We start from the raw sequence: 144,179 nt of genomic DNA, 5'->3' as shown, positions 1-144,179 counted from the left end.
TTTTTGCCAGTAAGGTTAAAACAATACCAAAAGACAGAGTTTTATGGGGTCATGGGAGTTGTTATTTCTAGGTTAGAATACCTTCAGTGTTCATTGTTCAGGAGATTTTTACCATTATTATTATCCAAACAAACACACCCAATAATAAAAAACACTGACTAAAGCAGTTTCACATTGTTGGAAAGATTTGGGGTAAAGTAAGTACACATCTAAACATCTAAAAAATATATCAAATATGTCTAATCATAATAATGTGGGAAAGTTACATATTATACCTTTTTATTGGTATGACTGACACAATGTAGAGTAGACAGGCAGATAAATCCTTTTTAAACAATACTCCATGTCAATGCATGAAAACCATTTGGACTTGGAGTTGGCAAACCCTGTGAATTTGTCCTGCCTACTACTCTTGTGACTGACAAGTACACAAGTAGCTTTTAGCTTTGGCTTTCACATAGGCTCCGCTTAGTTGGATGAAGGCACCTTACGTCAATAGGGCGAGACGCAACAGTAGAGGGCATGTTTTAATGTCCAGCTGACAGCCAGTGCTTATAGAAAACTCTTCGAGGTGACAGAAAAATGGAATTATCTTCAGATTATTTTATTTCCTCAATATGTAAAATACTAAACATTATGCTACCTCAGGCCCACATTTCCTTTTGTAAAGCCTACTGGTTTGTCAGCTGCTTTTCTCTAGAGACAATGTAATGTTCATGGTTAATTCAATTTAGACTCAAGGGCACTGAAATATAAAAGGCACTTGAGGCCACTTATGCCATTGTTACAGTGCCAACTACTGCAGATCTTGACAAATGTACTGCCTGGACAAAGACATGGATTTCAATTACCTAAGGGAATATGTCGCAATAAATACTTCAGCACGCTAATTTTGTCAAAATTAGCGTGCTGAAGTATTTTCGGTGACTTTAGGAAGGTCAAAAGGACATAGTTAAGTCAAGGAGACAGACAATTCTCAGCATGGCTATTTGTCCCCAATCCTGTTTTGACATGATGAAGCAATTTCTTTACTTCAACTTTGAATCCGTCGCTAAGGCCCCGTTGTGAATGCACACCACACATGACAGCTATCATAGCCCTATCATTGACGCATCATTGGATGTCTCAGCCTGGCAGTTCTCATTCACATAAATGGCATCACACTGCGTCTGATGACTAAAATGATGACTGCTCGGTAGAGAGAAAATGGTAAAAGAAATACATAAATGCTGATCGTGAGTATGAAATATGCATCACATGCACAGTGGATTGGAATAAATCACATCAAAGTCCTACTGTGTATTCATTTCAATGGGGGAAAAAAGCATTCCTATGGTGGTCATCACCACAGCATGATGTAAAGGAAACCACTCCAGGGGTTCAGGATGAGGGTTGTTTGAAAAGAAAAAAAACCCTTTAGCTAAATTAAAGTATCCCTCCCAAGTGGTACAGATGCAGCATGAAATTTAATTACAATTCTCGCAGCCGTGCTTGAATTATTTTCATTTGCACACTTTTGAAATCAAAATAAATAAATGTAAGAAAAAGGAATAAAAGGACCGCTTGCTGAGGTTCTCGGCAGGAAACAGGTCTCCACTCACTCTGCTCGCTGACATTCTTTATGCCAGGAAAACTTAATTAATTATTTTGCCCCTTGTATCTCCTACCCTTTGAAGACAAGAAAAAAACTTGAATTGACACTCTGTCTCACCTTCCCTCAAAGAGGACACACCATGTCCGTCTCAGGAGAGTCTCACATTAAGCAAGACAGAACAAAAGGAGGGAAAAAGATTCACATTCTGCAGGTGCCATGGATGTATCTGAGCATCACCAGAAATTTCCTTCAAGAGGTGTAATTGGAGCAACGAAAACTGTTGAAAGTTTTCTTACAGAATTTAAGATTACCACTGAGTCTTAACCTCGAGGCACCCTGCATATGAGTGTGAGTCAAATTGTGTCAAAATGCCCTCGTAGTAAATTAGATGAATTATGCTGCACAAAGTAATTACTGATTTTACTGCTATTGCCAACAGGAATGAAAACAGGACATCAGTGATGGGTGATGATCCTTATATTATGAGTGTGGAGACCAGCTGAACCTCAGTGGGCTAACTCGATGTCAAGAGACACTGCTCTAGTCTTAGCGGCTATGCCAATCTAATATATGCAAATAATTAATCAGCCCTCTCTCTCTTGATCTCATTCTAACAAGTTGCTTTTGACACAGTGGCAGTTCCCAAACGACTCCATTAACGCTCTTACCTCAACTTCATTTTCAGTGATGTTGACATTTTTTGCATGAGGAGTCTCTACCCGGAGTGACTTTCTGGCAGGGGACTTTTCTTCCTGCTGGGCCAGCAACACACACACACACACACACACACACACACAAGGACCACTGCGTGCACAAATACACACACTCATAATTTCTTCTTTCACACACGTGCACACAGTGAGGCCGAAAATGATCCCACGTCCTGCAGCATTAGCATCTCCACCGACGTCAATCACTGTAAGTGAGCATGAGCACCCTTGGAATGCTCATTTACAGCTTCTCTGCTACATTGAAATGTCCAGCCTCATTTTAGCAATATCAATAACAATCTCCTCGCCGCTGTCATTAGCGTTAATATATATCAACAAGAACATCTAATTTTAGATAATGCTTCATTGTTTGATGCCAGTACTGCAGTTGCATAATCTCCAGCTGAATGAGGAGCAGTGATTTTGTACTATTACAGTTTTCTAATCAATATCAAACTCTAAAGTAGTTGATTTCCATGCAATCAAATGAGGTAATTTAGATGGTTGCAGGTGTATCTAGGCAACTCTCTTCTAAAAAAAAAATAAATAAAAAAAAAAAAAATGTTAATGTTGTTCTAATTTGTTTTCCCAAATTGTTTTGAATGAAACATAATTGCTGTCTGAATGATGTTCACTGGTAATGTTTTTTTCCAGTCTAGGAAGCATTGTTGTACTGGGCAGAGGCCATGGAGAGGTGGTTGGGTTGTACAAAGCGCCAAACTTTTGACCCCAAAAACTTCCATGTTCCATGTTCCATGTCCTGTGGTTAGGTTGAAGCTGAAATACTACATGACTAAACCGTTTTACGATTGGAGAAAGATAAAACCTGGAGCCTGAACATAACCATTAAAATGTTATATGCGCTTTAGCTGCAGCAAGTTTATACAGCATGGAAGAAAATGAAGGAGTAAACATTTTGCAGATGGGTTTGATGAATTATGAATATTTTGTGACTTTGCAGATCAGATCAATCATTCCCTCATTATGTTGATTGATAAAGTGACTTCGCAGAGAATTGGTGATGTTATTTAAACTGATGAATAATGATCTGTTTTCACATATTAAGGATAAGGAATAACAAGAAATGACACACAGATAAAAGGCAGGCACGATGAAGGACGTGGCGCCTGTATCTATAAAATGTTAATCTCACACAAACTTGACAAATACCCATCACGCTGGTTGAGGAAAAGGAATTACAGAGTGTCCTGAGATATGGCCTGGCATCAACACTTTACATATTCTACTTTCAAATGCAAGCAGAGAATAGGAAGTGTTGAAGATGATAAATGTAAAGTATGTTCCTCTTCTGAAGGAGGTAATTTTCATCTTGGACTTGTAGTACTATCTGACATCGATGTTTAATCTATATTGCAAATTCATCTCCCTACCTATCCATTTTTATGTTATTTGCTCATAATCATTTTTTCTCTTATCAACAGCACCAACTACTTCAACAGCTCAGAGGGTTGTTTTTCTTAAAACCCAGGTTGATTTGTCATGGCCTGACTCTGCCTTACCTTCAATCTTAGTGTTTCTGCTGTTTACCCCTTCCCTGTGTTTCGTGTTGGTTCTCTGTGTGTGTGTGTGTGTGTGTGTGTGTGTGTGTGTGTGTGTGTGTGTGGGCGTGGCACTCCATCTCCCTCCTGCTGCCATCAATCAGCACACCTGCAACCCATCCACTCATCAAGCTCTTGCAGTTACCCCTGCTCTATACTCCAGTCTTTGCCAAATCATTCAGTTTGCCAATGTGTTGCTAACATTACAGCTGAGTTTAAGATTCGCAAGTCAGCGTATCTCTCTTGTGTTTCCCAGAATCATTTTTGCCTGTAATCAGGTTCATCCTCCCTGTGGGTCTCTATTTGCTTGCCTGTCCTACCCCACTGTTATTCAGGGTCAACTCCTCACACCTCCATCTCCACAAATGCTTAATAAAACTACCTTTGAACTGTTGCAAAATCTCAGTCTCAGAATCTTGCTTTTTGGTCCAAAATGACTAAATCTCATACCATCAGCAAAAAGTGTAAATGTCAGTGAGACTGTCAGCTAAACAGTTGCTATGAGTAAGAAAACGACTGGTCCAAATTGATGTCTTGTATAAAGTATTATATGTGACCTTGCACATGTAAGCAGTTCTGCATGTGAATTTTTGTACTCACACTGACTGCCATAGTAATGGGGAAAAACTTGATAAAAAGAAAAAGAGACATTTTAATAGAAAAAGAGAATTAAACACATGGCTTGCATACAGATCAAGTCATATTCCAAATGTTCCTAAATGACATTGCTTCCCATCACTGCATGGAAATCCACAGAGGGTACACCAAATAGAGACGGTCATCTGGGAACAAGATGATAATTGATCACAATGATTATGAATCGTATGGCTCGCAAAATCAGTCAAAATGTGACAGCGGACCAGCTGTGTGGCTGTTTCCTGATATAAAAAGAACAGTTTATTTCCACTAGAGAGACAGAAAGAGAGAGGGAGACAGAGAGAGGAGGAGTAGAGGATGGAATAGGGGATAGCAGATCCACTATTTTGCCCTTCCTCCCCACAGCTGCATCAGCTGGACTTTACAAGCTGCAGCTGGTATAGTTGATCAAAGCACATTGTTATTATAAAGCATGTTTAAGGAAGCAAAAGCAAACAAAGGCATGACCAGGCAGTCAATCTGTCATTACACAGTATGTTCATGCAAAGTAATGGAAGATGGAAATGCGTGATAGAAAAAAATAGGTGATGTCCATCAAGTGTGCATGAATCAAATCTGTAAATTACAGGTTGCTGTTAAAGGCCTGAAGGAAAAGCATGCATTCATTCATTCTCTCTTATTGCTGTTCAGGGTCGCAGGTGGACTAGAGGCAGAGAAACACCCTGGAGAGGTTGCCAGCTTATCACAGAGCTTACACTTTTTGTCTTTGGGAGGAAACCCATACACAAACAAGTGGGGTGCATGCACACTCCTTATAGAAAGACCCAGTTGGATTCAAACCATGCTGTGAGGTGGCAGTGCTTTATAGCATGCTGCTGCGCTGCACCACGTTAAAACATTAATGGGAAATTAAGAAGTCATAGAGAAATACAAAATGTCAAACACAATAATTATTGCTCTGCACGGTGGTGACAGGAAGACATGCTGCGCTGCAATCTGTAAGACAGCTGACTCTGAAACCTGCATGAAACAGGGATCGATTCCTGGCAGCACCTGCTTCTTGAATGTGATCTCCCTATGCTTTTGGCACACTATCCTAGGGTTGGTAAAGAGAAAATATGGGGAGTTCCCAATCTTAAGCAAAAGAGATAAGGTTAAATTATTGTTTTTTCTAATGGTGGATCATCAGTAAAAGACATTATGGTGTCGCTCTGGTGTCAAAATAGTCATGGATATTTCCTCCTTGGACTCAGACTGACTCAACATCTTTTCATTTCCAAAAGCAGAGATCAAATGTTAAGAAAAAAATGTCTTGGAATTCTTTGGATGTGCAGTCATTTCCCTTCATTGACTTGGAATTCTTTGGATTCAAATCAATTTTCCCTCAAACCACTCTGTTGTCAGCCCGTGATGATGCTATGATTTGCATCGATCATATAGATGCCACTCAAGCAGATAACAGAGAGGCTGTAATCCTGAGAATGCACTGCTGTTCACAGTACTTTCACAAATTACAGGCGAGTAATTGTGCTCATCTGGAGAGAAATCTAGGTTAGAATTGCTGTTGACATGCTATGTATCATAGTGTAAGACAAACTAAACATCTGCTTGGCAGAGGGATTTAAAGCTATCTGTCATGCCATATTGCCATATTTACATCATGTGACGTGTTTGTGTGTGCAGAGTGGAGATACTTATACACTTAGATATAATTGATGAATATTACAACATAGAACAGCACAAACATGAAATTCACATTATATTAATTTTTCTATTCCTTCTATATAGCCATTTCCATTATCTTTCACAGTCTGGGAAAGGCTGTTTAAACATGTCTACTTTCAATCAGTATGTGTATTTGTATATATTTCTTTTCTCATGGGGTAGGGATACAGTGGGAAAACATTTCACTGCAATTATCCTGGTCATGTATATGTGACTGAAGCTCTGCGTCAAAACTGGTGTAACACATTTATTCACAGGGGTTACCTCTTCAAATGATATTTAAAACAATACATATCATCATGCTTTTCACTCAGCTTGTAGTCACTGTGACTGTTATGAGTTGTGATAGCCAGCATGGACCTGCTCTTTTACTGACTCATGGTCAAAAGTACCTTGACTAGGGATCATCTCTCATGGTCTCAGTCATACCATTACTATAGTTGTTTGTTGATGTTAGTAGGAGAGAGGTAAGGCACTAGGTAAGGCACTTAGGAGTGCACAAAAAAGTCCCACTGTTGAATTTCCTTCACATAGAAATCATTCCACAGGCTGTTATACACAACCATAGTCTCCTTTTTTGAGTTTGTTGCAACCTATTCAGTCATAGTCGATAAAAAGCTATGATTAAGTGTAAATAGTTTCAAAATTCTTACAATTCGCCTCTCTGAGTAAAAATGACAAGCCATCTATTTTCTTTTTATTAATATCTGCTCCTTTTCTTTATATTACTGTATGTGTACATATCACATATTTGTTTTTTATTAAGATGTTTACTTGGCCTTTATCAAATTGTAATAATTAAGTAATCAACTAATTGAAGAAAAACAGTCAACAGTGAAAACAGTAGTTCGTTTTAGCCCTATTTTGATAGTTGTTTTCTTATGAGTTATTCTATTTAACATTTTCATAATGCTAATAGGGGAAGAGAGCAATTTGTAGTTGTTTTTCTATCCAACCTCTAAATCTATAATTATGTAATCCATCATAATTCTTGAGTGCAACCTATTTAAATCAAATATTTGATTTTTGGAATGGAACAAACATCATTACATCCACATTGAAACTAATAGGACACTAATATGAAAGGCAGGAGTTATCTACTCTTGCCCAGTGAGTACTGAGATTGGCTAAAGCTTCACTTATGACCCTACAAAAGCTAAACGGATACAGATAATGGATGGATGGATATATTCAGACAAATTCATTTCCAAGACAAACCAAAGCCAAAGACCTCTAAATCTGTATGTGTTCTTAGTTAGAAACCTAAATAAGAGTGATTTCTGACCTCAGCATTATTTCCCCAGTTTACAAAGGCACTAAGGTTTACTCCCAGTGATGAAAAAACACCAGTTGCCACTCTGTATTGGTGTGTCTGGGAGATGTTTTCATTGTCCTGTTGTGGTAGTGTCTTCCTCTTCTTACCATTTTATGTTTCCTCATGAATCCCTTATGTGCTCTCAGGAGCACAATCAAGAGAGCCTTCTGGGCATTTCGCAATGATGTATAGTCCCGGGGAAGTGCAGAGGCGAGGTATCTGTGATACATGATGTGGTGTTGTGATACGACTAAACAAGTCCAAGGTCGTCCATTGTTGATTAAGAGACGCCGCTGGCTGAAGCTCAGGATTCTATTCAAGGTTTTCTTTAAATAGTTGTCGACTAATGGCAAATCAATAAGTGAGCGGAGGGATGATTAAACATTCCGTCTTTGACTAATGATATTAAGGCCGGAGCTCCTCATAGCAATAACGCTTCTTACCCTCAGAAATACACCTGCCAGATTTTTACCTCCAACAAACGGGCACAAAAATTTTTAAGTAGAGCATGTATCTGCAATCGCGGCATGTGAGAGGAACAGGGCTAAAGGTGCAGCAGATCAGGCTGCATATAAACGGCTCCATCTATTTTCAATTAAAAGATGCCATCGATTCGGGCCTATTGGTATGCATGGGCAAACAGCAGATGAGTGAGGAGCGTTCCTAGTTGTTTTCGCCACTGAGAGGAAAGTGAAGGGCGTTCAAGCAAATCGGGCCGCTTTGTACACACACGTCTTAACACAAATTAACCAAATTATAAATAAATTTGTCATACTCAGGGTGGGGATTCCGGATAAAGGAAGATTAAGGGTAGCAATGCGGTAAACAAAGATAATCCCAATGCTCAATAATGCAACTCACCTCCCTCTCAGAGGATGGAATATATTTGTTGCCACTTATGTACAAATGATCTCTAGAGGCAATCACTCCCAGTGTGTGGGTAAATCAGCAGGCTTTGAATCAATGTTTCATTATGTGATGCCATGTAATCTAGAGTATTAAATATTCAAGTTGTACTGTACTGTTAGTTGCAAAACATTACAGGAAATAATCTGATGAATCGTTTTAATTCTGACCTCCATCTGGCAATTGGCCAAAACAGACTATGCTCTAATTTACCCAAGATAATCGTCATTTCCTAAAAGCAATTAGATTGGTAATGTTATTAAACAAGCGCTTTACATAACCATCAGTGCTTATATCACTCGAAGGTCTCTGTCTGGCTCTCTCTTTCTCCCGCCACTGTGTCTGTTTGGTAATTCTAGCCATCACGCCCAATCATAATGTACATTTATTAGTGTCAAGTAATGGTAACAAGCATTTAATGGATATGTGCTGCTCAATCATGAATTATTCATTTTGCTAAGACAGTGCTAATGCTTCACTCATCACATTACACAGGATGGAGTAAGTATGGCTGACAACACACTGTAATTATTAATGTTCTCAATGATTTTATATGCCAGATTAAGCAGATATACACACAAGTTTCCAGTGTTATCCACATGTTTATCCTCAATTTGCAAATTGCTATTCATCACACTGAAGATGTCACCATTAAAGAATTATAACAAGCCCCAATTTTATAACTAAAGTAATGAATATTAATTTCTAATTTAGACTCTAATTCATACTTCAGTGGATTAAGTCACACTCTAAATTTGCTTGATGGCATTTTAATGTAGAAATTTCTGCTGCTGGGGTTATTGGGATTCTTTGTTAGTAACTCTGACCTAGGGCTACTTCACTAGATGCTGGGATTTTTAATTTCAGATCGTTAGGCCAAGATCAAAACCTCCTCTACTGAGTAAAACTTCAAGCCACTCCTCATCTCCTCCTCCATCTTGTATTTTCAGCTCCCCCGCTGATGAAGAATGGTACAAGTAAACAAACAGCTTTTGCAAGTTTCAGCAACATAGATCAAATAGCTGCATTCAAAGACCAGGGAGATCAATTCTATCTGTTTTGGGGTCAGTTCTGCAGGTTTCCAATGACTTCAATACAATTCACAGTTCATCAGGTTAATTAATCTCCTGTAAATTCTTCCAAAAAAATGGGATAATTGAGCTCTGAAATTTGAAATATCATTTATAAAGTTGTTTTAGAATTGACTTTTGATTGATTCATCTCTGTACTTCAAACCTTTTTATTTAGAAGCCAGACAGAAAAAGGCAATACATACTCTTAGGCATTGGTGTAGTGTTTAAATGACTATGGTACAATGTAATGATTCAAAAGACAAGTTAAGCCACAGCCTGGACCCAAAACAATGACATGACCCATAGTGTGTTTTACCCACCTTTGCATACACTATATTGTACATAGCTGTCATTGTCTGAATAATCATCTAATGAAGTAGACTTTGGATTCTGGACAATAATTTAGCTAATGCATAGTGATTATGTGCTATAAACGTGAGAGCAGCCCTTCCATGCAAAGGATAATTGCATTTGATAATAATATAGTATCCGATTATATAATGATCTCTTTTGAATGCTTTCACAAGAAATTATACTCACATATTAAAAAAAAAAAAAAAAAAAAAGTTTAATTTACAGCCTCAGTATAGTCACACAATGATCCTTGTCTGATGGCAGTCTTTTCATGTATGTATTTAGTTGCTAAAAATGTAAATGTTACCCTGTATAGAAACAGTAAATCAACAACAGCACCCCATAGTATTTATATCTTATGTCAAATCCACTGATGGATTTTACAAATTAGCATGCATTACACATGCCATGGCTTAGGGCAATTAAGCAAACAATTTGTCATTTGTTTTCAAGGAGAGAATCCATCAGATAGGCAGCATTGCTGACAGTATGGAAGTTCCTGCTTGTATTCCATAAAGGGGTTAACCTTTTATTCTGGGACCAGCCCATGCTTTTACTCACTTTATTTCTTGTCCAAATTAACTCCTCAACAACATGACCATTTGAAAGGGCTGTTTCATTTGGCTGGATGTGGTTTCTACAGCCGTTGGGGAACTTTGACTGGCCGCAACATTTAGCGTGCCGGAGTTTGCCTGTATGGACATTAGTCGGTGCAATAACCAGATCAGAAGAACAGAGCCTGAAAGAGAACCACATCTGTTTCAGCAAAAAATCTACTTTTCACATGGTTGACTAGCAAATGTGGGAGAAAGGTGCAGAGGAGCAATTACTGAGGTTCCTGGCTATGGAACTCCATGGCCAGACAAGGCTCCACTTACAAACAAAATGGGACTCGGAGGTGGGGACTTGGAATAGGATTAATGGCCAGTGTTGGAGGCCACTGGATCCCTATGACAAAGTAATGAAAGAAAGACGTATGGCTGGAGTTCAGCCTGGCCGAGCTTGGGGGCCTCCATGCCTGACAAACAAATTATGTGCCAGATGAACTGACGGGAGCAGAATACAGAAAAGACTGTGTCAGTGGAAGAGGCACATACAGTACAAACGACATCACATAAAAGAAAGATCAGTAACTCTGAAAAGGGCAACATTCAGATTTCCTCCAGCGAGTAGCTTGTTAGCCACATGAAGCCTGCATTAGCCTGCTTTTTTTCTAGCACAGGACTATTCTTGTTATTTATTCATATGTGACTCTTACCTACTGTATTGATATGGGTTTCAAATGTGATGCTGAAAAGCTATTTCAGTACAATCATCCAATTATATAACTTCATTATAAAAATGTTTAAAGTGAGACTTGAGTAACCCAGTGGTATAAAAAAACCTATAGCACAATCATTCATACACACACACACATACACACACACACACACAGCCAGAATTACAATCCATGGAGTCAATTGAGCTGAACATTTAAGTAATACTGTACTTAATATTATATTCATATTAGCATATATTATAGCAACCATATTTAATGCACTTTTGCAGTTTAAAACTCATGGATTATATATCTGTTGAATGTTTCTGCCATTACATTATAACTCAATGTAGTGTTGTCCCGTTTTGCAAGGCAGACAAATCAACAACCAAACATGTGATACTTTATTGGAAGGGTCGGTCTGACACATCAGCTGGTTAGTGTTCGTTCTAAAGAATAATGAAACATTGAATACACATTACAAAACAATGAGCTAAGTGCTACTGTATAGTCTTGTCTGAGCTCTTATTGCCACAAGCTCAGGAGTGGCAGGGTTGCTGTTCTCTTTCATTGCCCCCCACACCTTAGCTTTAGCAACCAGGATAGACTGGAGAGGCAACTACCTGTGGCCAATCAACAGGTCACAACCCACTGCCTGTGTATATGTGGTCTGACATACTGAGACAGCACCCAAGGCAAGACAATGGGGTTTCTAAGCTCCGTGCACCCTGACAGAGCATTATCAGATGTGGCAGCACTGCTGTGTTCTTACAGAATGAATGAAACAGTGTCTGGGCCTGGGCCGGGGGTTAGAATTTTCCAAGTCAGATATGATTTGGGATATTCAGAACAAAGGACAGAGCAGCAGCAACTGGCAACGAAGTGTTATGATGACCCCTGGTGTCATCTTTGTTTGGCCTTGTGATTTACCTGTCTGCTCTGTCTCTGCATGTGTTCATTAGGGTGACTGGCAACACCTGAGGGCCCACAGGGTTGCAGGGTCATTAAAGTATGGGCTGTTTGCTGCTGCTTCTCCCCTACAGGTACCTTTTTAATTTGGTTATTTTGTTCACATCCACCAAATTGCTTGGTTGTTTTGATTTGATGAATATATTTTTGGTGCCTCCTCTTTGCTGTCCTGCTTGACCCCGATCATAACCAGTTTTGGGCAAGTTACTGAAAGTTAAGATTCCATTTTGTTTTCCCTGCAACCCCAAATTCAAATCAGGAAATCAAAGTTGGAATTGCAATGGGATTTCAGTGACAGGTATTTTCAATATATAACTTTATAACTCCGGACACGAGGCTTATGTTTGATCATGTATCGGCTACCATGACTTGTACTTAACAATGCGGTTCTGACACACAACAAGATCAGATGTGTTTGTGTTGCATTATTTTAATTGGAAAAAGTAATTGTCACATTACTGGTTACCACAAATGGTACAACAAACTTCTGAAGGCATGCAAAAACTATACTACTAGTCTGTACACGGTTTGGCACAAGATATCTTAAAGACAGGCACAGTGATACTTATGTTTTTAAGGTTTGTCTGTCACAGTCCTGACCTGGACAACATGCTCCAGTTTCACTGTGTACAGTCCCATTTCATTGGAGGCAGTCACTTGTGGCCTTTCAAAAGGAAGCGGATGCCGTCCCCCGGGAAATTGTAGAGCCACTGTACAAGACAATGCTATTTCTGGATTATCAAACATCTCTATTCAGGCAATTTTGTGGTTGCCAAGAACAATGGAGATTCAGCAGGAGACTAACCCTGGATCTGTAGACACTGAATCTATGTTTTGCACATAAATGTATCAGTGTTATGAGGTACTATAACAGGTCCAGCTGGGCAATAGACCTTTTTCACAGCAGACATTTTGACCTTTTGAAAGCAGGAGAAGCACAGGTGTAAATAATAACATTAACAATGGCTCCATTCCATTAGTGGTCCCTGTAAGCCTTGTCAGTGGGAGCAACTGCACGATAGCACAATGCTGGAATTGGCTCTCTCTAATTAAATATATAGCCAATCATTAACACCATTAATTCCACCTGTTTTTTTGTTTTGTTTTGGGGTTTTTTGCATTGACAAGCCAAAATGTCATGAAGAGGGTTTATTGAAGGCCATGCCATGTGAAGGTGCGGACACCCATGTCTTTTTTTGGCCATTCTTGGTGGATATCAGGAAAAGTTTGTCTACTTTATTTCTCAGTGGAAAAACTCAGGAGTAGCAGGAAGCTAAGCAAACAGATCACTGCTCTTGCACCTTTTCAAATTGTATGGACACAGTGCTTGAAGTCTGCAATTCTACCACTTCACAGTGCTCAAATTACTAAAATTCTACTTGTTTAGGTACTGCAGGTCTTTTTTTAAGCAGTAAGGACCTACAGGCATTTTCAAGCATATACATTGTTTGGTTTGCAACCCATTGGTTCAAGTTCGTTCTTCACACACTTATTCACTCACATTCCAAGTAAATCAAAAGGCATCACAAAAAACTGGAACATTCACTCCACTCATGTCTTGCCTTAGTGTCTTGGGTGGGAGCAAGATTGTAAACACAGAAATAAGGTCCTTAAGAGGCTTTATCTGCCCAAATATCAAGAATATACCATACTTTGTAGTGGTGGTACAAGTCTGTTTGAAAATCCAACACAGCTGGACTTTGTTTGAAAAAAGAAAAAATAAGAAATCCTATTATTTGGGATTACAAACAATGCTGTACTCACCCCAACTATATTTTGCCATTTTGAGTTAGACTCACCACTTGTTAAACCATGCTACAGGTCATGTAACAACAAAGCTATCCACATTCCCAATGGTAAAAGAATCCATATGCTTTACCGCACCCTGCTGACATCATTACATTGTTCTATTTTTAGCCATTGACGTACACGCTGGAAATAACATCCCATTTGTTCGAACCTCGTGCTACATACAAGAGTCTATAATCCATTCAAATGTTCTCCTGTGTAAACCTTTAGGTAGGTTTGATGGCAAAAGCGTTAAACTGTTGAACAAAATCCATCTTGAAAATTATAATGGATGAGATTTTAATGATAACCTTTAGATACTGTACTGTAGGAAAAGTACAGTTGAAAGGAAAAAAAACAGTAAAAATGAGTCATTGTATGTCCATGTATCTACCCTGCAGCACAATAAATGCATAAGTCAGACAACTACAGTACGTAACTGAAGAAAAGACAAACTGTGACATTGGGGCAGTGTAACGTCATCTGCATTGTAAAGATACTGAGCTCTCTGCAAAACTGGAACACAGTCCTGAAGAAAGTCAACCTTGACTTTAGCTCTCTCTTATTCATCCATTGCAGTATAGCAAAACAACCACCGCCAGTGGTTTTCAATTTTAATGGTTTGGGATGGGAATTTACAGTGTTATTATTTGTTTTATGTTACATTATTCTTGGTTGAGCGAGAAATGTATCCGATTTGGAACATTTGAGGAGTGTAGTAGAATCCAAAGTAACAATATCTCAGACATATGATACCTCTGTTTTACTGCACCCCATGTTTAGCTTTGCTTAAACTCAGTCTCTTCCTACAGTCCTCCTAACACCATATACCGCCTCTGCCTCATTACCTTGTCATGGATTTCAACGTGTTTTTTTTGCAGATTAAACAAACAAGATATAATGTGTTAATTAGTGAGCTTTAGAGGTGCAGGTCGTCAGATTTAATTACCTTTGGACAGAGCTGGGCTTGCCGTTTCCCCCTGTTTCCAGTCTTTATGCAAAGCTAAGCTAACCAGCTGCTGGCTGTAGCTTCATATTGAATATAAGGAGTTCCCTGTTTAATTAATTACTACTTAATTTAGCCTAAACTTGACATAAATACAAGACTGTCAGGCAAAGAAATAAATGTACTTCTGACCAAAATTAGAATTTGTCACACTCCACACTGGATGTACAAACATACACAATGAAATCTAGATGAATGATACGTTTTCATTGTGATTGTGTGACATTGAAAGCAGTAGAGCTGGAGAAAAACAACCTCCGCTAAAGGAAACAATCTATACAAGTCCTAAGGGTTTAAAGAGAATTGAATTTTTACCTGCTTTGGGTTCAAATAGCTTTGGATAAGACATTATCAGAGTGGGCCATGGTTATGGGTCAGGATTTTCTTATCGCTTTATTGGAGGATTTTGGAATCATACACGTTACCCTGTAGTTTGGCACCTTCACATCCCTGCAATGAATAAAGTATAAGTCTCAGTATGAAATCAATTGTTTGTTCTCTGTTGCATCTCAGGCAGAGAGAAATTGTTTTGCCTTGGTAACTGTCACCGGTTTCACAGTTCTTTTATTACTTCTCTGTGACAATGCCTTTGCTGACAGAGAAATGCCTGAAACTGTAATGAGTGTAGATCCATTTTTAATCATTAGTTTGACAGTGATGATAACACATTCTTTATAGCAGTTTCCTTTGTAGGAGACCCAGTGTATGCTTTTGGTTGTTGTTTTTGTTGTTGTTTACAAAAATATGAGAATATATCTGTTCTGTTCTTTTTTTTCTGATTTTCTATATGACCGTAAAAGTTGCTTGGAGGTATATTTCTAAGTTAATGACAATGCTAGGTCATTCTATACATGTCAGCTCCATACAAAGCTGAAAAGAACAACCTCACTTGTTTGTCCACAGTTGTTGATTGCACCACACTGTGGCTACTGAGCAAAGTCTATTTGTCGATGAAGATCATGTGGTGGTTGAAAGCTCTGGTACAATCAAATAAGTGAGACTTGATATGAGATTGTTTTTAGCGGCTGCTTCGAGAGTCAAAAAAAGACTTGTTAAAGCGAGTAAATGAACTTTGATTTTAGGTAGTTTTGTCAACTTTTATTCCAAGGTCAAAAATGAACAGTGGAGTTCATTGTCCAACAGTAATAAGTTATCTTATGGTATTAGGACCTTTAATCTTAACAGGGAAACATGTAATGAAATTCAATGAATGAAATGTTATTTTGCATCATCCTGCAGATGGTTTTCATTAAAAAAATATGTGGAGAGATACAACATAGCACCTTAACTGATGTAACAAGGGATGTCCCAAAGCTCCACAGGAGGTCATGCACATACTGTAAACACGCAGCAAATGTTCATCTGAATGTGATTTAACCACATCCTCCAATAGAGGCAGCCACAGATGAAAAATAAAGCCTCTCTTTGACAAACTGCAGCAACGTCTCACTGCCTGATTTCTAACAATATTGAGAAAAACAATTGTGTGAGTGGCAGCCCCACTAGACAGCAGCCTTCACAAGGAAAATAAATTGAAATTTGAAAATAATACGTCTATTTCGCATCGCTGGTGGGAGCAGATTCATTTGTTGCTTTGACAATCTGTTATTTGGAAACAAAAATATGACTTCATTTCACCGCTTGGTAATCACTGTAATCACAAATGTCTGTGTGTGCGTGTGTGCCTGCGTGTGATATAGTATGGGAGAAAGAGAAGGAATTGGGAGGGAGGGAGGAAGAGAGAGAGAACTATGGGATAAGGTCTCTCTACCACCCCATAGTGTGCCCCATAACCATGTTGTAGGAAAGAGAACAGATTGATAATGACTTGTAAGGGAACCCCGAGATGCCTTTCACACCATGCCAACAGATTCTCCTCAGCTGGAGCAGGTAGCGTTTAGCCTGTGGGAAACTTAAAGAGGCAACTATTAATGCAACAAGCTGCTATTCATAGGCAGCAAAGGAACAGGAAACAAATAGACCAAACTGAAATGGTTTTAAACATCAAAACAACTCAAGTCGTGCTTGGCCTAACATGTCGGGACTTCTGCCTGCTTTTCACTGGCACTCCCCAACTGCTGGAACCCTGACCAGTTTCAACTCATGTTTAATCGGTTTAGAGCCGCTCATGCATGTAATACACATTTATCATGAATGAACAATGCCGACCCACCCACTGAACACGGCGGCTCGTTGCCTCACACTCCAAAACATCCATTTCTGTTAACCACAAAAAAAAAGATTTGAGATGGAGATTTTTAAATTGTATTTATTGAGATTTCTTGTGACGGGCTCATCTTTTTCTCCTGAACCTTAATTGTAGAAATGTATCACTGCTGCTCAATATTTACACAGAGCTAAAGTGTGTTCAGTGTTTCTGCTGCAAAAGGATATTTATAGCCCTCTGAGTCCCTCTTATATTACGCTCTTGTGCTGTATGTGAGGTCTTGGCCTTGTTGATGAGCATTACAATTACAGTGGATTTAGTACCTCTGCTTTGGTATAATGGTATGTATGACTGTACTGTAGTTTGTCTGATTCTACCTGAAGGCAGCATTCCTTGAGATGAATTGCCGTTCTTGTCAAAAATAGCCACATAATCTAACAAATATGAAAAAAAACAGATCAGAAATTGAATATAATTATCATCTGTGTTGGAAATCCAGCTTCATCTTTGGCAAGAATGTACAGTATTTCGGGGGAACCTTCAACCTTATTAAGAACAAGCAGTGTAGGTTTGATTGGTAACAGCTTAGACGTAGCTGATGAGCTGATAGAAAATGGAAAGTTCATCTAATTAACAGTGAGAAGTCCAAACACCATCTTTCCATCTTGAAACTTGAAGGATGAATGCAATTTAACATGTGGTGTAAATACATTACATATGGAGGAGAGAGGGGAATCAATGGGAAGGACACATAGTTGTTGAATGCAGGCTAACGCACACATTCCCTCCCTGTTCATGAATCCCCATATACATGAATATAATATATGGCAATGAACAAGCACACAGTAAGCAGCCTGTATAAAAAGTACATGTCTGCAGGATCAATAGGAAATGCTGATTTGTTTAACTTTCCGACTCTAAAGCACGACCATGGCAACTTGTCAAGGGCAAACTTATGTACTGTACTGATGATTTCTGCAACATCATGCTATGCTTGTTTATGGTGGAATAAGTGAAGCGAACTCTGAGGCTGGAGGGTGAAACTCAGGGTTGTCAATCATTCATGAGCACACCGCTCTCCCCTTACCACAATGTTAACTACTGCGGAAATGTAACTGAGCTCTAGTATGAATTATGAATCTTTACTTGGACCTTGAATTTTTACCACAGTTGCTGTTTTTGTTGTTGTTGTTGTTGTTGTTGCCGCCAAAGTGTCTGTCCTAAGGTCCATGCCCTGTGTGTGAAACTAGTTATGTTTCTGTGTGCATCAATGGAAGGTTTCAATCCAGGGTTAACACCAGAGAGTATTTTTGATCTTGGGCAGACTTTAATTCTAGATTATTCTATTCAACCATGCATCCTTTTGCCCCACAAGTTTCATATAAGATGAAAATACAAGTCTGTCGACCCCCCAAGAAGGTAATATGTTTGATCCATAGATCAAAGAACTCACCAATAGACTTAGATTTCATCTTTCTAGTGACATCTCCTGGATTTTGTCAGTATTCCTTTTATACTACCAGGGTCATTAAATCTTCTCCAATTGGCTGCTGTGCTCCAGTCTGGAGCTGTAATAGCCTCCTGGTGTCAAGCTGTGAGTGGCTCACCTTTGAACAGCTCTGCATGGGGTGGCTGAAGCTCTTTCATGTCAGTAATCATAAGATGCATAATCATGAAATGGTCTGGGATCAGGCCTGTAGAGATGTGATATGAGATGGTTGAATGCAGCTGTGGACAAACAGTTGATTGAGGTACAAGAACTATTTTGAATCTAAAAACCATGTGAATAACACCCCACTATCATATATCTTATCTCCAGTAATGGAAATTTAACTATGATTCAAATGTAAAATGCCTCACAGTTTTATAGAGTGTACTAAAATGCAAAATGTTAAGATTTATTTCATATTAGCATTTTTTCACAATGACACAGTGGATGTAACTAATCAACACAATCCCAAACCCAGTAAACCATAAAATCCCATTAAAAATCTCTAGAGTTAATAATATTCTTAAATGTTTTCATAATTTGTATTCATTCATACAATCAAATTATTCTTATTTTAAATTATTATATTAATTCTAAACATGGAGAAAAGCCGGGACAAGTACACATTTTTATTTCCAGTGTTCAAAAGTCACCCTGATCATATTCTGGTTTGGAAAATTGCACTAACACTAAGTAACTTTTACAGTCGCAGTATTAAGTACATGTTACTAGTCAGTATCAAGTGTAGCACACAGAGCACAAGGCAGTAGCAACATGCACTAACTCTAAACACTACACAAGTGGTTTTCAAACTTTTTTTTGCCCAAGGCACACCAAAGGCCAAGCCAAAATCTCAAGGCACACCTGTATACACATCCATGCAAAATAGCTTTGATAACACAACACATAAATGTTTTCCTCCATTTGAAAGTTTGAATCATATTTGTACCTGCAAGTATTGAGAGAGCTAGGTGACTCTGAAAAAAGGTGAAATTTTGTGGGGGGTTTTGTGAAAAAATTCCCCATTCATTTCCGATGGGGAATTATGCCTGTTTTTTTGCGGAATAACGTTGGGAAAAATTGGAATTCCAACACCAAAAGTCATAGCACCTTTCCCGATCAAGCCACACGTTTTGATGTATATATTGTATCAAAGCTGTGGGACGAGTTATGCGCCAAAATAATAATAAGTATGGAGACGATTAAGAGATGCCTCGGAGCTGCACACCCGTGGCACTAATTACAAAAATCATAATTATTGCTATTTTCTGTTTGATAATTCATACAATTCATATTTTCTTATTTTCCTATTTATGATCATTTAGCCTTGAATGAAAGTGTGTGACTGTGGCTCAGGAGGTAGAGTGGTCGTCCACCAATCAGAAGATTGGCGGTTCGATTGGCTCCTCCAGTCTATATGGCAAGACACCCCAAATTGCTCCCGTTGCTGTGCCAACGGTGTATAATTTGTATGATTGGCTAGTTTCCCTCTGATGAACAGGTTGGCATCAGTGTATGAATGTGTGTGAATGTGTGAATGAGATAGTGTAAAAGCGCTTTGAGTGGTCATAATGACTAGAAAAGCACTATAAGTACAGTCTATTACCATACGTACCATTTAACCAGGATGTCTCTTGAAATACAGTACATAGAGAATTGGCCAAAATGCCAGCATAAGATATATATCACATATGTAAGATCAACCACATCTGAGGCTTGTATGTTCTTGAGATGATTGGTGACCATATTTCCCCTAAATTATGGGTACTTGTGCATACATGTGCTCCTGGGCTTGCCTACTACATTTAAGTGCACTCCAGTCTACATTCCTAAATCACCAACCTTGCCAACAGTAAAAGCCATTGCCTTGCATATTATAGGTAAGCACTCAGACACATTTCCTTGAATTGTTCCTTCTGTTTGCTGAAATCCTCTACAACAGTGCAACCTGCCATTAATTCCTATTTTTCCTCCTCTGAAATAGAGCCTAGAGAGATACATAACACAGTCCAGTGTAGTGCAGTAACCACACTGTAAATATAAAGCAAGATGCTTCCTGTCATGCTCACACTGTGGCTGGTTCATGTGTTTATTTCTAATAGACTAGTAATACACTTTTTGCTGGACTGACAAAGCAGGTGTTAAATAAACTCCAGCTTATTCAGAAAGCTGCAGTGAGAGTATGAACTAAAACCAAAAGGTGTAAACACATCACTCTTTATTTTATCTCCTCTTCAGTGGCTCCCTGTAAAACAAAGAATTGATTTTAAAATACTTCTTATTGTTTTCAAATCTATAAATAGCTTGTCTCCCTCCTTAGTCACTGACATGCTCACTGAGTCACACCGGATAGATCCTTTAAATCATCAAGCAAAAGTCTCCTCACTATACCTAGAATAAACTCTAAATCTTATGGTGCCTTCACTTAACCCTCCCGTTGTCCTCAGGTCAAGGGAGGAAGGAAGGAAGGGAGGAAAGAAGGGAGGGAGGGAGGGAGGGAGAAAGGGAGGAAGGAGGGATGGAGGAAAAGAGGGAGGCAGGAGGGATGGAGGAAAAGAGGGAGGAAGGAGGGATGGAGGAAAAGAGGAAGGAAGTAAGGAGAGAAGGGAAGAAGGATGGATGGAGGAAAAGAGGAAGGAAGTAAGGAGAGAAGGGAGGAAGGATGGATGGAGGAAAAGAGGAAGGAAGTAAGGAGAGAAGGGAGGAAGGACAGGAAGGAAGACAAGGAGGGATAGAGGAAAAGAGGAAGGGAGTAAGGAGAGAAGGGAGGAAGGAAAGGAAGGAAGACAAGAAGGGAGGAAGGAAAGGAGGAAGGAAGGGAGGGAGGAAGGAGGGATGGAGGAAAATAGGAAGGAAGGAAGGAAGTGAGGAAAGAAGTACACATGAACTAAAGTTTGTTACAACAGTGTCTATTAGCTATATTAATTAGCTTTTAAAGTGTGTGGTTATGTATTATAAAACCTTTTTATCTTACATATGTTTATTGTATCTCCTTATTTGTAATACCTTCTTATCTTACATGTTCTTATGTTTTTGTCATGTATGATTTAGCTTTTTTATCCTGGAGCACATTTAGTTTAAGCTTGTTGTATAAAATGTGCTTCATAAATAAAGTGGACTTGACTTATAGAGATGCACGGGTCGACCCACAGATTGACCCAAGGGGCAGTGCGGGTCAGAAAGTGACAAAGCAGCATTGCGAGGTCGTTATAAATAACTTACATAAACATTGCATGCAGTAGACTAAGCTGTGCATTACTGTACCTCCCCATCGTAGACCTTCCCTTCCCCCCTCTATGTCACTCTCTCTCTCTCTCTCTCTTTCTTTGGACATAATAAAGCCAGATGAAGTACAGCCAGACTCACCTAACCCTAACTTCCTAGAACAATTAGAGAGTTAAAGGTTACAATTACAGTCGTCATTAGACCATGACCTCACTTTCTTACTCTGTCCCCCAACAAACCTCAATGATGCTGCTGCTGCTGCTGCTGCTGCTGGCGGTTTGTAGAAACTGTACAAGTCAGCAAAACTATATAGACAGAGAATGAGATTAAACTCACAATGAGCTAACATCTATATTTTAATATCCACTACTGCTTCTCCAACGTGGTTATCCCTGATTGACCTTAATAAAACATTTCCACATGTTCTTGACTTTTCTTTTGACCTATAATTAATCTACTTTCAAAGGCAGCTGCATTTTTTTTTTTCCTCCACTCACCACACAAATCTTTATTTTTTTTCACGAACGATAAAGTCTCATTTATTACCACAGGTACTTAATCTTTGGGACTCATTGGAAACATCTGGTTGATAAATGACTTGCATGAAATTAAACAGCAAATGAACACAGAGGGTATCATGGATGATTGCTTATCGCTGTGGGGGTATCCAGGGTAATGAAAACATAAATTACGCAATATTTAGGCAATAGGAACACAGATGCTATTAATGTGAGATTGGTGAATTTGGTGTTGTGGTCTTATATCAGGGGAATATGGTTCAACACAGGTAGGAACTCAGGAGAATTTAGGAATATAATGTGAACAAGACATGATGAATGATGTAAACTCTTTTTTTTAAAGTGCAAAAAATCTATATCCTGCATGTGAAATGTTGCACATCCTCTTTAAGGCTGCATGGATTCTGTACATGAACTGATAAATCCCCCTTTTAGGAGTCTGGCTTTTCAATACTGTATGCTCCCCAACATGACAGCGACTGTCATAAACATATTAGAAGGTGATTGGGGAATAAGCCTTTGCTCGGGATTCATTACACACATGCACACACCAGTGATATCATGGAACACTTCATATATAATGTGATTTTTCTAGCCACTGGGCCCTCTCCCTTGTTTACCCCTGGAGCATAAAGAAAGAAGGAAAGAAAAAAAATACAGAGCTGGGGAGAAGTTTGCTAGAGACCTTTGCCATGGTTTTGTATCTTCTGGCATTTGCAATTAGCACCAAGCCTGCCGACTGACACTGAGAAACAGATGCTGTCCATCCGTTTGTCACAGACTCCTATTTCTTTCTTTGTTGAGCAGAGATTGTGCCCTCTCGAACTGTGCGTATGCGTGAGTGTGTTTGTTAGTGTGTATGTGTGTACCCTTCTAAGCAATGGAGCTGCCCTGTAATGAGGGTATGACTACTTGTCTTCAAACGCTCACTGTTAATTATACTCCCGTTCATTGTGTACGTGCACGCGTTTATGTGCATGGAAAAAGGGAGGGAGAGGAAAAAAGAGGGAGGGATAATGGGAGAGAGGCGACAAGGGATCAAATTGGCAACCTGAAGCTATTCAGCTGCATGTGACACATACATGATTGGGTCACAGTTTACAGGGTAGATGGATATTTTGCAGGCCATCCTTGAAATAAACTGAAGCATAAATGCCAGTGTTCATGCCTACAAATGCACTAAATTATATGTATACGTGCAATTTATTTTAATGAAAAGCTACATTTTGACAACACAATGGAGTTGCAATAAAGAGAAATAACCTACAGAATATGATGTCACTGTTAAACTAAGAGGCGGGAAGGTAGTAAGAATATTATCCTTAATTGGCTCTTTTCCTCTAGTAAATGATGCAGTTGTTGTCTAACAGCTAAACAATATGAAAAGATGTGCATTCAAAAACTTTCAATTTTAAATCAGCTGTTTTTTGATCAACACTTTGATATCAAGCCTGAGTCATTGATCACATCTTAGGGCTATTGTGTAATACCAAAAATACATTGGTACACAATCACTTTAAAATCTGAAGACAGTAGAAGCATCATGCTGACATCAGTGTGACTAATAGCTGCATCCCTGATCTCCATCACAGATAAACCTGCAAAAATCACATGTTTAAAAGGTTATTATGGCTTTAAGAGGATTACTGCATCAAAAAAGTAAATCGGTAATTGTTGTCTGTGCATCTATAATTAGTGCAACATAACTTAACCCACACTGACCTACTGACACTATCATTATGTGTCCTCCAAAGCATTTTGTTTCTAAGCTGTTTTGGGTTTTTTTAATCTCAGAACATTTTGATCCCAAATATAGACAATAAAGTAACATATTAGAAGTGACAAAGTCCATGAATATTAAAGATCGCCTCCAGACATGTTGTAAGACATATAAAAAAAAACACTCTGCTTTGGATAATAATTTGTGTCTGATATGGATTTTCCACAAAGAAAAGTTCAATTATCCAGTTAGAATTTTTTACATCTACTCCTTCCCCATGTTGAACAATCTGGAATCTATTAATATGCAAATGTTGTTCATTTCAAAAGTTTAGCAGCTGGATACAAGACTCTTTCCAACTCATTAAAACATCCATTCTCAGTGTCTGTGCACTGGAGGCTTCAAGTTTTTATATCACACATGTGGAAGTTGCATACTGGACCACAACTGGATTCCAAACTGGTTGTGACATCACAAATCCTGTTCATAGGTGCATTACTTAAACTGGGATTTCAGGTTAGCACAGAGAAACATTCCACCTTTAATACATGAATGTGAAACAGGCTTCTAGTGTCAAAATCTGCACATACATCATTCTGCAAAGTTAATTCATAATAGGCAAAACACACTGTTGAGTGCATGGGGACTTCTCCTGTTAATGTGATAGTTATATCCTTGAAACACTGATATCCTCCTATATGCATTTACAGGTATACATACTGCTGCATGTTAGAAACCTGTGCACATGCAGGCAACAAAACTCATTATTTCAGTGCATAAAAAGAAAGAAATATAGATATTACCACTCACAAATTGATGGCATCTCTAATTATCTGGTACTTATCATGAAAATAACGACATATTGCATGCTTAGAGAAGACATAGCCAAATAATGTCAAAAGCCTTGGGTCCTCAGGGTTGAGAGAAATTACAACAATGCAATTAATTTCAAAAATCTTGATTAATAAGATGAATAATTTAGGGAACTGTAACTTGGGAACTGGTTAAGCACAATGGCATTTGTGGATACTTTACATGTTTGTAGCTCAGAATGGGGGATTCATTTAGTGATGTTGTTATTATGAGCTAAAAGATGACCTAGTTGGATTATATTTACCCCAAAAATATGTTATTCATTGTGATTGTAATTGCTTTTTCTTGCGTTAGACTTCTGCGGGGCCTCCTGTGTACTAGTGGCTGATTTGTTAGGGGCCTCCAGTAATACATAATAAGAAACACTCGGGCGCTAAGGTGCTTAACACTATGATTATGTTTTACTCTCACCACAGGGCTTGATCGGGGTACACTGGTTTAACAGGTGTTAAATCTAACTGCACTACTCTAGCACATCATTGGGTGTTTACCGCTACCAGTTTCAGTAATAGGCCTTCACTTTTCATAATTTTATCAGGAAAGAGACAGCACGATGTATTTCTTTTTATATGATTTTGCACAGCTAACAGTTATGACCATTTATGAAACTACTTTTGCTCATAAGTCACATAAGTCTAATATTGGGTTCAGTATCAGGCCTGAGGAGACCTTCTGCAGCCTCTGCACGGTAGTGAAAGATTAACAAAGTGTAAATCAAAGGACTTTTACACATGAGGCATGATGGGTGAGATCAATCACTGCTGGACATTGCGGACAAGCCCATTACAGCAAGTGCCACACGGTGTAAATCTTTCACAGTCAAGAGGTGATGGTGAGCTTTGGGTCAGAATTCACAAGTGAATTATTGCTAAATGATCATTTTCCACCAGCACAGAGCAAGAAATGTTATTAAATGAAATTCAACTATTGTAACTATTGTAAAACAGATGGGAAAGATATTCCACTTCTCTTGTTTAAACAGTCTGTTACGTTTCTTAGCCCGAAACTGAACCATAAAGTCTGAACTGACCTAAATCTGTCACTGATGGAGGGAGGTGTTGTTAGGATCTTGTAACATCTGGGGTATTTTCAGCAGATAATTGCACCATTTTCAAGTTATTTTAGAGGAAAATCAATGTAAGATGTGAGACACTGTGCTCTACCAAAAGCTGCCGATCAGGTGCATACACTGGCTTTTACAGCGTGAAGTAAAAATAAATAAACTGAGTGCAATCTCCATTATTATTTTTATTTTCGGCAGCAAGACTAAAAAAAAACATTAGAGGTTGATGAAGCAGTCACATTGCTTTGTTCGGTTTGGAGAACTCACCAAATCCTGCTCTCACCGCTTCTACTTCTATTGTGTGAGAAGGACTTCTTTTGAACTGTGACAAACTGTGTTAACTCTGCGTCTTATCAGTCTATCTGATACTCTCCTCTGCTTCACCTCTCCAGCAGCTCTTTTAGTGTCTCATCTGTCTGTGTCTCTGCTCTCTACTCCTGTTCTACTCCTCTATCTCATGTCCCGCTCATAAAAAAGGATTGCAAGCATCAACATATGCCCACTCCAATCTCATCAAATCTCTCTTTCTTTAATGTGATGATTATAAATTATATATCCATTTATTTTATACATAGATTTAGCCAACATTATTTGACCCCAGTTGATGAAGATGATACAAAAGCATGCCATTAATGCACTATTCTATCACAGTGCACACTAGCTAGACCAGTAGTTCTCAAACTGTGTGCCTTGGGAGCTGACCAGGTCTTATTTATGATGATATACATGGCTATGAAGGTGCACCTTAGAAATACTACTTTTCATTGTTTTCAAAATTGTGATAGAAACATTTGAGAACCTCTCAGCTAGACTGGTCATCTAACTAAAGAGCCTTCTTCCTCGCCAACCTGAGCTTGTAGATGAGGCGGTGGCACTCTCACGTCCTGACTCATCTGCTGCTACAAGAGGAGAGAACTCTTCCCTCCACCTCTTCTACAGTAGCCTCGCCTGCGCCTCGCTGCCTTCATCCTTTTTCATTTTGGAAAAGCTCCTCATATCCATAGCTTTTAACTCTTGCCTTTGTGAGTTATAGCTATAGCTATCTCCCACCAGATGCCAAAGATGACAAGCTCTGTGCGCTAAGTAGTGTAGCCAGAAATATGAATATATATGTGTGTGTGTGTGTGTGTGTGTGTGTGTGTGTGTGGGATACAAAGGTGTGCAAGAGTCAGTGATCTGTAAGGTCAACCATAAAAGTTTTTGTACTTGTTTTAATATTTCATAATACTGCTTGGCAACATGTAATAGTTTCAGTAAATAAGGTGGTGGAGGTGAGCTGCAACATTATTTCTTCATTTAATGCTGCAGTGATTTCCCCAATAACATTATAGCACAACTGCTACATGAAGGCAATGTCAAAGCTGCAATGGTCTAACTTAGTCACTGAACATCTGTAGCACTGAGCATGCAATTACATCACATCAGATTTTCTAATAGCACAGATAACCACACAATTACATACTACTTACATAAATTACCTAAGCATCATGTTTTCAACAATATAGCAAAGTGTGAGATGAATGAAGTGCATTAGCAGGTCCCATTTCAAAAATTACCTCTACCATCTAAAAGCACATTAGTATGACTTACATGTGTCCACACATCTTCACAGTTTAAAAGAAACATCCACTGAGCTGGGATGCGTCATCTCAAGTTCTTCTTCCAGAGTTTAGCAGAAGTGAATGAAAATCAGAGAGGTCGGGGCCAAATGTAGTTGCAGCATTTTAGTGAAATAAACTTACAGAACCAACTGCTTACTGTCAGTTTGGCACATTTTTAAATCCAAAGACATGTATATTTATCACACAAGTAATAGAAATGTCCCCAGATAGCTTGGATTCCATATTTACCTGAGCTTAGACAGTAAACAAATTCTGTTTCTGCTTTCTGCAGAGCTGAAGGTTCATCCCACAGTGAGACATGAACAACACCTCAATGCTTGTTAGAAATATGTCTCTGAAGGATCAGAGGTCTGTACTATGAAGCAGGATTCAGGGTTAGTGAGGTAACTTCAGGTAGAACTCTGGATTTTCAGGGTCACGACCGTGGTTCACTTGTTTCCGAGGTACATCGCCAGGGCAGGTTAACTTCACTGTCAACACCCCGACCACTGACCAATCAGATTATTGGAAAAATCCTTCAGGATCCCGACATGAACAGTAAATATAAGCAATTTATATTTTTTAAAGCTGGTAGAAACACGTGCACAGTTGATTTTATCCCCAAAGTTACACCTGACAGTGAGGATGATCTTACATCACTGAAGTTCAGAATAACACGAGGCACCTGTGTGATGATAATTTGAAATAAAAATGAAAGTTTGTCTTTCACTGTTAATTGATTATTAGTCAGATCTCGTTAGTCCTTGAAAATGTTCCCACTCTTTGCCTCGATAGTATCAACAGTCTGGCATGACTTTTTTTTTTTTTAATGTGACGTTCAGAATAATTTCTTCATCATCCAACTAAATAGCAAACCTAACTCTCTATATTTAAGTCATATATAATAACACATACATGTATTTTAAGCCTTAGCCTACTTCTAATATCATTTTCATTTCCCTATGTACTTAATTCATGTTTCCAGTGATGTCACTCATAATTAACAACTCTTTAACATGCTCGGAGCTGGAATTCCCAGTGTTGACTGAGCTGATTGATCATAACATAGATGTTTTACACACTCTCATTTATATGCTTGGCATGCAAAAACATGTTGTACGATACTGTAGTTAGTTACTAAAATGTATACAACACACCTTAAAAACAAATTGTGAATGAAGACATTTTCAGGACCAACCAACAGAGTTTCTGCACAGGCTCCAAACAATCACAAATCACATACAAGCAACAGCAGTAGATGATTTAACAACCAGGAAACGACTCATTCAAGGCCTCAGCGGGCTCCACAGACAGCAGCAAGCAACAACACATCAGCTTCAGCATCCAGACAAGCCATCAACAACAACAGAGCAAAGAGTTAAATAACATCACACACACAGAGAGAGCCATGGTGAAACATTTAACCAGCAGGAAAGATACCAAAGCGAGCAAAGAGACAAAGATATATAGACAGGACACAAAGAGAAGGTGTATTCAAGTCACGCTTTTGAAGAACATGGTTTCATCTTTCACAGAGATGAAGTATCATTAACCAGTGCTGGGGTTTCTTTTGTTTTTCAGAAGGGGGGAAACCACATTTTTAAAATCCATATTAGCTACCACCAAAAAAAAAAATTACAAAAAACAAACCCAAAAAGCATCATTCATTCATTTAATTCATATTTTTATGTTCCAGCTTGGGATTTAGGTGGCACAGACACACCCAGCAACACCTTTAGCTACGCAGGTGCCACTCTTTCTCTATCTATGTAGATCTGCACACAGGGGAACCAAAGCATACTTGTGTTTCGATCAACAATATCATATTATTTTCCTGGGCTTTAATACATGATCAGAAGGTGTTTTTTTACTATTCATATTTTTGTATTTATGTATTTATTTATGTAGACCTGAGGCTATTTATAAAACATTCAGCTACTGTCGCTTCAGACGTCACTGGCAACTGAGTGCATTTCCTCTTCGTCTTTGCCTGTTATTCAGACAGACCTTTTGTTTTTTTAGGACTTTATAGGCTACTTCCCACCAGTGTCTATTTGACAGAGCCATCACTTTAGGTCCATTACTCTCTGTCTGCTTCTTCTACCAATAATGCCACTGCAACCATTGACTGAGATCTTAATGGAAAATGATATGCTTGTTGGCAGCTCAGTGTAGCAATACTGCAGTGACCCGTATCATGTCATAATGAAATGGAAGGAAGAAGAGATGGGGTGAAAGAGAAGAAGCTCCTGCTCTTTCAGTAATTCCTTTTTATGCTGTGGGCTGAGGAGAAAAGGAACTTGCTTTTTTTCATACCGCAAAGAAATTTATATTATTATTTTACTTATGAATGGCTGAATTTGCAAATAAGCTTGAATTATGTTAATAGTCCAGGGCTTCTGAATGCAATAATACGAGCAACAAATCTGATCCTACTAGAGGATGGGGTGTGTAAAAAGAATACTGACAGTACTGTAAATATAAACAAATTGAACTCCCACTCCTCACTCAGAAAGCTGGAAACAATAGAGCCACATTTCTGTTTTTCAGGCAACCACAGAGAACATCCTGTCTTTGTTACCACTGTGAAAGTTTCCATTGGGATCTCCAGCAATGTAGGCATACTTTTTCATCCACTCAACACACTTGGCTGTCCAAATTCTAGCTTAGGGACAAAGTTATCCACTCATATTGACTGGACGCCTCCAGAGCACCGTAAAATGGTGCACATGGTTTCTATTTCAGTATAGTGTATTTTTATGTTGCCTTTCCACCTCATAGTATGATTTAACTCAACTCTACTTGACCTTTTTCAGTTTTCCATCAGGCAAAAGTTGTGGTGCCTAGTTTTTTTTTGTTTTTGTTTTTTTGGTATCAGCTCTGACAAGGTTCCACTCAGGCGGGGAGTTCCGGTCCTCTGAAATGAGGCCAACGCGGAAGTAACTTAGAGCTGCATTCTATCAAAAGGCCACGAGGGGGCGACCGTCCGAATGGAGATTTCACCAACTTCTCACTTGATTTCAAAAAATGTGTTTATGGTCTCAATTGCTAGTTTAAAGCCTTCTTCAATGCAGTATGATGTTCATTTGTGAAATTTTGGCCTCCCTGATTTTATATTTGACGATAAAGCAGGGTATGCATTAGGGCGTGGCTATGTTGTGATTCACAGGTTGATTGCCCAATGTCCTCGAGATCCAGCCCTCGCAACCAATCGCAACCTCCCCGCTTTGCAGTTGACTCCGCCCATACTTCCGCCCATGACTCCGCCTCATGCCCATATAAGTAGAATCCGTGTTCTTTTCTTCCCGGCATGCACCTGAAATTTTCAAGATGGCGGCCTAGATTCGAAACTATTGGCTTCCGAGCAGCAGTACACAAACCAATGGGTGACGTCACGGATGTTACGTCCATTTGTCTTACACAGTCTATGGTTCCACTCGAGCTGAGACAATACCAAAAGGTGATGTGAAAACAATGCAGACCCACCGATTGGACCGATGAATCATGACTAGAATCATCACTTTCTCCATAGTAATTCATCTGTTGAGTGTTTGATGTTCATGTAACGTAACTGCTATGAAACAACTCTCTCTCTCTGACACTCTCAGCTCACTTGCACTCAGTTTTTCTGTCATCTCTTTTAAAGCAAGTCAAAAAGCCAACAACAAAGCCTAACTTTACTTTTAACATTATCAAAGAAGAGAAATGCCCTCCCCAGGACTTAAACTGGTCCTAAATCGATACTTCCTTCTTCTATGAATGAAGTGGCACACCATGCTCTGTGTGTTTGATCCATTAGCAACAGCCATACCTGCAAACCCTACCCTCATTGAAGGAGTACTATCTGCAGTGGAAAACAAAAACTAAGTACCTGGTACCAAAACCGAGTAGAATAGAGTTGAACCATGTAGTGGAAACACATCTCTAGAAAAACCAAAGCAGCAGGTGTTTTCCACCTATGCTTATTCACAAGTACAGTGCTAGAAAAACACTGAATGGTGTGTACTGTAAGGGAGAAGTAGAAGGAGTGTGCTAAAGCTCTGCAGCTCTGTCTCAAATGATGACTGTAGCAAGTTGACAAGGCATGCCAAATAGTGGTGAGAGGGTGGAAGGTTCAGTAGTGCAGTACAGAGAATGCCAAAATCTGTTGTGACTGAACATTTGTGCATGAGTGCGTATGAAGAAACATTAAGTGTGTTTAGAAAACTTTTGAATTTCTATTATACATTAGTATGAGACTTTATGCTGATTCGTCAAATTAATCCTTTTGACAAACCCCAAGTGACATAGGTTGCTGTTGTTGGTTGCTTGGTGTAAACTAACTCAGTCTGGCAATATATTACTTCACAAGCAGTCAAGCCACCAGGATACCAATTCCCTCCTCTTTTAGCTCTTGTGTGACCCATAAAAAAGAAACAAAACAGCAGTATTCTGGATTTGGTTTGGTATTGGTTCATTTCAAACCAAATTCAACCACCAACTAACTTTTGGGATAAGTTTGATTGCTTTGATGTCACTTGAATCTTGAGAAAACCCTGCCAAGCCCTGCAGTACAGCTCAGTCTGATGATAAACATGGGTTTCCTTCAAATTTCTAAAAGCTATTTCAAATCCAGTAGATAGCAAAACACCTCCTATTTTTCTTTCTTCCTCTTTTTTTGTTTCTCTTGTTGGCACAGCTGATAAAAGTAACCCACACAAGTGTGCTCTCGTTCTCAATCGAGGACCAGAAGAGGAGGATTCGTGCATAATATCTTTGACTAAAGACATCCGATTACAGCTGATTCAGCTCTTCCTCTTCAAGGTCCACAGAGGTTTACATTCTCACAAGTTAATCACATTAGGTCCAAATAATCATGTTTGTGTTAGGCTTCACAAACATGCGGAACAAAATACCAGAAGCATATTCGGTAGGCTTGATTCTACTTTCTTGCAGTCATTCCTCTAGATCTTGGTGAACAGGCTTTGCTCGACAAATGATATTCATTGCTAAATCTCCTTAGTAGTTAATGTAATGTCCATCCTAAAATAAGATTATATTACAGTATGTTTTTCTCAGGCTCTTGTATAGTCAAAAAAAAAAAAAAAACAGGAAAAAAACCAACTCCCCCCAGGACATGGAGAAGTTTGAAAAAAAAAAAGGTTCTCCAAGTAGTTTCCTTTCTACAGGTAACTTTCTTTAACACTGAAGGTGCTGCACATGCCATGCTTCCACACAGTATGCTCCTCTAAGAGTGTAGGATTGTAGTTGAAAGTGCATTTTACAACTGCATGAGGTTTTATGAATAACTGAAACCTCCGCACACACTTGCTTAATTATGAACACCCCACTCAAAACAAGTAGAAACCCTTAATAGTTCAATCTTATGTTATTAGTCACTTAAAGTCTCGTTAATAAATATTAAACGCTGCTATGAAATGCAAATTGTTTCCATGTAATGCTGTAATGGAGGTGTTTAGCTTAAATGAGGTATGCATCCTTGTTTGTACAGAGAGATGCAGGATTGATTAGGCGTTTCTTGATTAAATAGTTCAGCCCGCAGCCATTAAAGAATACCTACTGTCAAAAGCTATAATGCAAAAGAAGTTCCACATAACGATCATGGTAATTGCTTCTTTTCTTACTGATGCACAGATAAAATATAGGTATGATGCACATGTCTGCATTTGCTGTCATTTGTAGTGAGAGGCCTAAAATGAAATGCAAAGACGTAGAGACATTTCCAGTGTGGTGGGAATAGGGGGGGGGGGGGGGGGTGAGGAGGGAGCTGAGGGGGCTCATGTGTGCTTTAACTGTGAAGAAAAATAAAGAAGAGTATATGCTGCACATAACTGTCGCAACATAAAAATGTAGCACAGTTTTAGACGTTTCAATGCAACATCTATTGATTGATTATAGCTAAAGAAAGAAGAGAGACACGCAGAGATAAAAGGAGACAGGAAGAAATTCTTTATGTCTGTTCCTCAGCTCAAAGCAAGATTAAGTGTAAACAGCGTCAACCGTTTCTTTTGCTCGTTGAAACTGTACCAAACCAAAGCCAGAGGCCGAAAGTGTAAAAAGTCCTCCACAACTCTGCTTCTAGAAGTTCTAGAAAACATCAAAAAACTGGAGTCAGAAAATTACGTGTCATTGTCGTGTCGTGAACATGCTGTACTTCAGAAACACATCATGGAGTAAATCAGTGGAAATATAAGATTTTAAAGTAAGTATCTTTTTTAAATACTGGCTGCAGTATTTTGTTTAGTTCTTTGCTAAATTCTCAGAAGTCCATCACTACAACAAGCCTACATCCTCAACTGAATAGAATGAAGAGCTCATAGGACTGAGTGTTCTTTGTAAATAGATATAAATTAATGTTTTGTTTATCTACTCTCACTACACCAAAAAGAGATGGTCCATGAATAGAGCCCTGGGAGATTCCACTGAGCGAGAGCTTTATATTCCTTAAAAACAAAAATTCTCCCTTTAGAAGTAGAAATAATCTAAGCCAATTAAACATTCGACAGACAGACTGTTCTACTTTTGCAGTTCATAAAGCACAATTTCTTTTTCAGCTGTATTAATTGCAGCAGTCAGGTCTAGCAACATGAAAACAGAAAGCTTCTTGGAATCTGGTTTGATTCTCAAATCATTGGCCAACTTCACAAGTGCTGTCTGTGCTGTAGTGGGCCCACGGCCCAGATTGAAGCTCTCCAAAGATGCGGTGCATTTCCAGATAACCTAGCTGCTTGAAGACCACTTTTTTCAAGCTTTTTCCCAAGGAAATGTGAGTTCAAAATAGACGGATAATTACTATGCGCTTAAGGAGAGAGAACACATTTCTTTTTACAGCTTTGGCTTTAGTGCTAGGAGGAGCTGTTTTTTGCCAGAAGGGGAAACGGATTATGTTGATGGGCAGCCTAAACATTTTTTTATATATAGTGATGAGGAAAGAGTCTAAAGGGTTCAAGGCTTCACAACTTAACCTTTTTAAAGTGAAAGAGAGACGCATCGAGAGATAAATACAATCCTATTGCCTTGTGTTCTTCATAAAAGGTCACAGTGTAGTTATCTTTTGTAATACTCCACATAAACTAACCATCTGTCCTTGCAAAGGGTCAAATTGATTCCCTGGTTAATAGTGATGTGTTTTACCATCCACAATTTACCAAGGTCACATGGCCCATCAGGAATTAGCAACCTCAGATCAATACTATGAAAACCCTTTCACAGTGATATACGTAGTGTAGAATATTCATGTTTCGAAAACGGGGGTCTACAATCCAATGGGGGAAGTCATAGTGGTTAGACCATTATTTTATACAGTTAATGGTTTTAAATTGATATACGATTTGGTGCAGATGTGTAAATGACAGTTTTCAGTGTGATTTTCTTGGCCTGTGAGTTGAGTGTGTAGATTGTAACTTCAAAGTTGTAGTTCTATGTTATTATACCAACAGGTGATGGTCCTAATTGTCATGTTTCTAGGTTAAGGAAAGTGTTTTTATATTCACAAATGATTGTTAGGCTGTCCTTGGCCATAAGAATAACATCTGAGAAGTATTAAATAGAATGGTACTTTCTTTTGAAATAAATCCAGCTCTTTATAGAAAACACTGTCACCAAAGCTCTGAAAAGACCCCGAGAGGTATTGCAGAGTATGCGCGGCAATTATTCAAATGGGTACAAGCCATATTATCCTTGGGATGTTGGCAAAGAAGAGAAAATACATTAAAAAAAATAAGAAAGTTTAATAGTGCAGCAAAGATCCAAGACTCTCTTCATCTTCAAGAATATATTAAATGTGAAACTAGCTAACTAAAAACATGAACTCCTCATGGCTCATAAGGAAGTTAAATCAACTCTGGAGAGGTTTGTAGGTAGGCAGGTAAGATCAGGTTTGTCCAGGACTGGAAGCTACAGGGTGTATGTTAGATTGACCAGTCGTCACACCCCTACGAAGCCAGATGTGTTATTGCACAAGTGTGTTAATAAGTAGCTGTATAATCAATTACTATACAAGCATGTGTCGGCTACTTTTAGTCACAAATAGGGGGAACCAAAGGAAGTGTTTTTCACAGTGGGCAGCCCGCAGTACAATGTGTCAGCCTTATTTCTGCCCTTTAATCAATGTTCAAGCTAGGAGTAAGTGTGCAGAAACTGTGATGCAATGCAAAGACTGGAACTGACAAAATCTATATTTACCAACAAAACAACTATTTTAGAAAAGGTTTGTACATTATCATTATATTTTTTCTCAAATGTGTTCATATCGATATATAGAGGGAGAGAAAGTGAGTTTTTAAGACTGTTATCTCACTGCGTGTGAGCAAACATCCACTTAGTGTCAGATCTGGGTTGCTTAATGACATTAAGTGTTACAGACAGTTTTCTATACTAGGAAGTGTCTGACTCACTTTATTTGAATGCTGATGAGACAGCAACGGGGGCGTCCAAGTGGCATGCTGATCTGGATAGAAAGAGACTTATTTATATGCAGGCCTGGTAGCGACTTTAGTCAAACAAAGTACATCTTTCCCTTCTCCCCGCAGCCTTTTAATGACTTAGGGATTTGTAGATAGAAACAAACACAGAATAAGGCTCCATGATGGAGTCATAATTGTATTTTCATTGGTGAAAACTGTTTACGCTGATCTTGTCTAGGGTTTATTAAAGATTCACAATCAATATTACCCAGTATTATGAGAAAATGTGGAATCCATGTGAGATTACTATTCAACGTGTGATGTCAAACAAAGAATAATGACAAGCACACCTCAGACACTTATCTGCTTCAACATCTCCACTCAGATTAATAGACAATGCACATAAAACCATTATAATTATAATTGCCAATCAACGTGTAGTGGCTTTGCCTCATATAAATAATTGATTTGGAGTATCATCATATCTTATACAACAGGTATCAGTCATTGTCAGGGCTTTTTGGGAAATTCCGATATACATAACCCTTGATGAGAAAACACTCCACCCTATGTCCAGCCATGGCCGGTGTAGCAGTAACATAAAGAAAGACAAGCCTCTATAATGTATTAGCAGTGGGAGTATTAATGTATCGATCCCATAGTGGGAAGGTCCTTTATCACCGAAATGTCACACATGATTCAATATACACAACAAAAAAGAAAAAAAAGGAAAAATAATAATCAGGACTCTGTCCATATAGACATTAGAGAATAATCAGTGACATGCAGTAAACAATGATTCAGTGCCTCTCTGTGCTACTAAGGAGCCATGCTTGCTCTGTGCTATGAATAAATACCCACTTTTCAGACATTTTGAGAACCATTTACAAAATAACTCCTGAGTTGCAGAATTAGCAGCACATTAATAAAAGGTTAAGTAGTGTGAGTGTGGCTATTGAAAGCTATAATATATTATACACCCAAGACCCACAAAATGCAAATTGTAAACTGCATTGTTTGAGATAATGTGATGTAAGCCTATAAGCCTCAAACATAAGTTTAATCAGGCATAGATTTGATTAATTGTGCACTAATGTAACACAGCCTTTATATAATCTATAGCATAAATTAGCATTGTAAGTTGATACGCTTTAGCACTGGAGTATCATACTGGAACATTTGCATTGTTAATATCTACAATTATGTGTGGGTATGGCTGTTTTATTACAGGACATTCATAACCGTGGCTTACTTCTCCAAACTACAACAGATCAATGTACTGTATGTGCCATCAAAAGATAAATGATGTTCCCCACACGGACATACAGAGAGCAAGCAACCAAGCAGATAAGATTATTCTGTACACTTACCCCCTTTAAATCAGTCAATTAACTCAAAGGCATACATACCTGTCTGCTTAATTGTGTCCCCAGTGCTTAATTATCTGCATACATTTTAGGGAGATGAAGCTTGAATCTTCCAGATGAAAAAAATAGAAAAAATATATACTGCTACAGCTTGTTAGTGCTGGGATATTGATGTATAATGAAAAGCGGGATGCTCAATATAGAATTATCTGGAGGTAAAGATGGCCGCTGAGATCAAACTCTAATGAGACTAGACTTTTAAAAAAAGAGAATGCACAACAGAGACAAGAGGATGTTGGCCGAGGGCTTACATTAATGGGTTTTGGCATATAGCTGTTGCTCATATTTACAGCAAATTACAAATACAGGAGTATGCTGAATAATTATTTTCTCACCTGCCAACATTAACAAGCTAAAAGTAGGGTGTGCCAGATCGTAGTCATTATGAACAGGCGGTGTCTTGGGTGCATATGCTGCCTATTAATATACATCATTGTGTAGTGTAACAAAGAAATGCAAGCTTCAAACAGGTACACAATGTTGTCTCAGTCTTTGTTGTCACCCAAACCATGTTTAGAGTGAAATCAGTTCATCTGAATGACAAAATCTAAAAAAGCAATCAATACTAAAGGTCTTCTTACTAGCATTTTTCTTACAGCTTTCAACCACATCTGCATTTTTTTGTCCCAAGTCCATCCATCAACAAAGAGAGTGTTGGTGTTTTTGGTAGAACATTGCCACAGTTGTTACATTCATTTATTTCACTGCTTTTGCAATTTGGGCAAATGACCAACTTCTGGGGTCTTTTATTCCATTTATTTGCTCGACTCCAAAATGCAAGAATGAGGACAAAATATCTGAATTATAGGTCTCGGCCCTCCCACACATTAAAGTGCAGCGTGGTTTGTTTGGACAGTGAATTGACGGAGAATGTAATCTGAGGCAACTGCAGGGAGCTGGTCTCACAGGCTTTATAATGACACACTGAAGAAATGGATGTTGACATCTGATAGCTGGCTACTCATGTTTGCAAAGCAAAATGAACAGAGAGAACACTGCATAAAACTGATGCTCATGTTTAACTATTTCTCCAGGGCTTGTAGATGGTATTAAAATGAGAAGGTAAATCACGGACAAAGCATAGAAGAGTCCATCAGGCTTAACGAAATTTACAGCTGAATGCGATGGGTTACTGCCAGCAGCCTGCTAAATTTCTCCTCAAGTGGCTTTACCACTATGGCTATTCTGCAGACAACAAGTAAAATGCATGAATGGAGCATTCTGGTGTTTTAAATTCATCATTTGTCCTTATGAGATGAATTTACATTAGGCTTCTACTGTATATATTCTATAGCCTCAGACTGGAAATAAACCTGTTGGGAAGTAAAAATTTGCATCTTTCTTGGGGCTTCAGTGTATTTGCATTCTATCTATGACTGGAGCTATGCCAGGAATGGTCAAGCGTTTTCATTAAAGGCTTAATAGATGCATTCTCCACCCAAAACTAAACTTTTCACCCTTTCCCAGTAGATCAAAACAGATCAGCACTGAGAGCTGAATGGTGTTATATTTGGTGCATGCAAATCAATGCAAGAATCCAAATTGTACTGAATATTGGAAAGACATTGACTGAAAGGTATTAAGAGACACTGTCTGGCTAGAAACAACCCTCATGTGTCTCCCTCTCTGTGGTCTATGTATTGTTCTGACTTGTTACTATTACATGTATCAATCTTTTTCTGTGTCATGTCAAAGACACATTTCTTTAAAATTGAGACAACAAAGTTTCATGAATCTTGAATGACAAAAAATCAATGACATTCCCATCAGCCTCAGCTGTAGTAGTAGTAGTGCTAATTAGCAAACGTTAGCAATCAAACACACTAAACTAAGATAGGGGCTGTGATAAACATTATACTGTAGCTGCTAAACATCAGCATACAGCATTGCCAATTAGCATGCTGGCATTAACATTCGACTCAAAGCAACACTGGGCCTGAGTACAGCTGCACAGCCTCTAGTTTGGCTGTAGATTTATACAGTATAAGCCTGAAAACTAGCGTTCATTAGTAGGGGTTTCTGACCAAAAATGACCAACATATTTAACTGTGCAGCAATTCCAAAGTAGCGTAATTACTTTCACAAGTTTTTGACAGAGGTCAAGTCCTGGTTGCAGCAGTCAAAGGCATTTCTCTCTCTGACTCACACTGACTCAGCTAACGTTGACAACACTATTTCACTTAAGCTCTTTTCCCTGATTAGAATGTTCTCCACGGTCCTGATAATTAGCCTGTTAATTGCCCCTACTTTCAGAAATGCAGTTGAACATTGAATTGATATTCAACACAAATGAGTCCTTGCAGGTTTCATTCAACGGGTCCCAGCTGTTGGATAAATTCACCGCCAATGGAACTCATAAGAGAAAAACAATCAGATTTTATGGGATTTTTCTTCCTCTCATTATTAGATTCATGAAGCATTATAATATGACTTAGAAATCTGGGGTGTTTAATTTTTGTAGCCCAGTATGATGGACCTTGACTTTTGAAGAGATGCCTCAGATATTTTATTCCTCTTTTTTTCCCCAAGAATGTATTTAACCCTTTCCCCTCCATCAACTACAAAAAAATCAATAATGGAATTGGTAATGGTATGCTTTACATACTTCTGTAACAATTTCCCTTCAACTCACCCGGAAACGTCCAATAAGACACACACAGATATTCGCACACATGCCTGCACAAACACTTCCCTTCCCTCTGACAGAAGGTCAGTTTTCCAGTGCACATGTACATTTCTTTTCTGTTCAATTTGCATTGCACAGAAAAAGGTCAGTCCCCTCAGCCTATTGCGCCCTCCCTCCCTCCCTCCCTCCCCATCCCCCCATTCAATGCTTTGACAGTTTGAGGCTGAAAACCCATCAGGCCGCTCACTTCCACGCATGAGAGAATTCCTGTTAAGGCTCCCACTGAGGAAAATGGACCCTGCCCCTTAATTTACCACCTGAGTCAAGAGAAGGGCCTATTGATGCATTTGGAGCTAACTAGCTGTGCTCAGATACCCGTCTCTTTGCTCTTTTCATTCTGTACTATTCTTCTCTATTTAATAAACCATATTCCATTTTGTCATTCAAAATACGTTCCTGCTGTTTTGATTATTTGTTGTTTATTTGTTCTTTGTTCTTTATTTGTGCATATAACATAAAACAAAAAGAGGGTGAGGCATACAAGAACAGAAATTGCACAGGTGGGATGAAAAAAAAAGCCTGAGGGCTACTGAACCCATTGAAAATTGAAGACTGTTGTATATGCTTGCCAGAAATGTACAAACAGGCATAAATATTTTTGAAAAATATTTAAAAGAGAGAGGAAAATACAATTCTAAAACATGAAAAACATTGAAAAAGAAAAATGCCAAGGAGGAAAGAAGAAGTAAATATAAGGACTGCAATAACATCTATCTGCATTGCTTTCATACACTGTTATCATAACTCTTTTATATAATACTGTACTCCTTCAAGAGAAAATGTTTACAATCTTTTTTCAAAAATCTGAAATGAGGACTAGCTGTGAAGTGAAGCAGAAAAACTGTTCAATACTGTATGACTGGACTTCTGTACCTGATTGAAAACTGGCCAAGGCTAGTTCTGTAAAACTGACTTTATAGAAGACCAACAGATCTGCAGTGGATTTTGGGCCTAGTTACAGATAAACTCTAAAATGAATGGGAAGTGAATTATCAAGAAAATGAAACCCAAAAGGACCTATCTTAACCCCCATTCGTCTCTCTCTCTCTCTCTCCTCCCCACTCTCACACAAGTTTTTCAGTCAGGTTGAATCTATTTCAATTGATCCAGTTTGTTTACTTCCATGGCTGCAGCACGCTGTGTTTGTGTGCCAATGTTTCATATCTGGCAACCTGGGTGGTTGAAATAGGCGTCAACATGATCTCACAGAAATGCATGAAATGACCATGACCTCTCAACACCACATTACATGGTGCTGGCATGTAATGTGTTAAAATTACTCGTACCACGAATGGGCTGAATCACACAGGCCAAAACAAAAACAGACCATCCGTACCGAGATGGAAATTTTAAAGGAGAACATACTGGCTGTAGTACTATAGTCAGACAGGCCAGTATTTCAATTTAGCATGTTTCTTTATTCTCTGATAATATATCCTGGTCATTTTTTATGTTTTAAGTTTTTATGAGAACTTTTTGTTTAGCTCATCCATGAGATTTCTACAGGTTATTTTTCATATGCTATGTCTTTCAAAATACAACACAACTGTGCTTTATTTGGTGTGACTGATTTTTGCATCATTAGGCTACCGTACAAAACTAGGTGCACTAGAAAGACTCCTCAGTGGAGACCTGAGGTCAACCTACTGCTGCTCCTCTCCTACTTCTGACTGAGATCTCAGCAGGTACAAGCTGTAGAAGTAAAGCATGCACTGTAACAAGGTCAACTGATCCACACGCTGACATTATATCATTGACGTAAATGAGCGATAGCAAACCAATCTTTTTGTGTGTGTGTGTGATGCTGGCTGTCCATATTGCCACTGAATGGGATGAATTACTACAGCACCACTGTTATATTTGAGACAAAGGTGATACAATATGGAGTATTTGTGGTGTGTGGTGTGCACAGTCTACCGCAGGGAGAGCAGCCTCCAGTTAGCTCTGGGAAAGTCATCACTGTACAACACACTGAGAGGACGCAGCGTTGTTGAGGTGAGAGAGACTGAACACTGAGTAATTTTCTTCACCTCAGAGGTGGGTTAAGTTGTGTAATGCTGCAGTGTATTGTTCAGATGCTTTTGTGTGTTACTGCTGGAGTTCACCGCTCCGCAAAGCACGAAAAACACGCCTGATGACGTAACCGACAATTATGGACAATTAAATTTGTCTGTGACTAATTTTGTCATCGATTTTTGTCGACGGCGTCGACTTATCGCTGCACCCCTACTTTCAAAGTGTTGTGAACCCTTAGGTTAGTGGAGTGAACAATCAACTGAACAAATGATTTAAAGTTTTTTGTTGATCCCTCAGGTCTTTGAAGAATGACTGGCAAAGTTTCTGATGTGCTCACACTGATTTTTGAGTTGAAGAAATGGCTGGAAAATGAATAAACTGAGCACACTAGTGTCATGATAACATCACTGGCTACTGTTACAGAAGTCCTTGCTTTGCCTTTTTGGTGGAGTCCAACAAAAAAGTAGCAAAACAGCAGTTTATGTTTGAATACTGTATAAGATGAGTTTCTAAGACCTGTGAAAGGGATACATAGAGTTTAGTGATTAATTATACTTAATGTATCCCTTTAATTATTAACATTGACTTCAAAAAGTAACCAACAGGATACAATTAAATAAATTGCAATGTAGTAGATGTGACAGATAAGCATTTTTTTGGTTTGTTGGCTGTATTTATCATGTTAATTGCATTATGCAGCAAAATGGTAATCACCCATTGGAAATTAATGACTCCAACTGTACAAGTCTGAGTAAACCATATATTAGGTATTGCTTGGCACCTTCATTATGTCCACATCTTCTCTGCATTGCAGCCAAGGTGAAAGGTCATATGTACTGCACGGTTTACTGCACAGCTTGCAGCCAGAATTAATGTTTTTTGACCTTGCAGCTAAAAAGTAATACTTGGCCTGGTCATAGTTTGTTGTACAACCCCACAAGAGAAAAAAGTAATAAGGCAAACTGCTCTGTACTTAAAAAATCGAAATTTGCAATATACAAGTTCATGTTTTTGCGTGTGGGAGTTGATTGGCACTCTTCGCCCATAATGTGATGTTCATAATTCAGGATGTTATGTTTCAGCATGCTCATCTGGGTACTGAATCCTCAGAAACAGGTGTTCAGTATAGTATTAAGACCTAATGATTATCTGCAGTGTTCTAAAGTCAACACAGCTACTGTACCTAGTACTAACTTGCACAGTTTATACCTTGCCAAATATATGAAGAACAATGTTGTTGATACTTTTGTAATAGTTGGCTTTACTTCTCTTTGTTTGCACTTCATATACTGTATACTCAGAAGTAGGGGTAGCCAACCTGTTAATCATAATCGATCTTTGGGAGGCAGGCATTTGAAAGGTAATTTGTTCATTTTCACCATTCAGAACTGAATGCCCTCCTATGGCTGTAATGGGACTATACTTGCTGTGTTCAAAGCAGCTGTCTGGCTCCTCTTGTTTCACATTAAAACCCTTTCATTGGCAAATGGAAGCAGCTCCAGGAAATGCATTGTGTCAGTCTCTGAGGTTAGAGCTTATTGGTATTGAAATGATGGTGGCTAAAGTGATGGCAAAAAACATGTCAGCAGGTGCCCTAACTCTGTTTAAAAAGACAATTAGTATTTTGACCTGTCCACTGAGATGTCTTGTAAATAGATATATAGTTTCTTCCCCTGACATAGTGCTTTTTTGCAGTACAGTGTGTCTTGCTGGGTTAGTTAACATGCAAGCTTGTGGTGCACACTGGACCAAGGGAGCAGAAGAAGGTACAGACTCACAGTAGCACTTCTATGCAATTGCTAATTTTGCTACTCTGGAGCTGCAGTTCTGCGACAGCACCCGTCACTGAGCCAGCTGTGCAAAGTTTCCCATGTTCTCAGCTGTTTTAATCTCACCACTGCCGTCTTTCCCATATCCACTCTGAGAGCAGGCCATATTCAGCGGGACTGTATCCATGGAAACATGCAATTATCCAAGACATCAACAATTCATGCTGAATAATTTTATCAGCGACCAAATGGGCGCGATGGCGGCAGCATCCCCCACTCTCCTCGTTCCATCTACCTCCCTGAGTTACGTGCTCATCAGCTACATTTCCCAGCAAAATGCATGTTTTTGGGAGTAAATATAGCACACAGGCAGAAAATGTCTACACATGGGTGAGTGTCAGACACAGACAAATCACTAAGAGTTCCCTCTAAGCTCTCTCCTGTTTGCTGCACAGACTTAAGAATACAGTAATAAGACTTGTGATTTAGCTGTCTTTTTGTCTGTGATCGACCCAGCAGCGACAATATTATTGACTGAATTACTCTCAGGATTGGCTTGCCTTCAGACTTAGAAAAGAAAAGGAAAAAAAAGATGTAAATTAGGAATTAATGGGCATACTTGAGGACCATCAGCACACACTGACAGGAAGGGCGGCAGACAGCTGTGGCAGCCCTCCTTTCAGGATTAAGACAATGATACATAGTCAATAGTCTTGAGGCAAGGAAAGCAATGTGTTAAGCACTAAGGAGTTATTTTAATAAAGAAAGCAGAGTTAACACCTTTATTTGAAACCACAGACTGCCTAAAAGCATTTTTTTATTAACAGGAGAGTGTTGTTGCAGGTAAAGACACACAGCTTACTTGTTGAAGATTTAGAGGCATGACCTTTTGGAGATCCATTACAAGTTTTAGCACAAAAAAATACTATAGATCCTATTTTGGCAAGTAAAGCCATCTTAAAGGGATAGTTCAGGTTTTTTGACATGAAGTTGTATGACATCCTCACCCTCAGTGTTGTGCATCAGCAGTGGCTTTTCCCCCACTGCGTCCTGTGAGCGGAGTTCTGGCCAGATTTTGGTGTTGAAGAAAGTAGTTCCGGCTAGTTTCTGGGGTCACAAAGATAAAGCGTTTTGCTTCGAAAAACAATATGTGTTCAAAAGAGTAATACATTTGCATCACAAAATCCCTGTCCATAAAAAGGTCAGACCTCACAATCACCTGGCACTATTTTCCCTCCCTTCGTATCACTGCGCGCTGCCACCTGTTGACAGCTGGGCACCTTTCCATCAGCTGTTTCACGGTGTTTACATGCTCGGATACGCAAGAGAGCAAACATGAGAACTAGAGAGAGGTAAATACATTATTAAAGATTTGTGATTATGCAGACAGCAGTTGGTACGCTGGCCTCCTCATCAATTGAGAGATCTTGCATCTGTGGCATGACAAGTTCCCATTCGTGGTAGCAGTAGCTCTCCACCTCCGTCGGCATTAATTGACACTTTGAACAAGTGCACCACCATTTATCGCTCACTCTGTCTCTCATCACAGCTACAGCTGCAGGTCCAACTTCAGCTTGGACCTCTGTCTCTTTCCTCTCTCTCTGCCCGTTCTAACTCCATCTGACGGAGCTCGGTATCTGTATATTCGGTTCATAAAGGTATCTGTTTGGCTCTGTGGTAAAAGGAATGTCTTCATGGTCAGACATATTTACGTTTACCATCCGAGCATGTAAACACCGTGAAACAGCTGATGGAAAGGTGCCCAGCACGCAATGATACGAAGGGAGAGAAAATTGTGCCAGGTGACAACATTTTGTGATGCAAATGTATTACTCTTTTGAACACATATTGTTTTTCGAAGCAAATGCTTTATCTTTGTGACCCCAGAAACTAGCCGGATCTACTTTCTTCAACGCCAAAAGCGGGCCAGAACTCTGCTCACAGGACACAGTGGGGGAAAGCCACTGCTGATGCACGACACTGATGGTGAGGATGTCATACAACTTCATGTCAAAAAACCCAAACTATCCCTTTAAATCACTTTAACATCACACTTAGTAACCTGCATATTCAGGTTTTCTCACTTGTTGACGTATGAGGGTGACGTCAAAGAACAAACTATTTATATGGGAAAGTAGTTCCAGCGTTGCCACATGTTACATCGTGGTAGGGGTGGGGTGAAACTATAATTGGGTACATGTAGCACATGAAGCAGCAGGTGTGATTCTGAATCTATATCAGCTAACAATCAAACAAATGTTGTGGTAACACTTCCTGTTGAAGGTGAGTGTTAATAAGGCCTTGTTGTGGGAGAATGAAACATAATGCAAACTTTAAGCTTTTGACAGCTTGCACGTTTTGTAACTATAGATAAAATATGTGTTTACCAGTCTACATGTGGTATTTCATTGATGTAATACCAGTTGTTTCCTCCTCACCATTCAGTAATCTGAATGAAGCTCTAAAATGCTGTTTTTCAGCTCTGGATTTTGAGGTTCAACTCATTATTTCTGGCTAGCACTCTCCACTTTTCAGTTTCAGAAAAAACCTTCAACTCAAACCAACTTTCTACTATGTCAGTGTCCAACCACACCGACACTATTCTTCCTACCTCCCTTCACATGTCCCTTTCCTTCATCTCCTCCCTTTATTCATGCACTGCTCCCTCTCTTGTTGCTAATCCCCGTTTGAATTAAGACCACGGGAACGCTGCTGTGCTCCTGAACTGTAGAAATCCATTAGCGTCAGTGTTAACGCGGGGGCCACTGTCTGCTCATTACAGCCCAGATACTCGTCTCGCTCCCAGAGGATCTCGGGGGCCGGCTGCATAGTGACGGACAGTAAAGCTGGAACTGCACAACCACTGTGTCCACATCGTCTCAAGGGGAAAGGCAGAGAGAGGGAGAGAGAGGGTTTTGTCTCGGATTACATAAGTCAAAAGTCACACTGTGAGGGTGAGCATCAGACATGTGTACACACACTCAGACACTCACTGTCCTAAGCTGAGACCTGCCTTGCTGAACAGACTCTGAGTGAGTGTCAGTGTCTACTAGTGGTTATAAGAAGCACTGGAGTGTGTGGCTTTTAGCTACCCACATGAGATTGAGAGTACATCCTATAATTCCTTTATCCATTCACATGTATTGAATAAGACACAGAGACAGCTTGGGGGAGGTTATGAGGGTACACATGACAGTGTTTATAAGAGTACAGAAGTGAATAAGGAAAGATTTATGTGGATGGGAGAATCAGCACATTGGTACAGGAGATGAGCTCAACACACTGCAGTTTACACTCCCAGTCAGGTGCACCTAGCTAAACCCATCAAGACAAATCTCACCTTGATGTAGGGTCATGTTCAGATTTTGTTGAAACTGAGCGATAAATAATTAACCACAAAAATCAGCTTTGCAAATATTTTCTGCCTAAAGAAATGCATTCCACACATTTGTAAGACCTCAAGGATACGTGCAATCAATGTCAGAGAGAGAAAAAAAAATCAACGTGAGCATAACTTTGTTTACAGAAACTCCACAGGGCACCTTATCAGTTGCAGTGTATCATATTACCTCAGCATGAAACCTGTAACTCAGTCCTTGACACTTCCACCATGAAGCTGCCCATTTACAGTGAATGGGTAGAATTTAGATTTATTCAACGACACCCAAAGCTATGCACATAAGGCGGAGGTTGGGTTTGGGATGCAAGACAGAGCGCCAGCAAGCCACATTGGCATGAGTGTGTTGGCAGAGTAAGAGAAAAATATGTTTATAATATCCGTCATGGACATTTGTATGAATATAAATAGACATTGCTAGAGCTAGTAGCCAGGCAGTTGATGAATGAGCCATTGATTGAAGCAAGCATGCAATGAGCTGATGCCCACCATTCAATGCAAAAACTACTTCTGACTTAATTACTGCTGTGCTCGATGGAGTTTCAAGATGGGAGGAGCTATTTCAGGAGCCCTTGGTTCCAGATGTGAAAATACCATTCATTTATTCCATAGCCAATGTTACAAGACTCACAGTTCAAGCACTTATACACCTTGGATTGGCATCTTGGTTAAATCTTCAGTACGATAGTAAAATGAACAGCTGCATTAGAAAATATTTGGTTCAGAGAAGCTTACGACCACTAAGGTGCATTTTGGCAAGAAATGTCCAATCACTGAGAAAATTTAATTTCTCAGGAATGAAGTTGAAAATATTTGAAATTCCTTGTAATAATATAAATCGAGTCATTTCAGTGTTGAGGAGTATTGAGGATAAGTTTTCAGAAAAAGTTTAAATGGGAACAGGGGATCCAACTCCATTGGAAAAATACCTTGAAAAACTTTGCAATATTCACTGAGTGATAGAAACAAACTTTTCACCCAAAGAGAAATGAGTGTGCCTGGAGTGATGGAGGATGTGATTAGACATAAACTTTGCATGAGCAGACTAAGCCAAAATATCTATTAAAGCATAATACTGCTCTTTTAATGTCCATACCCTTAAACAGTATGAACATTCCTCACTGATACGCTCATCTAAATAACCTTGGCCGGTATTATGAATGATTTCCTTCTTGAATTAGAGATTATGTTAGTACAGACAGCAGCAGGGATAAAGAGATTTGTTCTATCTGCTTTAAGCGCTGGAGTGCATGTGTGAAGGTAAAATGGATATTATAAAAAAAGAAGACAAGCTCATAGACTTGATTTGTGTTATTGGGTACAATGCTACTTTATCTAAACATGGCCTCTGCAGTCACAACCTGCTGGCCATTACAGAAATATTGTCAAGGACAGTGGAATCCAATGAAGATGGTATCATGCTTTTCTTTTAAGAAAAGCCTTTAATCTATAAAACTGATACTCTGAAACAATGAAACTTTCAGTCCAAATTAAAAGTGTAATATCATAGTGTTATGCCGGTCTCACAAAACTGCAAAATTGTAATGCCCATAATTTACCAAAATAACTAAAAAGGCAAGATATTGGCGATTCAGCATATATGAATCGCCAATTCAGAAGTAAATCTAAATGCAATGTCTCAAACAGAGGTCAACAAATATCAACAAACACACAAGCTTCTTTATGTACAACTTGACTGTCTGTCTTGCTAGCTAACTGTACAGTAGCTGACACCCCATGCTACTATTGCTCCTGACTGACATTACAAGAAGCACTGGCCTGAGAGATAGCTGGAGCACACTTATCACCCAGTGCTAGGGATGACTGTCAGGAATACCCTACAAAGGCCCTCCTCCACTGGTCTGACTGATCCCACTGCTAGTATGAGGAGCATAACATCAAATTGGGATGGGTATTTCCCAGTTAGAAAATATATTTATGATGGTAGAATTTTTAAAGCTTGCAAAAGTAGTGCCATTCAGTTTGGAATTTTCTTCAATCAGACAGTAGATATGTGAATGAAGTGTTGTTGAAGTTGTCTGGTTAATTCAAATGCAGCACATGAGAGCCACAGCAAGAAATTGGTGCTTAAAAGAAGGGTCAGCTGATCAAATAGCATGTCCACAAAGAAAACAAGTCCACCGGAGCTAGCAGTACAAATCAATTTGGGAGTTATTTTGAGGTGAGTCATTTTTCCTCACTGCACTGCCACACCGGATCTTTGGGTTCTCCCACCTTCCAAATCACACTTTAACCCCTGATTATAGTTACTGAACAACACACTGCAACTTCAATTTAGGAAATATGGCCTGAGCACTTGTGATTTACACAAATTGCAGCATTTAAATCCATTTTGACTCTTGATCTGAGGGACGATTTTATTCACCATCCTCCGCAGAAATTGGAGAGTTTATGGAAAAAAACATCTAAAGTGCACTTGATGTGAGGTATTTTCTACTGAAATGCGAAATTGCGGTGCGATGTAAGATGAGACACGGGTAGCTTTTGATTCACAATGTATTATGACATGACAGGTTATCTTAGAGGTGAAACAATTGGCTGCTTCTGTGCCTATTTTGAAAAAAGGTGACGCATTTTGGCTCCAATTCATAAATGATTCATGTTCATATTTGAAGTGTTTGAGATACATTTTATTTGTAGTGGGCAATTCTTAGACCTTTGATCCTGCAATCACCATTGGATCCATTGAGTATATGCTAAATAAATATTCCAGGAATCACCAAAGGACGAGCCACCGGGTCTTTGCTATTGTTGGGTGAAAAAACATTTTCAGCATCATTTGTTTTGTTTACTTGTTCCATTTTCGCTACCTGCTCCTGATATCCCACATTGGCCAACAAAAAATAAATAAAAGAGGTGGAAGGCAGAGAGACTTCCTACATCCTACGCAGAGTGTCAACATTACAGTATTGTGTCAGATCCACTTTAAAGCTGTGAACCTGCAATATTTTTCACTTTTCAAACATTAAGATTTAAAGACTTATCCTGGGGCTTCAAGCTAGCCATGTTTAAATGCACTATAAAAGCATTGTTGTCATGGCTATTTGTGTTTTATTGTTAGCACACAGCTGTGAGAGAAATCTATCAACACAATGTCTAATCTACAGATTCATATGCATCTTGATGACTGAATGTGTGAATCAGGCATTTCGTCTTGCTGTTGACTTTTTTTTTTTTTAAGCAGACCAGAACGAAACATATTCCAAATCTGACAGTGTGTTCCCATGCCATATTCTCATCTTCTGATGCAAAATTAATATCACACTGTAAATGACTCGACAACAAAATAAGGCCAAGGCTGCCGCTACGCCTCTTAGTGAATATGCATTTGCCTCAGCTTATTTACACCACATGATAGCCTATCACACAATCCTTAATTGCTTCAAATTCATCAGAAATTTCTTTTGCATCATAAGTGGTTCTGTTCCACATCATTTACATGACTTTCATTAACACATATGCAGCTTAAACACACATGTTGGATACTTTTGTGCATGTACACATCATTGCCTGGAAAGATTTTCCTAATGAACAGAATCCAGCTTGCAGTCATGATGGCAGAACTCACTGCACGTGAATTACCTCTCCCTCTTTTACCCTCTCCGTCTCGTTCTCTTCTCAGAATACGAGCGTACAGTATTTCACAACCACGGCCCATTTATCTGATCCCATCTCTGTCCCATAATTGAAACTTTTATTGAGATGAAGGGGATAATAGTTGTAAATGTGCTAACTGGCGCCTCGCACCCGGACGTGATGTAAAACCATCCAGAGGCATAAAAAAGTCCAAAGTGTGAAATGCTGCCCACTCTCGTGTCATGTATCACGCAGCACCATTAGGACACTCACGACTGGCTGACTGCGAGTACGGCTCAGCCTGCATCTCTGCCTCTGAGTGCAGTCGAGGACATGCCCCGTTATTAATGAGCACATCGGTACACAAGGCATCATTTGTTCCCCTGTTGTGACTTTCTAAAAGTCTGTCTTTTTTCATGTCATTACTTCGAAAACAAATGAAAATGGATGTGCGGTACATCAGTCACGCAAAGTCAATCATAGAACATATGCTAAGACATTTGTGGAATTATAATCGGGCAGCATGGGAAAGGCTGATAAGGTTGGAGCTCACGGTTGTAAAAGAAAGAAAAAAAACACATACACACACACCTGTCCTGAGGCATTAATCGCCCCTAATTGAAGTACTATTTGAGATTCGCCAGTCTCCTTGTGATTTGCTCACTACTTCCTATTGACAGTGTTTTTTTGTTTTTTTAAAGGCTCTAAAATATTTTCTTTAAATAGTGGACCACTGTAGTTTTTAGCAAATGTTAGTCAGAAATAGTGCATTCAATGGTGGACTCTCAGTCTCATGGAACAATGCACACATTCAGCGCGCTAGTGACTATTTTCAGAGGCAGGACTGAGTATGCAGATGAAGTGTATGAAGGAACATGTCACCCTGTGTGCCATGATGTGACTCACCGACGTGTTTTCTCATAGCTTTTGGATAACAATGGAGCTGTATTCTCAGAGGAATAGGCTATATCAGGCTTTGGCTAAATAGACAATGAATAGCTGTTAGATGACTAAAAAATGACTAAAAAGAGCAACATTTGTCTCTGAAATATAACTGAGTAAGAAGTATGAAATAGCAAAAACTGGAAATACATGTGGCAAATATAAAATATGCCAAGCATTGTGGGTAAGTAAAGTACTAGAGGAACTGACTTAGTTTATATTCCATCCCTGTTAACACCACTATCATATAAACTGTGGGTTGGTACTTGTATGTTTGGTCAGCAATGGATTGGCCTTTTAGTTTAACCCTAGTGTCTTCCAAATTTTTTTTTTAGCACATTTTTATGTTTAAAAAAAACACATTAAAGAAGAAGGAAAAAAAAGTTAATCTGCAGCTGAATCCCTATCTTAAACTTTAATTTACTTCCTCAGGACAATCTACTCCTGGCACTCATTCAGAGGTCATACGTTATTGAAAATATGCTAAACATTTTGATAGCCTGGGTCATCTAAGACATTAATATGCATCTAAAACTGTTTTGCTACATTCTTAAGCTGCAGCCGCAATCACAGGGCTCGGGTCTCTAGTCTGATCTCTCACCCCGACCTGCTGCCGGCCGGGCCCATGTGCTAAGAGGTTGAGCGTGTGTGTGTCCTGTACTTGATTTGCTCAGCGGAACCTTACAGGAGACTATGCAGTGTTTGCAGAATCACCCTCTTTATGGGCTCCAAAAACACCTCAAACATTTGATGGATGGCTCCCGTGAAACCTTGTGGCCTCCAAATAAGCTATAATGTGATTCCGCTTCTTGTGTGATTTCCCTCTATGACCCTGGAAGGAGGAACAATCAGCAACTTTCAGCAAAACACAGTGCCAAGGTTCAAATATCCCAAAGGTGGGAAAAAATACACATGGACTAGAACAGCATGACCCTAAAATAGACCCAATCCATAGCTACACTCTTGGAAAATGTTATGTATGGGAGTAAAAAGGTGTTTACTATAGAACCTTGTAGAGGAGAGACACATTTTTACCTTGATTGAAAGCTTTAAGTGTGCTTTGTTTTAGTTTAGAATTGTATTACAACTATAAACAGATTTTTTAATAATGAAATAAATTGGTAGTATTTATGCCAATTTGTGTCATACTGTATCTTGTCATCCCAACCCACACTCATTAATGTATTTATTCACAAATAAAACATTTACTCAAATCTAAAAAAAGGATTATTTTTGACAAACTGTGGATGAGATCAAGCATTTGTCAGGGAGCAAAAGCCTCATCGGGGCAATTTGAATCCAATTAACCCTCGATTTTACCATGTGTCGTGTGTCTCTGTTCATTCCTATTGGGTGAAACCTTGGACTGAACCGAAGGATCACAGATGAAGACACAATGTGAAGGCTGTGTGGGAAGGAGGCTGAGTGGGCTGCAGACTGTTAGACGAATGATTGGGTTTAATCACGGGCATATCTGCTTTATTCAAAAACACGGCCATAATAGTGTGATAGGTCATTACTTTTACAGTGAATATACACATCATTAGGCCAAGTTAATGGAATAATTAAAGGTTGTAACTCTGCAAGCTTGGTTTAAAGCTGTGGCTCCACAACTTGTTAAAATACCTTCAAATATTGGACCAAATTGAAGCTAAAATTGGGTAAAGTACTGTTTTCACCCTCTAGGAGGACCAAGGAGGTAGTTTTCTCAACAAAAAGTAAAACACACCTCTACAAAAATAACCTGAAACAGCATGGAAATCAATAAATGAACCCCCCCCCATCCCTCACAGCAACCTGCTATACCACAATCTTAATCTTCACAGGGGTGAATCAGACAAAGGAAGACGTATCAAAGCTATAGAATAACAACCAAATATAGATCATTGTCATTTTTTTTCCTGATTACTAAGTACCGTGTGTATCTAAAGTTACGCATGAACACACATAAGCACACCAACTTCCTACTACTCCATCACTATTTAGAGGATGCAATCACGCACACCTGTTTACACTTCATCACCTAATGAGCAGCAGCCCTGCAGAGAGACTGCAAGCAGAACAAAGGAAACCCTATACAGGCAACAATAATTCTGATACTCTTTAAGAGATGTTAACTTTGTGGAAGATAAAGAAATAATAATAAACTTGTATTCTGTTGTTTGTTGCTAAATCGTTACATTAACTAACTCTGGGCAGAAATCAATTATTAGAATAGGAAAATACTAAATTGTCTTTTTTTTTAGATGTTCAACTAATTAGAGTTATTAAATATGACCTGTGACGTCATCATATTGTACTTTATATATTTATTCAGGCCTGAGTTTGTGAAGTCTAACCGCATAGGACAATTGCATGGCGTGTGTCGCGGCGATACCACACTGAGCGAAGATCTGAGGAAATCATCTCCAACCTTTGAAGTTTCTCTTTTCCCCTACTTGTGAAGTTTTGCCGCTTCATAGTTGAGCTCAGGCGGTGAGGAACAGGCCACCACCAAAGAGGAAGAAAGGGCGCCTCAGCCTCCAGGGTCAATCCACGCATAATGGATTGTTGAACTGCAGCCAAACTTATTGTCAGGCTTCAAGAGTGTATGTGTGGGTGTGGATGTGTGGTTGTGTGTGTGTGTGTGTGTGCATGTGTGTGTTTTCCGGTTGATATTTCTGCATATGCAAATTCCTGCTGCATGTTTGAACCTGTGCGTGCATATGCAATTTGAGAAGCACGGCTTGCATCATTAACGCAAAATAAGCAAATTATAAGTGCGTGACTGTTTCCTTCAGGTCAACTCTGAATTGGAGAAAGAATAAAAGGAAAAAAACAAAAATGATATTCCCTCCCTTCCCCGTGTATCCTTTCCATCTTCTACTTTGCCAGCCATAATTATTAGAACAAGGCTGTACCATTTGCAATTGTCAAATACAATTAACCAGCATGGCCTGATAGCAATGCCTCAGCTTCATAAGTCATCAGCAGATACAAAAAGTGAAATCCTCTTTGGCCCAACATGAACTCTTGCTGATAATGATATGCAGCACATAAAGCAATGCCGCCAGAGGCTACGGCAGATTTCCTTGCAGTTCCTCCCATAATCACAGTGTCTAAACAGTTATGCTTAAAATTTGGCTGAGTTCAGGTGAAAGCTAGATACCGAGTGAAGGAGGAGGAGGAGAAAAAAATGATGATAATGGGTAAAGGGGAGTAAATGAGCGAGTTTGTGCTGAGACTCAAGAACACTCTGTTTTTTTGGTTGTTTTTTTTTTTTCCTCCCCACTATGCGAGCGAGCAAAGAGTCTTCAATTGCAGCAAATGGGTGTCTTCTGGAAGGCAGAGCGACAGAGGAAGAGGAAGAGTGACAGAAATAATGACTTTAATGGACAAGAAGAAAGGAGAAAGAGGGAAAGAAAGTGACAGAAACCAAGTAAAGGACAGTGTAAGGGGGTTTAATGGAGAGGAAGTAGATGGTGTCTCTCTTTTTGTGTGTCTTTGATCATTGATATGCGACTGAGATAGCAAATTTTCTCCATGGTCCGGTTTGGACTTTTGGATGCCCGGAGTCCAGTTCAGTCCTGGGTCACAGATGAGCTACAGCCATCTCCTAGTACAGTATGATTGCATAGCCCAGACACTCATATTGAATGAAGATAAGAAGTCTTTGTGGGAGCAAAACAGCGGATCAAAGAGCCATGTGCCAGAATCCATGGATAGATAATAGCGAATGTAATCACAATCCCTAAAGAGAAACATATTGCTTGGTTCTGAATAACAGTGTGAAAAAGTCTTTGTAGAGCTGCATAGCTGGCTGACTTGAAATCCACTGTTTGTCATTTGTGAATGAGTAATATTTTTTATAATGGTGTGCACTATGAATGGCTTTCTTCTTCTTATATGTGCTGTATCGGTAAGACTTTGTGATTAAAACTAAATCAGAATGGAATATGATTTAGATATATGTTGTAGATGAAGTAACTGGATTTGAACTACTTTAGGACATTTAAACCCTAGGTGTCTTTGGTACATCACCTCACACCTTATGGATCTTGGGTGCAATAGCTATAAATTCTATAAGATCATAAAGCCCTTTGAGACAATTGTTTTGAGCAGCTATATAAAATATTAAGCTGTGATATAAAAAATAAAAAAAATGATATCAAGACTCCTCATACCTCAGTCCTTAATGAACACTTGTACCAGTGTCTCAATCACACCGTTTTATGCTCAAGGTGAAGGACATGGTTACACAATGAAAGATGAAAGTGCCACACCTCCCATTTATACAGAAATGATCTCAGTGTACAGAGTTCTGGAGATTTTGTACTGAAATATCATCATGTAATCCACCTCATCTGGACCTTTGATGAGGTGGGAATGTATTAAGTGGACCTCTAAGACTTATATTTGAGCTGACCTCATTGAGAATGGCATCACTTAGTGGGAATTTTCTTGGACCCTATAGGTAAGGTCTTACCCTCATTTGCATCTAAAGCAGGAAAAGCAAGAGTGATGCATTCAGATTGTGACCTCCAACAAAGACGCACATACATGGCTAAGTGCACACTATTAAATCACATCTAGATTTTATCCGAGTATGAGACACTTGACATGTGTCCTAAGCACACACACACACTTATATGGGTTTGTGTGTATGTGCATGTTTGTGTGTGCATTGCTCCCTACTTTAAAAGGAATCCAGTCTCTTGGGGTTTAAATTCCACACAGCTTCCCATTAACAAGGGAAGCATGGCGGCCGTGCTTGTTATCATTCTCATTTCCCATATCACAAGGGACCTGAACTGCTTGTCTCCACGCTAAACCGAGACCTTAGCAGAATAATTCCACGTGTCAATATTGGTCATGCTGGTAAACTATTTTGCCGTCATGTTTTACAGCTACAGACCTGTACTCCTGATCCTCATTAAGCACACTCAGGTCTGCTTAAAGTCCAATTTGGAGTAGATTTCCCTAGACGACTGGATCCCATGGACAGGAGAGAGGTCAATACACGCACTTGCACGCAGTATGAATAACAGCCGTGCTTGCATCGGTCCATTTCCTCAGACGGTCCAGAAGGGATAACGCCTCTCTTATGAGTTTTAAGGTGATTACTTTCTTTCATTTGCACTAGCCATGAAAATCACTGCTCTCTGTTTGCACTTGTGTGATGGCCAATGTGAAGCAAATTGCTTTTGAGAAAGATCACAACGGAGACATGACGATACATTCAAATCCAACACGCTCTTTGTAACAAAGGCAAATGCATCCCCATTGGTGAAATTTGGTCAGAGGAAAGAATAATTTTCTGCACCCTTTCAACTGAGGAGATATCAGCTGAGGTTTGAACATGACTGATGGAAAAATGTAAAATATAATCTTTTCAATGGGCAATGGGCACTCAATATTATGCAGCTGAGGAGCCTCAACCAGTGAAGATTATGTCCGCTGTTCATTTAATGGCTCTGGTTCCAATGTTACCAAGGATTTTCATTTATTAGTTATTTCTTCTTCTCTGGATTAGTAAAAAACAGCTTCAGCTCTGACTTCTGTGTTTATCCATCTATAACTATAGCAGAATGACACTTTTATGTTAGCCAAAAGGATTAAAGTCGCCTAATATCCATCACCTATTTTGCAGTCTTTCTTTCTTTCTTTCTTTCTTTTTCTTGTTTTAATCATTTAGCTTGTATATATGCACAGTAAAGGGCAACAAGCTAATACTGACGTTCATTACTTTTGGCTTACAATTAAAACCATTAATGCCAAAATCATTTAAAATAAGAATATTAGAGAAATGAATTCAAGTCACATTGTTTTATGTTATGAGTTAAGGTTAATCAGTCACACTGTGGTTTGCAAAGCCTTTACATTACCTCCACAGCTGCTCTTGGTTTGTCCGTTCTGGGTTACTGTAGTAATATGGACGCATCTGTGGAAGAGGACCTGCTCCCTTTGTAGATATAAAGGGCTTATTCTGAGGTAAGGGAAACATTTCCAGGTGATCATACAGTAATGAAAACATAGTTATGAATGTTATATTCCATTTCTGCCAAGAGATGATCCCATTACATGTGACTAAATTCTACACACTGCACCTTGAACTAAAATAAAAATATACAGAAAAGCCACATTTTTATTAAATATTATTACATTCTATACACTTAAAACCCAGTTTCGTCTCTGTTGGCATTATTTTATGGAAACAGTTCCTCATGACATTTTCAGAAATCCCTAAATATTCTATAGTTATTGTCATTGCACTGTAAATCTACTGTTCTAGCTACAGTGTATGCCAATGTAGTCCAATCCAAACAGTGTATCGTCCAACAGCATATCAGAATATCAGAAACCACAACTGTTTGTTGAGTTGTGAGTTTAAAATCTTAAAGACCCAAACACAATAAATGGTGCAAAAGTCAGACTGTCATTGTTCTATTGAGACAAAAATTCTGTCTCCTGTCCTGACAAAGCTCCAAGTAGAAGCTGCTGCTGGAAAATACAGCTTTCTCTTAAGTTGTCCTTGCTGTTTTTCATTTATGCAAACAGTGTGATGATTTGCACAGCCTTAACCACTGACAATAGAAGATATGCAAATGATTCATAGCAATAGCCAGGTTTTGTTATCCCTCCTTTATATTCCTCTGAAGGAGATTTGTCTGGTGCCTCACTGAGAATTTACTCAGCTGTATCAAAAATGGTTTGGTTACTTTTATGTCTTTTGAAAGTTATGTGGATCTAATATAAGCTTCCTAGCACTGTACTCCACATTATTTTATGCAGTGATAATGGGAAACTGATACTGATACACAGCGACCAACTGTATTGTTAACACGTGCATTCGCTGGTAAAAGTTTATCCTCGGTGAATCCTCAATTTGCATTTCACTGTATGTGTTGTATCTTGCAATCAGCCCTGAGCCATATGTTCACAATTTTAATGAGCTGCCTGACTGTGTGTGTGCAAGTACAAGGCAGCTCATATCATAGTATCACACCTGTACCCATCAAAAAGGCTTGCAGAAAGAAATACAGCACATAAAACGGCATTCACAATGGGCAATCAGCATACCATAGGTGCATATTAGATTCAGCTGATTAGATTAGCATTAGATTGAATGTGAAGACTCCAGGTGCTTGATTAGCATTTTTTAAAATTACTGGTTAATGTTTTAAAGGTGGGCCTTTTCCACCAAATTGTTCACAGACGTGTGGAGTCCCAAGAAAAGCAAATATGACCTGATGATAAACCTGCAAGCCATAAACCTGCTGACATGCAAAGGTGTGTATGGGAGATTAGTGGCGTCAGTCTGCTGTACACAAGGAGCTTGCGGTCAAAAGGCAGGTAGAGTTCTTGAGTTTCAAAGTTACTTTCAAACATGATAATCATGATCATCAGACAGGTGCTTTTTTTGTTTTTTCCTGCTGAAAGGCGGTCGGGCAGATAACAGGAACTTAGGTTGGACCCTCCCTGTTCACATGCTTGCCCCTGGCAAAACTTCATCATGGCAATTGCCTCCTATTTACTTTGATCTACCTCGACTGTGACAACTGGGGATTAACGGATAGTCAGGGATACGATGTCATAGAGGATTTAGGGATAGATTTTTGATTTAGTAGCGTTCGTCCCGTTTCTGGATGAGACATGCGGGAGTTGACCTCAAAAAACTATTGGATTTGGGTATCCTAGCAACAGCTGGGAAATGGAACAGTAATTGTGTAAAAGGCAGCGACAGACAAGTCTGTCACAACAAGTACAGTTTTACCTATCCTTCCTGTGGCCTCAAAGGAATACCAAGCTGTGTTTTCATTCACAGTTAAAACTCAGATTTCAGATGCAGACTATCCAATATTCTGTCTGTAAATATTTGTGTGTTTGGTGGTGTAGCATGTGGTTTATCCACACAGATAAAAGCACATTCCAGATGGCCTTTTAGTTGCAGGGTGTGCACAAAATATTCAAGTGCCCCATAACATTTATTCAGGCTTATTTACCATTATGCATGAACCAATGTGGCCTTTGTGTGAACCAGCTAATCAGTCCAAAACCGTTTGCTGGCGAAAAATGGCATAAAATCTAAAAGCTTTTCCTTGGATTTCGGAGATCAACAGTGGTGAGCCCAGTCAAACAACAGACATGTTTGAGCACGCCGACGTTGTGAGCCAGACCCTCCTTTGTAATCTGGCCCCTACACAGTGCCCAACTCAAAGGCTCTAAAGGGCCAAATCCCAAGATAGAAAAGCTTAAAACTCCAGATTTCCAGTTAAAACGTCCAGCAAATCCTTTACTCTCCACATCTGTTTCTCTCTCGCACAGTTAGATTGACTTGAATTGCTCATATCACTTGAGGCTAAATGGCTATAAATAATCATGAATAATCAGAGAAATAGCTTGAAGTTGTTTGTGTGTCCTTCACAGTAAATGATTGGTCCTTTTGTTCTACCACAACATACCGTCATTGTCAATTTAATTAATTCACAAAGCCAAAAAAGTGACTCCAAGAGGAAGTGTGTGAATGCTGGAGTGTTTGTTGCAGTATTTATTCTCTTCTTCTTTCACTTTCTGTCTGTCTGTCTCTCACTCGGCTCTCTATACAGCTGGTAATAAGCTGTGTAAGTGGATAACAGTGAAGATGTCAACCTCATACCTTTTTTTTTCTTCTCCACACACTATAGAGAGACCCCATAATCCCCACAGAAATGAATGGCAATGTCACCAATCATACACAGCACCAAATAGCCAATCAGATTACTCACTGGTGTGAAACAGAGATAACACAGGAAACATCTTTTTTCATTTATGTCAAAGTGTGACTGGAGAGGGGGAAGAAGAAGAAAAAAAAAGTGACAAGTAAGATTTGACAAGTGACAACTGGAAATTACTGAGAACTTTGCCGATGTCATATGTCTCCAATTATTGATTACATTTCAAATGGTGACACAGACGCACACACACTCCCAATAAAGAAATGAAGAAAAAAATCGGAACAGGATGACAAATGAAAATAATATGTGTGGCAGTCATATCTTAGTTGATGGTAGATATGAAATCAAAACATCTCAGTGGTGATGTATAGGAAAACTGTGGCCGATCAACTCATCACTACCAATACACATACATTCAATGTAAATGAAGATGAATATATGTTGTGTCCTTATATCATACATATTGGCTAATTGATCAAAATGACCTAAAAACACAAGATCAAAATAGACAAAAGGCAAAAATCCATATTGTATATACTGCTCTGAAATCTATGCTAAATATTCAATAGCTCTTTGCTGTCATCATATCTGCATATTTGCACTCAGAGGACATACAGTGCATATGCATACAGTACTGTGTATTATAAATAACCCTTAAAAATGTGTAAAGCTTTAAAAAAACATGTATAATTTACTGTTTTCATAATGTATATATCATTTGTTTTTTATTTATGTGTAGGACCTGATGTCTCAAATCCACCCACATATGGCTGCAGGGGAAGATCATCGATCATGCACAATAATATACATTAAACTTGGATATGATTTAAATTAAAAATTAACATCTTTTTAAAAAATATATCTGTAATTGTGTTTTGCATGTGCTGAATATCTGAAATCCTGTGTGTATATATGCATATGAGAAATTCTGCAAATATTAATATCTGAAACTGATGTATGTTTTTTCAGTGTACATATGAGTGAAATATTACAAAGATACTATTACTTGAACCTTCCACCTGATGCTTACCTGTAGAGTTTGAGATTGTGAAAGATCCTGACATGAATGATGGAAATTTGAAAAAACAGAAACGGGGGTGTTGGTGTCAGTCGGGGGAAGAGAGTGAGAAAGACGGAATGACAGGCTGGTTTTCGTCGCCCCAAAGCTTGTGCCAGTTTCTTTGCGCCTCCACCAGCAGCAGCAGCAGCAGCAAAAACATATTACATCATTAGCAGTGCGTCATTCTGCCCTCCTTCATCTTCCCCTCTGCCTCTACTCTGTCAAACATACGTACACTCACAAACACACATTTTCTTTTGCCTCTTTTTTCAACTAGATTATCTCTTTCAGTCAGTCAGATAAACTGAATGTGAGCTTACAGTATGCGTGTGTGTGTGTGTGTGTGTGTGTGTGTGTGTGTGTGTGTGTGTGTGTGTGTGTGTGTGTGTGTGTGTGTGTAAGAGGAGAAACTGCACAGCTTTGATTTTTAAGGCGTTTGAAGATGTGTATAGTTATGTGTGTTATGTGTGTTGTGCATGTGTACAGATGTGTCTCTGATGTCGCCTGCCAACATATTTTGGAAATATGTCACATACAGTAATGCATTTTGACGTTTTTGGCACCATCCTCCTTCAGTTCTCTCAGTATTTTATTCTGTTTGCGAGCAAGCATGTTCTCGTCAGCATGTATGTATTCCCAGCTAGGTCTGCCCCCCCTCCCCCCCTCCCTCGGACATGAACGTGTAATCAATGGAAGTGGACACATCAGCCATGTCAATCAGTCAGGAAAACAGCAGTAACTGCAGGGTTTATAGTAGGATCCCTGCAGAAAACTGCCCATTTACCATCAGGCTCCCACACTTCAAGTGCTGTGCTGCCAGCAGGAGTAGCATGCACTCTGCACTACTTTGCTACTTTCATCATTGCTGTTGTTTTGCAACATACTGAGGGGTCAAGAAGAATGCAGAGTATTGTCAGCATCTTCAAGCAACCTTTTCAAATATTTATATTCTCTTTTTGGCCTTTTTTATGTAACCATGAAGAGTAGTTTGATCGATTAGAAAGAACAATCTGTGGAGCGACTCATTTGTGCTCATATTAGGATTTTTTATTTTGTCTAATATCTCCTGCTACTGCTCAGGTACAGTATGCTGCACTTACATTCCCCTGTGATGATGATGATGATGATGATGTTCTCGGTATGAAAGGATTTGGCTGAAAACTGTCTAATATTTATCTAGCCTGACTCAGATCCAAGCTCAGGAAAGGTACTGGGAGGACTTGTGAAGATTTATTTTCATGTATTTACTTATTGATCTTCTGTTAAGTAGATTTAGATATTTCTGCCTGTATTGGAGACAGTAGCTGCAATTCATTCATTATAAATGCAGTTTTAGAAAGGCATGTAATGCTGTACTACACCCAAAAATCATACTTTATCTTGTTCTATTTCTAACTTTTATCTTTAAAAAGTTGAATTTAAAATGTAAAAAATGTCTGCTGAAGTTTATCAACCCACCACCACGACATAATCCGCTTACTCAGCACTGTATTCATGTGTTCAGTATGTGCCAATAGCAATGAATATGCCAAATTCTGTTAAAAAAGTACACATAAATGACTTTCACTCATTTCAGTCATCATGTACAACAATATCGGACTAGAAAAAGGGTGCACCTGTTAGTATGTACTTGCTGGAGCACTCACAACCCTGCTCTTTCATTGGTCAGGACTGAATATAAAAATAAATTAAAACACTTTCTCCCATGCAGTTACCAGAAATACTTGTGTCAAGGTGATGAAACACAATCAGTACAGTCAAAACAAAGAGAAACTGTCTAATTCCCTTCTTTTCCAACCTTTAACTGTTTAAAATGACATGAACCTAGTTTAAGATGTTTATTCTAAGCAAGACAGAGTATAAAAAGACTGCATTTAGCCAGTTGTTCTATGAATTCTGCTGTGAAGCTCGACTTAGATTCCCATGTGACCATTTAGACTTAAAACTAATGCAAATGACTCACATGTACTGCACTGCAAGTTATTTGTTTAAACAAATTGTCACCCAATGTAAGAACACAGTATATTACATCATGCCTCTCTTTACTTCAACATGGAGCTGATTTTACCCAGCAGCTGTCCCCCAGGAGATTAAACCACAACAATGAGCCTCAGTAAAACATATGAGCTGGGTGGCTACATTTTTCCTGACAATGGAGGATTGAAAAATAAAAATAAATAAAGATCACCTGGGTGTTGCTGTCTAGACTGCATCACTCTCCAAACTCCATTTACTCCATTTAACTACTTGCTTTCTGCTATTCATTTGTTAAAAAAAACAGGTCTAGTAGTTTCCTGTTAAAAGGGAAACAAGAAATTTGAAGTTATACCCGAATAACGTGTTTATATTTGCTTCTACTTCTAACAATGAGGCAATGGATGCTGCAGGGCTGCTAAATGTTGATTCAACTTCAAATATAACATGCTTTTTGAAGCATTTTTTAGCAGAATTTGATTTCAAGCTTACAAGCATGTCTGAAGTCTTTCAATTTTTTATTATTGTGTCATGCATATAATTGTAGGCATAAGACACCACAAATTCAATTTTAAATAAATATGAATTAAACAAACTATCTTGCCTCCTTTTTGAGTTAGCAGATATTAACAATAGTTCCAGTTTTTACTCATCTGAACAAAGGAATATTTTTTTGTTGGACGATTTCATGGCACAGCAACTCTCTTCAGTCGTCATAATATATATGTATAGTAAAAAAAAGAATATGATACTTACTTTTCACGGCAACCAAAAACACTGAAACAAAACATTCCTCCTTTCAAAGAAAACACCAGATGTCATTTACACAAACTGTAATTAGAAAAGGCTTTTGGACATTTTTAGGGCAGAAAGGAATAATAACTGAGAGGCTTTTACACTGGTGACCTGTCACTTGAAGTAGCAGTTGGTATTTTTTATAACCGAGCCACAGATGAAATGGTAATCCTGTTTCCCCGAGCTTTCTACTTGTTTTGTGTCATTACAAAGGGAAACAACATAGTGATACATCCACCCTGCCACTAACCAAGCCTGACACATCATGCCACCTTATATTCTCACCCACGTCACCAGGGAGAAAACTCACACTTTTTTTCTATCACATTTAGTACAAGGGCTCCTTTTATCTTGCAGCAAAAAAAAAAAAAAACAACAAAAATGAAAAAATCCTGAAGGCAATTCATCTGTGGTTGGATTTTTTATTTGTTTTGTTTTGTTTTAACACAATTGCTTCTAACTCTCACTCTCAAATGTCACCCAATCAAGTCCAGTTATTCACAGCTTTTTCATTAACAGACGAGGGGTGGGGGGGAGAAAGAAGTGAAAAACGGAAAATCCCCTCCAGGGTTGTTTGTCTTTGTGATTCCAAAACTAACTGCAGCCCAAGTTCGGAATTACAACCACCACTGAATGCTTGGATGTTAATTAAAGAATGCAAATTTCGTGTTTCTGGTCCAAGGCTGACACCCACTCAAGGCCCAGAGGTCCACGAGAGAGAACACACACATACACACACACACAAACACACAAACACACAAACACACAAACACACCAACATATGCATGCAAACACCAAAATACACACACAAGGTTTTGAAGGCTTATACCCCTGCAAACACGCACACATGCACACGCACACATGCACACAACTAAAGGCCCTAATCAGTGTCTCTCATCCCCTTTGTTCTAAAAGATAGAGATAAGACAGCCGAGCCAAGCAAATGACCTTATGGGGGTAAAACTCAGGAAGCTGATTATACAGAAGTTACATGTTCATAAATATGTTTACCAATATGCAAAGAGAAGACATAAAGTGGGTCAGAACTTTTTTGGAAAGTTTGTGAAGGGAAACATACACTGCATATAAATGCAACGTTTGGGCGGAAACACCCACACAGAAAGGAAGACAGAATGCAAGTCTTTACTTTTGCAGTGAACTCTATAGGTGCACACAGCTTAAAAGTGTCTCATTAACTAGTGTAGCTTGGGTTGTCTGAGTTGAACTTCGTCGCTTATTTAAAATCCCTAAATGTGTTACTAAATTCTGCATGATAATCTTAATGCATTTGGACAGAGAATAATTTGAGATCATTTCACATGTTACTCACCTATGTATTCCCCTACCTACTTGAACATTATATTAGGGCGCCTTGTTCAGTTCAGGTTCATTTAATCCCTTGGTGAGGTTCATTTGGGAAGGTGGTCACACCGCTAATCACATTCAGGTGTGGACCAAAAAACAACCAGGACATAGGGTCTGTTTGAAACCGCATACTTACCTACTACTCATACTAAATGTGATGTCATTTGAAGTATGTAGTGTAGTATGTGATTTAGAGTATGTGAGAAGTTCCCGGATGGTTTACTAGATCCCGGATGGTTTTATTAGATTTTCAAAATAAAAGCACCAATTCTATCGTTATGGTTTTCTTTATAATAAAAGGTAACGTGTGTTTCATTTTATGAAAATGACAGGAAGTGCGTTACTCGCTACGGCTAACTCCGAATTCTCAGGAACAAAACTTTAAGCAGCATTGTGGATCTAAAGGGCTACTTTACTTTCTTCCTAAAAAGGTTAGAAATGTGGATAAAGTGGTATATTTACAGAGTTAGAGATAAAATAAAATCAGCTTAAGCCTGATTATTTCAGCTCGGGTAGGAATGAAATGCATTGTGGGTTATCGTGTAGTTTACTACAGTGTAAACGGTCTGCTTACTATCTGGTTGTTTAGTGTGTAGTGTGTTGTATGGAAGTATGTAGTATAGAAGTATGTAGTATGTAGTATGCGGTTTCGAACACAGCCTGAGACCTTGTTGAAGAGCTGATTTCTGTCCGGGTTACAAATGAACTCTGGTACAGTTTGTTTGTGGCATGAATGTGATCTGACCCAACCACAGGAAGCATTGTGCATCTGTTTGGATTAAACCAGCTCTGCTATCCAGCTGCGCTCTGCATTATGCTCTCTTCTCCTCTTCAGCCCACTGAAGGCGGCATGTCTTCTTCATGCAATGGGATTGTTTTCTAGACCTTGAAGCGCCTTCAAATGAGCCATTTGGCTCACTTATGTTGGCTTATTATATGGCCCAAATGACTGGGATAGATTACCCATACATCACATCGGGTGAGTGTCTAGGAGCATCAGCCAATGTGCTGTGCTGGGAGGCTCCAACATGAAAAAAATGAAAAACATAAATTCTTTTGTGGTCAGAAACGGCAGATGCATCATTCATAAAGCACTTGATTTATCTTTTATTTATTATTATTATGATTAAGATAATATGAATAATAAGAATATGTTGAAAAGTAGTTGTTGCTGTATGTTTCTCAGCACCACGGAGGAGTGGGAACAGAAAGACAGTGTTTATTTCAATAAGAACAATATTTCACTTTATTACTGATAGAAAATATGTTCAAAGAGCATTTTACTAGCTTAATTCAGCCTACACTTCAGTTTTATTTTCTGTTTTACAAAAGCAAGAAGGAAAATCAAGTCCTTTATAAATGATGGAGCCTGAAAAACAAACGTCTTTCTCCCCCTGCTGAACATATCTGACCAATGAATGGACTGACAGCTACCAGGCCATGATCAGGATTTCACTTTATGGTGGAGGAAAAACTTGACAGAGGAATCAACATCATAAGACAACACTGATGATTGCAAGTAGTACATTTTCATTACTTTATATAACGATTTTATACTTTCATAAGCCTATATCATAGAAAACACACACATACACACACACATGCACATACACACACACAGACACACAAACAGTAGCTATAGCCAATGTCAAAAGCACAGTATTTGATCTGAGAGGGCACCAACATGACCATGACATGAGCATGCTCAGTTTCCCCTTCTTTCTCTCTCTCTTTCTCTCTCTGTCTCTCTCTCTCTCACACACTCACACTCACACACACACTGAAATCATATGGTTGGGGCTCTTTTTGGCACGTTGTATGATTGCTTTGGCATCGGACACAAGATCTCGGGTACTGGCGCGTTGCAGAGTGTGTGTGTGTGCTTGTTCACCATACAGCTGACATGCTCTGTTTCTTGAGTTCCTGTAGAATGTGTGTTTGACACATACATCTATACATCATATGTGTGGGTGCGCATCATCATATAGAGCTCACTAGAAACATACAAATAAACATTGCAACAGGTATGATTCACAGATTTCTCATGTCTTCACTCTTGGAAACTCTTGGACTGTAGTCAGAGCTCTGTTTTAGCCTGTTGTGTGTGTGTGTGTTTGTTTGTATGTGTTATGGGGACTTGAGAAATATTGCTGAATTCTTGTATGTATGCATATGTTCATTTTTTTGCTGTGCTTCCATTTTTTTTAAAAGCAAACTATATGCAGAGCCTGTGGAGATTTTGTTCCATTATACTTGTGTATTAGTCAAAACACAATTTCCTCTCTCCTTTCCTCTCTCTTTACATATTGTAAGTATGCTATCAATCATATATAAGCATGAAAAAAGTTCACTACAGTGAAAAAACACACATGAAAACCCACAACGTAACCACATAACACACAACCTCAGTGTAGATGCAGAGCTACAGGTCCGGTGCAACTTATCAACACCGCCTTTAATTCAGTAATAAAAGAAAACAAATTACCTCATCCACTTTGACAAGCTAATGTGTTGTGTTTCACAGCTTTGTGCCCCGCAGGCCCCCGAGTTACAGCGCACTGCTCGTTTTTCCAGCAGATGCATTTCTCTTTCAAAAATGCTGCAAACTTTGTAAGACACAGTGAGCCTGTTGGCAGGAGAGTTAAAAGGCACAATCTGTATTTTAGACACAGGAGGGAAAACAAAATCAAATTATAAAATAGTTCCTTTGACTGAGACCTGGAAGTAGAGGGCTTGATTTTCGCCTAAACTCGCCATCAAAAGCTGAATAGACTATGACGAAGAAATTGAAATATCCTCTAAAAGACAATACGTTGTTTTCTTTGTTTTTGAAATGAAATTGAGTAATGTGATATATTTGCTCAGGGGATGAGTTCATGTAATTGTAGAGGAAATTATGCCATTTCCTGTTTGTTCGACTGTAAAAAGCAGAATAAAATTTGGTAACTGAACTGAATGGAAGTTGGGGTTTGGGTATCTGAATTTGGGATTTTCACCATCGTGTTTGTGAAACAGAGCTGATGAACTTCATGTGTGAATGATGTGTTTTGATGCAACAGCTGTCTGATTTGAACAGCCTCAAATCCCTCTTTTTCTGGTGCTTGTGAGTTCTGCCTAATATGACAATGCTTTTGGGTAGTTCTCATAATGGGAGGTTGAAAAGGGGATTCTGGATTCTGGGGTGGGATGGGTTAGGGTTAGGGTAGCATAATTAAAGGTAGTTGTGCCTGCTGTGCTTAAGCCTCAACGCTGCTCAAACAGAAGTGGATTTATTCCCTTTCCTCCAAACGCTAAATATACCTGAAAGTGTCATCAACAAACTAAAAGATGATAAGGTGAAAATAAATGTTAACTTTAGTCACATAAAGTAAGCAATACATGTGTAGCCTAATGTCCTATTCTCCTTGCATTTTGTGTACATCCATCTATATCCACAGCTGGCCAGATGTGTGTAACTGTTCATGAATGAAATTAACTACGCAAACCAAGGTGGTGTATCAGACTACAAGACTTCAAAAAATGTTTTAAATGTCTTTCAGGGCGCACTCACACTAGGGCCAGTTGTTCCCTACCGTGCTGAAGCACCAATGTCCCCCCAAGTTGAGATGATCAGGTGATCATACAGCTAGAAATTCTTGCTGTGATTGGTCTACACAAAAAAACGTGTTGGACCTCTGTATTTAGGGCACAAATGACACTTAACTGTGTGTAGTCTTAATTGTGAAAGTGACTGCTCATGCCCTGTTCATGTTCTCCTGTCTCTGCACTTATTCAAGTTAATAAAATGTTATCATAAATAAATATAAAAAAGGACCAAAACTTTAAAAAAAAGAGTTCCAGTGAACCAGAATGATCTTTCCACAGTTATCTCAAGGTATCCAGAGGTCCTGGGGCTGGCAGTTTCCCTTAACTGCCATGATGATGTGATGAGTCCATCCATCAGGTGCTCCTAGAGAATTCAATAAAAAAACACCCAGAATTGTTTTGTGTGAGCCAGGTCCAAGCGGATGTGTGTCTTTGCACCACCTGCCACACACCCAGCAAAACTGCTTCCTGTCAAAGAACTACATAATGACATGACAAATGTGTCAAAAGTCATCCATCATTTATATGTGACGGTTATTTTTTTAAAGTTGAATAAACTGTGCGGATTGCACGGCTCGTTTCTCGGTGGGGGGGGGGGCCCAAAAGGTGAAGCGAGCTCTGCCACAATATTCTCTGCTTGAATCAGCCCAATGAGCATGAAGGACGACGGGCCAAATTTAACTGTCTGTGAAGACAACATTCTGTGAATTTATGACCCTTGACCTTCATTGTGTCTCTCCAGGCACGGGGCTCGATGCTTGTGGTGCACTCTGGGATGCGTGAAGGCGTTAATGACTCTTGACTCAGACAGTTTGGCTTTGTCAGCCTGGCCAGCTGTGTATTAATCTTCATACTCGTGTGCCTGTACGTGCACGCGCCTGCTTGTATGTCTTACAGATGGGGAGGGAGGTCGGGGGAGAGAGGGATGAGTGTGTCTCTATGTCTTTAATCTTCGTTTGCTTAATTATAAATCTCTCCAACTGTCATGGCCTCCTTGCTTCTATCCCAAGAGTCTCTGTTAATATTTCATGCCACTTTCTTGTACCTCAACCAAAATGGCCAACCAGTAATCAGGCCCCTTCTGCAGGAGACCTTTATAGGATGACTAAGTCTCCACGCATATGAGAACCTGTTTACTGGCAGAGAAATAGGAAAAACTAACTTTTTACAGATATAACATCACAAAACACAATAAATAAACAGAAAGTAAGAATTTAGAAATCAACAACCACTTGGTTATGTGTTTCTCACAAAAAGTGGCAATTAATTGAAACCCAGGCAAACACACCACACCACCCAATCATGGCCATTAGTAATTATACTCGGTGCAGCCATTTTGCAGGGGTCACCACAACTCAGCGGTGCCTGCCCTTTACCAACTCCATGTTTTTCGCACAGATGACTCATTTTGGAAACATGATTAATTCATCCTCATCTAACCACTCACTATGGCGTCGGATAGATTACTGGAACAGCGGGAGAGGTAGACGGAGGCAAGAAAGACAGCGAGAATGATGAGACGGAAAAAATGAATTGGAGAGGGGGAAAAAAAGGGAGGGTGCAAAGGAGCAGAGACGTGAAAGGGAGCAGCGGATATTATGGTGCAGGAGCGATATGGGGGGCTTGAGATGAGGAGGACATAATAAACTCAGTGCACACAAACATATATTCACATCCAAACAAACAATCCCACTTTACTCTGCTGTTCTAGACAGATCAATACTCATCTTTTCCTGTCTCAGCAAACCAAACTTGAGCACATTCCCTTGGCAGACAGGGAGCTACCCAGCGCTAAGGTCCCATGAGGACGTGTGTCACCACAGTGACCCCACCAGGTCCTTAATGGTAAAGATGTGACCTTTAGCTTCCTTGTGAGAGCCGGTCGCTCTTCCCTTATCGGACTGCGCCTCTCCCATTTTCTCTCGTCAGACAGCTACAGTGACCTTTATTTAAGCCAGCATGGGGATGTCGTCTTCTTCAAGTCTTTAGGGGACTTGAGATGACTGCCTCCCTCTAGCACTTACCCCATGATAAAAAGGTTTTAACTTCTAAGCGATGGTGCTGGCAGTAAGTTGTCTCTAAGTTGGGGAAGTAGTTTCAAGTAGAAAGTAGAAGTAGTAGAAACTTACTTCTTTAGGTGGAAGTTTAGGGGGGAAAAAGATGTCAGCAACTGATCTGTGATAATTCAACTCTGCAAGAAAGCTTTTCATTTATCAGTGGTTAAAGGATCTCAGTGTAAACATAACAGGAAATTGAGTTGTGCAGTCTTATAGCTATTGAAAATGTTTTGGGTCAGTGCAATAGGCCAAGTGTTTTGCCTAGAAACTTTATTGGAAATGTAACCAGTGCAGATGGTACTGATGACACTGATTGGTGCTGAGTCTATGTCTTTGTTCTCAGCCACGTAATTTAATATAAAGAGAGATTTTCTGTGATATCTTCCAGAACGCAAAAGCTTTTTTGACTTTAGCTCCAGGAACATGGTTGTTTTATAAATCAGACAGACCTCAGTTCAATTTTATTCCCCTCATTTTCTGACAGATCTCTACATTTACTAATAAATCACTTCACAATGACGTCACCAGGGGGTTATTTTTTTCAGACTTTAGAAGTCTCCCTTCAGAGCCACAGATTACATTATAACATGTATTTTCACAGTTGCAGTAGGAGGAAGTGGGATCCCCCATGACGGGTAAATGGAGCTTGATGTGTGCAATTGATGGAGTTCCCCGTTTTTTGTTTTTTTTAAGGCTCTGCTTCAGTCAAACTGATCCAGCTCACACTCCTATTGATATACACATATGTCCTATTCCTCAGAGATCACAAGGATAGTGTTCCTGGTTCACATTGCTTCTTCACTTTATCTTAAAGGGGCTGCACTTTTTCTACATCCATCTTTCAGTGCATGGACAATGATCCATGAGGTCAAGTGTGCAGCTCAGCAGAGGGATGAAAATGGCTTTTAAATGTGTTGATTAATCCCTGGGGTTAGTTATTTCCCCTTACAGAGGGATCACTAGATGATCAGTCATGAATGATAGAGAGGGAGACCAGGATCAACTGAAAGCATTAAGTGGAAATATGTTAGGGTTGTTTTGAAAATGTAGCTTATTCTATATGTCTTGGCATTTTGTCCACATACAAACTGTATTTTCAGTCGGACGGAGATTTTTTGAAACAGTGTTTTTATGAACAAGATTATTTTTGAAAACAAAGAAGGAAATACATTTTTTTTTCTTCAAAAATACCTGTGTATGTGTGGACTAGACCTAATACTCAACACTACACTACTCAAAGTTGCACACAAAGTTGCAACACAACAACCATCACAAGTTGAGTGAGTGAAAAAAAATCCACCAATGTGGCACTTTTAAGCTAAAAGGCTCCAGAGACTTGGAGTCAAAAAGTAGCCCTTTTTATCTTTCTCAGTTACCCAAAGAGCCTGTATATTAACTTAAAATTGCTTAGCAACATAGCGAGCTTTGTAGCTGATGTAATGGTAACAATTTGTACTACCATTACATCAAACTTATGGCGAGTAGACTTTATAGCGCCTTTGTCAGCAAGGTCTTTTCATCCCATGTTTCATGAGGAGAATAGTTTGTGAAGCCCTCACACTTTTAAATGAAATCGACGCTGACTTGCATTGCGGTGCTTGACACCTTTTTCCTAACTTGCAGCACTTACTGTTTCATCATTATGTAAAAGAAATCTCATTATGTTTTACAATCCCCTTGTCTTTAAGTGAGGGGTTGTGATGCAAATTCTTGAAATGTTGGCTTCATCATGTATGCTCGCCACCCGCAGGTACCAGGAATTAATGAGCATTTCTGTGCTGCACCTGAGCATCATCATGCAGCCTAGTGGAGCGGCCAATTTCCCTCCAACTGGCACTGCCCTCCTAGTTAGCTGCTAACCCCCCTAAGGCAGTGAAGGATTGTTTTCAGCGGTTAATTGACAAGATCCTAGTGGTATCCCACATGCACACACACACACACACACACACATGCATGCAGGCATTCATCGGTGAAGGGGTTCGTGTCTGCCATGCAGGGATGCCACTTCACGCAGCCTTGTCATGCATAGCACAATGACCTTCCTACTGAGCCGTTTCTTTTAAACTAAAGGTTGCGGCACATGCCTTATTTATAGAGTTAATTATACAAATCTAGTGACTATCTTTTAAAAAGGTTTTCCAATTACAGGCTTTGTCAAATTGTGTGCTGTGCCAGAGCATGCAGATGAGTTGACCACGACTGACTGTTAATGACTGCATATTATATAATGTTAATATCTCATCAAAACATCTCAAGGCTTAATACAAATAGGTGTCTGCTTTTCACAGCGATAACCATACATTATTTTAACGGCTATGAATTTTGCATAGTTTTATAGATGCTAGGGTGATAAAAACCTGTTAAGCATGTACTGTACATTGTTTGTTTTTTTAAGCCCAAAATTGGATTTAGGAGCTTTCCATGCAGCGGCAGTGAGCAATTATTAGTGAGTCGAGAGAAAGGAGGAAAGGAAATGGCCCTGAACAAAATGGGCCTGCCGTCTGCTTGTCGCTGTGTCTGTCTTTCAGTTTGTGGCAGAGTGACAAAGAGCCTGAGGGGAAAGTGATTCTGAGGCTCTGACTTTGCCAACAGGCAACTAATCCCCACACAAAGCTCAGCTGACCTGAAGCTGCCTGTCTGCAGCATTCGCAACTCAGACACACACGAAGACACCTAAATCCATATGCACGTTGCGTGTCTTGCACAAACAAAAGCACACACTCGCTCCCACAGGCTGCACTAACAGACACAAACAAACCTGTGGGTTTCTCAGTAAGCATTCATGCGTGTGTCTTTCGGCACTATTGACATAAAGAAAAATCTAACAACCGCAGCACAGTGTAGAGGAATAAAAGAGAACTTCATATTGACAGTGCATTCTGGATCTTTATGAGCCAACCTGAGGAAAATATATCATTATAAAGGCTGCTTCTTTCAACAGTGAGAACGGTGTGTACAGCCAAAGCAGCTTTCACAAATAACAAGTGCTGTGCAACCGTGCTGCAAAGTCAGATCCCAGAAAAAATCCCAGAACGGCTTAAAAAACTGTAATTATAAATCTTTTAGTAGTACCTCTGTAATCCCATTCAAAGGACTCCACTTGAGAAGCAATAGGCTTGTTCCAGTGTTTCTAGCATTCCTGGAAACATTTCCTGTTGTCATCATGTCCAGAGTCTCCTGTGTTTCTTCCTAGATTGTAAGTATTCTCCCTTTCAGTCCCAATTTTAGTTTCACCAAACTCTAGGCTTACACTACCTAGCAGCAAATCCCACAACTACATCCGACTCCATGTGATATCAATGGCCTCCAGGTATTTTTGAGCCCTCACTCATGTAATGTTTTTTGCTTGACTGGGAACCTATCACTACACATTTGTGAAGTGGTCGTTTCCATATAGTATGCAACATATGCTTTACTCCAAGCAGTTTGATGGTGCGTTCGCAGCCAGTTGAGCAATTTTGAGCATTTATTTTTCCTTGAGGATGTTTGTTTTTCCTGCCACAGTAACCACATCAGGCACCCGATGCCACATATGCTCTGCTGTGGTGAAATTTGACTGGTTCCAATCATGACAACAGCCCACAGCATCGTAGACTCACCCGGCTTTCTCACCTTCCGTCTTCCTCCCTGCTTCTTTTTTTTCTTACCGACACAGCTAACTCGGCTCAGCACTCCGGATGCATTATATCAGGGTAGATATAATATACAGTCCTTTCTAAGTCATCAGCACTCTAATAACGCTGTTACATTCGCCTCACACACCAGACATCTCCTTAATGGAGAAAAGAAAAAAATAAAATATTATCCTCCTCCCTCAGGTGACAAAGAATATTGAAAATATAATTTTTATTCAGAACAAGAGTGTGATTTCTGGCCCAGATGAAGATCATTTGTAGAGTCTATGATTGCATGAGCAGATGGAAACAAGGAAAGAGGTTGGTGGACAATTCAGGACATATAAAGCCCATAAGAGTGTGTGTGTGTCTGTGTGTGGGGGGGGGGGGTTGTCATAGAGAGCCTCAAGCTTACTGTACATTTCCTGTGCCTGGCAACAAGATAGATGGCTGTGTCACCCATCAAGGATGTTTAATAGCATAAAGCTGAAGTAGACAAAGGATTTTTTATGACCTTGAGAAAGGAGTTGAATTGACTTCAACTACTCACTGAACAAAACTCCCTCCACAAATGGCCAGAGGGCCCTGGCTTGACACTGTCTTCTGGACCAACAGGCACCAATTTTAAATGTGTCATTCACACTAGCAGGGACTATAACTTTCTAAAGGGTGAGTCCTTCCACAGTCTTAAAGCTGTGACCCCTGTTCCTACCAGGATGACAGATAGCCCCACTATCAACTGAGCTATTTTGAAAGCATACACCCTGGAATAGGAATAGAGGTTGTAGTTGTTTCTCCAATGCATTCATGTAGAACTTTGAAAAGAATAACTTCTGCTTCATCACACAGGCAGATGATCAAAAACGTATGTAAGCCTACACACATGGACGTACATATACACATACGACAAACGCATTCAGCAGCAAAGTATTCCCCCCAGAGAGATGCTGTGCACACAGTGTTTACCGCTCTCCTCAATTATTGATTAGTTGTTTTCCTTTCGTTATGAGAGGACACCCCATATGAACAGGGAGAAAGGCCTGCTCATAAAAACTGCAGTACGACTGTTTTTCTCAAACCGGACTGCACTTTATTGACCTCAGCCTACCTCCTAAACCGGGGGCTTGCTTTTCTTGGCACTGGCTTACTCGCCTGGTTGCTTATTCCCTGTATTTTCCATCACTATCTCTTATTTGTCTCATTTATTCTCATATTGGTTCCCTTCATTGTATCGCTCCAACCTAGCCAAACCTCTGCAGTCTGAGTCCCCTTCATAAACTGGACTGCAGACTGTGCTCAGCAAAAAAACCCACATAATCCATCGGTTAACACTAAATTATTAAGAATCATTTACAGTTGGAGGTATCAAAAATGCTGCAGGTGCAGTGTAATGTAAATCCTTGGTAGCACAGAAGTCCTGTGGTAGAAATGTGGGCACCACTTTTAAATAATACAAACCCTATTGAATGAGTAAAAGATATCAATAGTTTGTTGACGAGATATAAATGAACAATTATACTATTACAACAATATAGCGGTGTAACATCTATAGTTGTAAATGTTAATACGTTGTTAATAAATGAACTATAGTCTATATAGTTAATACACTGTGTAATGATATTGTAACATGAGTTCTTCTGGTGTCCACTGCATGCATCAGTGTCATTTTGGAGAGTCAAAATATGACCTTATCCTTGATGTAGGGTGAATCATAAATCCTATTCCAGCCCTTCAAGTGTAAGAATGAAAAGTGCTGATGATATAAACACTTGCCAGTCAGTAGTCTGACCCAACACATCTGTGTTAAGGCTAATCCATTGCTTGCAAGGGTATAATTGACCACTTGGGGTGGTTTTAATTGAATGGATCTTTCTGATTAATTCAAGAGATTGCTTAAGATGGCTCAAGGTTTCCTAAAAGTTGCTCTGATTGATCACTTGTAACTGGCTTTATTAAATGATGATTATTATTAAAATGTGTAGTTACAACTTATAAGCCCTTATAAAGATGTTATGGCCTGTGCCTGCCCTTTTTTATTCTGTTGCATGGGTGTGATTTAGGATGCACCTGTGGGAGTTGGTGCCTCTGCTGAGATGCTGTCCATCTCTTTTACTGGTCACCACCCTGAAGCACCTGATTGAAATGGTACCTGGTCAAACTCTCCAATCCAGCAGATTCAATTTGGCCCCTCAGGTTATATATACATGGTGAAATTATCAGTCAGGGCAGCTGCAATTTAATGTGTCTGAACTATCTGAACTAGAAAGCCAGTGTCGAGACTTGATTTCAATGTTAAAATGATGCACTGGCTTAACTACATGGGGGCAGGGCCAGGTTTAACTCATTGTTCAAGTACATACACTCTCTTGTCAGGAGTCCTATTTTGGTCATATTTATTTGACTTAAGCAGCACCATCTGGCCCTTTATCCTTTGTAGTACCATTTATTTCTGTTATTTGTACAATTAAGTCAACTATGGCAACTCTATATAATAAATAACTTTATTTTAACAAATCCAAATGCTTTTACATTGCTTACCATTGCTCTCAATAGCTGGGTTTTAAATAAATACAAATTTTGGAGCAACAGGGTATGCTCAAGGTTCAAAACCCCTGCAAACCAAAAGAGGTTGACATGACAACAAAGTTCCACAACCTGTTAAATTCCAGATCCAAGACTTATTGAAGTTGGGACATTTGTAACATTCACACCAACCATCACATCTCTCTGTGCGGTTTAACGGCATGTATGTTCACACTAAATCCTAAAGACCCTAAAGACCTGGCAATCAAATTCACATCACCTAGCAGAGTATCTTGGCTTCCCAGTCACACAAGAATCTCAGTTATGGCACACTGGCTGTGGTGCTGCAATTCCTGATGACAGATGATAAAGTGCAGTAATGGAAATGCCATCCTGTTACAGAAGCTCCGGTGTCGACAAGAAAACAAAACAAAGTCAATATTGAAGAGGCGAAACGATGTGGAAATAGAAAATTGTCAAATGACAGTCCGACTTGGTAGGGGGAAAACAATCTCAAATGGCATGCAAAACAATGTCAGTGAGGGGGTGCTGTTTTAGCTGTGTGTTTGTGTGCTTGTCAGTGTGTGTGTGTGTGTGTGAGAGAGAGAGAGAGAGAAAGAGTGTGCTTCTTTCTGTAGTCTTTTTTGTCAAAGGCGGCCTAAAGAAAGGTGGCATGTGGTATCTAAAAGGCTCCACACGCAATCCCAGCTTGTCCACCTGTTCTGCTCCTCCTTTGATTTCAGCTTGAGAGGGAAGTAGGTAGCTTGTGAGTGAAATTGTCCTGATACTTTTTTTTCTCGTCTTGTAATATGTAGCAATTCTAGAAAAGTAAGGAAAGACACTTTTTTTGAAGAAGAAGAAGAACACAGCTGTGTTAAAAGCTCAAGAAGTTTAATGTCAAAGCGTGTACAAACTACCCTTTTGACCGCTGTGTTAGCGTGCCACCAGATTCTTTTCTCTGCATTTAAGAGAAGGAAGGAGAGAGAGTGTGGGAGGTGGTTTTAGGAGGGGGCAAACAGGAATCATTTGTCTCCCCTAGGGGTTAAGCAAACTGTGAAAAAAGATGAGACAGAGACAGAAGGGGAGATAGAATGAGAGATGTAGACAGAGACAGAAACATCGCATCAGAGAGGAAGGGGGAAAGAAGGGGAGACAGAGCACTTCAGGGCATACCCAACTTAGTCATGGCCATCATAAATGATTAAAGGCCGATTTCCCATTCCGACAAGCCTACCAATCTTTGCACAGTGTAATGGAAGCTAAAGTGAAACGAGCATGGAGCGCTGCATTTGCATCAAGCAATCACCAAAGAGATGTGTTTAAAGAGTCAAGGAGGGGAAGGGAGAGGAGAAGGAATGTTTTTTTTATTTTTATTTTTTTTACTATTATGGTCTGCTTAAATGAGGGATATTACCTGTTTACCCAGCTGCTGGGTGCAACCAGTATTTTATTTGAGGTCATCCCACTATTATTCCTCCAACTGCTTGGCGATTTGTCAGTGGGAAAGGTTGGGAGTCCGTCTTTATAATTCCAGGGGAGAGAGGGGGGTCATAACCTCGGAGGCAGAGGTGGAAATTGCACCAGTGGGGCCAGTAAGAAGGGAGGGAGGGAGGGAGGGATGAATGCCGGAGATGGAAACTATAAAATCACACATATAAAGCATGAGAATGTGACACTCTGTGGATTTGTGAGCTTGTTTATTTTCAAATATTTGATTCAGTTCAACACAAGTAGGCTGAAGAATGTGATGGGATACTGAATAGTAAAATCCATTTGTGTAGGTTGGGTTGATACACTCTTTTCTTGATGTGTCGTCAGTGCACCAGAAAAAAAAAGTCAGTGTGCAGTTTCCTAAAATATTTTCTTGAGGCGATCCGATGGTTGCAAACTCCATGTTTAGTGTCACGTCAGAGTTGTATCCCTAAGCATGGCAGATCCGTGAAGCAATGGGTGCATACCTATCTCTGAGGCCATGGATGATGGATTATATGAGTAAAGATATTGATAGCCAGTGGGTTTTTTCATACAAATGAAGAGTCAAATGAGACAAACCTGAGCAGCCGTTTGATGATAAATCATATCATCCTGTGCCTAAAAGCTTTTGTGTTCTGTCAAAGAAACAGATACAGCTTTGATGCCGAGCCTCCTTTTATGCAGTCTTTTTTTTAACAAAACCTGTATTTCCAACTGATGAGAAAAGAAAAAAAAACACAGAAAACATGAAAATGCAAAATCTCTTTTGCCCATGACTGCTTTTTATATGCCACTCAGCATCAAGTCATGCCTCGCTGTCATGGTTTTGCATCTTTACGCCAATGACACGGCCATGTCCACTGTTTTTAATTGCTGCTGTTGGTAATGTTGAGGGGTGTGTTACATGTCCTGGCAGCTCATACAACACAGTACTGATTGATGATACACCCTGCCTTGATAGCTCTTATTGAATGCCACCTCTTTGTAATATTCCTGACCTACAGCCTACCCCTGTTTGCTATGCATCTGCTGTTAAATCCCCAAAGTGCACGGCTCACTTTGCCTTTTCCTTTTTCATTTCCATTGTTGTTCAAGATGTCACACTTCATTTTGTGTGGTTCTTATGACTTCAATTATTTTGTTACTTTAACGGAAAAGAAAAATCGCCCCCATCTCTGACTTTTGAGATATCACGTGATCCTGACACAGATCAGTCACTGGAAGTGCTTTAGAGTGTGTCGTCCGTGTAGCGAGCTCCAAATGAGCGATGTGAAAGGATTTGATTCAATGTACGTCCAGAGGGTTCAAGACCAGGCCACGCACTTACGACACACGCTTAAATAGAACAGATACATGTGGAGGTGGCACAAGGTGAGCCGCAACAATGGATAAAAGGCCTTTGCCATCTATTGTCAACACTTCCTTCTGCAAATGTCATCTTTAATGCCTCTGATAGCAAACACTTAGATTTAGATTATGTAAATATATATATAAAAAAATCATGTGATAGAGGTATGAGCTATGAAGGCTATAAATAATTTGTAAGCATGCAAAATAAACAGCTCGGAGGAGACAGGTCAATTGTGATTCCACTTGGGTGCTATTCACCGTAATGTAATAGGAGACACACCAGAGATGGAACACATGTATGAGTGTGTGTGTGTGTGTGTGTGTGTGTATGCGTGCTCATGTCCACACATATTTAGCATTAAGTGATGATGGCCTTAATCGAGATGCATGAAAACATCGGAGCTGGGATATTGCCTTTTGTCTGAGGCTAAATTTAGTGCAAGGTGTCCCTCCGCCTGCCTTTTAATATCACTGCTCAGAGACAAACCCCTAATTAGGATTTGTGCACGCTATCCTGCTGGGCTCGCCTCAAAAGCACGTGTTCGCCCACTTTGGACTCTAACACGTCAGGGGTGTCTATGTGAAACGTCGGCGAGTGTGAGCTCCACATAGCATTAACCTGAAGGCTGATTCATATTGCTAAGCTAGTGACTGTCCTCATAATGCTGAAACAAGACAGATTTGTCATAATAGGAATGAGCCAGTCAGCTGGGTCCACATCACGGAAAATGGCTAGCTACAGTCCAGGAAATAATAAAGTACCTGAGAGACTGTGACTTCTTTTATGTCTTTTTCTTTTTCTTTATTGTCCCACTAATAGCAATCCTTCTTCGTACATGTCTATCTGTCTCCTTTTGCCTTGTTTTCTCTCTCTCCTCTGTGTCTCCTCTATCCCCCCCCCCCCTCTCCTCTCCTCTCCTCTCCTCTCCTCTCCTCTCTTCCTGTTTTCACCGTCAACTTTTTTCCCCCTCTCCTCCTTTTTCCGTCCTCAACCCGCCCCGCTCACTCTCTTCTCGTCTCCTTCTCTCTTCTCTTCTCCTCCTCTCTTCTCCTCCTCTATCTCCCGCTTGCTCTCCCATCCTTCTCTCATGGGGAACAATATATATCAGAGCCCAGCAGAGTCTTGCTCCACTAGTTGCCATGGCAACTGACCTCATCTACCCCCCCCCCCTTCCCCCAACACACACACACACACACACATTCCTCTTTTTTCCCCCCCTCTTGTCCTCCATCTCTCTTTCTCTCCCTCTGTCTTTTTCTCCATCTTTTTTTATCTGGCTCTCCTATAGAGAGAGAGATTCTTTAAATTTTAAACGGGCTGGCTGGCCCCTCTGTTAGTGGAGCAGCAAGGTGAATCAGTGGTAAAACTGAAATGTTGACCACAGACATTTTCCTTTAGAGACACTTCATTTCTGTCTGCTGTGGGCTAAATATGGCCCAGTAAAAGAACAGTACACTACTATACTGTATCATACTGTGGCTCAAACTATCTAGACACTCTTATGTGATCTCAGTTTGAAATCTCTAAATTAAATATGTGTCTATGGGTGTGTGTGTGGGTGTCTGTGTGTGTGTGTGTTCATGAGACTGAGCTGAGAGACTACATGATGCTCAGTTGAGCTGAGAACAACAGCAAGAGTTGAGTGATAATTCTCTTTAGGTTTGTCCTTACAAGCGACACCATTCACATGGCTCTCTGTTGATTTCACACACTGCAATGTGACAGCAGTTGCATAATAACATATCATCTTCTGCTCTGGAGGAGCTTTGTTAAGTCTGAGAAACGAACCTCTGACGATGTCATCAGGATGGGTTGCCTCTGTTTACTGGGAGTGTGAAAGCTGAACAATGTGGGGTTTTGTAGTTTGACTCAAACCAGGCAGCTCATTGCTATAAAAATTTGAATTATCAGCAACAGAATAGCAAATACCGAAATGTAATCACCACTGAACACTTACGGTTGAAACTAAAATACCACAGAAGTTAATGAACTAGAATATTTGACTTTGAAAACCATCTTTCTGAATTTATATGGATTTCTCAATTTGTCATTTTCAAGTTGTATAACTCAGAAACTTTATTTCTAGTGTTTTAGGCTTCTTATATTCACCTAGAAATGATTTTTCTCGACACACAAAAGCTATATTTAAGTTCAACGAGCTCAATTCAAGTCTAAAAATTCGAGCCGAGTGAAAAAATCTGCTTGCTCAAATGAGCTTTGTCATATTCAGGTGCTTCAAGATATAAAATTCTGATCTGGAGATAAGTCAGAGCACACCAGCAGAGCCTGAATAAAAGCCTGAATAAAAGTCTCAAATTATTACGGCAATGATTTGTTTCCATATAAAAATCTGGGTTTCTTGACCTTTTCTTTTCTTTAATCTGTCTCTGACACGTTATCCAGCTTTATAGAAGTCTACAGTATAGTTTTATATTAACAATGATCAAATGACTGTGTAATATGAACAGGGGGCACTCTGGACTTCCTGTCAGCTCTATGGAGCGTTATAGTGTCTTTTGGCTTATTCTTTTGGTTTTTACAACCTGCTATTTAACTGTTACCATTCACTCTCACTGCTATAATATACTTCTGTAGAGCCTACACTCTTTTAGGGAAGGCTTACCTCAAGATTGTAGAACCTGGCTGCTGAAAGCTGACATTCAGCCACAGAAGCATTAGCACACTCGGGCAATTATACTGGGTAATAATCAAATTCATTCTAATGGTTGTGTTGGATCAAAGTCACGGCTCCATGCCCTCACACGTGGAAAAGTGCTTTTTTATGAACCTTAGTTTATGCACAAAGGAATAATCATGTTGAAAGCACCTTCTTCAAAGTATTGTTTAAACTATCATTGATTATTGAGACAGTTAAGATATTTTGTTATTGGAACAAAGGGGCCAAACAATTCATCTTTTTTTTTTTTTTACAAGCAAATATTAAAAATATGCAAACAAAGAATTCCTAACTTATTTTTATTTAATGATTTTTTTCTTCCTTCCACATGGCACCCGATCCTTCACCCCACATATATACACACACACACACATGCTCGCACACATGCTCACACACCTCGGCTCAAACTCCATTCGCGAAAGGATTCAGCCATATTTCAGAGGGCGACAAGGGCAGGGGAGCCTTTTTCCTGCTGTGAGAATTTATGTGGTATCATTATTTAACCTAATTGCATTGAAGACAAGTGGAGGGCAGCATGCTTTCTTGGAGTGGCAAATACCAAGCAAGCATTCATCACATTTTACACACGTACACACACATACACACACATACACACACATACACATGCACACAAGACATGTACATTATGCAGCATGCTCACATACACAGTCAACATAACGGATGCTGTAAGTATAGGTTGGATATGATTGTATATGTAAAGTGCATACATGTGGGCATAGATTAGACACAGTCACACACAGACATACATTCACATATACAGATATATCAAGACTATATAGAGACATGCTTGCCAACATGCCTTATCTCCTCTCTATTTCTCACTCTGCTCTATCTCTTTCACTCACAAACATACACACACATACACACACACACACACATACACACTCCTTACCATGCAGAGCAACAAGACAGTTGTCCTCCATCTGTCAATGTTATTCATGAGGAAATGGAGATCTGGGCCATGAGTGATGAGTTCTCCTAGAGAAATGGTCCCAGCCAAAAACCTCTAGGAAAAAGCACCCAACCCCCTTTATTAAAAATACAGATAAATATATAAATAATGGCTCGCAAACCAAACATTCCAGACATTAAATTAATGGCAAATTATTGTGCAGGGATTTCGGGGAAATGGGCTCAGCGCATTTTATCATGCCCACACCTTTATGTAACAAAATTTCCATAATGCACAGTGCAGTTCTACTGGGGGGGGGGGGGGGGGAGTGAAAATACCCTGATGAAAATAGCAATAATTTTCAGTTTCTAGCATTTTTCATGTCTTTTATTTCCTCATATTTAAAGTCTAAACTTAATAAAGCAATAATCAAAAATGTGCTTTTTTTCTTTTTAGACATACTTAGCGGTAAAAAAAACTAACATTTTGCTTTCAATAGAGTTTGCACAGGCACAGAGCAAGTTGTCCTTAATATCAATTTTATTAATAGTTGTTTCTTTTCTAATAAAAGATATTCCTGAGATGTATTTTTGTCAAACACTGCAGCATTGAGAAAAACACAAGTAAGATGAGGTAATAAAACACAAGAATATAGATCAGTAATCCATCCCAGTTTACACATGGACTTCCTGGTTCAACTCTGAACTACTATATTTGCCATAGTGTGTGTGCATACAATTTTCCCGTGCAGTGAGGGATTATCATTGACATTTCAGGCTCGCCCTCTTTCAGTTTTACCTCCAAATAAATTGGCTCAGATGATGCGGCTAAACTGTTGGCTTGTTTACAACCTGTCTGACGAGACGGTCCAACCCTGCAAAATAGCAGCATCGGTCATTTATACAAGAAAGTTTAAAACAACCTGCAGTGTGTGTTCAATGTCATGACAAAGGCTTCTTTTAGCTATGTGAATATTGACTGGATCTATAGCGTTTACAGTGTCTGACTCTGACCTGCTGTTCACATCCTGCCTCCTACTGTAGGTGCTGATTTCATGTAACCAGGGTCACAATCTTTTGCAGAATCTGGAATAAATGAACTGTCTCAATTGACTAACCAAAGTTGTGTTTAAGTTATAATTATAGCATTAAACATAAACTAATATGCATCATAATAATTGAATGTTTCACGCATCTGTTCAGGAAACAGCAGCCAGCAGTCTCTTGCCAGGTCCCTGCAGCGAATGCAACATACTCAGGCGACTTCATATGGTAAACTACTGTATAATCACTATACCAACAGTGCAATTGTACATTCCAGTGATGATAATGTGAGTGATATCTCTATATAGGTCTGCCATCACTATCACTGTCCCAGCATGGCTTCATTTGATGGCGAGTACAAGGCAGTTGAGTGGAATGGCAGGTAGAAAAGCTGCCATGTATCTGCCAATCACACCATAAAGTGGGATGTTATCGCTCTCTCACTCTTTCTCACTCATTGATTCTTGCTCTGTCACAAACCTCTCTCTCTCTCACTCCCTCCCTCTCTTTTTCTCTCTCTTTGAATGTGGGGATCTCTCCATAAAACATCTGACACTATGTCACCCAGCATCTCGCTCTCTACCTGCAACCTGGACACTGTCATTACACAGATGTCAGACACAGTTGTGATATCATCATAAAAAAAATAACTGCTGTGATTTTTTTTTAACACACACACACACACACACACTGACACACACACACAGGCAAACACACACTGCCCTCCTTTGCGCTTGTGAGTAAGAAGGGAATGGAAGAGGAGAGGTTCGAGTGACTCAGATAGAAGTGCAATTACACTCGCTGATGTGCTTTGGCCCATATTATGATGTTGGGGGATGATAAGACAGCAGCGGCAAATACCACAAACACAAAAACACACACACACACAGACACACAGACACACAGACACACACACACACAGACAGACAATAGCCCTGGCTGTGATGGATGTCCGGATGCAGACCCACTCCTAGCAGAAAACAGATGAGTTCCGCCTCCTCTCGACCAAATGGCATATACATCTTAGATGGTTTCAGGACATGTATCACGTGAGCTCATAACTAGAACTTTATAGGCAGCACGACTGATAACGCCGCCACAGGGCTCAGATAATAAAACCAGGTGGAAAAAAACCCCACAGTTGGACATGAAAATTTCCGTCATGTCCTTCAGTTCATTGAGTGTGGCTTGATTTATCATGTGGGCCGCTCAGTTTAACCTCTCCTGTCGACACTTCTACGATGAATACACTGTGTTTATTGTGTTGATGGCGTAACAGTTAGAAGCCGACTTTTTGGGAGTTTTGCACATATGTGTTTTTATCAATTAGTGGTAGATAGTTTTCCCCAGTGCCTATTTAGTAAGCTAAATAATTGCTTTTATCACCAAATTCATATTTTTTGTGTCGCACTTATTTGCACCTCTGCCATTTTTCTGTGAAGGCCTCCAAAATGGCTAGGGCTAAAGGCTGGAACGTGCTCAGGGATCTATTTTTATGCCTTTTTATAAAGATTGACAGAAAAGAGATGACAGGAAACAAAGGCAGGGAGATGGGGGGAATGAAATGCAACAAAGGCTCAGGGTCGGATTCGATCGGGGAATGGACGAGGTGAAGGTTTAGGGCATATATAATAGGGCATTTCCGTGTTTTTTTTCTTTTTTTCTTCTTTCTGGATCAACCAATCAGCTCAGTTGACACTAAGCTCCATGCAATGCTTTGTTGAGATTAAGGAGGTGTGCGCGCTGGCTCATGTGCAAACCTGTGCCACTTATGGCTTCCTGTCACACCTGCCTTTGACACGTTTACATGTATTTTCAGAGAACCCATATTTCCATAAAGCCTCTGTCACACCAGCTTTGAAATTGCCAAACTGTGCAGGAAGAATCAATTCATTTCAATGGATTCTCTATTCGTTCCTGGGGGGTGACAAACATGCCATCATTTCCTCATGTAGATATTTTGGTATGTTTATAGTGACCCCTTGACCTTTCCCCTACTTCAACCTTTTAAGTTTTTCCTCTTGTACTAACTTCACGTCAACATGTTAACTTTGCACACAAGATATCTCAGAATGAATATAAGGGCAAACTTTACTTTTTAGCCTCACTACTTGTAACACTTTGTATTGTACTGAGATTGATAGCAAGGCTTTAGTAGTTGAGTTTTTCCCCCTGTATGAATTAATGAACTGATGAACAAAAGATTACAAAACTGGTTACGCACTGTGGAACAAAAGAACAAATGATATGTAATAACACACGATTGACCGTAATCACAGAGGACACGTAAGTAACAGTGTCAATCATCTACATTGTTGGCAAGGTGAATGGAGCAACCTCTCAAGTCTGTATTACTCAGTATTTTCCACCGTGTTAAATTCCCAGCCCTGTTCTGCAGCAGTCTGAGTCAGTGGCTGTTTCAGGGTGAAATAGCAATTTCCACTTCCAGATGCACATCTGTGATTGCTGTGACCCCCACCTACCCCCTTCAGTACACCCACAAAAAGAAATGCTTTTTGCATTTTGACTTATCACCCTCTATCTCTCAATCGGCCCAACGATGCCAGCTCATTCGCCTACCTGTGGAAATGCCCATCAAGAACTGGAATTGGACTTTTTTTTTTTTTTTTGCAAAAGAAGCGCTGACTGAATGAACGGCTCTCACTTTCTTTGGCAGACTTCTAATTTCACTTTTGTCAAGTTTTACAGAATTCTTATTTCCCCTGCTGTTTTGTGTGGACTGATTATGGTTTGGACTACTACTCACATGTTCTCACCAGTGCTACAGTACAGCAAAAATGTGAAAATGAAGGTATATGAATGCAACAGTGAGCCTCTAAAAAGAAAGCTTGAGGAGAGACGACAGGCAGCAATCCATGTGATGTGACAGAAAAAGCAAGTGAGAATAGGGATGGAGAAGGTGCGCACGTGGACTCCCAACAGTATGCTGGTGCATGTGGAGGAAGATGTTGCTGTAGAGGAGAAGACCGTGCCTCCGGCCAGAATACAAGCACAGTGGGCCACCATCACAGTGACTGTGTGCCTTGCCACGTGTACTTCTTTCTCTTCTTTCTTCTGTCGCTCTTCTAATGTTCTCTGGTAAATATAGCCTTGAGGAGATTACCTTGTTTTGCTTTAACGCTTGTGTATTCAGACATTGGTAATGGAAAAGAAAAGTGAATTCCAGTGCATAATAGTTGAATTGTTGTCTGTGAATGATCATTGGAAAGTTAACTTTTTTTGCACATTACACCATAGACATATCTTTTTTTTTTCTTACCCTGCAAACTTTACCTTTGTTATGCCCCAGCTAGGAGTGTCTGAGACACAACATGAAAACAGAGAGCTCTTCCTCAAGTTTCAAGTAGCCAACAACACAACACAGGTTCAAAAAAAGGTGAATTTATTTCCAGAAAAAATATAATAAACACAAACTACAGATATGCACAAACTGATGTGGCTGGTTGGTAGGTGACGGAGATAGGGAATGCCCCACCATGGCACCACCCTCATCTTAGAAAATCTTATAATTTGGGTCCTGGTGAGCCATCCAATCCACAGCCAGCCTGGAAGCCAGTCCCCCAATCTGTGCGCAGCAGCCAATTCTGTAGTCAACCAATCACCCTCTGGCTCTGGCAGGGACGTGCACATGATTATAGAGAGGCAGGGGCTCAAAGTCAGAAAAGGGCAGCATGTGCGTGCCGAATTTTTTTTCCGGTCCTTTACACAATATGGAAATTAATGTAAAATTAAAAAATAAAGTGCTGATAGAAAGCTAACTACTTAGCTGTGTGTCCTGTAGGTGAAAGTGATATGAATTTGCCATTTCATTTGTGTCAATAAATGATTGTCAACATGAGTAATAATACAGCTTATATCCCCATAATTCTGAAATTACTATATTATTATTATTGTTATTATTATTATTTTGTTAGCCCACACAGTAGTAGCAAAGTCACAATAAACTTTATCTAAACCTCGGACCTGTACTTCAGACCTATAGTGAGGGAAATATGATCCGCCGTAAACACGGTGCATTTTATTTTGAAAATTAACCCAGTGTTTTATTTTGTATTTTGCACACGATTTCCTGTCCCGCACGATCTGCTCTGTGTGAATGATGCGCCGTGCTCCGACACATTGACTAAAATAGAGCGTTTTTCTGAAATATTACCCATATTTAAGCACGTTGAATAAGTGGACGGAGACTAGTTAGACCATAATTCACAGGTTCAAGTTGCTCCACTGTCACGTCTCCTCAGTTTCTCTCTCTCTCTCTCTCTCTCTCTCTCTCTCTCTCTCTCTCTCTCTCTCTCGCGGCTCTGTGACCGAGCGGAGCCGCAACGGACAGAGGAGCAGCAGGCTCAACACACACAACAACCCCGTATTACAAGAAATGGGTACAGTTTTTTTTACATCCCTAACAGGAATTTATTAATGTTATTTAAAACAAACAAATAAACACACATACACACACAGAGGGCACTTTTTAATACGAGGCAAAAAGGGCAGGGGCTCAAGCACCCCTAGGGCCCTATGTGTGCACGTGCCTGGGCTCTGGCACACACTAATTTGCATACGGAAAAACAATTAAAAAAAAAGAACCTTTTAAAACAAATGAAGATTACAGTGGAAACACCTTTTATACATTCAGTTGACAATGGCAATGATTTCACAGGGTTTCACTAGCTCATTTTCAGTGAGGGGAATAACGGCGGTATAAATAAACAGCGTTACTTTTTTCAGTAGCTAACAAGTAATCAAATTAATTACTGTTTCCCCTTCAACACTGTTACCATGACTGCGAGTGTGAGGGCAAAGCATCCTGATAGCTCTGTGTTGCTGCTTATTAAACCGAACCCCCCCGCCCCCCACCTGACATTTTTATTTATTTATTCATTTCCAGTACATTTTTTTTATAGTTATATTAAGAGAAGTTTATATTGTTATTATTTTTTTATTTTTTAGGGGAATGACCTCATACATTACAGTAAAATACAAATACAAACACATTATGTTTTATTATCAATTTTCTAATTAGCTTAAATGTATTTTTATGACTAGAGCATCTTCCTAAATTGCATTATGTAGTTTGTGTTTGGATTTTAATTCAAGTATTTGGACCCTGTATTGCTGCATTTAAGTACAGCAAGAAGAGGGGGACTTTCTTAGCTTAAGCAAGCTAATTTGATAAAGTGAATGAAGTGTATTTAATATTGGAACACATATTTCAATCTCATCGCTTATTGGCTCACACCAGTCACATGGTTTGTAATCAGCACTAATTAGCTACAGCTACAGTGTTGCTAACAGTTGAGGGAACTTTTCTTTTGGCTGCTATTTGGTGGAGTTGGTAACATTACTTGCAGGGGGAGTTATCTGGATAATGTTGTGAAAGTGTGAATACTGGTAAAGGTTAATGTAGCTGCTCAAATTGACAGTATAGTTGGTGCTCAATTGCGCAGCATATCAACAAGTGGAGGGACACAAGCTAGCACTCAGTCTGAACCAGGACAGACAGGTGGACTCAGACAGACAGTGTTGACAAGTGGATTTCATACTGGAGCACAGGTTTGAAACATTGTATTTGGAGGAGGAGCTGTAATTAAAGCACCTTAGGAGCCCAACAGTCGCGGGATATTGTATTGTAGCCTAACTCATGGTAAAATTAAAGAAGTACTAAAAGTGGCTACTAGTTAGCATACAAAAGAGCGTCAAGTCTGGTTTCCTTGCCTGTTGTTCGGTGAAGATAATAACATTACTCGGTCAAGGGTGGTTTACAAATATTTAAAAATATATTTCAGAGAGGATTATAAAATAATCGGGAGACATCTGGGCAATGCTAAAAAAATAAATGTTTGCTCAAGTTGACAGTGTATGGAGGTGTTTCATTTAACAGTGTAAACACACACGTGTAGTGGAGGAAATGGGTATATGCACACCCCCCCCCCTTTCCACACGCACACACATCCCTAAGACACATTAGCAGGGCTGTATAATAAATAAGTGTAATAAATAAATGACAATAATGAATAATGGGTGAGTAATAGATGCTAACGTTAGCCTCTCTGCTCTGTCTCTGCTGTCCATATGCAACAGAGACAGAGGCACAGGTGGATTATATAGACTGTGGGCCGCCACAGTTATAATTATAATTAATGGGAAACACCAATCATTTATTTAGAGCACCCCTAAAAGGAGTCTAAAATCGCCCCTGGCATGTGACACAGCCATCTCTCAGGTGGAGGAGAGGTTTTCACTGAATCTCCTACATCTGAGCTGGACTGTGCTGTTTAAATCAAGACCATGAAGTCTGATCTGACCTCTCTGTCCCACCAGACTGAGCATCCTACTGGCAAGATGGCCTCTGAAAACATCTGTGATGACATCTGAGCCAGAGAGGAGCTTTCCCACAATGAAGATGACTTTCACAAGACATAGAGCGGTTTGCCCAGAGGAAGAACCAGCCATGCCATTCTCTTCAAGTGATCCCCCAGCTTTGGTGAGTGAAAACATATTTTTTTATTATCCTGCTTTTGTGGTGCTGATCCGTGTATCGGCGATATTGCTGTGCTGGATTGATTGATGGTGATGAGTGTCAGTGTGTCCATGCTGCTCTGTTAAGATTGTTGTCACAGGTTGGCGTTGGATACCCATGAAACATTGTCTGTGTGCTATGCTGTGGCCTGTTGAGCTCTTTGCTGTTGGCTTATGGCCCTGTAGGCTCATTTCTTCTGAGCTTGGTTGCTTATGACAATGGAATATTGCATTCTTAATTTAAGCTTGTGACAGTGGTAATGTAACTTGTGTAATTGCTCTGCTCTCTCTTCCTCACTTTCTTTCTTTCTTTCTTTCCTCCTGTGTATGTGTACAAGACCTGCTAGAAGCAAGCTATTCTGTTGTTGTTGTGTCGTGTGGAGTCATGCATGGATTCATAATGTATTTAAAAAAAACACACACATCAGTAGCAAGAGCCAGTACTGTTTTCCTGGTATGTAGTCTCTTTATTGAAGTGGTTGGTGCCACATTTTACTGCTGCATTCTCTCAAAGATCCTGTCTTTTTATTATTGTTTACTAGCACTTGGTCAGTGGATTCTACAAATATCCTTAAATTACTGTTTGTATATTGTTCAAATGTTTGGTCAATTTGTACTTTGCTTGGGCAAAATTGGTCTTGCCAGTAAAGCCATTGAATTTGGAGTTGTTATTGCAGGTTGCTAAGCAATGGCAGCATGTGGAAAGATGGGTCTGCTATCGGCCTAATAGATGGAGTTTTTGCAGCCTTGGTGGTGATTATGTCTGTGCTGAGGTTTCATTATGTGCAATCATTGAAATGCTAATGAGCTGACTCAACTTTAGTCATGATCTTGCTGCTTTAAAAGTAGATAATCACATGCCACATGTTGGTCTACCTCTTAAAAGTATACGGTTAGAAAATAAACACTGTGAGAGTGTGAGAAGCAGCTTTAGATCTGCCGCTCTGGGTCAGACTGAGATGTCCTTCAGCCCATATTGACCTATCACAGAAATATTATATTAGTTTATAAGCAGCATTTTACATCTGTTTGATCCTTTTCCTCATTCAATTTTAATATACGTGCATATTTTTATTTGTTGTAGCAATTAATAATTATTACATTCCCAGTTTATTGTTTCTGTGCACTAATGTCATTTTATACAAGAAGCTATTACATATCATGCCTCCTTTTTAAAATAGCTTTCAAACAGGTGGTTATTGACCACCTTTGAAGGATCATTGCAAAAAGTGTGTGTTTACTTATACATGATTAGTGGTCAATATATTTTTTAACTCCCTAATATTGTTATCGGCATCGGTCGTGCCCTAATCACCATGACAGATTGAGATAGCAGTATGTTCATTGACAATCCTTTTTCTTAGTTCAGTTTAGGACAGGTTGCCACCCTCCATTGGCACAGTAGTGAGAGTGGTGAGGATGCATCTCCCTGTGAGGCAAGGCAGTGACAGGTTGCTTCCCACTGTAACACTACACAAGCACCCCAGTAAAGACCTGTGGTTGTAGAAGCCCCGTGTCTTTACAGAGGTGGGTGGACTGTGAGCCTTGAGTTTCTGCATCATGACATGTCAGTCAGGTTTTTAATTAAGCGTCTTGACCAGTTGCTTATTAACACATTAAGAATAGCAGAGGAGCAACGACAAAAATTGCAGTGTGCATGTTGCTATTTGGGCTGCATGAGAGCACTGGATGTTTTTTTTTGTGTCCCTATCTGATGCTGAAGGATAAATTATAGGTTTGCAGATTACATTGAATTAACAATGCCACAATTTTTAAAAAGTCTTTCTACAATATCTACACATGGCAGTTACGGCATGGCTAAGGTTAAGTAAAATATCATGAGTTAAAGGCATGTTATAAAACCCTAAATGAGATGGCATAAAACATCATATAAAAATGAGGTCAGAAGAACAATAACAAAGCAGCATTTCACCATGTTGTAAACTCTCCAATGCTAAATGGACAGTATAGTCCTATGATGATATATCTCTGTGCACCCTTGAAAGTCATGTGACCACATCACATGCAATTGTTGGATTTTACATTACATGGTAAATGGTAACACAGGCATATGCAGGATTGTGCAGTACGTCATAAAGGGTCAGCTGCTGGATTTATCAGCCAATAGCACTGAAGCTTTGTACTTGATAACATGCACACCTGCTGAGTCTGCAGGCTTTGATATCATTTTAATTAGTGAGGATGCTGGGCTCAAAGTACAGATAAAAAAAAAGGAAAAACTAACAGTGTCTTAGTAAGATTTTGGGCTGCCTCAGGAGCCGCTTCAAGTCAGTGGAACTCTACTGTAAGAAGAAGAACACCTTTGTTGTGAAAGATAGTGTAAGAAATAAGGTGATCAGTCAGGGAAGCTTTGTATTGATCTGCAGTGACTCTTCCTTCCAAGGAGAGAAGTAGATTTGTATTCTTTATCTTTCTCCATTCATTTATTCAGGCTTTTCTTTTGATTTGTAATCCGCCTGTATGTTGTTCCCAATCATTTAGAAATGTGAATATAACTGACTTATTGATTGCTTCAGTTTTGAGAATCTTGGCAGCCTGTGGCACTTTCTCACCTTCTCACAGTTTAAATGGGGAAAATTCAAAAACAACACAAAATCTAATTGCGAGTTCACAGTACATGTCTTTATGGCTATTAAAAAAGGTCACAAAGCACTATTGACTTGATTTTGTACCTCTACATGCTTCTGGCATGGTGCTATTCACAGATAATTGCCATTATAATAAAGCCAGTAAAACACCACAGAAAGACAAGTCTAACAATCCCGCGACTTCCAGTGGCTAATGCTCCTGCACATTGTTTCCAGTGGCATTAGCTTCTTTTGTGTAAGTGAGGTTATCTCTGTGTGATTTTAAGTGATGGGATTAGACTTTTCATCAAATTTGAGTAGAAAAACAATGAAGTTACCCTTTATGTTGGCATGTCAGTGTCACAGCAGTTGTTGAGTATAGGCTGTAAACCTTTTTTACTGCACCGATTCAGAAAATCTTCCCTGTATAATCACAGTATAGGCCTCTGCCTAGTGAACCAGGGTTACAATATATAACAGTGTTTTTTTTATGTCTTACCTAAGCTGTTGTAGCGCCTGCACTGAGCAATGTATTAAATCTGACATTTAGTTATGTTAGCGCCAATTACATCACCATTGAATATTGAGGTGTCTGGAGACCTTTATTATCTACATTTCCCTGTCAGCTACACTTCCTCTTTAACTTTATTTGTTGCTGGCAGAACCTTTGCCATCTCTGCTTTCATTTTGAAAAAGGAAACTAGGGATGAGAGGAACACCTGACCATTCCAATCCTGCCAAACACATGCAGGTATAGGTAGAGTTTAAAGGGCTAACACTCCTAAAGGCAACGTAACCTCTTTTTTATTTTTTGTAAGTTGATATAATTCAAGAAAAATTCAGCCTCGGGGAAGAATGATTTCTTTTGAATCGTCTTGTGAGCAGTTAGAAAAGAGCTGCAATCACTCCCAATACATCAGTCTAGTGTCACAGCCGCACAATCTCATGTCACTGAGAAGATGAAAATGCCATGAGCGAGTGACTGATACCTGCCCGGATCCTCGCAATGGCTTCTTTGCAGGATCAGAAGACACACACGCACGCACACACACACACACAAAACAATGGCCCCCTCTGGAATTATTCATGGAGCCATATGCACTGTTATTCACATGAGATAAAATGAAAAACAAGTACCACTTCCACTTTTCCTCCCCATGATTTATTTAGCGGTGTATGGTGTTTCAACTCACGGTCATCACCCAATGGCTACCTTACACAGAGACAAGAGTTCAGACATAGCAGGGACTTGAATTAATGATATGAACAGTGTGTTGAGCTTTTCTTGCAGGGATGAGAACTGAGATATCAGTTGTGTAGAGTTAATAGTTTCAATATGTCTTTTGATTGTATATGCGCTCAAACACAAAAACATCCAGTTTTTTTCCCCCCTCCAATTTGAGATCTCCTAATATATAACACAGACACATTGGTGTCACCGTGACGATCAAAGCGCCTCCGCCAGGTGACTGATACCTGCCCAGATTTTGTTAATGGTGCCATTGTGATGACAAACGATCACGGCAGACAGCTGTAATGCGACTTCATCTTCTGCTAGTGTCATTACATGCAGCCCATCACAAATCAAGGCCTTTCCAAGCCCCGAGGAGAAGAAAAAAATAGGTCCTGATGAAGTACTTATTCATACAGGTAATCATAAATCTGACGAAAAACGGAGTGGAAATACACATAAGTGGCTCACAGCGAGGTTTCAATCTTCTCAGCAAAGAAATTATTACATTAAAAAAAACAGGCATGTTATCAGATAAATAGAATAGGTCATTTTCAAAGAAGCCAGCCTTGATTTTATTTTTTTCCCCTCCATATGATGATTCTTTGCATTTGAAGCTTGATAATCAGATGTTATACTTTGCGCACCAGTACATTTTCGGAAAAGCTTGCATGAATTCAAATTCCTCTTTTTAATATAACAAAGGATGATGGTAATCTAATCTTCAGCTGTGTTACAACTAGTGAAATAAGTCCTTATGCACAGTATACCAGGGTATTTATATCGCCATCCTTTAAAAAAAGGGTCATTTTTTTCATTGAATTCCTAATGTTAATAATATGTATGCCAATATAAGTAGGATAGCATATACCCATATTCATTTAAATACATCTTCTTTAAGCTTTCCACTGAAACAATCTAGCAAGAGGAGTAGAGTTGACTGTGTCTTAATCTAGACATTCTTATTCTACCCCGTTCCTCCTATAATGAAAAACTATTAATGGAGTTTTCTGTATTGAATTTTTATTGTTAATCTTACGGAAAATAGTCGGTATAATGACGGTGTAGGACACAGTTCTGGGTGTGGGTTGGGTGGATGACTAGATAGTTAGAAAGTGGTCTTAACTTCAGGAGACCGCTGTTTGCTTTCCAATCTCAACCATTTGGTTAAAGGTGACCATAGAAATAATTCTTTTTTAATTGGGTGAGACCATAACAAGACTTAAGATACTATTCCCACATTACACCGTTTTTCCATTATGACCAACACTTTCTCAAATGAATACAATGGGCAATGTAGTAGAAGGCGGTCAGCTCCCTTAATGGTGTCTATGGGATGGTGGCATGCGTAAAGCAGACTTAAGTAAAATAAATGGATGGAAGTGACAAAGAGGAAAAAATGAAAGAAAGCAGAATGTTTTAACTATATGTAATTGCAATAAACTATGCACTGTCATAATGAACTGCTCTGAGAATCCTTCAATATTCCTGTTAAAGCACTGTCATAAATCAATGAGCAATCATATTTACCTCATATAACACATATTTATTCATACTATTGACTGTTGTGTGTTATCAATCATCCTAACCTTTACTACAGTAAGGCAAGTGTCAACCAATGCAAAAAAAAAAAATCAAAAATGGAAATGCAGACATTCCAATGTGTCGCCCAGTATTGATTGTACCTCAAACTAGTTAGCCATTTTTTTTCCTTCAGCTGTTTTTCCAATGCCAGGGAGCAGACAATAGCTTATTAATTTGACTCTGAATAAATGGAGCTTAATTATATTCAGTCAGTGTTCCAAAAAAAGACAAGTCGAGGCTTCATCCATTATGGCTTGCAATCACATAATACCTACCAGGAAAAAAAAAAGAATCCAGGAAGAAAAGCGGGACGAAATGAGGGGCATTCAAAAAGTTTTATCCCTGCCTCTTAGCAGTCAGAACCTTCTGTATGGTAGAGGGAACAATTTGTCCTCTTTATCACACACTCACACTGCTTCACACCTGAGAAAAGAAATTTCATGATAGTTGAACGATTTGTTCACACCAGGAGTTTCCATTATGTATTTTTTTTTTTTTTCACGAGCAGTAACAATTACAATTTAGACGATGACTTCCACCCCAGGTGAGTCAGGAGGGAAAACAGAAAAGACCACATGGTGAGGCAGATGCTGCAGGGACATGGAGAGCACAAACAGGGCATTGCTGGACATTGATGTATAGAGAGGGAATCATTGTCTTCGCAGGCTTGTCGGCCACCACTGGAGATTGGGATTGGAAGTGTCTAGAGGGGAGAGGGCACCTTAGGGGGGGGGATTTGTGAAGGGTGGCCACCGGGGGGGATAAGTTGTCGGGTAAACCATGTTGTGGGCTCAAATGTGTGGGCAACAAAGACAATTGACTGTTTTGGATCACGCTAATAAGAGTGTGTTTTTTTTTTGTCTTTCAGCCTGTGCCATAGTGAAAAGCAGCCTTTTCTATATGACCCATTCTGCTCCAAGCACTTAAAAGCAGCCTGTGTGACAGTTCTGCCAACAAGTGAAATAAATCCACTCTGTGTTTTTATCTTGAGCAAAGTCTGCTAGGCACGCATGCACTCATGTCAAAAACAAGACCAGCAGAAGTGTGAATCACTATTGAAGATATGAACATCCATTTCCTTATACCAATAATATTATACGCTAAGTTCTTTTCACCTCAAATGAACCAAACTCAAAGGTTAAGAGTGGAAAGCAACGGCTCCTGAGATATATAGTCGATGTCAAAACACAGGTTTACATACAGCAGAGTCTAAATATTCCTCTTGATGCAAAAAATATCAAAATAATTCACACAGCTCTCACAGTCTGTTTACAGAATATTTCTTTTCTGTGCACTTTTTCTGTGCTGCAACATCTTATTTGGAGGTTGAACGCGGGGCAGTTTTGACAGTACCTTTTCTTTCCAACCTTGATATATAGAGGACATTCCTGGGCTGGGTCACATGCAAAAACAAGTAAATGTGCATGCTGCTTTTGTAGAGGTTTTGGAGCGTTTTGACGGTGCTGACCTTATAAAGACTGAAGCGAATCCAATATGGAAGACACTACAGAAACATATTAGCTGTGCCACATCAACATGTTTTAGTGACCCCGCTGTACCAAGCTACAACAACACAAATAGCCGTCTTTCTTCCAGGCAGACGTAGCATCATCTCACTGTGTATTCATAATGTCTGGGTAAATAAGGGTTAAAGAGTTTATTCCCTCCACTGTTATTTGTTTTGGCTTTTCATAGTCAGGTTTGCATCCAATTCCGTCACATTCATTAGAAAATTAAACTCCACTCCCCTCTGCATTGTTGAAAGAGAGTTAGAGAATTATTCTGTGTATAATATCCCATCCGAATGAAATATAACCCAGACTGGAGCAAACTGAGCAGCAACTGATATTTCACTCTGACTAACACATTTTGTATGCAAAGAAAAATAAATTACCTGAAAGGAGCAGTGGGGAGGGTGACGATGGGGAGTGGAGGGTAGGGGCGGCGGGGGGGTGTGGAGGGTGTTGGGGTAGGAGGGCATGGAGGGTCCCTTTACTTGGACAAGGCTTTCTACATTTTATTGCAATTTTCTCACTAGTATAATCAAAAGGCAGAAATGTGAGAGCAGTATTACAGAGGGATAATGAAAATATGCAGAAAGTACGGTCCCTGGTTTGTGAAATTCTTTGAGAAAATGTTTCATTTCTTCAAAACACACAGGCTCAGTGCGGCGCTTTACAGAGCACCTCCTTCCCTTTTTGCTGCCAGCTTAAACACAAACCTTTTTACAATCAAATCATTCCCTCTCAAACCCTTTGAAGAGCTGCTTCCAAGACTAGGCTAGCACAGCAGCAAAACTCCAAACTTTACACTGTGTACCTGAGATGACCGATCACACAGCTGAAATAAAAGGCAGCTCTTAACGGTAAACTTGGCTAAATAAACTTCTGTCACCTGCCTCCAGAGCTACAGGTGTGCAAAGTTGTCCCAGTTCAGATTCTTCAGATTCTTTCCCCCTCATGTGTGCCACAGAGCTGATGGCTTGTAATGAGTGTGAAGAGCAACAAAACAAAACAAAACTGCATGGTGTCACATTTTATCCCCCCCCCCCCCAATCCTCATCTGCACCAGACGGATATGAAGTTAAAAAAAAAAAAAAACAACCTCACAAAGCCTCTGACCTACATCCAAGTCATATTCAAACACTGGCCAGAATTTCGTGAGTGTTGCCATGACGATAGATGAAAAATCTTACTGTACCGTGCATCATTCACGTGAGACAACTGTCACATTTCCAGTGCCTGCAGCAACTTGGCTTAATTCCCAGAACTGTGTCTCTGCGCGCACAGAGGTGGAAGTAAGGAGAGTAGTTAAGACAAGAGCGATTGTCTTGTCTTTTGCCGTGTGTGTCTCTTTTTTTTATGGGCGCCACCGTCTACAGATGAAGTCATTACCGACTCGCACATAAGATCAGTAACGAGGAAATGCCTTATATTGTTTGCCAGGGTATACATGAGGCGTTCCCTGCAGTGGGAAACATATCTTTTAATCTTTTTTTTTTTTTTTTTTTTTTTTTTTTTAATACACCAGAGTGAGCGCTCCTGACAGGAAACTCATGTTCATGAGAAGAGACATGAAATGTACAATATTCACTGCAGAAGACACGCACACAAGAGCGTCCACGATCTAACACTATCCCCCTCTGACCCTGTCACTTCTGGGATGACAAATCACCCACAAGTCGGCAAGTCACGTGACCTCATCCACGCTGGCGAGCCGGTCCTTCTGACAGGCCCTCCACAAACACTGACAACACGGATGTCATATCTTATTGACCAACAATCCGCACTGGCATTTGTGTGTGTGTGTGTGTGTGTGTGTGTGTGTGTGTGTGTGTGTGTGTGTGTGTGTGTTTCAGCAGCCTCCTTCCATGCAAAATAATCTATGATGACATTCAGCTACCAGCAAGTGTGACTGATATGTAACTGATGTTTACTTATTTATTTTTAACATTGGCGCCAGAGCTGAAAGATGTTTTGCTGTCCTTCCCTGCAAAAACATATATCTTATCTTCCTCTTCTACCTTTTTAACTCCCACACTCTCATACTGTAAACGTACTGAACTTACCAACTTGGGGTCTTCAAAATGACTGACAGAGTGCTCTTCCACACACTATCAAGGGAGGTACTATGTTGACAGTGTGTGATACTTTAGATTTGATCCCATAGCAAACATCAGCTCAATAAATAGCTCCATCTATTAAAACTGCATAGACAGAATTGGGTTCTTTTGAATGAGACCCCCCCCCCCCCCCCCCCGGATTTCAGTACAGTCTTAAAAAGCACTAATTTGAACAGAAACACAAAACAATGATATGAAAGCATTAGGAACAGACCTACTGACAAAGACACAACAAATGGAGCAATAAAGCACCTGTTAGATATGATGAAAAGTAAACCTCTGGAGTCTGCAGTGTGCGTTTTTAGATTTACACATTCTCGGGGCGTAGCATTAAAAACAGATTTGATGCGTCTGAGGAAATTCTGCAGCCGTTACCATCAACATTTCAGATGCGCCATAAAAGAGACTTCTTATAAATTATGACATGGGAAGATTTTTGCACATGGGGAAGTGCTTTTTCACCGCTAAAAGAAGCAACCAGAGAGCCATAAAGAGAAAGTATAATGCTTTGACTGAAGCCAGGGAGTTTTACGGGGCACGTTGGCATCTTATGGATTATAAAAAAATGGCAAACATGCAGAAGTAAAGGCTAAATCAAAGATACAGTGACTTGAAGGAAAGTGCTTCCAATCAGTCATGAATCTGCTGCGTTCGATTCTTAGCTAAAACTGCTCAAACATGTTGTTGTTTGATCTTTAGCCCTGGATCGATCAATGCAGACAAACATTGGATAGTTTTGTATGAATTCACTTTTTTAATGTGTCTTTTTTTATTTTTTTAAGGGATTACAAGCAAACAGGATCACAAAATAGAAAGGGATGTGAAAAATAAAAGTAAGAAATGCACAATATCCTATCTTCTTTAGCATGAAAACTGTAATCCAACAAGCCACGGGCATGGCTTTGGTGAAGCATTTATTCTTTCATGTAAGCAGGGAGCTACAAGTGCAACAAAACAGGGGGGGGAAATACAAAAGTAGAAGGCCGTGACAACCAGAGCAGAGCCTGAGAGGAAAAAGAAAGGCGGGGGGGTGGTGGGGGGCATATTAGAAAAGATGGGCTTGGGTGTTTGTACCTGGAGCTCCTGGAAGTTTTAAGGCACAGTAAACTATTTGAAACTGAAAAGTCACCACGGAGGTTAAAGTTGAAGTTTTTCCTCAATAAAATGCTTGTGGCTCTCAATAGGATGCCGCTGCATCCTCAGGTCCAAGTTAGATGTTTTTTCATCCCTTTTGTCCCCTGTGTCCCTCATTTCACAGGACAGTTTACCCAGCATATACACACACAAACCTAACTGAACTCCTTCCCTTCACTTCCACACTCCACAACAAAAAAGTGTTGTGAAGGATTAGGGAGGGATGTGTGTCTAAGTTTTTTATTAGAGTAAAATATTCTTTCAATGCGTTTAAGAAAGTAGCAACTTCTTCTCTAATGTAATCATGTTTCTTCACTTATCTCTTTAGTTCAACTACAACAAAATTCAAGAAATGGGATTAGCATAATAGAATTAGCATTAGCATAATGGAATGGCGTGCATGTTTTAAGAAATGGGCTGTGCTTGGTAATCTCGGGAGGTGTATGTAGAGTTTTGTTACAGGGTAAACTGATAAGAGAGTTGGTAACTGGGTGGATAGATCTCCAGCTGACATCATGGGTCAGTGGTCTTTTGAGACATGTATCTATATAATCGATATAAAACTACATAAAGGGTCTAAATGTTTCTGCTGCTTTGTAGACTTATTGTGAAAATGTATGTCTTAGAATTTGGTTAATAATAAAATGTGTTTAATAGTAGAGACTGTATTAAATATATTACATTACATATAATATTACATTAAATATGTAATTAGGCCAATGTTGTCATCTTCCTCTTATCACTTAATCTTGTGTTATGGTTAGAATAGTTGTTGGTGTGTTCACATGGTTTCTGTATTTATGGTGTTTGTTTGCTTATGTTCAGTCAAATCTGATCAAATCACTGAGTATTTAACTCTACGTGAATAATAACTTAGAATGTTTTCTTCTACACTTCAAGTTTTATTGTTCCTTCTGTAGTGATTAATATTTAAAGTTTCCCTCCAGACGTGTTTTAAGATGTATATAAAATCTAAAGTTCAATTATCCTCATTAAAGTCCTTAAATACTTATTTCCTTCATTAAACATGCTTCTTATTTTACCGAAGTGTCTGTTCTTCGTTTGTATGCACCAGAGGCTTCAAGTTTCTACATCACACAAGTGTAAGTTGAATACTGGACCAGGGGCGATTTTGCTCAAGCACCCCTAAATTTGATCTCAGCACCCCTAAAATAGATAAATTATTGTTGTATTTTTCCCCCTAGGCTATACAAATTTAATTATTTTTCCGAGCATGTCTGTTAGAGATGGAACAAACAATTATGCTACAGGTTCAAATGCTTTTATTTGAACAGGTTTAATGTACTTTGGATAGTTCTGTCATTAATATAAAATCTTTCCCTCAGGGTTCATTAACGATCTCAGGGTCCTCTCTGTAGAAATATGTGATTGTTTATTCTAAACTATTATTATTATACATTATAGTCGACAACTCCACTATGCATTCATAGTGATGTAGGCTGATTCACATTATTTTGTGAAATGAGTAGTTTAGCAGAGGGTTGAACACTTGCAGCCGTGTATTCTATGTCATATTCTCGCCCCTGTACTGGACCATGATTGGCTCCAAACTAGTTGTGATGTCACCAATCCTGCCTCATAGATCCACCAGGCTCCGATTTTCAATGAGCGGGGATACATTTTTGACTTTAAGCAGAAAACAACCTCTGCACATGAATCATTCTTCACAGCAACGCTCAAGCATCTAAATGAAGTAACATTAAGCAAAACACATTTTTCAGCACAGGGGGGAGCTTTAATATTTTAATGCAAATGACTTTCAGCTTGAATTTGACAAGCTATTTTAAATTTTTCAGTATTTAAGTAGATTTAAGACATGACTTGATGCTTGCTTTGTTGGCACTTTTAGATTCAGACATCCACCTGCACCACAATACATAGAAACATCATTTGTACTCATGATACAAGGGCAGTGGAACACAGGCCCTGAGTGCTCTGATTCTCTACAAGCTAGATTTTTGGAAAGTACTCGCTGCATGTATAAATATTGATTGTACTATTATGGATAACACATTAATGGTGTTTTGGGGGAGATTTTCAGTTGAACCCAGTGCAATTACGCACGCCCCAACAAATAAAAGCCCAATGCTTGCTTTGGAGCCATTGCAGAATGGTCTTTGAAATGTCCATTGTCCAGGTGGGAGGTGTGATGTAGTAGTGAGAGTGAAGCTTGTAAACAGTAACCCTCAGGTCACAGTAACTAATAGGATATAAAAACGGAATTAATGGCTCATTAAAGTTCATTATCGGGTTGGCATGTTTTAAAAAAATTAATAAAATTGTGCGGAGAATTGAGAGTATGTGACATAGAGGGCGTTAGCAACCCGCTAGCCTTAAGCTGCTGCTGGAACTCTTATAGCTTGTGCCATTTGGTTTGGACGCATGTCCTCACAGCTGCACACGAGGCAGGGAAGCCTTTTAAAATCAGAACCTACCAGTTTTTACCTCCTTCAGTTGGCAACTCGCTGCTCTTTTCTCAAATAAATGCCACTGAACTGTGGCAGTGATGTAATGCTTTGATCCCTATGCACAAAACATACTCTAACTGCCAGAAGTGTTTTTTCTTTTCTTTTTAAATATTTTCTTCTTTTTCTGTATAACATCTGTTACAGTGAACTGAACCCAACATGTGTTCATTTTCATTGCCAATACATCATAAAAGAGCCACACACACACAAACATACATACACATATATGAACACATGTATGCGCCTCTCTCACACAAACAAGCACACCAATGCACCCACCTTTAAAAATAACCTTGTTATCTACACAGTCCATGTTCTCATTGCATATCCAATACATAATTTGCTCACTCGAACCAAGACGCCCGTGCTCTACTTCATATAGTGAAGATAGTGCAGCTTTTACTTAAGGGCATATGAGTCACTATTGACTAAGACATGGTATTCTTCATAGGTCCACCCATACTCTCTAAGCTAATGATCACTCCAATGCTGCAAAGACTGTTTTTTTGTTGCTTTTTATTAATTGATAGGCACAGGTAGATTAATACTGACAGTTGACATTCTTCTGAGAGTGCAGCAAGTTTTTCAAGAATCATCAAAAATGGCAACATAAATGCACAACTGGCAGCAGAGATATTCATATATTTTTTCTTAACGTGCTGTCACTTGGGTTTTCAGAAGATCCATGCAGCAGTGGTTTACCTCTTTACCCTCAAATGAAGCAAGACAGCTGTGGCCTACTTCACAGGCCAAAGGGTAACATTAACTGGAGGCTATGTGAATCACTATTAGCTAATGTTTTGCGCAGCTACTACAGTAGTGGCTTATTACAACTGAACAGATGAATATTAAGTTGTTTACTTCAGTTTTTACATTGAGTGCAAGTGCACCTTTACAGTTGATAGCATCTTTTTAATGAGTGGGAAAGTTTTTGGTCGTAGAAAGATGACACATTGTGGAGAAATTAGGTGTGTTCTGTTCTTATTTTTATTCAACCTCCCTGCCAAAAGCAGAAGGAAAGAAGAAGTTGCTTATGAAAGTTGACTTAAGATGACTTCATTTCTTATGATTTCTAATGTGGATTTGAAAACAGAGCATGGTCTACATTGTAGCTTAAGATTCCACCTTTGTAAATCAGTGTGGACCCTTTTTGATAGTTAGAACCATTTAAATATAAATGATCTTTAATAAAAGATTGAATTCATTCAGTCATTTTCTTTACTACTTGTCCTCTAGAGGGTCATTGGGGGGCTGGAGCCAATCTCTGCTGACATTGGGCGAGAAGCGAGAGTCAATCACAGGGCTAACATATAGCATAGAGACAGACAATCATTCACACTCACATTCATACCTATGGGCCATTTAGAGTCACACATGAACTTACCTGCATGTTTTTGGTCCGACTGCATGAAATATTTGTTATGTATAAAGATAAAATGTAGTAGTAGTCATGACACTTCCCTTGAACTGCAAGGTGTCAATCAGCCCTCGGACATGAAAGAAGGACTGGCTGGTGTGACACAGATCAGCAGTCAGAGGGCCGTGACAGCAGACAGTAGCTGTAATATTCTAAAAATGATCCAACCTGACATTCAGCTTCAGTTTATGACACTGGTGTGCCTTTTTTCCGCTCATTTACCACATCATTAATTTTCACTTCAAGTTTCAAAGTGCGTACATAGAAGTTGCTGTAAGGGTAATTTGTGATCTTTGACATTATGAAATCCGTACTTTTTAGGGGTAGCAATATAGTGGGATTAAAAAAAGGATTGTGATTTTTGAAGCAGTTTAAAGATAGATGAGCACTTTTAGCTGCGGGCGAATACAAGGAATACATTCCTTCTTTCATGCTAGAAACTGTACCATTTCAGTCCATTTTTACTAGAAAAATTTACTATATATTTTTTGCTGCATGAGGAGTATACAGAGAGAAAATAGGCTTTTTATTGAATCCACTGATTTATTATTAAACTATTGGACTAAACTTTTCCAAATCCAATGTAGAAAAGTTGATTTTTAAGAATAATACAGTTCAGAACATCTCAGCAGCCTTGTCTTACCAGCCCAGTACACACACACACACTGCACAGTATGTGTAGCACATATTAAGATCCATTCACCTTGGATAATCCATGTATAACACATAATTATATGAGCTCAGACAGCCATGCAGTACTTCATAAGGCAATGTCAAGGTAGCTGTTACCCTGGGGCACGTGAATCACCATTAACTAAGACATACTGCACGCATGCAGTGCCCAAGCCCACCCACTCTGTCTCAACCATATGCACCATCACAGGTCGCGTCCAGCACTGAAAAAGGCCCCGTTTAATAAATATACAAGAGAGGCAGTGCATCAAGCTGACAGGACATCGCCTGTGCTGTCCATGTGAGAGAGAGAGAGAGAGAGAGAGAAAGGGAGAGAGAGAGAGGGGGAAAAAAAGTAATGATTCATGATTCCCAATTATGTTTTAATTCGAATTGGAGATTAGTGCCTAGTAAGGGGCAGTCAGCGCAGTGGCAGGGTGGGCGAGTGGTTGGCAGGAGCGGAGATAAGGCGACATCTGTCTGTAACACCAGGCCAAGAGAGGGAGAGCGATGGGTGACATTGAGGCCACTGGCCACAGGAACACACACACCACTCTCCAAATTTATAAATCACTGTTACCAAAGAAATTAGTTTCATGTAGACCACGAGGAGGAATGCATTTTGTTTTATTTTTTCTTCCGTTGTTCAAATCAGGGAGGAAAATAATATCAATGGAAGAACCCTTTTTTATCTTCCTCAATTAGAAAGAGCTAGAACATGAATAGCTATACATGTGTGTGTGTGTGAGAGAGAGAAAGAGAGAAAGAAAGGTTAAAGGATTTCGGTTTCTTTTGGCTGTTTGTTTCTTGGCAGCATTCTCCAAATCACTCAATACAATCTCTGTAAAAGTTTTCATTTATCAATTGTTTTCTCTTTCCCCTCCCCCCCATCACCCCCACCTCCTTCTCCCAAAGGCTTCAGAACAAGAGAGCTAAGGCTGGGCGGGGGGGGGGGGGGGGGGATCCTTCATTCATTAATGAAAGGCATCCATTACTGTCGTACAGCAACAGAGTTAATGTAAATAAATGAATTCTCCAACCCACTTAACTGCGGTTTATTATGAGCGAGCAAGGCATAATTGTGTTTCTGATCAGTTCAAATAAATTCAGATGCACAATACCCCCCCAACCCCCAGTGCCAGTTCTCATTTGCAAGCCAAGGTCTGCAACGAAGGGGGATATATCACATGGCTTATTACTAGGGCTTCAGTTAATGACACTGGAATATGAGAGGAAATATATTAAGGCGAATGTGGTAATGCTCAGGCTTTGTGGGGGGAAAGCCTCTTAAGTAAGTCAGCGGATGCGGCGGCTGCCTATAAGTTTTTAAAAAAAAGCCATTTTTCTATGTTATAATCATAAGAAACCCATCTGCTTTGGGTGTTTTAGAAAAAAATCACGCTAACCTATAACTCTGAGATAAATAGTGTGATTTCTATTTCCCGCCGTAGAGTAAATGGCGCTTCTGTAAATGTGGACTCCAAAGATAATGTAAGCGGAAGTTTTAATAGGAAAAAGAAAAAAAAAACACAGCACTTTGAGATGCAATTCAAATCAAAGTAGTGTATCATAAGCACATGTATATTTAGCATGAATTGCTCCAGTGGGAATTGAGCCCAGAACCTGTCAGCTTTTTTTCCACGCAGAGCAGCTGAGGATCACAATTTGTTGATGCTTGTTACCAAGCTGTTACTCATACGCTTTATATTCACTCAACCTATAAGAGAGCAGGTCTCTCACTGATGAGTAAAAAGGCCACTCAGGATAATAGACCATCACTCATTAATCATCCATATGCTAATGTCTCCCCCCCCCGCTATGACACTGACCCCTCCGACAGCATGCAGGTACAAGCGGCGAAGAATGACTGGATGATCCAAAGCGAGGTAATAAAACCTCTCTGAATCTCAACCTCCAGCTGCAGAACACTGAATTATGGAGTTTCTCGTGGGAACGCCGAGTCCTTTCACCCACATTGAACTGGGAAACACACATATGAGCTCTGCCAAAGCACAAAACAATAGTGTGAGAGATGTTAAACCTGCACGTCTTTGCTGTTTCTATTTCTGACAGGCCGATAACCGTAAATGTGCTTCAACTCCTCACATGTTGCCAACTGTTGCATATGATGTAGGTAGGCCACCGCTGTTGTCATACACGCTGTCAGCCGTGAGTAGTTAGTGTAGGCCGGCTTTGTGTGTGTGTGTGACTAAACTGTCTCAGTAACTCATTTTTAGTGCGGCACAGAGGCTCAGGAATAAGGACTATTAAGGAGATGTATTGTGACTGCACTTGCATGGGAATGGATCCAAGCCTGGTACTTAGATTGTGACATTTTTTTTTTTTTGAAACTGCGCTTACATCCCACATGCAAGCATAAATGTGTGTTGTTCTCTGCAGTTACTACTGGGAGGGTGGTGTTTTGTTTCTACTCGGGTGGGTATTAGGAAAAAAATGGCATGTCTCAAAAGGGTCTGTTGTAGTCTGCCTGGTCAACATTTCTCTTAAAAGTTTCTGTTATTCCCTCTGATCCGGTTTTACACCCTCAATACAAAATGCCCCTGTTTAAAGCTGAGACACAAAATGGCCGCCACGACAGAGCCGCTCAGCCGAGATGTGGCTCGATGTGAAAGCAAGCGGTGTGAAGCGGCAGGCTTGCTTGTAATATTTCCCCAACCGAGTTCAATAACTTAATGTATGAGTGATGAAGGAGGCACTAATTATAGTTATTGATTCAGTACATTTACTGCGGTAATGTGGCATAAAATTGTGATCAGGAAAGTGAACCAAAATGTTTAGCTTTTTAATTATTTCTCTGGCCTGTTTGGAAGTAAAGTTTATTTCCTAAAATCTTTCTTCAGACAACACTAATTACATATATTTTACAAGGGTTTTATAGTTTGTTTGATTTAGATTCATGGTTACTTTGGGCGAAATTAAAGAATAAAAATGAACATTTAACAGGTATTCTACCAATGTTACACATAAAAGTCAGTTTCATCATCATCAGATTTTTTAACCTTTTTATTTTTCACTTGTCTCTTGTGATTCTCTCTACTTTATAAACATGCAACATAACTGGAATACCCCTTTTAAAGAAGACAATAAGGGGACCCAGTGAAATGATAATATTACTCCAGCTGTCAGTAGGGATGTCCCGATATGACTTTTTCACTTCCGATACGATACCGATATTGTAGCCTTGAGTATTGGCCGATACCGATATCAATACGATACGATATAGGCACGAATCATACATATATTTATTTCTTATTTTGTTGTGTGGAATGTTAGAAAAGGCTTGATAAAGTGATGTTACTGTTACTGTTACTGATGTTGTAGTAATATAACAGAAAACAATAGTCAGCAACAGTAGGTATAGGAAAAACTGACCCATTTATTATTAACCAATAGGTTACATACATTTTAACCTTCAACATAAGAGTATTACCTCAATAAATCCAATAAAAACAAAATGTTATATTAAAGTGCAAAATAACCACTGGTTACCAACATCATTATACAATTGAATAGAATAAATTAAATTTTAAAGTGCAAACAATTCAAGTTGTTGCTTCGCCTTGCTGCTCACGCGAAAATCCTCATGTTCTTTTTTGTGGTGTTTTTTCAAATGTGCGATGAGGTTGGTTGTATTGAACCTTTCCGGTTCTGTCCCTCCACGGGACACTTGCGCCTGACAAATGTTGCATTTAGCTGCAACGTCTTTGTCCGAGTTTACAGTAAAATACTTCCACACAGCCGACATCACTACACCTTGCTACAGGCACACACGTTGTCGTTGTTGTGATCACGTGGGCTGTGCATGCTGGATCAGAGACGCTCTTCTTCCGCGGCCGGCACCAACGTTAATTAAGGGGCATTACCGCCACCTATGTTGGAGTGTGATCAAACCAGAGTCACCTATTATTATAGAAGTGCTGGAGCGGTAAATGGACAGCTTATATCGGAGCGTTTATATCGGAGTTTTTAGATTCAGTCCGATAAAATCCGATATTCACTTTTTTGGCTGATATCGGACTGATTTCCGATATCAATATCGGATCGGGACATCCCTAGCTGTCAGCATCATCAAAAGCAGAGCTCCATCATGACAGAAATGAAGTCAGATGCCAAAAAATGTTTTAAACTGAAGCAAAGCGGCCCTTGACTACAATGGGACACAGCCAAGGAGATGTGACAGTGACTTGACGGCATTTGAGACAATTAGCGAATGTGACAAGTTGTCTCAGACCCCTCACATTTGCTACTTAAGAAGGAATCTATGTCTAAAATAGTTTGTGGCGGGAGGCACAATATGTCTTATTGTGTAATCAGTACGTTCAAATAACAGAGCTGGTTTCTTATTCATCACAATTTTTAATTGAAGTCATTAAGCTCCAACAGAAGACACTGCTGAGCATATTAAGAAATGGTGTCACATCCACAGAGCACAGATGAAGAAAGCCAAAACACTATTAAACACGTCATATTATAATCTCCTGATAGTCAAGGTAATAAATGTGGATCCCATGTTGTAAATTCACGACTTTATTTGATGTAATTGTCAAATTAAAGTCGGTTGTGTGTAGGGATGCGACGATATTTCTCGTAGAAGTGAATTTTGTCTCACAAGATATAATTTAGGGACACACACACCAAAAAAAAAGACCTCAGGTCTCTACACTGAGAGCCTGGGGTAGGAAGTTTTCTTAAAAATATAGTTAAAATCTCGTCTTGTCTCGTCTCGTGAGCTGAGTGTATCGTCACACCCCTAGTTGTGTGTCTTTGTTGTTGTCACCCACTGCTCAGTATTCATTTACAAACACTCACGATTTGCAGCTGCCTGTTTTTTTCCCATTTTTGGCCCTTGTTCATCTGTAATGGAGCATGAGGGGGTGCTCCACGGTTTCTGCTGATGGGCGCCAACACACACACACACACACACACTCTCGCTTCCCCCAAAGCCAGATCAGGTTTACATGTACAAAACAGTGCACTTGTTGATATCTCACAATAGCTGAATGTTGAATAAATAAAAGCCATTTAACTGCAAATAAGCGGTTCCAGGGACTTGAGGGACCTTTTTAGAATTTTTGCATGTTTATGGTCAGAAAGATCTCTGCTGTATAAGCATCCTTATTCATTCACATCCCTGTGAATCCACACAGAGGCATAATCTCCCCGGCACACAGTGTTTTTAATGCACAACAATGCCTGTAGCAGGGATCAAGTACATTTACAAGATTTATGTTTGTCCTTTGCGCGTCTCTCGGGGGCGAGACGTGCCACAAGTTTAGGCCTCAACTTTGCCTTTTTTTTGCATCTGAACGGGTGTAAGCAGCGCACGTATGGGCTCATTGTGGGAATACGTGTATAATGAATCAGGAAGAAAACAATAAGCTCTTGGAGGTCGTTTGGTGTCTGAGTATCTTTTCAATCAGCAACGCAGACGACTCTGAGGTGGAATTCCCAAGGCAGGAACTCTCACCATTTGTCAGACTATTTCCAGATATACTGTTCTGCCATTCAGTTGCAAGTCATGTCAGCTCAAGAACAGAGAAAGTGCTGTTTGTGCAGGAGTGTACAGTATGTGTGTGTGTGGGGAGGGGCGGGGGCAAAAGGAAATCAACCCCCACTTCTGTTTCACTGTTGTCAGGGGCTGCCTTGTGATGAAATGTTGTTGAGAAACTTTCTCAGTGTGCCCACTTTCCCTCAAGCTGCCTCCTCTATTTCTACCTCAGTGATTTCCTACATTTCCCAGAGTGACCTGCAGCTATTGTTAAAAATCAAGCATTTGTTGCAGCTGCATTCAGAGCTTCAACTGCTTTCATCAAACATTTTTTTCCTGGACTTTTTTCAGCTATCTGCAGCTGGCAGATTACAGCTGAGGATAAGATTATATCTGCAGTAGTCTTATTTAAATATGAAAGTGTACAGAAGCACACATGGGTATGATGAATCATAACATAAAAGAAGTATGCACCTATGCAGAACACCGACATAGGGCACACCAGCATTTTAAACTGCAATCACTAGATTTTTATCAGGTGTACTTTTGGGGCATTTTTCTACCTTTTAATGGATAATTGATAGCAGACAGGAAACGACAGAAGAAAGAAGGGCTTGCAGGGTCAAAGTAATGAAGACCCACGAGATCTGATGCAAAGTTTTCCCCTGTTCATTTTCTGTGGGACACGAGTGATTTGGCTTGTATGGCATTGTGGGATTTCAGGAAGTGTGCCACTGATTAGTGATTGAAAGTAGAAAAAATCCAACTTAATGCAAAGAAAAAGTAAATTCACCTGGAAGTGATGTAGTGAAGCTGAAGAAGTGGTTTAGTGGTGGACCAGGAATCTATGGGAAGATATTCTACTTGAATTACAACAAATTGTTGGAGAGAGCAGTACGATGATTGTTTACACAATGCTTGTTACATTTGGTCATTGCTAAATTCTTGCTGGTGACCAAAAGCAAGCGGTTTTGTCAGAGCTGACCTTTGAGGGAACAATGAGATGATAGTCCAAAATAGAGGATGCTATCATAGTTTATTAGCTGTGCCACACCACCATTTTACCCTTCACTGTCTGAGTATAAACTGCTCCACAAAAAAGGCATAGTTTGCAGAAATCAGTACAAAAACATAGTGTGACCAAGCTGAGGGGTTTTTTGTTTGCTTATTTTTCCCTCTTCCATAATTGAATGAAAATATATAAATATATACAATCTGGAGAACACAAATATCGGGGAGGTAAATGACCCAGTGCAGAGAGAATTGAAAAAAGCAATTGTGAATGACTGGTGCGAACATGTTAGTGGTTAGCTTGTCATCTACTGTACTTCTCCTGCTAGCCCTGTGAGGAAACACTCAAACCAAATATTTCCCTAAGATGTACAGACTTGCACCTTTCCACTTTGTGCCATTCTATTGCACAAGTCCTTCTCTGTGGCTACATGAAACTCTTTAACTTGTTAGCACAGCACTGCTACATGACCCAGGCTACAGTCTCTCCACTTTTTGGGGGGATTCACAGCGTTACAAAACATAACTGAGAGCAGCCTCTTCCATTTGAACTTTCCCATCCCTGAACAGAGCCTTAATTTCAGCTGCCAGCTGTTGGGCAGACATCAAACACTTGGCTCTCAGAAAGGAAAGGGGAAAACATATGAGGATGTGTAATTTTTCCTTCTGAAAGATATACCACTCTATGATCCATGATGTTCCCATGGCTGGAAAAATTATCACGACAGGCACAAAATCTCCACAGGGGACAAGGGGGGGTCATGCCCCCTGCAATATATAGTATATGGAAGATCTCCTGCAATATTTGTAATTAACCAGACATGTTGTCAGCTATTTCAAAAGCTGAGAGATAGCTATTGTTCCTTCTGTATTTAGCATTGAACCAAGTCACTGTCCTTTTGAAAACTATGCAGTTGAGTTATTAATGAACTGCACATGTTCGTGGGTGTCAAGTCTTACCTGTGTGTCTGACCTGACAGATGTAGGATGTTACGACCGAAAATGGGCGTCAGGCAAATGATGATTTCATCTCGTGTACTGTACCACAGTGAACGACAACCAACGTCACATCTGGTATGTAAGGGCAGGTATAAATGTGCCCTTACCATGTCCTGACAAAAAGACAAGCGTGACAACTTCAACAAGACAGTCACTACCCCTGGCACCTTCTGATGACACCACACAGGTCGTGAAAGATGGCGAGCTTTGATTGGTTGGGTACTGACTTGTAGTCTGTCATGTCTCGTGGTCAAGGCAATAATTTATGACACTAGAGTTGCCTAATTTGACACAGTGACATTATCAGACAGAAATATCATGTAGTCTGAACCTAGCATTACTGTCCCAACATGTAGTCAGTGGTAAAGGAGGTAATACTGAAAATACCTAAAAATACAATTTGATAATAGCTGATGGAAGAGTCTGTAGGTTGTTCTATGTATTTAACGCTACAGACAAAATGAATGGAACTACCTGTCCGATTTTGCAGAAGTTGAAATAATGACCAACGTGGTATGAGGTTGCCATTAAAGTACCGCAACCTAGCTCACCTCAACACTCCACTATTATGCATTACTGCTGGCCTTAATTTCACTCATCCCACAGTACAGGGAGTTCTGGCTTTTAATGCAGATTAAAGATTCAGCCCCATTGTTCCTTCCTGAGAGCATTGTAACAATAGTTCACAAATGGAAGTATGAGATATACTCTTGTGTGCAATGAAATACAGGGATTGTAGTGTGTGAATATGTGCATGCCCACTGCATGTGTGTGTGTGTGTGTGTGTGAGAAGTCCGTGTGTACTGCGTGCCCATGTGCTCGAGGTCATGTATCTTATTTATTCATACCAGGGAGACGCTTTACACGGCGGAGGAGAGGCTGCATGAGACCCTTCATCTGTAACAAGAGCCTTTGTATCAACACATGCTCAGTTCTCATCACAAACAGAAGAATGGAAACACTGAGCTTATCGCCATAATTGGTTACCAAGAATTTTCTTTTTCCAATTTCCTGCTTTGGAATTATGCTGTTGTATAAAGATAGGAATGATACTTGGCAAGATACAGTAGCTATTGAATATTTATGAGAAAAAGAAATTCAAATAGCATCATTAAGGGCAACTGTGGGAGGTATATAGGCGATAACATAACTACTGTATATGAAATATTATGAAAGGAATTAATTGATTAATTATTCAATACTCCAAAATATAGTGAGGATTGAAGAGCCCCTGTGAAGTGTGGATCTCAAGCCCCACACATGAGGATGCAATATACAGCCTTGTAAAATGCTTCAAACTATTCCATTGATGAACAGTCAGTGCCAATAATATGTCAAGAAATGTAACAGTGTACGGACAAAAGGCAAGGTAGCCACTGCTAACATGTAGCTTAAGTGTTTATATGATTGTCTTTAGCGGGCAATATAAAAAACCTACCTATTTGACACTTCTACCTCTGTGCAGGATTTTAGTAATCAGACTTGTGATTCCTGCCTCCACCACAGTATTAAAGAAAAGGAGATATTTATTCTTAAAAACCAAAACCTCTACAAACATGCTTATATCATTGATCAAAAAATGGAGAAACATGGCGTATCAACACATAAATTCCACTAAAATTAATGTTTTCCTTGAAAATGAGATCTTAAGCTCACTTGGATTTGCTTGATTGGATTTTTTTTTTTTTTTTAAGCTGAACTTTTCAACTCTCTTCCCCCCTAGCATTTCCGAGTGGTATCATTGTTTGCTTAAGACAACCGGATCACTTTCGGTTTTCCTCAAGGCGTCGCTCCGTAAAGAAATGATCAACACCACTTTGGAAATAAGAGAGAAGAAAGAAAGAAGCATGCTCACTGGAGAGGTAAATTGAAATTGTCAAAATTTTATATTGAATTTGGGAACAGGTAAAAGCTATAATGATGTGCATTGCATAGTAATACGGCTTAAAGGGAACCAATCTAAATGTTGATGTTATTATTCTATAGCCTTTACACTGTGCAATCCTTTACTTCATAATGATAAGTTAAAGCTAAAAAAAGTTGTATATTTCCACTTTAATAAAGGTATGAGTTTAATAAAAGTATGAATTCTTCCTGGTTGGATTGGCAGCTTCATGACTGCCCAAGCTTACTCAGTTGGAGTTTTTTTTTTAAATGCAGTGGCAGTTGCTCCTGTATGCCAGGCATCACCCCCCATGGTTGTATTTATGTTTACCCACCATGTCCTCAGTCCCAACGATTAGCACAGATGGGTTTTTTTTTCTGACAGGCTCTGAATGTTAATGAAACAGTAAAACACAGTGGCCCTGGACAAAAAAAAAACATGGTTGATATAAAGTGTGTGTCTCTGAGTAGGTCAAGCATCACAAACTGAGGATACTTCTTTAGAGATTAAAAAGTTAGGATGGAGGTAGGGAAAAGTACATTTGGACTGGTAACATTTTCTTTAGAGCAGCTATTTTTTAGATTTATTTAGATGTATTTACACCAACCTCGCCTTTACCATCTTGTGGGTGGCACCTACATCATATGGTAGTGTATCTCATGAGCTTGTGGGGCTGGGGCTATGTTTGCATGCAAAAGTAACAAACAAACAAAGACAGGTGTGGAGGAAGCAGTAGCGAAGTAGAGAGGGAAATAAAAGCCAGCTCTCTGCTTTATCACAGATAATAATAAAGGTGCTTGGCAACAGACACTTCAATCAGCCGCTTTAGAATGTTTGCAGCAGCATTTCATGACTCTATAGCTTGGACCATAGCCATGGATTTTAACTATAGACGATCTATTTCATTTTACTCCCATAACTTGCCTGTTCAAAGCAATGGAAATGAATAGAAGCTTTTTGCCAGACAAGTAACTGCAGAACCTACAGTGATGAGGATTTTAATTTGCCAGAGTGACCTTCAAATTTACCGGTCTGCAGAGTATTGATGAAACCATAAGGCTTCTAGAAAACTGTATCATAAAATACTGTTTACTGCTTACTGCCAATGGGTTTCTACTAATTCTATTCTTTATTTAGATACTGCTTTATTTGCATTGTGAGGCCTCACAGTGTATAAAAAGAAAGTAAAAATCCTGTTTTTGCAGATGGCTATCATTTTATCTACTGACCTCACCCACTTATCCTCCCATCCTCAGCAAATTGTCAAAACACCACAGAAGGACAGGGACTACATTCCTACTTCATAATTTATTCCTCTACATCTCTTTTCTTGCATGCATGTGAAGAACCTTTTTAACACTCTGGCAACCCTGGTGACCACTAACATCAAAGAAGGATAAATCCGACCAGCCCAGCAGATAACAGCATGTATGAATGCACTGTGTGTTTCCCCAGCCTCGTCAAATAAATGCCAGCTTAATTAATTAGTATTATTATGTTTTTTACGGGAAGTGGAACCCTTAAGTAAGGGCTGAGTCTGCATACAAAAGGGTGATGAATAAGACGAAAGAGAGGCAGTTGTGTTTATAATGCCGCCTGTGTGTTGTGATTATAGTGATACTGGTGGCGGAAGCTACCTCTTATAGCCTCTCTGTGGACCATAATCACCACATTTGTCGGGTGCAGAGACTCTGAGAAACAGTTGACGACACTGTAAACAAGCGAGTGCTGCCTGCCCAGCTAGCACATTGCTAAATGTCAAGAGGGAGAGGAGGGAAACGAGAGGGAGTATTGCTGTGTTCAGCCTATAGGCAGGATAGTATATTTCTCTCATTCTGGTGTGATGGTGGGTAATTACACTGGGGGTCAGGGCCATTCAAATACATAAGTTACTGGGGTCAGGGTGAGGGTCATTTATGTGCGTACACACAGATATGTATTGATAAGTGGATCAATTTATTTCTTCCCTCAGGTCATCCAGAACCACAACCATTATGTCTTTTGCTCTTTTTTGTTGTGATTGATTATTAGAACCTTACCAATAAACTGAAAGCAATAAAATAATGCAATCAAGAGCCACACATTTGACAAGGAAGGTCAAAAGGCACTTCACATTTTGATGAAAGCATTTGACATTTAGTCTGATGGAAATATGAATATTCTCCACACTATAATTATTTTCACAGTACATGTATGTCTTTGTCAGCAACTTGAAGCTCCTTTTTTGTGTTTATGAGATGTAACCCAGAAAGCAGTACAAACGCAGCATAAAAATGTTGTACACACAGCAGATGAAAGTGTAAAAGCAAAATAGCATCAAAGTCACCAAAACGACTCAGCAAATTCACAAGAACAAACAAGAACACCAGTGGATGGGATACCAAAATCATGCTATAAGCCATAAAACTCCTCAGCAAGCCATTTTAATTCACCATTTAAAACAGCTGCCTCAAACTTCAAGTTGCACTGCTCCTCAAATCTGTCTTTTTATCAATCCCACGCACTGATCACAAAAACAAAAGGTGACCCTGCATTTGCAGTCTTTACCCCAACTCTGTGGAATTTTTTGTTTCTGCACTTTAAAGATGGCATCTCAATTTCGTTGTGCTTTTTACAATGACAATAAAGACTTTCTATTCTATTCCATATATATTCACAAACAGGCATTCAAATATTCACAAAAATGACTGAGGTGGCTGCTTCAGTTGCTGTCCACCAGTGTTAGTCATTTTGCTTACTTTTTCTTAATACAAACATTTCCAGATAAATACATAACACATAGTCTTTTGCATTCATATATTGCACTTTATTTCATCAGACAAGTTTTGTTTTCTAATTTAGGTGCACACAATTTAGTTAACATTCTGTCTTTTGGTCTTTTTGTTGTGATTAATTACTTTCGTTGTTCTCCTGAGCTCCTGGCAAAGGGCGGGAAAGGGAGCCTCCTATGGACCGCCCACAGGAAATGGGAAGCAGCCATCTTGAATATGGGGAAAGGGGAAGGCTGGAAAAACACCAGAGCCTAAAGTTTGTTTGATTTGTTAATTGACTATTTATTTTGAAATATTATTTTATTTGTGGTAGATAGGTTTGAGTTAATTTAGTTAGTTAATTTAGTTTAGTATAGATGATTTGAGGATTTAATTGTTGGTCAGTGTCCCCCTTATATGTCTGTGTTGGACTACTCCACTTGTATATAACCCCTGTGTTTCATTTGTTTGTTAGGTTAGTTTTGATTGTGTTGCCTTATATTGGAGCCTTAGTTTCCTTATTATTAGTTGACCTCAGGTTTTTGGGCCCAATTTATATATTTTTCTAGTTATTTGATAAATACTTTGTAAACCTTTTGGATTTTTGGTCTACCTTAATTAAAAATGGTTCCTTTTTACACCGGTGGCCTTTGTCTACCTGCTTGGTCCCTGACATGCACAATGAAACACACTGACTTACTTACTTGGGCAGAGGTAGTGGTCCAGCAAAAGACTGACTCTAAAGTCCTCTTCACATAACCCAATTTCCTTTTTACCACATACTCTTCTTTCTCTATTTATTGTTCTCAGGTTTTAACTGTGATTTTGTCATCCATACGTCACAGCTGTAGTATTTTTCATTTTTCAGACATAGGAGGAAAAGAATTGCTGGGACAGATCATGGCTTTTCAGCTGACCTAAGCGACTGAGAGTTCTCTGACTCATCAGAGACATTCAAGCTTCACGCAAACGAGCGAGATGTTTTATTAATTGATTTGCTCGATTTCCCTCTCGTCCTTTTTCCACATTAGCATCAATTACTTTTTCGTGTCTGTGAGGCATTCTGTGGAAATGGTCTTTTCTAGTGGCACGCTGCATATCAAGTACATTGACTTGAAGTGCGCGCAAGACACGGCAACACACACACACACACACACACGCACACAAACCTCATGATCCAATCAATGTAGCTTAAATCGTTTGTTCTGTTCTCCGGTCGTCATGACTTCAAAACAGACGGATTTCCACCTAAATCAGACCCAACTGTGGCTGTTTTTGTTTTGATTTGGGATTTGCACAGTGAGAGTCAGGCGGCTGTGAGAGCAGTAGTACTAGGAGGCAGATGATGTTCTTGGGGGTTATTAATTAACTCATCCAGAGCCTTTATTAGCTCCTTAATGGATCTGGTTAGAGCATATCAGGGCTTTGATTACCTCCCACTGGCTATGTGGAGAGGTTGACTACATATGTGTGTGTGCAGGGGTACGTGTTTTTGAGAAACTGCAGGAGTGTGTGGAGGTGCTTTCGAATGTGTCTTTGGCTTGTTTGTGCGTGTGTGTGTGCATGGACGCGTGGGCGTGTGTTATAGCAACTTCAGGGATCTGGTTGAAAGGGCTTCATTTGATTAAGAGTGGGAGATGTGTGAATAAAGGTGAACTTGTCAGGTGAAGTTCACTCTGTCCTCCTACGGATCTTAACCTCGGCTAAACCTCTCACCTCAGTGAAGCTCACCACGCTGCGGTATAGTTCATGTTCATTGGTATCTCCCAGGAGGCAGCTGCAAACATACAGTAGAGGGCAAGCAGATGAAACGGTGCTCATTCTGAATTGGTGAGCTTCTTTTGCTCTGTTGACCATCGCCCCTATATACGTCTCTAGCATTTGTGCGGCTGATATTGATCGACACAATATGTGGCAGTGATCTTGCCACAGTATGTGTGTGTAAAGTAAACCTCCAGGCCTTTTTTGTTGTTTGTGATGAATGCGTTAATTGAGAGATGGAGTTAGGCACCCCATGTTGAGCTCTTTGTCTCTACCTCTCACACACACATGCACACACACAGACACACACACGCACGTACGCACACAAACACACACACAGCTTCAACTCAGTAGCATTCCTTGGATATCAAACACATGTTGTCCTCCAGCTCTCCCCACCGCCTCCCTCTCAGTTCCACACAGAGTCTGCACACTTTCACCCCCGAGGTTTTCCACCCGAAAGCTCCTACAGAGGGTGCTGGATTGATCGGTGGGGTCCTTAAATCTGCAGGGGAGACGAGAGGGGACAAGATGATTTATTAAGAGAAGCTGTGTTCTCATACGGCTAAACCTCGGAGAAGGATCGGCTTACCCGAGCAAGCACGCAGATTTTTTTCCACATGGGAATTTGTGCACAGTGTACATGCACCATACTCTCTCAGTTGGGAAGTAGAGTGCTGGTATATTTGGTTGAGTGCCTGTGGAACTTAAGAGAAGTAAATTAAGCTTGGTTGATGGATGTATATGTACGTGTGTGCTTTGGGAATCAGCAGCTATATGCAGGGGACATTTGCATATTCATTTAAATCAAAAGACAGTAACTTAATGTAATATGTGAAGTGATTTATATAAGTGGTTGTAGCTGGGTAGTTAAAGAAGCACAGGTGGTATACACAATTTTGGGGAACTGCATATGGCTTGCATTTTTATTAGAACAACATTAAGAAAATGAGGAGTATAACCCAGCTTTTGATTTGTGGAATCTAAGATCTTAACCATTTATAGGCCCATAAATCAGTAAGGGGTGTTATCACATGTGGCAAATGCTTCTATGTTGAATGTATTTTATTCAAGATGCAAAATTGCCGTCATCATTTAAAGCAAAGCCAGTACAGTCAAGGTGACATCTGCTCCGGCTCCCACCCCTGCTGCCTCTTCTGACTCTCCAGGTCTCTCCCATTTACCTCACTTGGGATATTTGCAGCTAGTCAGGTGCCCACTTATATGATGGAGATCCGGTAATTGGCAGCACAGCCAAAGTGCTTGTAAAAGTGTGATTGAGGATTTTTAAAATGTATTTATTTATTTAAGTTAAAGTTAATGCCATTTATTGATGATAATTAGATTCACTGAACAGTGTCAGATGTGTTGTTAGAAATTAATTTAAAAAAAGCTATGTTTGAATTATGAGATAACACCTTTTGAGGTCTTTTCAGAAATAAACACACATTTGTTTGTGAATTAAAGATATATTTATTTCTGTCTAGAACCATTTTTGCAGATGATGTGATGATATTCAAATTAAAAACATCAAATCTTGTGAGGCAATCAGCTCAGTTTCATCTTTATGTGTGAGCTGAATGTCATTATAGAGTCAATTGTGAGATAAGCCTCTGGAAAACACTAAGCAATATTAGTGTATTTATTAAAGTGCATTTAACTTAGTTTTTTCCAGACTTGTGACATTTGCCTACTTACTCTAAACTCTAAAGCCTCTTTCACACATAGTTCCCTGTAAATGACTGCTATAACCTTTCAGGATCACAGTGGAGCTTTTTTGTCAGGTGGTAGTGTTCTGGTAATATATTTAAAATGCAACAATTCTTATGATTGGTTCGCTTGTCCCATCATGTGCCCTTCCCTGTAATGTTACTGCTCTCATTCACAGCACAGTCTTACCAGCATTTCCCCTGAAATAATACTCAGTCTTGATGTGGGAAATGAATGGTCCTCCCAGTCACACATGGCCATATGCAGGAAATGTTCCTGAACATTTCAGGGAATGACTGCATGTGTGAAAGTGAGGGTATTCTGAGGGACCTTCTTGTTTCCACCTTTGTCCTCTAGATGTCCTCAATGAGTTAACAGCTTTCATCATCACCTGACTATGCCTGATCAGACACCTGTCTAGTGTGATTATATATACACCTCAGTTTCTCTTTGTCAGATTTTCTTTTGTCACGTTCTCTACATGCTTTAGTGGTTTTGGGATTCTAGTCATTGGTGTAAAGCTTGTTGAATCTCCTTTTTTCTATCTCTGTTACGGGAATATCCAGTAGAATTGGTGATATGTACAGCCACATGTCAAAGTGAAACCTCTCCATTACAACTCTAAACCAACTCTGACCTTGACAGCAAATGGTTTTAGAAAGGCTTCAGTTCAACATGCTGGTAAACATGAAAAACTGTGTCGAAATAATTACACAAAAGAACACGAAAACCCAAACGAGGGATTTTCAAAAAGTCCTTCTGTGGAGTTAATTACGTCTATTCAAAACTCTTCTTTAGTGACCTTTCCTCACAGGGGGAATGACACACAGCTCCACTCTCTCCATAAAGTTTATCTTCCTATCAAGAGAGCATTTCCATTTAATTCCACTTGGTTCCCACTCTAACCTTTTGATACAGTGGCTCAGTATACAAATGATCATCTTCATATCGTTAGTGAGGTGAATTAGCATTTACTTTTTTTTTTTTTTTTTTTTTGCCATATTATCTCACTTTGGGTTTACATAAACGTTCATTGTCAGTGTTACAGCGGCTCCTCTGAATTATGCATGAGACTCTTCCCTGGGCTGAATCCTCAAACTCGAGATCAGCATATTTTAGATATTTGCCAATTTTTTCCTCAGCACATTTGGCATTAATATATATTCCTCGCCTGTAACTGTGATAGTAACACCTTTTGGGTGTACGTGGTCTGCTCTCTTCGTAAGCATAGCTCAAAAAAAAAAAGGGAAAAAAAGCAAAACACATAAGATAAACTCGTATGTATTTGTCAAAACAAATGCTTTAACACTATGTGTCTTCACGGCTTGAAAGATAGTACATGGCATACTGCTGTGCTGTTTAGAGCACCCCACTGTTGGAAATAGGTGTTGTAATGCATAATTTTTGCTTTTATAGGCAGATTTATTTCCCTATCTTTCTGCATAGTTGAGCATAATAACAGTGGTCCTGGATGAATGCAAAAAACAGCTAACTGGAAAATGTGACTGCTGTGCCGTTTAGCAACATGACAAAGAAATTTCAGCCAATTAAGTTTTGATATGATTTACCTCTGTCAATTCTAGCATGAACAAATTCAGTAGATGTAACACTGCCACATAACAGCGGTGTTAAACAGAGGACACACCATGCAAAAATAGAATAAATATAGGTATTGGGGGAAAAAATAACATCCTTAAGTGAAAATATATGAGTCTGTTTCCTAAAAATGATGGGCAATTTGTGTTGTCAGATACATTTTGACAGGAAAGGTAATTGCTGCTTACATTATATTGCTTGGTGTGATTCTTCTAGTGTCGGAAGTGCTGCATTTATAAACACACATGGAAGTTATATAGAGGTTGTCAGTTGTGCATACAGAGTGTAGGACTATAATATCTTTAGGGAAAGGTAGTAGTTGAGTTTAAATGTCTCATGACTTTCAACTTTATTAACATTTAACCAAAACCCCAATCTTAACCTTTATCAAGTGTTTTGAGTGCATACACATAATAATCTCTAACATCTTATTTCACGCTTAACCAGACTACAATGGCAACAATAAAAACACACTCACCTTTGTGTTTTTAGCCTTGATGGAAAATGAAATGTGTATTTATTTTTCAAATGCAGTGTATATACAGGGTACATACAGTACTACTATAGAACCAAACATCCATAAGTCCCTTGTTATTAAGTTAGTGCTGTGTATCAGGTTATTGAATGTTATTGTAGAGATGTTGACGATGTTGTGTAGGAGGTAGGAAAACGGAGAGTTCAATAAGATGGTAGTGTGTTTTGTGACAGATGTGAAAGCCTTTCCAGAGTGATGAGAGAAAAAAGTGAGATGTCATGTTAAGTATGTCCTTTTTTTCAAATATATTTCCTGGACTGGAGTGAAAATAACAATTACGGAGTCAAAGCAGTGAAACCTTGTTAAAATCACATCAAATCATCAACAGTTAGAAGCATGACATTGATATATTAAGTGTGTTAGCTTTCTAAAACATGGCTAATCAAAGGTTATACAGTGGAGGAAAGTAATTACATTTCTTTTAAAGGATAAACTGTTTGGAAATAAGATTAAGATTAAATCTCCTGAAGCATCTGATTACTTTTAATTTACACATAATACTATATTTTTTACAAATTGAATCTAGTAAAGCAACTTTTACTTTGTGAATCATGCTAATTGAGAACATTAAGAAAAAAAAGTCCAAATCTACAAGTCATATCTAGTTAAATCATATCAGGGGGATATTTAAAACCAATGTTCCAACTCAAATATTTGCATTATATTCTTCATCTACATCTACAAGTACATTAAGTTGTGATTTGTTAAATCTTGAATATAGAAGATGAGTAAAGTGTCCATATTGACCTAAGCTGGAGGCCCACTTTACAACATGAATTCAATTTAGCCTTCAGCAAGTTCAGTGCTGGTTGTATAGTATCATGTCTCCTGCACATATTCTAACATAGCTTCTCCCTGTTTTGCAATGCAATATCTTGATTAGGCCATATACAGCATGTTAAGTAGCATTTGATAAATGTCACAGGATTGTAAAAATCAACAACTGACCTAATTATTTTACGCTTTGTCAGCAGAAAATCAAAAAGCTGCACAAATACTGCATCGCCCCCTCGTATCAATAGCATATATGTCTTCTTCTCTTGCAGTTTTGACACTCTGTCTGTGTAACGCAAGCCCTTTTAAAAATAAATAAATAAAAACTCCAAAGGCAAGTGGCGTCATCAAATTCCAGTGTGTGAGAAATCTGATCTATAGTGCAAGTAATCAAGCGTTGTAACAGAGCAGTCATTCTCTCACTCGTATTAACATTCATCTTTCTCAGCAGCAGGCGGAATTTGCACACAGGCTGCCGTGGTAATTCTGCTAAGCAGGCCTACATAAAAATCACCAATCAGAAAAGGCTTTTCAAATAAAATGCAGCCTCATAAAACATCTTTATGACTATTAGTGGAATATACTGTGGGGTACAATCAAAGAAATTGACCATTTATAATAGGAAGTGGGTGACAATAATAGTATGAGTATGATATTGGGGAAAACTAAATGGAAAAATGGGTAATAACAAACCCCAAACTCTATTATTATTATAATTATTAATATTGTTATTATTATTATTATCATTAAACAGAGGAAAGTCAAATGAAATGTGTTTTTATTGTGATTGCAAGTGTTATGAATGTGTGTGGCTGGCTAATTAAAGTCCAGATTTTTATGGTGTAACTGACCAGACTAAGTAGTGCAAAGGAAGTGGCACAACTTTATATGGACTGCTTGACATAAAAAATGGAGTTAGCCCCGGAGTTTGTCAGTGGTGTGATCATTCTCGTGTGTATTCGGAGCTGGAGGGGGAAATATTTCATCTGCATCATGGACGTGACAGAATTTGAAATCAAAGCTGGGAAGGCCTGCCTTCACTTGCCCTGCCACTGGAACATTTTCCCCTTATCTTTGCTGTCCTCACCACTGGCAGGCAGACGTGACTGTTAATGGAAACACACATAACCCCCACCCCCCACACACACTCCTGAACATGAGTGTAATATCTGTAGCTAGGCTGAGAGCAAGCTGGCCCTATAGCATCCACTGAACATAGTGTGTTCCCAGAGAGACGTACTTGCCAGGTTCTGCCTTTTTTTATCAGTTTCCTAGAGTCTGGCAGCGTGCACAAGCAGGTCCAGGTGAGGAAAATGAATTGTAAATTCTGGCTGTCTGCCTACCAAAGTAGCAGCAGCTCATACCAAAGAGCCCAACTTTACTACACTATTGAATATGAGTCACAGGCTTTGATAGCAAAGGTCTGATATTTCCCACCACATCTGTTCTCTAAATGAACTTAACTAAAACATACATCTAAATTCAGTTTATTTATTACTTAGTACATTTACACTTCTCTTGTTGACACCCTTTTAAAACATGTTTCTGTTGTAGCTTGAGTTAGACTCTCAGCAAAGAGGGGGTAGAGCATTCCTGATGAGCCCCTCTTATAAAGTGCTCTTAAAAAATAAAAAAGTGTAAAACAGATGATATATCTTATCTGTATACACAAATTGTCACTGGTTGAGCCAAGCAAGCCTACATCCAGTGGAGCCACTTTGTCAGACAAGCTTGTTCTGAAGAACAAAAAAAGGTTGCCAGTTGTTCTCACATGTTTCAGCACCATGGACAGCACACAGTGCTCTGCCTGCATCAACTGATGAATGGTTCAGCACCACAGCCGATAGACAGACTGTCTGAAACTCATTTCAGAAATGTTCTGATCTCGTCTTTCTTTGGTTCCACTTTCATTGGTGAGAAAAACTGAAGGAAACAGTAATACAGCAGACAGGCTAGTAGCTTTTAAAACCTCCCTAGTCTCAGCAGGCAAATCAGCTCCTTGTGGCCGGGGCCCCATTAAGGCAGTACTAAAGGGGTGGAATCAAAACACAGGTGTGCCTCAGTGAGCCTGTACCACCTAAATCTGAATCACATAAAAATTGTCTGTATAATAGCAGAGTTTGGCAGTTTTTTTGGCAGCGGGCAAAATGGACATCAGAAATTGGTTTTCCCCAAAAAACGTTCTAGAGCTGGTAAGTTAATTCTGTCCCATTGTGGCTCTCTGTGTGTGGCATTATCATTATTAACTCTTTGCTGTTTTGTTGTTGATGGTTTGAAGCTTCATTTTGTGCTGTTTGTTGTTTCTCTTGGTGTTCAAGCTGTTGTGTTGTTGCTGCTGTCTGTGGAGCCTGCTGAAGCCTTGAATAAGTAAGTTCCTGGTTGTTAAATCATCTACTGCTGTTGCTTGTATGTGATTTGTGGTTGTTTGGGGCCTGTGCAGAAACTCTGCTGGTTGGTCCTGAAAATGTCTTCCCCACAAGTAATTTTCAAGCTGTGAAATTTTAGTAATTACAGGATTGTATATCTCGAGGGATAGTTTTTGCATGTGAAGCATATAAATGAGTGTATAAGTCATGTATCTAAGGTTTTACATCTGTTAATGTAGAATTAAGACTATTTGTTGGTCTATAGCCTACATATTTTTCTATTGTGCTGAGTAAGTAAATAAAAGAACTGTGCAATAGGGTTAGTTTATGATATGTGAACTGCACACCCACTTGGAGTGATTTCCTGGATGAGTTAGCTTCTATTTTCTAACAACACACTCTGCCAAATTATCTGTGTGTCTGTAAGCACATCAGACCTTTCAGAGACACATTTCCTACAAGCAGTGAGGTGTTGATCATCACGTCTTGCTATGCAATTAAAGTTCAGCTTTACAGAAACATAACATTCTTTTGAACTCAATTTAATATAGTATCCCCACACTTTCTGCTACGAAATGCTATGAATCCCTAACTGAGCTCAACTGCTAGTCATCCTAAAAACAAATCAATTTTAAATGACTTGGACGCCGGTGGACAAATGTAGTTGCATACATACCAATAATGTTACAGTTTCCGCCATGCCCTGCTTTTGCTTTACTTCAGTTGTAACTTACAGGATAGTATGTGCTGCTTTTATGAGCTATTATCAAACATTTCAAGTGAAAGTTTCAAATGAGGTAATTGATGTCTTGGTATCAGCTGAACAGATGGAGTTTCACCCTGCCCTGCTTTTGCTATGAGCTGCTTTCAACCACATTTCAAATTAAGTCATTCCTCCGGTTTTCATTGACGTTTATCTCTCAAAACATATTAATGGAACAGAGCCGTCTACGTCTTGATCTTTAATACATTAGAGAGAAGAGAAAAATCACTGTGAAACTCGTTACCCAAGTTACTATTCTTCCATTCCAAGTTTCACATTTTACGTTTTTTTGTTTGATCTTTTTGGAGTCAGGGTTTGTTCAGTGTGTGTGTGTTTTTTTTTTCAAAGCAATACCTTGTATTGATTTCTTTTCTGAAGTTCAGACATTGAACATTTGGCTCCTGAACTGCTCTGATGAAACAGTGGGATGTTAAACATGATGCTTAAAGGCACCTCAGCGGTGGCAGATGAGGGAGAGAGGAAAGCCTCTCTGATTTAATTCCCCCGCTGAGATTTCCTTAAGTATTTCTTTAAATTAGTAGCCTTTAAATCTGGAGCCTGCACCTCTCTCATTTAGGCTACTGTCACCCTGCTTTGCTAATTGGAAAGGGTGGAGAGTCAGATCTGCTTGCATCCTGTGCCAGTCCACAGATCACCACTGATGAAAAAGTTGGAAATATAAGCTATTTATGGAGTGAGTCTCAATTTATTTGTTTATTTTTTTTCTACCAGCTGGGATTGGAATACAGACAACATACAGAGAGTTGTCCCTTATCAGGCAAAAGCTCAGCAGTCATTCTGTCTTATTCACAGTTTGACAAACATTTGGCTTAACCCCCAGTCAATATGCAATTACCCATGGCCAAGTGCTTACAATAGTCCAAAGCTACACAGAATTGAATTTGATAGTGATTCATTATTCATGTGAGCCATGCAATATTTATATCCTGATAAGAATAAATAATTCAAGCCAAGATGATCAATTATTTATAGATTTGGCATAACTAAATGCAATGTTTCTATAGCCTTTATCCACATAGAGCCCGCGGGAAAATGCAATAATTAAGGGACGGAGAGGATTGTTTGTGTCAGGGTTTTAAATGTCAATCAGTGAGCATTCAGTCGATAGCAACTAATTTGACTCCATAGAATCAAGCTGCTTAATCTATACAAACTCTTAGTCGTGGGCCTGCGTTCAGCATAGATTGTGCAGCTGTATCCATTCTGAAAGTTTCACGTTCTGTGTGCACTGCATGCTGCTGCAATTTGGGGCTTCATTATTGCTCTATCACTGAGATTAATTATGCAGAAAATTCTAATTTTCTTCACTTGAACTGTCAGAAGGCACAAAGTGTGATGTGCCAAACAAATGTCTGAAAGGAAAACATTATAATACACATTTTAACATTGTTGTCCAAGTCCAAACAAGACAGGCATACAAAACTACTGGCGTTAATAAATTCAGTTTTTTGGGGTTTAAAGTACCCTCTTGGTCTAAGACATACCACATGACTGCAACATTCCAGGGACCTTTGCCACATGCCATCACTCCTCTCTCCCTGTTAACTATCAAGAAGTAAAAATTAAGGAATATTGGTACTGATGAAAGGCTCTTCATTCCCTCATTCCAAAAAAATAAGGACCAGCTAATAATAATAATAATAATATTATCTACTCAATTGTGCATTCACATTGTGGTAACCTCACCAGCAGCCGTTTGCACACATTAAAAAATTGGCTGTCTGTGTTTGCACCATCACAATTTCCATTTATAAAGATCTGTTTTGGCATCACAGAGATTTTACACTCTGTGATGCCAAATCATTATGAATATTAATACCAAATCACCAAAGGATAAACAGCATGATCACAATTTACATAGAGAACAACAAAGAAATGCCCAAATTACACATAACACCTGTGACCTCAGTGTTAATTTACCATTTTAGCCACGCTTGCAACATGTCTCTAGGACTTTTTAGTGCCACCAGGAAGTTTGAGTTTCCAGCTATCCAGTTAAATATTTGACACCAGTGATTTTCAGGGTTGGTGGGTTTAAAGGTGAAATGACCTGATAACTGTTGGATGGATTGTCATACAATTTGGTTCAGACGTTCCTGTCACCCAGTGAATGATGAGTTGTAAAAACATGGTTGTCATCAGGTCAGTTTGAATGTCTCACATGCTTTGGTTTGTGATCAGATACCTTTAAAACCAATGACCTTCCCTACAGTCTCAACTGTACTTTGTGTTTGGTAATTGGCAAATATTACATAACTGATGTTAATAAGCTAACATGCTAAACCAAGATGGTTAGCATGGTAAACATTACACCTGCTGAACATAAACATGTTAGCATCACCATTATCAACATGCCATTATCAGCATGCTGACTGTCTGAAAGTTGTCATTTTGATAATTGTGATATTAAATGAATGTGACAGAAGTACAATTTAAGAGTAGCCTATTGGATTTTTCATCTAGTCATAGATGAGTTGTCACAATTTGTTTTGAGTTTTCAATTTTGCCAGCGTTTGACTGTTAAACAAACCAACCAGCCTGATTTCAGTGTTTTTTGAAAAATCCTTACTTTGAACATAATACAATAAAAGCTTTCTGTTCCATGCCACATACTGCTTATTAAGCTCATGAAGACATCTAAATCACAGCCAAACCTGCACAAACTGCTCTTATAATTCATCTTGAAACTATGCTGGACTCTAAACATACATAAACAACAAACCCTGGTTCATGTTGACATTTCCTCAATGCTGGCAATTTCTGCCTTGGAGGAATCTGAAGTGCCACAACCTCACAATGACAGAACCCTAATAAAGCCTGCAATAAGCTAGTTTACTTCTCCATTAGATGTGCTTACATTCTGGTAGCGGTTAGCTTTTAGTTCATGCTCAAGGATGCGTTTATCAAGTAGTCATATTGACAATAAATGGGCTAAATTATGTGTATTCATGTCGAACGTGTCAATCATATTTTTCATGCAAACACATTGGTGTCCACTCAGGCTAGATCTTTACCTGCAGTACATTCAGTAGATGGCATGGTGATGGACACCTTAGCCTTTGTAATTTATCCAGTTCATTTTTGAGTATTGCTTTCATAGATAATGACAGATGGATGAGCCTAATTCCATTTCATGGATAAAAATGAGTACTTGGCAAATAAAAATGAGTCTTTTGTTGCCAACTTGGCACTAATGGTAGACGATAAGTCACTATATATTTTACAGAATACTTCAGTTAAAAGTGAAGTACACACACACACACACACACACACCCCAAAAATAAATACATAAAAATCTTCACATACTGCTGCTGTGTTATTTGGCCGTGAAGTTAGTGCACCGAAATCCAATTTGACCACCTTTTAGATCTGCCTGAAAAATGAACACATTCCTCTTCACCTCAATAATTCCAGGGTTACACAAAGAGCCGCCATTATAATTACCCTCTGGAGTGCTTTGCTGGAACATAGACCACAACATTTATTTGTAATCAAGGAAAAGAGCATTTCCCTCTTTCTTGTTTGCTTTTTGCAAAGATTCAAAAAGACATTTATTCTTGTCTTAATTTGAGAACCATGCAGCTTTATAAATGCTGTTTGATTTGATTTATTTACTGTTTAAAAATCAATCAGTTATTCTGGTGTTTGTTTTTGTCTTAATCAGTATGTTTACATACATTTACATTTGTGCTGATCTCTATATTGGCAGTGAGTATTATATGTAATTTATTGGATCAATAAAGTCCAATCTGTAATACAGTCAGTGACTACTGATGTACTGTGATAGACTCTCTCTGCAGTGCATTAAGGGAAATAAGAACAAGCCCCTCCTGAAGTTATGGCATGAGTGAATGAACCTCATAGCAATGATTCATGAATATGGCAGAGGCTGTGCTTTTGTTGTCTCTTTTGTGCCGTTACGAGGTATCCATGCTATTGCTTAATTGGAATACAGTCCAGAGCTGCCATTTTAAACTGATGTTTAACAATAGCAAAGACACCAATGTGCTTCATTCACATGGGATCTTCGTCTTGATATCCTTAAATCTCGATTGATTTGTGATCTGAATGCAAATGGATCAGGAGGTTGTCTGGTTCACATTGTCATCAGATCTCATGTAGATCAAGATCACATGTTAATACTGTGTGTAAACAGGACCATGGGTCTGCAAATTGGATGCTGTATTAGGCCCATTTTGTTTTAGTTTCATCAGTCAGTTTCTCAGTAGGATGTGTGAATCCTTCACAGACCCCTTCCAGACATGTTTTCAAATTAGAAAATATTTTCATAGGTTTTTTTTCAGAAACTACTTAAAAAACCAGTCCCCATCTCCCTGCTACTTACAAATCCAAGACTTCTTGAAAATGGAAAAAATGTGAATTTGTAACATTAAGTCCCAAGCTGTGTGCAACTTCAAAAGTCCACTTTTTTGTAAGTTCACTGAATTTTTTTCAACTTTCCACACTGTGCTAATGATTTTGGCTTCCACACTAGTTGTGAGGCCACAAAACGAATCTCGTAGGTCCACAGAAGTAAAAATGAAACTTCACCAAGGGAACGCAGACATCTTCAGTCCGTAAAATGAACGTCAATCATGCAAATTGTACAGAAAAACATATTTTTGAGTGAAGGGGCCCTTTTAAAATGAAAGGCATCCAGAGTTGAGCGAGTGGGAAGATACTACAGAGGTTTTCTCTGCTGGCGTCCCTCAGGGCGAGGCAGGTAAACAGTGCGGTGTCGAGCTAGTCTTTCTTTGGCACACATTCCAGCATCTTCAAGTGGAACAACTTGTTGTGCCTCACATCTTGATAGGCAGAAATAAATGAAGCTCAACAAACTAAATTGCTTTTAAGTGCAATCCAGCTCTTGAGTCATTTTTAAACAAATTGCATCAAAATATCAGATCATGCATTAAATTAGGCAGGAGGTAAAACAGTGCAGGAGTTAGGGATTGAGGGGAAATCTTAAAAGAGGAAAAAAGACAGAGTGAGTGAATGCGAGGGCAAAAAAATATGACACAGCAAACAGAGTGAATGCCTCTGAAAAAGTGGGCGAGGTAAGGATGTATTCGATTCTATTTTTACAGAATAACTCTTAAGCCATGTGATGACAAATGACTTTCTCTGCGTCACAGAAAAAACAAAGTGCTCCACTGGGAGCTCTGTGCTATTTCATGATTTTTCCGACACTGGCAGTGACAAAGTGAAAGTAAAAAGAGTTGCTGCCAAACTGGCCACAGACAGTCTTGCAGCATGAGAAATACATCACAGTTTACATGAAGACAGCAGGTTTGCTCAGTGGGTTTTTTTTTATGAAAGGCTGAAGAAGAATGGAGGGCCTGGTAATTGATTAAAACAGCATGGAAAGATTGGACAAGTGTGTCTTTGTCAATAGCCAACTGCATAACTTCTGGACAGACTGTGCAATCAATGCCATTTACTTGAGGAAGGAAGGACAGGTATTAATCCAATGAGCTGTACCTCGCATTTGACATTATTGACTCTCAATACTAACCTCAATTTTTCAAAAGGCGCCTGGAAATCAATTTGTTCTTGAGATGCTCCGACCTCTTTGCCCACATTTTGATTGTCTCAAAATTCTTATCGATTAGTCCAACTTACAAGGCCCCAGACACTTTTGCTGTAGCCTTTTCTGGGATTATTGGATTTGGATCGTCTTGTTTTGTTTTCCTTTACTTAAAGCTACATTAATCGGTATTGATATTAACATTGAATTAAAGGACCTGGTAATGTGAAATTGTTGCTGGTAACATTGTTTGGGTTTGGTTTAATGCCAAATGGCAGGAAGCCAAAGGAAGGGGGTGTGCTGATTAAGCTGTTCTTGCAACACAGACTACCAACGATTTAACCTTTTATTTAAATGCAGTGGTCTATTGAAGGGAACCAAAAAGAAAAGAGCAAACCAAAAGTTAAAATTCTGATGGCACAATTAGGCATACAGAACAAATCCTTTCTATTTGCCTTTCCAAACAAATCAAGCTGCCTTTCACTCACTAACTTACAATCCTTACAGAGACAGTTTAACATTTTGGGAAACGTTGAGAATTTGATAAGATCAGTACCACTCATGTCTTTTCCAATAAATGTGAAGTTAAAGCCAACCAAAGGTTTAAAAATCTGCCTCAAAGACACAATTGTAGCATTCAGCAGTACTGGGAGCTATACTGGGAATTACAGGTCAGGATATCTTGGCTTCTGTTGCATGAATTTAGATCATTTTAATGTCACTGGAGTCCCCAGACTTTGAATGTTAGGTTAGTGCCATGCAATATCACTGTACGAGCCCTGTTAAGATGATGGAATCCAAATAATGGCTTCAACAAACGTGTTGGATTTGATGGGACTTGGGACACTGAACCCTACTATATTTTAGAGATGCAACTAAAGATTAATTTGGTTATCAATCAGTAGACAAAATAACTGTCAAAGTAGTAATCAAATCCATAAAATATCTCAGTAAAAACAGAGAAAAATGACCATCTCAATTCAAAGTGCCTGAGATGCCGTCAAAATGTTCATTTTGCACAGCCAAAAGATATTAAATTTATCATGAGTCAAAGAGAAGCTGGACATGAGGAACGTTAGACGCAAAATGATTACTTAAATGATGAATTGATTATGAAAATAGCTGAGGTTTAATATTGCACTCATAATCAATAAACCTAGACCCGATCATTTTGATTTGTCTTTTATTATCTGCTGAACCAGTAAGACCAATTGGTTTTCATCCAGCTACAGAAATACATCTGACAGGAGGCTCCTCAGCTAAGGGTTTCATGTGATAATATTAGCCGTGTTAATGCTCAGCTATTCAAACAAATGGGAAGTTTTAGTGTGCATATCAAACATTATATTATCACAAATTAAGATCTGTCTGAGGCAGCAGACTCTGCACCGCATCTATGAATGACTAATATGCATACTGCTCCCAATCATTTTCAAGGAAAAGGGGGAAAAATGGATTAGAGGTCAAACTCTTGGAATTTTTCAGTAATGTGTCACTTTAAATGGTTTTAGACACAGTGTTCATATCAGTGAAGAAGAAAACTGGAAGAAAGTAGAGAAGATAGGGGAAGGTAAAAGGAGGCAGAGAAGCCAGGGTGAATAGGTCTGAGATTTGGGAGATATGAGTAACTCAACAACTTCTCTCAAAATGCAAAAATCCTCCATTTGGGAAGAAAAATCAGTACTTAAAAAGATGAATTTATTGCTGGCTTGAAAGCAAAAACACATCATGGCTTTCTATTAAAATTATGAGTTGCTGCGTCAGTACTGAATAATTTCCCTATTGCTCGTTCATGAGATCATCTGTCTTTTTTGGAGCAAAGACTTATAAACAGTGCTCGGGAATGGAAGGCTTAAACTGGATATAAATAGGATGGGAGATCTTAGAGGCAAAGAAAACAGCAAAAGATCAACTTTTCATTCCGTCGCTCTAATCATGGTCCCGTCGACCATGTTTCACAACCCAAAAAAGCAAACATTTACTGTATATAATTTAAGGACACTTGAAGATAATGGGATGTATATTTGCCTGATTCGCTACTTAGTGCTTGATTGCTTGACTGCAAAACAGAATAAATGCATAATTGTCTAATTAGACATGATTAATTCAGATTTAGATGGGAAATGATTTTGGTGTGTTTGGGGAGATATTTCATTCATGGCACTTGGTTGGGGTTAAATGAATTAATGTGAGAATTATCTTCCACATTATTGGAAAAGCCCCTCACCTAGCCAACAGGCAGGAAATAGGGCTGTTTCTGGGGAGAAATTATCATGGTTGCACAATGGACATGGCACCTCAAACTGAGACTCAATTACAAGAGCTCAGTGGAAGCATAAATGCTGGAGAGATGGAGAAATTCTACAGCCAGTTATGAAATAACAGCTTTCAGCATTTGCCAAAGCACGTAATTTTTTAACCTTTTGATTCCATAACTGAAAGACACTAAGTACCTATCAGCTGCAGCATATACATATACATACTGATTTCATTGTTCTTTCTTCAGCCATTTCAGACAAGAAAAGTAACTCCCACACATGATGTTTGTGGATAAGTGACAAGTTTGTTTGTTTCCTCACAGCATTCTAACCATTTGAATGTTAACCTTTAGGAACTTAGCTTTGATAGGGACACAAAGGTAGAGTGAAATATGTCAAGTGAGGTGGATAAATCAAAGGTTACATTGAGGTTAATTGTGAAGATATTTGTTTGTTATAACTGACATTGAAATAATTAAAAGCAAGAGCTTATTGAACAATATGGTTAAAAGGATGTGCCAAGGAAAAAGTGATATGCTTGTCAAAACAAAATGGACAATAAACATTGTCATCCAGTGGCCCTTAGTATGAACATACTGTATAGATGAACTAGACTACTGCATGAATTCCAAAGTGGTTCTATTAACTTGACTCTAAATGCAAAAAATAACAGAATAAATGCAGTCATAAGTATTAATCTATGAATCTGTAATGTGTGTGAAAATAATGATTAAGTTCTGAAAAAATGATATCACTTTACTGTAATGTAGCCTTTAAAAGCAAGAAAAGACAACACTTTTATATTTAATATCTACTCTCATATCCTCATATCAATATAACATTGATATTTACCCAGCTCTGCTCACACTTAATCTAACATTCTGTTTCTATTGACTTTATCAGGCTGAGTGATTAGTTGATGAACTTTCTAACTATGTCATTGTGAGCTCTGGAAAATGTTTTAACCTTTGTCATTAAAACATGAAAGAGCAGGATGGCTTTTAATCATCCTTCTGTTTTTATGAGGTAATTGTTGTGTAAAATATCCCTTCCTCTACTTCACAAAAGCCTTGCCCTCTACAACCGGACTCTTTAGGTGATAACTCCATCTCTTGCTGCGATATGGATACAACATAACACATAATCCGTGTAACTGATCATGCTTGAGCAGAGCACTGCTCTCTTCCCGTGAGAAAAGCAGATACTGCCATCCTCAGCGACATCAACCTGACTGAATGAATGTATGTCACCATGCAGTAGGTCAGCTGGAAAGTCATCTTTCTCGCCTGCGAAAATATATGAGATGCTTTGCGGTGTATCTGACACATACATCTGTCACAGCTGTCTATAACCAGTGAGTGAGCTGAGGGGTCAGGGATACTGTACAAGTGTTGTATACATTTCTAGCAAGAGTATTGAACTATACAATCAGGCCAACATCAAAACACACATGTTGCAATTTTCCTTTCCACTCCTACTCCTGGGGGAAAGGGAGCCTGGAGCTGAACGGTGTGCTCTTAGGCGTGACAATCACTTACTTTCCTCATGTGGTGTCATTCAGATTTCACATAAGCCTAGCCTTAAGTGGACCAAAAAGTGCCCTCTCTCTTGCTCTCTAAGCCAAAGCAAGCAAAAAAGACTGACTTAATTGACAATGACTTTAGATGTTTAGTTTAGTTTATTAGTTTAGTTTATTAGGATCCCCATTAGCCATTGCACTGGCCAACAGCTACTCTTCCTGATGTCCATGAAAGAAAAACAATAGTTATAAACCCACAAATACAATACAGCAAAGAAAAAAAAAAGATGAAAGAAAAAGAGGACATGCAAAAAAGTAACAATATATGTTCAAAGCATAGGGGGGACACACTCTAGAAAGAGGAAAAAGACATTTAAAAAACACAGAAAAGAAACCCCCCCCCCCCCCATTAGTTGAGGATGACACACATGGCAGTCTCTTGGCACATTATATTTATCAGGATTTTACATCAAATCAAATTTACGTCAAGGTGAAGAGACAACTCCAAAATCATACTGGAAAAAATAAGACAGGTCTATATCCATACATACACATCTCTATCAATACATACTGTATGAGGATCTATACAGTCACACACATTTACCACATGTTCATATGCAGTATATATCTATGGAGAATTCATGTGGTGGATTTATTTTTTCTTAAATTATATTTTATCTTTGATTCCATTTCGACATGCTCTGTATACAGTTTTTTCCATTGCATTAAATGTGGGTATTGACATTGTAAACCTACCTTTTACCACCTGCATTTTTAGGTAATGGTATGATCTTAGCTGCCTTCCACTCTGATTAAAGATATGAGCAAATGGACTGGCCAGCTGATGAGCTACACATTTCAATAATCTCCCATCCAGGTCATTTAGGCATTCACAGGTCTGCCCAATGGGCTTGAAAGGCTACTTTGGATACTTTGGAGACAGCCTTAAGCAATCAATAGGAATATATTACAGACTATTACCTTTTAAAGGTGGAGAAGCCAATAATCCAGTTGGCTTGAAATGAAGGCATGAATCAGATTTTCTGCATCTTTTTGATTCATAACTTGTAATTTAGGTATGTTTCTAAGTTTGATCAGCTTGTTTATACGGTACTTGAAGTTTACATCTGAATCTAAGATAACACCAAATCTTGGCTCCTGAGATTTATTACAGGGAATTAATTTCTCCAGATTTGGAATAATCATTTTGCTTTCTGTTTTGGGGCCGACTAGTAGGATTTCAATTTTGTCCTCACTTAACTTAAAAATATTATTCACACTTTTTCACTCTTGAAATCTCATCAGATGGCTGAATGATTATCGCTCCCCAAAATATAACAAATAGTTTTATGTGAAAAATAATATGTAATGCAGAAAACACAATATGGTCTCACAAATCTAGTTTGTATTTCACTTTATTGCCCCTGTGTGTATAAATTTGATCTACTATAAGGTACTATAAAAACATTTAGCTAATTCCTTTTTGAAGCAATACAACCATCGACAGATGCAGGTAAAAGCTACTAAAGGGACCTTGAGTTAAATTGTCATAATCAACTTGACTTTTTCTAAAGAATATCAACAGAAGAGCATTATAAGCCTCAAAAAGCTAGTGTTTATTGGATTTTAAACTCCATATGTGTACAAGTGGATATTTAAGTACTTAATGTGATTTTTCTTCAATCCACCAGTCTTTGATACAACCACAACTCATCAAAGTCACACTTCAGGCACTTAAACCTTGGACTATACTTGTATGAAAGTGTATGAATGTCTCCATACCCATTGATTTAAATAGAGCAATATAACAACCAATCATTTTTACTCATGTTCAGCGCAAACAGAAACTTTCACTACCTGTTCAGTACGTTTTTACACAAAGTTAAATATGTGTGTAACTTTGGATTCAGTCCACTTCATTGATTTACTTCCCATTTTATATTATCAGAAAGTTGACATATAAAGATGAGCTAACACTTACTGAAGAAAATACCCACTAATTAAGATCTAGCCTGCCCTTGATAAGAAACAAAGGAACATAATATGCCTTACACAGTGAGAAAAAGTCAGTCTTACAGCTCCTATAATCACTGCAGTGTTTACAACTTGCAGACAGACTGCCAAACGAAAGAGAACAGGTTGCCTGTCTCATATGTTTTGCAAATGAGCCTGTACAGTACTGATGTATCTAGACTTTGGAAGTATTCCTCACAAAGTAAACATGGCTACAAACACAATTGTCTCCCAAGGGAGCCGCAGCAAGCACAGCTACATCAGGAGGGGCTGTTGTGGAATGCCAAGTGAGCACAGTTTGAGGCAACAGCCATTACACTTTCAAATGGGAAACCTTGTGTTATGTACCAGGCTTTTTGCTCTCTTACATGCAGATTTCCCCCTGAAACCAGCCATTGATCATGGAAATTAAGCCCAAGCATATTTATTTGCCAGCCAGACTTCACCACTCAAGTCGGCTCAACATTTGTTTTCCTGGTTGTCACAGAGTCTCCGGGGAGCCGTGCGCCACCTGTTCTGTTTCTGGGCGGAAGATGATTGCAAGGAAAATGGAGAAAGGAGGGTCTATTTTTTTTGCCTCAGGATTTTCAGGGAGAGTTTGGCGGCACTTTACGACATGTTCAGACTGGAAGCGGAAACGTTGGAGGGAGCCAGGCTGTTCACACCGGAAGCGTGTTTCTTCACGGCGGTCAAAGTTTGTCATGAGTTCCTGACAACTGTGCGAGCAAGTTTTGGGGGGTTTTGGTGTTGAAAGTTGAATGAATGGCTATAGTATAGACATATTGTTTGTTACTAACATTGTGTAGTCTGGTGTGTAGCTTAATAACGTGTAGGTTTATCCATTTTTGATATTATTTAAAATCCTGCACTGAATGTTTTTTTTCTCCAGTGTGAACATGAACGTCTTCACACCTCCATGCTGGCTAGGGTGTTGTGGCATCGGGGGATGTGCTTGTCCTTGCTGGTGGTGGGGGATATTGTCTGGCGTTTTGATATGTTGTTGAGGGGGTGGGTTATGACCTTGCTGATGGTGGAACATTTGATGGGTAGGACTGAAAAGCAAAGGGTTGCAGCCAGGTTGTTAGCTGTTGCTGCCACTGTTATGGGATTGACTTTGAAACCGAAGGAGAAGCTTGAGTGCATTGGTAGATTCCCGTTCATCCTTTTCCAAGTGTGTGAGCTATTTGTGTATGCACATGTATTGCTCCTGGTTTTTTGCCCAGGGACAAGGCTGAGGGCCATTTGGAAACATGGGTTTGCACAGGGACTTCTTGCTGTTGCTCAGCAGCCACCACACTTGTGGACCCCCCACCTTTTCTCCGTAGCCTTTCTGCTAGGCTGTGTGGTTGGGTTGTGTAGCAGTCCCTGATGATAAGACCTGCACTTCGGGGTGTTGTGGTGGCGGATGGCAGACGTCTGTCCAACTTCTGTGAGGACTCTTTCATTTAGAATAACAACTACTAACCCTTCCTGGCTGCGAGTGTAAGTCCAGTAAGAAGGACATAACAACACTGCCACCAGTGGAGCCACTTGGGGCATTTTAGTTTTGATTTTTCACAAAGCTGAACCGTAATTGCTTCCACCTTCTCTAGTCTTCCACTGTGACAGAGAAGCAGATATACATTAATAATACACAAGTATAACCAAGTGCTCATGAGCTGATTAGATTATCAATGAGAGGAAATAAATGCCAAAGTTGTAATTACACTAGTAGATCAACCACAGACTGCTATCAATGGTACCAACTCCAGTACTTGATGTCAGTTTTCTTCTTGATTTTCTTGATTTTGAGGCCCTTACAAAAAGTGGTTTTGTTTTTGTTTTTGTCATTATCTTGTGTTGACATATTAACAACATTCTTTGGATCAAGAATTCCAAGCTAGAGTATCACAGTGTTACCCTCTGTTCTTTAAAGTAACCTGGCACATCATGTGGCTTACATGAAGAAAATGAACAAACCTTGCACAGTAGTTGCAACATTATTGTAGTACTCTGTGTTAATAACTCACATTATTCTAAACAATAGTGTTGGCAGTTATGGTTGCATAATATGTAATAGGTGAGGACTGTTTTTAGGAACTAGTGATTGTGCTGGGGGAGGGAGAACACACTGCTGTAGGACCTTTCAGGGTCCGGTACTGTAAATGGTATAAATATGATCACACAGTTTCAAGTCTGCTGTTCAGTCTATGCTACCAACATGCTGTTTCATTTAGGAGTTTTAGACAAAAGAAAACACACTAAACTTGTGGGAAACCTGTTGAACCAGTAGATAAACTCAGCATATACTTACTTGATACTTCATAATGCTACTTTTCATTTAGTGCCACCAGGAGGTTGGCATTAGTGTCCCTTCTACACTATGATGGCAAACACACTCATCATCATCGTCACTTTTAGCATGTTTCTAATACTTCTAAAAATCAATCTACCGAGACAAAAAGTAGTTGTTGCCTGAAAAAATAAATAAATATAAATGAGGATAGGAAAAAAAAATAACAGTAGCAAAATAAAGATGCTAGATGCAGTGACAACACAGAACAAAAGAACAGCTGGATTTCTGCTGAAACACATGATGTAGACATGCGGATGATGAAAATAATGGGTTCTGCCATTCTGATACATTTTGCTTACTGTCGAGCATCTTTAACTCTGCGACGAGGCTTGCAACCTCTGCATTGTTTCCTGCTTCCCCGACAATTTAAATGCACGCAGTCCACAGTGAAAGTCTGCATTCAGCTCAGATCTCTCTCATGTTTACACACGTATCAAACCAGAAAATACTGTTTGTGTAGTAAAGAGTTGAAATAAGGGTAAAAATCTTTTCTTTTCCTTTTGACATCACTTCTTTCCTGTTAACTTGTGGTAAGCTCACACATGATTGCTGGTGGAGTCTTTCCAGCAGCATTATATGGCTAAGAGATGACATAGACCAGCAGAGGAACAGGAAGATTAAAAAGAAGTTTTAACGTTTACTTATTTATTTTACTGCTCCCGATTCTATCCATTTAGTTTTATAGAAGTGAGGGGGCTGAGCTTCACTTTCGGTCATGAACCTTCGCCGTGTTAACCTTCAAAAACAATAGTCCAGAATGTGCAGAGAATCGGAGAGAAAGCAGAGTCAAACAAGTAGGGATGGCGAGCGTTGAAACTACAGGGAAAGGTGGTGATGAAAAGAGGAAATGACACACAGAGAGAAACAGCTGAAGAAAAGTAGAGCGGAGCGGAGAAAAGAGCACGGCCTTCTGTAATGAGCCCCGGTTAAGAAGCGGCTCTATAGCGTCTGTCTGGTTTCATTTTGTGGCGATGCCTGTGCATTTTTCTCTTTCAGGCACTGTGCTGTAATCATGTTGTCTTGTAGAACTTCTAGCACAACAAAAAAACATAAGAAATGTTCGTTTTGTTTTTTTCCCCCTCCTGTAGTAGGTGGCTCCTTTCACTTGAAATCTGTGACATTCTGACTGGAAATGTGCACAGTGTTCCAGCGTTTCTCTTTATGGACTCTGTCAGGCACTTTGAGTCTATAACATAGTGTGCAACAATACACAGCTGCCTTTGCACACCCTTGATCCAGATGCAGATAGGCTTGGCTTCACTGTAACCATCTGTTCACTCTTGAGGTGGGCTTGCTCTTCCCGTCAGAGGGGCCTCTGTACAGCTTCCCTTCAAGATGGCGGCCCTGGATTTTTGACAAGACGAGAATAATTGCAGATGATCATTTGAATACGAGCAAGGGGCACGCTCATTGCTGTCTCTCATGGAAGAGCCAAATGTTCCAAGGATCTAAGTGCCCTCAATCTGAGAAAGTAGTTCCCAAACCCCCCCGTGAAAACGTTTTTGACAGCATGAGCTGGGATATTCACCCAAACAGTCCCAATAATGTTATTCCCTTAAGAGTGCAACAGAGCAGAAATACTATGGATCTCTTCAGTTGCTGATGGCAAGAAAACTGCCCAATTTCTATCTGCCGTTCTAATTGAGTGGATGAAGCCTGGCGTGTGAGAAGAACAGTGGATTTGGCATCACTTTGACTACACATTTACTCAGACTTATATGAGGGGGGGGGGGACCCTGGCTAATTGGCATGTTTCAAAGATGTCCCTCTCTTCAAAGACATCGAACAAAAAGGCAGGGGTACATGGCTTGAGAGTAATTTAAGAAAATCAAATCTGAGCTTTTCTAATTACGTAAAAAGCCAGAGGAGCTGTCTGATCAGCTTGTGCTTTATTTATTCATATTGTCCTATACAGCATGTGCATGACAAGATTTGTTGCTTTCTGAGATAATTCTCTCGTCCTCAAAGAGAAGCCATCAAGTTTACATTGTTGTTTATCTTTTTTTTTCTTGTCTTGGAGGGTCAGACTGCTCGCATACCCCCGATGTTATTTTGATTTGTGCATCTGTGCTTTTTATCACTGAGCTGTTTCTACTGACACAGACAAAATGGGACTCCCCGTGGACCAATTATTTTAGCTTTCTCATTGGCAGTGCGGCTTAGCTATCAGCGTGGACTTATGGAAAAAGCTAAAGCGCTATATGACGTCCCCCGTCTGTCTGTGTATGCGTGGGTGCGTACTCACATTTGCGTGCGCATGTTAAAGCCAACAGGGCTGTTCGTCAGCGTGCTTCTATTATGAGTCTTCACAATGAGGGCTCAGTCTCTGGAGGGAGCCTGTCCAGCTCCACCAGAGAGACCAAATAAATAAGTGCTGAAAAAAAATGAGAAGAGCTGTCAAGGAAACATGAAGAGAGCACGCTCAGGCCTAATGAAATTGGCAACATGGAGACAGAAGGGTTTTCATGGCGATCTCATGCCGGTGTAATGATTCCACACCCTGGATTGTACCAATTCCAGCCAATTTCAGACAGGTGTTTACTTGGACTGAGTGGCCGCTGCCTACGGCTGTCTACACAACAACACATTTCATTTAGATTGGTGGGGGCTATCAAAGTGGGGTTGGTGGGGAGGGGTGGGGGTTCTGCGCTGGCTCCTGTATTATATTGAGGTTGGCTTGAAACATTCCACACATGGGTGC

This window comes from Scomber japonicus, chromosome 24 (genome assembly GCF_027409825.1).
Source record: "Scomber japonicus isolate fScoJap1 chromosome 24, fScoJap1.pri, whole genome shotgun sequence".
Classification (NCBI taxonomy): Eukaryota; Metazoa; Chordata; class Actinopteri; order Scombriformes; family Scombridae; genus Scomber; species Scomber japonicus.
This window is presented reverse-complemented; position numbering follows the sequence as displayed.